Source organism: Homo sapiens, chromosome 6, assembly GCF_000001405.40.
Source record: "Homo sapiens chromosome 6, GRCh38.p14 Primary Assembly".
Classification (NCBI taxonomy): domain Eukaryota; kingdom Metazoa; phylum Chordata; class Mammalia; order Primates; family Hominidae; genus Homo; species Homo sapiens.
The window spans coordinates 49,795,216-49,939,394 of NC_000006.12; the positions used below are offsets into that span (position 1 = coordinate 49,795,216).

At 35.9% G+C, this 144,179-nt stretch overlaps 1 protein-coding gene and 2 long non-coding RNA genes across 8 annotated transcripts, besides 4 other annotated features; 1 reads left to right on the forward strand and 2 right to left on the reverse strand.

The window, feature by feature from the left end:
- The first annotated feature begins 16,324 nt into the window (after positions 1-16,324).
- LOC101927020 (uncharacterized) lies at positions 16,325-25,288 on the forward strand. The gene is made up of 4 exons (NR_125839.1): positions 16,325-16,378; positions 22,176-22,276; positions 23,937-24,107; positions 25,113-25,288. It is a non-coding gene; the product is annotated as an uncharacterized LOC101927020 (long non-coding RNA).
- On the reverse strand, positions 20,278-29,551 carry LOC101927048 (uncharacterized). The gene is made up of 5 exons (NR_110843.1): positions 29,395-29,551; positions 28,721-28,828; positions 28,497-28,615; positions 23,191-23,230; positions 20,278-21,591 (listed from the first exon to the last, which is right to left on the reverse strand). It is a non-coding gene; the product is annotated as an uncharacterized LOC101927048 (long non-coding RNA).
- A 9,490-nt stretch (positions 29,552-39,041) lies between these two features.
- Positions 39,042-81,881, reverse strand: CRISP1 (cysteine rich secretory protein 1). Of its 6 annotated transcripts, none has more exons than NM_001205220.2 (8): positions 81,794-81,881; positions 62,120-62,187; positions 56,786-56,914; positions 52,994-53,084; positions 51,305-51,453; positions 45,683-45,780; positions 43,222-43,310; positions 39,042-40,228 (listed from the first exon to the last, which is right to left on the reverse strand). In NM_001205220.2, exons 2-8 carry the CDS (start codon positions 62,183-62,185, stop codon positions 40,101-40,103), a joined length of 750 nt encoding a protein of 249 aa, NP_001192149.1. In that variant the 5' UTR covers positions 62,186-62,187; positions 81,794-81,881; the 3' UTR covers positions 39,042-40,100. The 6 variants fall into 6 exon arrangements, with proteins under 6 accessions (NP_001192149.1, NP_001122.2, NP_733758.1 ...); NM_001131.3 differs by lacking the exon at positions 81,794-81,881 and adding an exon at positions 71,214-71,320; NM_170609.2 differs by lacking the exons at positions 43,222-43,310; positions 81,794-81,881 and adding an exon at positions 71,214-71,320.
- Positions 95,617-96,382: an enhancer, noted in NCBI's record as "OCT4-NANOG hESC enhancer chr6:49858545-49859310 (GRCh37/hg19 assembly coordinates)". NCBI's record gives its function as "activates a minimal SCP1, AML or CMV promoter by ChIP-STARR-seq in naive H9 embryonic stem cells {active_cell/tissue: H9 hESC(naive)}" and the evidence as "EXISTENCE:reporter gene assay evidence [ECO:0000049][PMID:30033119]".
- Positions 95,617-97,480: a biological region, named in NCBI's record as "CDK7 strongly-dependent group 2 enhancer GRCh37_chr6:49859209-49860408".
- Positions 96,281-97,480: an enhancer, noted in NCBI's record as "CDK7 strongly-dependent group 2 enhancer chr6:49859209-49860408 (GRCh37/hg19 assembly coordinates)". NCBI's record gives its function as "activates an origin of replication core promoter dependent on BRD2, BRD4, P300/CBP, MED14 and CDK7 cofactors, with strong dependence on CDK7, by STARR-seq in HCT116 cells {active_cell/tissue: HCT116}" and the evidence as "EXISTENCE:reporter gene assay evidence [ECO:0000049][PMID:35650434]".
- Positions 119,587-119,787: a silencer, noted in NCBI's record as "peak5842 fragment used in MPRA reporter construct". NCBI's record gives its function as "represses an SCP1 promoter by STARR-seq MPRAs in K562 erythroleukemia cells {active_cell/tissue: K562}" and the evidence as "EXISTENCE:reporter gene assay evidence [ECO:0000049][PMID:32103011]".

The following is a 144,179-nucleotide window of genomic DNA, read 5'->3' on the forward strand; positions in this document are numbered from 1 at the left end:
GATCCCTTCACCATTAAGTAATGGCTTTCTTTGTCTCTTTTGATCTTTGTTGGTTTAAAGTCTGTTTTATCAGAGACTAGGATTGCAACCCCTGCCTTTTTTTGTTCTCCATTTGCTTGGTAGATCTTCCTCCATCCTTTTATTTTGAGCCTATATGTGTCTCTGCCCATGAGATGGGTTTCCTGAATACAGCACACTGATGGGTCTTGACTCTTTATCCAATTTGCCAGTCTGTGTCTTTTAATTGGAGCATTTAGTCCATTTACATTTAAAGTTAATATTGTTATGTGTGAATTTGATCCTGTCATTATGATGTTAGCTGGTTATTTTGCTCGTTAGTTGATGTAGTTTCTTCCTAGTCTCGATGGTCTTTACATTTTGGCATGATTTTGTAGTGGCTGGTACCAGTTGTTCCTTTCCATGTTTAGCGCTTCCTTCAGGAGCTCTTTTAGGGCAGGCCTGGTGGTGACAAAATCTCTCAGCATTTGCTTGTCTGTAAAGTATTTTATTTCTCCTTCACTTATGAAGCTTAGTTTGGCTGGATATGAAATTCTGGGTTGAAAATTCTTTTCTTTAAGAATGTTGAATATTGGCCCCCACTCTCTTCTGGCTTGGAGAGTTTCTGCTGAGAGATCTGCTGTTAGTCTGATGGGCTTCCCTTTGAGGGTAACCTGACCTTTCTCTCTGGCTGCCCTTAACTTTTTTTCCTTCATTTCAACTTTGGTGAATCTGACAATTATGTGTCTTGATGTCGCTCTTCTCGAGGAGTATCTTTGTGGCGTTCTCTGTATTTCCTGAATCTGAATGTTGGCCTGCCTTGCTAGATTGGGGAAGTTCTCCTGGATAATATCCTGCAGAGTGTTTTCCAGCTTGGTTCCATTCTCCACGTCACTTTCAGGTACACCAATCAGATGTAGATTTGGTCTTTTCACATAGTCCCATATTTCTTGGAGGCTTTGCTTGTTTCTTTTTATTCTTTTTTCTCTAAACTTCCTTTCTCGCTTCATTTCATTCATTTCATCTTCCATCGCTGATACCCTTTCTTCCAGTTGATCGCATCGGCTCCTGAGGCTTCTGCATTCTTCACGTAGTTCTCGAGCCTTAGTTTTCAGCTCCATCAGCTCCTTTAAGCACTTCTCTGTATTGGTTATTCTAGTTATACATTCTTCTAAATTTTTTTCAAAGTTTTCAGCTTCTTTGCCTTTGGTTTGAATGTCCTCCCGTAGCTCGGAGTAATTTGATCGTCTGAAGCCTTCTTCTCTCAGCTCGTCAAAGTCATTCTCCGTCCAGCTTTGTTCCGTTGCTGGTGAGGAACTGCATTCCTTTGGAGGAGGAGAGGCGCTCTGCTTTTTAGAGTTTCCAGTTTTTCTGCTCTGCTTTTTCCCCATCTTTGTGGTTTTATCTACTTTTGGTCTTTGATGATGGTGATGTACAGATGGGTTTTTGGTGTGGATGTCCTTTCTGTTTGTTAGTTTTCTTTCTAACAGACAGGACCCTCAGCTGCAGGTCTGTTGGAGTACTGGGCCATGTGAGGTGTCAGTCTGCCCCTGCTGGGGGGTGCCTCCCAGTTAGGCTGCTTGAGGGTCAGGGGTCAGGGACCCACTTGAGGAGGCAGTCTGCCCATTCTCAGATCTCCAGCTGCGTGCTGGGAGAACCACTGCTCTCTTCAAAGCTGTCAGACAGGGACATTTAAGTCTGCAGAGGTTACTGCTGTCTTTTTGTTTGTCTGTGCCCTGCCTCCAGAGGTGGAGCCTACAGAGGCAGGCAGGCCTCCTTGAGCTGTGGTGGGCTCCACCCAGTTGGAGCTTCCCCGGCTGCTTTGTTTACCTGAGCAAGCCTGGGCAATGGCAGGCGCCCCTCCCCCAGCCTCGCTGCCACCTTGCAGTTTGATCTCAGACTGCTGTGCTAGCAATCAGCGAGACTCTGTGGGCGTAGGACCCTCCGAGCCAGGTGCAGGATATAACCTCCTGGTGGGCCGTTTTTTAAGCCTGTCAGAAAAGCGCAGTATTCGGGTGGGAGTGACCCGATTTTCCAGGTGCCGTCTGTCACCACTTCCTTTGACTAAGAAAGGGAACTCCCTGACCCCTTACGCTTCCCGAGTGAGGCAGTGCCTCACTCTGCTTCAGCTCGCGCACGGGTGCACACACCCACTGACCTGCGCCCACTGTCTGGCACTCCCTAGTGAGATGAACCTGGTACCTCAGATGGAAATGCAGAAATCACCCGTCTTCTGCGTCGCTCATGCTGGGAGCTGTAGACCGGAGCTGGTCCTATTTGGCCATCTTGGCTCCTCCCCTTATCTATTCTTCTAACATAGTTCTGTTGCATAAATTTTAAGCAAATTTTACTCTCTTTATATTTTGTTTTTATAATCTAATTTTTTAGAAGATAAAAGGAATCATGGAAATATGGCTAAAATTAAATAGCTAAGTTACCCAATCACAAATAGGTGATTTTTAGGACTTTTGTGTATTGAATTCCTACAGATCTCTGTTACTGATTATTAATTGATGTAGGCACTGAATAGGACAAACTCAATGTGACGTCTAAGATAAGAATTTTAATGTTATTACAATAAAGTTAATGAGACATAAGTTCTAAAAATATATGTAATAATGTATATAATAATACAAATCATTACCAGTTCAAACTAATCCTAGGGGAGGATTGATGTATTGCTAAGATTAGGTTTTATTTTCCTTAGGGAGTCCAAATTAGATCAGTAGATGCAGTCATCCTGAACAAGAAAATTGTGTTATAAAAGTTATAATTTAAAAGGGTGTTTCAAGAGGGAACATTTTAATTAAAATTTTAATAAAAGAGATTGGAAGCTAGAGAGTTTAATTCACACTGATACGTTATTTTAGAGTTATTTTTAACTAATGAATAACCTGTGATTATTTTTCTAAAGACATTCCAAAAACTTTTCAATTTAGTTTTAAATATATTTTATTATTCTAAAATAATGAATTACTTCGTTAAAACCAAAACAATTTTAAGTATCAGCTTGTCTTCTAATACTGAAACTCAGGACATTCACATTACTATATGTTTTTTTCTATTACCCCCTAGCTCAAAAATTTCTGTAGAAAATAGAAGTATGGGATGCCTCTTGAGAAATGAATGGTCCATTGAATTTTAATAAAAGATATCTTTTTATTTATTAAGGCTACTACTTAATCATAGTTATGACCTATCTAATTGTGGCTTGCATTATGCAAAGCATATTTATAATTTAAATAATTATATTAGTTGGTTAACTTTTGATACAGTCAAAATATTTGCCTGATACTATTTATTGGAGTTTCATCTATTATAACATATTGATGATAACACTGTGATCGAGAAAGGGTATAGGTGGGAAAGGAGACAGCTGTAGTTTGCATAAGCTCTAAGCTAAAAGAAAGACAAATGATAAAAATGTGTCTTTGTATCTCCAACATTAACTAGGGGAATTGGGACAGTTACCGGATAAATTCAGTATAGGCGACAAGAATAATTGACAAACTAGCTTAATGGAAATATTTGGAAGAATATATACATTCCAAAAATATGGCCAGACATCACTGACTTCTGTATAAGATGAAGACCTGTAAAATAGATTCTAGTTCTCAGTCTCTTACCTAGTTTTGGAGATTCCGATGTGAGACAGGGAATTATATGGAGCTCCTTTTAGCAACCACCAAAACCTATGGGAGGCCCATGGGAGCCTAAGGTTTTTGAATTCTTGCATTCCTGGGAGGCAGAAAGTGGCCTTCAGTGGAAGTCCACAAACCAAGAAGAGAGATTGAGTTGCTGTAGAGGATATTTGTTGCACTGTTTCTCCCTCCACTGTATGCACTTGAAATCAAGCCTATCCATGAGTGTGATCAGGATGGAGTTAATTGGAGCAGCAGTTGGAAAGGGTATGTCTTGTGAACTTTGATGGGCTAAGTCCTGGGCAGTCTTAAAATTTTGATGTTATAATTCAGTAAAATAAAGTGTCAAGAAAAAAGGAAAAAAGAAAAAAAGTGAAAAGACAAATAAAAGAGAAAAAAGAGAAAGAAACTAAAAAAGTGAAAAGACAAAATTGAAGAAAGAGAAACTAAAAAAGGGAAAAGACAAATAAAAGAGATGAAAGAGAAAGAATCTTGGATAAAAAGCTTGAAACCAGTGCTTTGGGGACCAGTTTGAAATCTCTCTTTCTTTTATTGTTCCAATTGTAGAGTTCTACAGAGGCGATACTGGAGCCAGGCTGGGGTGAAGCCCCAAGAACAATAATTATGCTTAGGTCTGGCAGGCTCTAGCTCTCAGCTGATAATCTAGGAAAGAAGCTATTGAAGTAGACATACTGTAATATTTCCTGGAGGACAGACAATATCTGCTGGAAGTGGGAACAGGGAGCAGGAAATCATGCACTATATCATAAGAGGCTCTTTCAATGTATATTTTCCTCCAATTTCAATACACACACATAAATTTAGTTAGCACTTGAGGCTTGGCTTACCCTGCAGATTGGTAATAAAGACAATAAAGGTATTTATAAGGAGAAAAATTCAACATGTCTGAGGAGCTTCAGCATTATGAGTGAAAGCTAACCGATAACAAAATATATCTAAGGAAGCAAAATTCATAGCTTAACACAAGATTTAAATAAATGAAAAAAGTCTTAAATAATTACAATGGAAATATGAAGGACAATGAAGCCGTTATAAAGCATAACCACTTCAACATATTGGATACAAAAAATGTTGAAATATGTAACTTAAATGGATAGATTGCATGGTAAAATAAAAGCTTTTAAAATAATGAATGAGTGATCAGATAATTTGTGGATTAATTCTTGCATAACACACCAGAAAAGGGCCAAGAGAAAGTGAATGAGGACAAAGTTAAGGTGTGAGGAAATTAAAATTTGTAACAATATTAATATCAATCACAGAGAAGGCATAAAAAGAGAAAATATATAAAATGAAGATGATTAAGGTTTTAACAAATAACATCATATAATGGAATAAAAAATCAGATCTCAGGTTCAAAGTGTTCATAACATGATATGCAGAATAGCCAATATTTGAAACAAATTCACACTCTAGAAACACTACAATACATTTTAGGAACATTAACACCGAGAACATATAGTTTTCTTAAGTTTCCAAGATAGAAAAGCAGATCACTGCAAGGGAAAAGATTCAGATTGAGATCCCACAACAGGGTAACTATAGTCAATAACTTAATTTTACATTTTAGAATAACCATTATAAAAGAGTGTAATTGTATTGTTTGTAACACAAATGATACATGCTTGAGGGGATGGACACTCCATTCTCCATGATGTGATTATTTCATAAATGCTTGAGGGGATGGACACTCCATTCTCCATGATGTGATTATTTCACATTGCATGCCTGTATCAAAACATCTCATGTATCCCACAAATATACACACTTACTATGTACTGACAAAAATTAAAAATTAAAAAACTGAATTAAATACAAACATTTCCACAGTTAGCAAAAACAATTTTTAACCTAAATTTTATATCTAGCTAATGTATAATTTAAATAGGAGAGTTAATTAAAAGTAGTTCAAATCATAAAGAATATCAGAATTTTTGTCTCACTGGGAGACAAAAGAAGCTTTTTAAAAAATAAATAAAAACAAAAGACCAACTATGGGTAATTTTATTCAAATAGGAGGAAATTTAAGTGCAGAACAAATCAATAAGTTTGGAAAACTAAGCATGACTAAAAATTCTAGTAAAGTTAATTGTCCAGATAAGTAATCATCACAGTTTTTAGAGTATTTATTGTTGTTTTAAATCATAATTTGATTTTTATAATATTGCCTTGTCTCAGATGAGACTTTGGACTGTGGACTTTTGGGTTAATGCTAAAATGAGTTAAGGCTGTGGGCTGGATGCAGTGGCTCACACCTGTAATCCCAGCACTTTGGGAGGCCTAGGCTGGTGGATTTCCTGAGCTCAGGAGTTCAAGACCAGCCTGGGCAACAGGGTGAAACCCCATCTCTACTAAAATATAAAAAATCAGCCAGGTGTGGCAGTATGCTCCTGTAGTCCCAGCTACTAGAGAGGCTGAAGCAGGAGAATTGCTTAAACACAGGAGGCAGAGGTTGCAGTGAGCCAAGATCACGGCACTGCACTCCAGCCTGGGTGACAGAGCGAGACTGTCTCCAAAAAAACAAAACAAAACAAAACAAAAACTGGGGAGGCATGGTTGGTTTGGTTTGGAAATGTGAGCACATGAAATTTGGAGGGGCCGGGGTGGAGTGATATGTTTTGGCTGTGTCTTCAGCAAATCTCAACTTGAATTGTATCTCCCAGAATTCCTACGTGTTGTTGGGGGGACCCATGGGGAGGTAATTGAATCATGGGGGCCGTTCTTTCCCATTCTATTCTCACAATAGTAAATAAGTCTTACGCGATCTGTTGGGTTTATCAAGGGTTTCCACTTTTGCTTCTTCCTCATTTTCTCTTGCTGCTGACACATAAGAAGTGCCTTTCGCCTCCCGCCATGATTCTGAGGCCTCCCCAGCCATGTGGAACTGTAAGTCCAATTAAACCTCTTTTTCTTCCCAGTCTTGGGTAGGTGTTTATCAGTAGCATGAAAATAGACTAATACAGGCATATTTCAGACACACTTTGTTTTTTTCAAATTTTAACTTCTCTGAAATCAGGACGCGCCTGGCAATGAAGTGAGTTACAGATATGAATAGAATCTACTATTCATTCTAGTAAGAAGACATGGAAAATTTTGTTCAATTTGTCTTGGTTTCACTTTTCTGTTGGCAATATATGTAAAATATACCTTTCATTATCCTATGTACAGAATTCTGGGTGCTGAGATGACCAATAATCTATATTAATATAAGCAAATTTAATCAATTATTTTAGGAACAAAATAGACTAATCCTTTAGTAAGTATGAATACTTACTTTTAATGAAACAATTAATATCCCATTTAAAGCTATTAATGTAAAGTTTTAAAAAAAATTTGCATTCTAAAAAATTTTTATTTTTTTTTAAATTAACGCCTTAGGATTTATTTTAGATTGCCATTGATAGCTCATTAGTCTTTTTAAAGCATCATTTATTCCTTTGCTCTGTCTTTTTTTAAGCTTTTATTTTAGGTTCAGGAGTGCATGTGCAGGTTTGTTATATAGGTAAATTGCATGTCATGGAGTTTTGCAGTACAGATTATTTTATCACCCAGGTAATAAGCATGATGCCCAATAGGTGGCTTTTCATTCTTCACCTTCTTCCAACCCTCCACCCTTAAGTAGGCCTCAGTGTTTCTTGTTCCCTTCTTTGTTCCATGAGTACTCAATGTTTAGATCCCACTTCAAAGTGAGAGCCTGCAGTATTTGTTTTTCTGTTCCTGCATTAGTTTGCTTAGGATAATGGCCTCTAGCTCCATCCACATTGCTATAAAGGCAGCTAGAAAGAAGGGGCAGGTCACCTACACAGGGACCTTATGCTAACAGCAGAACCTTCAGCAGAAACCCTACATGCCAGAAGAGATTGGGAGCCTAGTCAACATTCTTAAAAAAAGAAGTTCCAACCAAGAATTTCACATCCAGACAAACTAAACTTCGTAAGCAAAGGAGAAATAAGATCCTTTTCAGACAAGAAAATGTTAAGAAAATTTGTTACCACTATATTTGCCTTACAAGAGGTCCTTAAAAATTGAAAAATAACTTCTATATGCCTGCATAATTGTCTTGCAATAGACAGGAGTCTTATTTTCCTTTTTGACTTTGTGTTTTTACAGAGCTCAAAACTTTCAGTAGGACAGCCAGGCGCGGTGGCTGATGCCTGTAATCCCAGCACTTTGGGAGGCCGAGGTGGGCGGATCACGAGGTCAGGAGATCAAGACCATCCTGGCTAACACGGTGAAACCCTGTCTCTACTAAAAATATAAAAAATTAGCTGGGCGTGCTGGCGGGCACCTGTAATTCCAGCTACTCGGGAGGCAGAGGCAGGAGAATGGCATGAACCCGGGAGGCGGAGCTTGCAGTGAGCTGAGATCATGTCACTGCACTCCAGCCTGGGTGATGGAGCAAGACTCCATCTCAAAAAAAAAAAAAGAAAAGCTTTCAGTAGGACATAAAAGATTATGACTAGGGCAACCAATTACTGAGTTTTCATAAAACAAATCTTTTCATTAGTCTAGGGTTAATGTTTAATTACAGTTGTAATATATCCAATAGCAGTCTCCATAATAAAAACCATGTTTTATACTTTTTAATAATTTTATAATGTTTACATGCATAAACATTTTATGTTTTATAATTAATCATATTTAATTGATTTTCAATATCTTTAAAGTTTTGCAGTGTAATCTACTATGTGGTTTAATCTATAATAATATGCTGAAAATAACACTGCCACAGAGAAGGGGTAGAGGCTGGAGTTGAGAGGGTTGTAGTCTGTTTCCTCCCCCTGACAGTAATCCTGGCATATGCCATGAGATTTCTGTGCTGCTGAAATACTCCATGATTGAAAGGCTGTGGTCATAAAGAGGGGAGTGGGAAATATTAGTTTGTCTCACATTTTTGAGATATGTGAGCTATGTACCATATTAATCACATTTGGATTCTGATATGGGTTGGCTGTGTCCCCACCCAAATCTCATCTTGCATTATAGCTCCCAAAATTCCCACATGTCATGGCAGGGATCCATTGGGAGGTAATTGAATCATGGGGTTGGTTCTTTCCCATGTTGTTCTCGTGACAGTGAATAAGTCTCACAAGATTTGATGGTTTCATAAAGGGAAGTTCCCCTGCACAGGCTCTTTTTGCCTGCCACCATGCAAGAGGTGACTTTGCTCCTCCTTTGCCTTCCACCATGATTGTGAGGTGTCCCTGGCCATGTGGAACTTTGAGCCATTTAAACCTCTTTCCTTTATAAATTACCCAGTCTCGGGTATGTCTTTATTAGCAGTGTGAGAACACACTAATACACGTTCTCACAAATTATTTTAATTTTTGAAGCAACTTGAATCTTTCTCTTATGGGGGAGGTAATTTGTACCCAGATCAATCAAAGAAATCACTGTCTATGGCAGCTATAGCTTTACAAAATGTATTTCTTAAATAATAAGACTTGAAAATTAAAATTACTCCTTGATCCATGGGTTGCAGAATTGGTGTTGTGTTAGTAGGCATGAAAACAGTATTAATCTCCTTGTACAACTCCATCAGAGCTCTTGGGTAACCAGGTGCATTGTCAATGACCAGTAACATTTTGAAAGCAATATTATTTTGTCAGTATTCCGTCTCAACAGTGGGCTTAAAATATTCAGAAAAATATGCAGTAAAAAAATGTTCTGGGCTGGGTGCGGTGGCTCATGCCTGTAATCCCAGCACTTTGGGAGGCCGAGGCAGTTGAATCATGAGGTCAGGAGTTCCAGACCAGCCTGGCCAACATGGTGAAACCCTGTCTCTACTAAAAATACAAAAATTAGCTGGGCGTGGTGGCGTGTGCCTGTAATCCCAGGTACTCGGAAGGCTGAGGCAGGAGAATCGTTGGAACCCAGGAGGCGGAAGTTGCAGTGAGCTGAGATCGCGCCACTTCACTCCAGCCTGGGCGACAGAGCAATACTCCGTCTTGAAAAAAAAAAATATTCTGGAAGACAGCTGCTTAGAAGCAGCTGTAGTCTGCAGCTCTCATGGAGAAGAATGAAAATTTCGAGTGAATTCTACACCTTCAACTGAGGTAACTGGGTTAACCAGGTTCTGGCTTTGGGACTGACTAGGTGGTCACATGATCCACAGAGAGTGAGGAAAAGTAGGGTGGGGTGATGGTCCACCCAGGAGTGTCATGGAATCAGGGGAACCCCTACCCCTAGCTAAGGGAGGTGGTGAGTGATTGTTTGACCCGGGCCAGGAAACCACATGTTTCTCATGGATCTTTTCAGCCCGTGGATGAAGAGATCCCCTTGTGAGCCCATACCACCAGGGCATTAGGTCCAAAGCACAGAGCTGGGCAGACTCTTGGCAGTTGCTCAGGCACACACAGAGACCCAGGAATTTTTGCAAACTCAGGCCCCTGGAATTCTGGTGAGGCAGATCTGTCCATTTCCCTAGGAAAGGGGCTGAAGTCTGGGAGCCAAGTGGCGTTGTTCAGCAGGCCCTGCTCCCAAGTTAAGACCCACTGGCTTGGAATTCCAGCTGGCCAGAGGCAGCAGGCTGGATACTGCATGAGATGTTCGAGTTCCCTGGAGGAGGGGCAGCTGCTATCTTTGCAGCCTGAGTTTGCTGTTTTGGCCTGCCAGCTCCAGGGAGTCTGGGTGGTCCAAACCAGGAGCAATTCCCCAGAGCAGAGCGCAGCTGCTGTGGCAGATCATGGCCAGACTGCTTCTTTTTTTTGTTGTTGTTGGAGTCTCACTCTGTTGCCCAGGCTGGAGTGCAGTGGCACTATCTTGGCTCACTGCAACTTCCACTTCCAGGATTCAAGCCATTCTTCTGCTTCAGCCTCCCGAGTAGCTGGGACTACAGGTGCCCGCCACCACACCCAGCTAATTTTTGTATTTTTAATAGAGACAGGGTTTCACCATATTGGCCAGGCTGGTCTTGAACTCCTGACCTTGTGATCCACCCACCTTGGCCTCCCAAAGTGGTGGAATTACAGGCGTGAGCCACCACGCCAGGCCCAGACTGCTTCTTTAAGTGAGACCCCAATCCATCCCTCCTCAATGGGCAGGGCCTCCCTTCAATAATTTTAGTAACTCCAGCCAATGTTTCATGGAAAGAACTCTGATCTTTCTCGGTGGAGTCCCTCAGGGGAGGGGTGGCCGTGGTCTTCACAGTTCAGTGACTTACCCTTTCCTGACTGCTGGATCTGGAGAGTTCAGGTGGTCTGGAGGAGGGGGCTTTCCCCCAGCGCAGCATACCTACTCCACCAATGGGCTGCCAGACTGCTTCTTTAAGTGGGTCCCTGATCTCATGCTTTCTGACTGAGTGAGACCTCCCAACAGGGATCTCCAGGCACTTCTTGTAATAGCATTCGGGGCGGCATCGGATGGTGCCCCTCTGAGATGGAGCTCTGGGAGGAAGGAACAGGCTGCCATCTGTACTCTTTTGCAGCTTCACTGGTAATACCTCCAGGTGCAGGGGATACCCGGGTGATTAAAGCCTGGAGTGGGCCCCCAGCCAACCACAGCAACCCTACAGAAGAGGCAGAAGAGAAGTCTGACTGCTAAAAGAAAAACAAACAAATAGAAATCAACAATAGCAGCATCAACAAAAAAGACACCACAAAAACCCCATTCAAAGGTCAGCAACCTTAAAGATCAAAGACAGATAAGCCCACAAAGATGAGAAAGAATCAATATAAAAATGCTGAAAATTCAAAAAGCCAGAGTGCCTCTTCTCCTCCAGATGATCACAGCACCTCTTCAGCAAGGGCACAGAACTAGGCTGAGGCTGAGATGGCTGAATTGACAGAAATAGGCTTCAGACTGTGGGTAATAATGAACTTCACTGGGCTAAAGGAGCATGTTCTAACCCAATGGAAAGAAGCTAATAATAATGATATAAAATTACAGGAGATGATAACCAGAATAGCCAGTTTAGGGAGGAATATAAATGACCTGATGGAGCAGAAAAACACAACAAAACTTCCCAGTGCAATCATAAGTATCAACAGCCAAATAGGCCAGGTGGAGGAAAGAATCTCAGAGCTTGAAGACTGTCTTTCTGAAATAAGACAAGCAGAAAAGAATAGAGAAAAAAGAATGAAAAGACATGAACAAAACCTCTGAGAAATATGAGATTATGTAAAAAAAAAAAAAAAAAAAAAAACCTATGACTGATTGGAGTACCTGAAAGAGACGGGGAGAACAAAACCAAGTTGGAAAACATACTTCAGGATATCATCCAGGAGGACTTCAACCTAGCAAGACAGGCCAACATTCAAATTCAGGAAATCCAGAGAAGTCCGGTAAGATACTCCATGAGATCAACCCCAAGACACCTAATTCTCAGATTCTCCACGGTTGAAATGAAAGAAAAAATGTTAAGGGCAGCCAAAGAGAAAGGCTAGGTCACCTACAAACGGAAACCCATCAGACTAACAGCAGACCTCTCAGCAGAAACTCTGTAAGCCAGAAGAGATTGGGGGCCAATATTCAACATTCTGAAGTAAAAGAATGTCCAACCCAGAATTTTGTGTCTGGCCAAACTAAGCTTCCTAAGTGAAGGAGAAATAAGATTGTTTTCAGACAAGCAAATGCTGAGGAAGTCCATCACCACCAGGCCTGCCTTGTAAGAGCTCCTGAAGGAAGCACTAAATATGGAATAGAAAAACTGTTACCATCCACTACAAAAACACACTGAAGTACACAGACAATGACACTATGAAGCAACTGCATAAATAAGTCTGCAAAATAACCAGCTAGCATCATGGTGACAGGAACAAATTAACACATAACAATACTAACCTTGTATGTAAATGGGCTAAATGCCACAATTAAAAGACACAGAATGGCAAACTGGATAAACAGTCAAGACCCATCAGTGCGATGTATTCAAGAGACCCATCTCACCTCATGTGCAAACACACACAAAGGCTCAAAATAAAGGGATGGAGGAGAATTTAGGAAGCAAATGGAAAACAGAAAAAAGCAGGGGTTGCAATCCTAATTTCTGACAAAACAGACTTTAAACCAACAAAATTCAAAAAAGACAAAGAAGAGCACTACATAATGGTAATGGGTTCAATTCATCAAGAAGAGCTAACTATCCTAAATATATATGCACCCAACACATAAGCACCCAGACTCACAGAGCAAGTCCCTAGAGACTTTCAAAGAGACTTAGACTTCTACACAATAATAGTGGGAGCCTTTGATACCCCACTGACAATATTAGACAGATCATTGGGACAGAAAATTAACAAAGATATTCAGGACCTGAATTCAGTTCTGGATTAAGTGCACCTGATAGATATCTACAGAACTCTCCACCCAAATTCAACAGAATATACGTTTTCTCATTGCCACATGGCACTTACTCTAAAATTGATCACATAATTGGAAGCAAAACACTTCTCAGCAAATGCAAAAGAACTAAAATCATAACAGCCTCTCAGACCACAGCACAATCAAATTAGAAACTCACTGAAAACCACACAACTACGTAGAAATTGAACAACCTTCTCTTGAAATACAAATGGGCAGTCATTAACCCTTAAAGTTTCAAAATGATTTCCTTTGACTCCATGTCTCACATCCAGGTCATGCTGATTCAAGAGGTGGGCTTCCATGGCCTTGGGCAGCTCTGCCCCTGTGACTTTGCAGGGTACATCCCCTCTCCCAGCCGCTTTCACGAGCTCACATTGAGTGTCTGCACATGCTCTCTTGCCTGCCACCATATAAGATATGCCCTTGCTCCTCCTTGGCCTTCTGCAATAATTGTGAGGCCTTCTCAGTCATGTGGAACTGAGTCCATTAAACCTCTTTTTCTTTATAAATTACCCAGTTTGAATATTTCTTCGTAGCAGTATGAAAATGGACTAGTACACATACCTCAAAATAATAACAGCCATATATGACAAAACCACAGCCAATATCATACTGAGTGGGCAAAAGCTGGAGGCATTCCTCTTGAAAACTGGCACAAGGCATGGATGCCCTCTCTCACCACTCCTATTCAACATAGTTTTGAAAGTTCAGGCCAGGGCAATCTGGCAAGGGAAGGAAATAAAGCATATTCAAATGGAAAGAAAGACAGTCAAATTATCTTTGCAGATGACATGATCCTATATCTAGGAAACCCTATTGTCTCAGCCCAAAAGCTTCTTAAGCTGATAAGGAAATTCAGCAGTCCCAGGATACAAAATCAATGTGCAAAAATTGCTGCCATTCCTATACACATCAAGAACAGGCAAGCGGAGAGCCAAATCATAAATGAGCTCCCATTTACAATTGCTACAAAGAGAATAAAATACCTAGGAATACAGCTAACATGGGAAGTGAAGGACCTCTTCAAGGAGAACTACAAACCACTGCTCTGGGAAATCAGAGAGGACACAAACAAATGGAAAATCATTTTATGCTCATGGATAAAAAGAAACAGTATCATGAAAATGGCCATACTGCCCAAAGTAATTTATAGATTAAATGTTATTCCCATTTAACTACCATTTTACATTCTTCACAGAATTAGAAATAAACTATGGAACCGAAAAAGAGCTCATATAGCCAAGATAATCCTAAGCAAAAAGAACAAAGCTGGAGGCATCATGCTACCCAACTTCAAACTATACTACAAGGCTACAGTAACCAAAACAGCATGGTATCAGTACAAAAACAGACACATAGACCAATGGAACAGAATAGAGAACTCAGAAATAAGACTGCACATCTACTACCATCTGATTTTTAACAAACCTGACAAAATTAAGCAATAGGGAAATAATTCCCTATTTAATAAATGGTGCTGGGAGAACAGGATAGCCATATGCAGGAAATTGAAACTAGATCCCTTCCTTACACCTTATGCAAAAATTAACTCAAGATGATTTAAAGACTTAAATGTAAAACCCAAAACTATAAAAATCCTAGAAAAAAATCTATTTCATTTACATCATTCAGAACATAGGCATGGGCAAAGATTTTATGATGAAAATGCTAAAAACAATTGCGACAAAAGCAAAAATTGACACGTGGGATCTAATTAAACTAAAGAGCTTCTGCACAGGAAAATAAACTATAATTAGAGTGAGCAGACAACTTATAGAATGGGGGAAACTTTTTGCAATTTATCCATCTAACAAACGTCTAATATTCAGAGTCTACAAGGAAGTTAGACAAATGCAAAAGAAAAAGACAAACAACCCCATTAAATAGTGAGCAAAGGACATGAACAGATACTTCTCAAAAGAAGATATTCATGTGGCCAACAAACATATATAAGAAAAGCCCAACATCAATCATCCTTAGAGAAATGCAAATTCAAACCACAATGAAATACCATGTCACACCAGTCAGAATGGTGATTATTAAAAAGTGAAGAAACAACAGATGCTGGTGAGATTGCAGAGAAAAAGGAATGCTTTTACACTGTTGGTGGGAGTGTAAATTAGTGAAACCATTGTGTAAGACAGTGTGGCAATTCCTCAGTGATTTAGAAGCAGAATTACCATTTGTCCCAGCAATCCCACTACTTGGTATATACCCAAAGGAATATATGTCATTCTGTCATAAAGATACTTGCACACATATGTTTCTTACAGCACTATTCACAATAGCAAAGACATGGAATCAACCCAAATGCCCATCGATGATAGCTTGGAGAAAGAAAATGTGGTACATATATAGCATGGAATACTATGCAGCCACAAAAGGAATGAGATCATGTCTTTTGCAGAGACATGGATGGAGCTGGAAGCTGTTATCCTCAGCAAACTAATGCATGAACAGAAAACCAAACACCACATATTCTCACTTATAAGTGGGACCTGAATGATGAGAACACATGGACACATGAAGGGGAGCAACACACACTGAGGTCTTGTTGGGGGCGGTGAGAGGAGTGAGAGCATCAAGAAGAATAGCTAATAGATACTGGCCTTAATACCTAGGTGATGGGTTCATCTATGCAGCAAACTACCATGGCACATGTTTACCTATGTTACAAACCTGCACATCCTGCACATGTACCCTGGAACTTAAAATAAAAGTTGAAGAAAAAAAATGTTCTGCCATCCAGGCTTTGTTATTTCATTTATATGATACAGGCAGATTAGATTTATTATAATTTTTAAGGGCCTTAGGATTTTTGGAATGGTCAATGAGCAATGACTGAAGTTGAAACTTAAAGTCACTATGTGTATGAGCCCCTAACAAAGGAGTCAGCTTGTTCTCCGAGGCTTTGAAGCCAGACATTGACTTCTCCTCTGTAGCTATGAAATTCCTAGATGGCATATTCTTCCAATACAAAGTTGTGTTGTGTATATTGAAAATCTGTTGTTCAATTGGATACACACAAACTCAAAGGTGGGAACAATAAACACTGGGGATCCCAGAAAAGGGAAGGTGGGAGAGGGCATGGTTGAACAACTGCCTATCAGATGTTATTCTCACTACTTGGGCGATGGGATCATTAGAAGCTCAAAACTCAATATCATGCAATATAACCATGTAAGAAACCTGCACATGTACCCTCCGAATCTAAAATAAAATAAAATGAAAGAAAAATCTGTTGATTAGTGTAGCCCCCTGTATTAATTATCTTTTTTTTTTTCTTTTTTTGAGACAGATTCTTGTGCTGTCACTCAGGCTGGAGTGCAACGTTGAAATCTCGGCTCACTGCAACTTCTGCCTCCCGGATTCAGGCAATTCTTGTGTCTCAGCCTCCTAAGAAGCTGAGATTACAGGTGTGTACCACCACACCTGGATAATTTTTGTATTTTCAGTAGAGATGGGGCTTTGCCATGTTGTCCAGGCTGATCTTGAACTCCTTGCCTCAAGCAGTCTGCCCACCCCAGCTTCCAAAAGTGCTGGGATTATAGGTGTGAGCCACCACGGCCTGCCAGCATTAATTATCTTAGATCTGGATAACTTGCTGCAGCTTCTCCATCAACATTTGCTCTTTCACTTTGTACTTTTGTTTTATGAAGATGGCTTCTTTCCTTAAACCTCCTGGAGCAACTTCTGCTACCTTCAAACTTTTCTTCTGCAACTTCCTCCTCTCTCTCAGCCTTCATAAAATCGAAGAGGGTTAGGGCCGTGCTCTGGATTAGGCTTTGCTTAAGGAAATGTGGCTGGTTTGATCTATGCAGACTACTAAAACTTTTTCCATATTAGCTATAAGGCTGTTTTGCTTTTTTATTATTCATGTGTTCATTAGAGTAGCACTTTTAATTTCCTTCAAGAACTTTTCGTTTGCATTCACAACTTGCTAACTGGCACAAGAGGCCTAACTTTTGACCTATCTCAGCTGTCAACCTGCCTTCCTCACTAAGCTTACTCATTTTAGCCTTTTGATATAAAGTGAGAGACTTGTAACTCTTCCTTGTGTTTGAATACTTAGAGAATATTGTAGTGTTGTGACTTGGCCTAATTTCAATATTGTTCTGTGGAAATAGGGAGGTCCAAGGAGAAGAAGATATATGGGAACTGCCTATTGTTGGAGCAGTCACAACACACATAACATATATTAATTAAGTTTGCATCTTATATGGGTGTGGTCCATGGCACCTCAAAACTATTACAATAGTGACATCAGGGATCACTGGTCACTGTAACAAGTACAATAATAATGAAACAGTTGAAAATATTTTGAGAATTACAGTGTTGTGAGAATGTGGCACAGAGATGTGAAGGGAGCACATACTGTTTGGAAATGGTCCTAAGAGACTTATTTGATGCAGGACTACCAAAATCTTTAATTTGTTAAAAAAAAAAAAGCAGTATCTGTATAACACAATAAAGTGAAGTGCAGTAAAACAAGGTATGCTTGTATTTATACCCTTATGTTCATAGCAGCATAATTTGCGATAGCCAAAGGTGAAAACAACCCAAACGTTCATTGACAGCTGAATGTATAAACCAAACGTGCTATATACACACAATGGAATATTATTCAGCCTTCAGAATAAATGACTTTCCAACACATTAAAACATGGATGAACACGGATTGAAGATATTATGCTGAGGGAAATAAGTCAGTTACAAAAGGACAAGCACTATATGAGTACACTTATATGAGGTACCTAGAGTAGTCAAATTGTTAAAAACAAAAAGTGAAATAGAAAAAAAAAACAAATTGATAGAAACAAAAAGGTCTCCAGGAGCTTAGGAAAGGGAAAATGAGCAGTTATTGTTTAATGTGCATAGTTCCAGTTTAGGAAGATGAAAAAGCTCTGTAGATAGTGAGATGGTTGCAAAATAGTATCAATGTACTTTATGTTCCTGATCACTAATGCTACATAACTAAAAAATGATAAAATGGTAAATTTTATGGGAATTCCTCTATTGGAAAAGAGGCAGAAGCTGTTGTTTTTATTATTTACATACATTACAAATGTAACTTAAAAATGAGATTGATTTTGTGGCTTCTTGAGAAACCAAATGAATAAAAATGGAACTAAGGGGTGTCAATGATAAACACAGCCAAACATTAGGTAAATTGTTGAGAAAAATACTTTAGTTGGTAATAACTATTGCAGTAGGGAAAAAAATCCAATGTGAACTTAAGTCAACTTAGATTCATACAGAATGACTGGGCATTTTAAAGGGAGGATGAGGAAATAGGGAGAGGGTGAGTGGAAGCTCAATAGTGCCAAGGAAAGAAAAAAAAATTTAAAAGTGAGGAGTTTGTCCACGGGAAACACACCTGGGTTTGCTAACTGGCACTAACTGGCACTTGTGGGAATTAGGCTGCTCTTTTCCCACAGACACTGAGACAGGGGCCCTAATCGTCAGGTGTTGGCTGAAACAAACTTTTGATGATCTTGAGTTTTTTCAGGAAGGCACTTTAAGAAAGGCTAATATCATCCTATGTATGCAGCCTTGAACTGTTTGAAATGATCGAAGTGTTTGTTCAAGTGTTTATAGGCCAAAATTGGCAGGTATATTCAAGAAATAGGCTCCTCTGAGACAGGCTAGAGTTTGGTAAAAGAGAATCTTTTTTAGAGGTTAAGCATCTTCTATAAGTCATATATTAAGGAAATTACACTTCCTTGGGATCTGAATTATAAGGGGAACTCAGTAGGTCAAGTGTAAGTTTGTAATAAGCCAGTAGAATGATTACAGTTTTTCTCATTTTTCTGGTCACACATGCTTACAGTCACTTAAAAATACAGGTATTTGCCATCACACAGGCTTACCTTTTTATAAGGGTTAGCTGCTATATCTTTATCCAAGAATGTCCATTCCCTCCTCTGAAAATTTTTAGACTCATTGTACCAGCCTTCAATTACATTTGATCATGAGACAGGATAAGATGACAATTGTATATTTCCTTGACATTTACTATCTGAAAAAAGGAAATAGGGCTGGGCCGTACCCTACAAGAATATTTTTCTCATTTTTATTTTACAAATGCTTCACTGATCATCTAGGCAACATCTAGAGGGGGTAAACTCAGTTATATCCCTGTTGGCAATCTTCTTTCTTTCTCATTGATAAATAAGTATGTGGTGCCCAGGTTCAGTGATAAGTTGATAGCAGGAGATGATAAACAAGCGTTGAAATCAGATCAACCAACCTTTCAGTCTCTGTCTCTTTCAAGCTAATGGAGATGAGTGAAACCAAATCAGAGAAGCTTAAGTATTGTAACAGGGTCCATGGCTACTCTGAAGCCATTCTATTCATTATGTAAGGACCATGAAATAAGCATCTGTTCTATTTAACCATCCACCTATGGTGTGGGCTTTTCATCCAGCATGGTATTTAGGAATGATCTTCCTTTCTGTGGGCCAGGGAAGATGCAAATTGTCAACTTATTGAACCCAGTCCCACATTGTTTCCCAGGGCCACAGTTTTTCAGTCAAATACTCATCCACCACTCCACCTCCACCTCCTCCCACATCTCAGGCACTTTTTGGTAGAGTGGCCATGTCTTCCAGTTCAGAGTGTCCCAAGGTATGTGAAAACTAAATCCAGGAGGTCTACCTAATGATAGACTTGCCTTTCTCTACACAATATCTGAGTTCCTTCTCTGAAAAACACCCTGCTACCTACACCAAGGAAATTAATACGGCTAAGGAAAACACATGACAGTGTATTCATTTCTTGTCTTTACAACAACCACCAACAGTAGCCAACTCAGCTTATAGTGTTGCTTCTCTGTGATAGGCAACATAAGTCTTCAAAAGGCCATTCAGATTTCTGCCCCATTTTAAGAGAATATGAATTTAAGTAATTCAAAAGCCTGACATTCTGTCACAAGGGATTGTGAGGAGAAGACAAGAAAGAGAAAGAAAGTTAAAAAAAAAGAACTATTATTTCCTGCCCTACCTGTTCATCCCTATCTCTGGTAGTTTCCATCCTCAATGGGGTAGTGAGCTTTAGAAATATCTAGATAGATATGGAAGCAGCTAGAAAATTGGCGGTATTTGTATACTTTCCTCAGAGAATAAGAAAGAGTAAGAAAACTTTGAGGGAAGACTTGAGTTAATGTTTTACAATGTGTCCTTGGTAAAGAAATAAATCAAACTGCTAGAGCCCATGTCCTTTAATATGGCTTGGGTTAATAACTTTTCAGATACCGTAGAAATGGCACACAAAATTGCTAAGGGTGCTCAAGAGTAAACAAGAGGTAGAGAAAATCCAAGATAACAGTATTTTATTTTAATTTGCAAAGACAGATTTTAAAAAGTATTGTACTGCATTAGACCAAATTTGCTCCATTGAATTCAAATTTATTTTATTTTTTTTTCAAATTTTTTTTCTCCACTATTTAACAACAAGACTAGTGAGGAAAGTTAGCTCAATTCATAGAAAATAAACAAATCAATATTTTCCCTACACTTTTCAGTGTAATGTTAGCCATTTGGTGATCTGCAGAGTCAGTTTGATAGGGCTGTGTTGGGCTGTGCCCACAGTGGAAACCTTAGCCACCACCACCTACTACTGATGAAAAGCACCAGCCAGTCCTCTTAGTTCCTGCACCCAATGTTGCTTTCTAAAGAGCTACTTTTAAGAGCTACTTTCTTTAAGAGCTACTTTTACTTGCTATGTATTTTTAAGGTGGATGTGTGATAAAATAAGGTCATATATGTGTCTATATACAAGTAGTACACTTGAGAAATAAAAACAATTCTTGACGAGTTACAAATGCTAAAGCGTACAATATGGTGGAATCCTTTTGTCATAAGAGTTTTGGAGAATAGCTAAAAGAGCTTAGTTTTATTCAGTTTTGCTACTGAAAATTAATTTGTCAATGATATTGCTCAAAGATTACCAATAATCTATAGATATAGAAGTCCCATTAGTACTTTTTATTATTTTATAATAAAATATTCTTGTAGATATTTTTAATATCCACTTGTGTAGAAAGTACTAATGGCTTTTCTGAAAACTAGCAGTGAACCTAATTTACATGGTTATCGTATTGCCATGAGATGGGCTCACCTTTGACCCCTTAAAAATGTTCTTATGGGCAGATCAGAAGAATTGCCTATCGACAATTCCTAAAGCTAAAGAAATCCTAGCGGTAATATATTGTGGGTAGCTGAGACAACTGCATTGAGTGGAAACCATCTAAGCATCTAGCTGCCTGTCCAGTCATTATTGCATTGCTCAAATATTCTATAATTTTTAGAGCTTTGATTCCCTTATCCTTGGTGACCTGAATTTGGAACCTATAAATGTGAATATTCAAATTAAATAATAATAATAATAAAACCTGTGTATTAGACCATATTTCACTGTCAAGTATGGGTACATATGCAAATACAGACTGTATGATGTAACCTCATCTTGCCAGGAAATTAACAACCTCTGGAGAGTTTTGAGCACATTGGGCCATACAGAGCCGCTACATATCCCTGCTTGCAATTTTCCACTCCTGTTCTTTGATCTGTATCAGTTTACACTGCTTTGACATCATTTTGGCCTTTTGCGCAGCATCTTTACTCCAGTTCTATAGAGGAAGAGTAAATATCAAACTCATGATCTTATTAAAATTTCCATGATAAGTCTAGGTTATTTTTTAAAACCACATCTAGCAATATCCTCAACTTATAAGCTAAAAATTTAAATAATGAAATTACTCTTTTATTTATGGTAGAAAAAATAAAACATAGTTCGTTAAATTCACAAATTCAAAATTTGATAATAACAATCAGATTAGCCTCTCTTTCTGATGTAGTAAAGACTTAAGGAAATGCTTTCAGTAGATCTACCAAGATAGAAATCCATCACATTATTTATTTGTAGTTTTACCTCTGACACATTATTTTATCTCGATATCTCAGTTTCTTTGACTCATAGTTCATATTAAAACATTTGTTCCAAAGGCTTAATGTGATAATCAATGCCATATAATTATTATATGGCAAATCCTGAACTATGTCCTGAATTAATAAATGATAACTATGATTGGAAAGCAGTATAGTATTGGGCATCTATATTTAAAATTGTGAATAATAAAAATTAATAGGTAACACAACACACTAGAATCTGTTTTTAAGTCTGCAAATATTTTTTCTTACTTTTTCCTCACAGCAACTCCAAAATGGAAGTACTATTGTTATCTCCGTTTACAAATTAGGAAACTGAGGCACAGATATGCTCTTGGGTACTTGTCAGCAGCAGTTGTTCTACAAGTAAGGTGAAAAGTAGAACCTCTTTATCACTAGGTATTGGATAAATAATTTCCCTAAGATTGTTTCATCCTCTCATTCTCTACATCGATTTAAAGGACTGCCACTATATTCACATGCAAAACATTGCCAAAAAAAAGTGTGAACATTGTTTTTTCAATAGGCTTTTATGTAAGTTATTTAGCTACACATTAGAATAATTTTAGAATGACAACCTAACTTAGAATTTCAGTATTTTCTCTTTTAGTGGAAGAAGTCTTAATTATGATATGTGTGTGCTGCCATCTGATGATAACTTTCTAGGACATTTCATGTTAATGAATTAACTAAACTACAGGATGAATGAAATAATTCATTAGCCTGACACTGTGTAAAGACATGCTTGTCAGGTTTTAATTTCTTCATGCAAGAAAAGACACATTTGTTACAGCCTATGTCTAAGGAACAGAGATACAACACCATATTCACTTCTCCCAGGGTAGGGAATATTGTCGCACTTGTTAATAAAGATAACTTTCCTATTACGACCAGGTTACCATATACTTAGAACAGGAACTTACCTAGTTAAATCCCAACTGACTGCTTGTTATGGATGCAGTGCATCATCATTCTGAAGGGCATATTCGCCCAGCAGCTGGGAGTCCTGCCCAGAAGCAGCTCTACAGTCTGCCCTTTCTGAAAGTTGCCATAATCCCTTTGCTGGGCAAGCCCACTTGGAGAGTTGGTAGACGTACATTTCAGGCTTATAATACTTTCTAATGTCTCCTTTGTACTCATCTTAACTCCCCAGGAATAAGGTTTCTAAAACCTTATTTTTAAATAAAAAAAATGAGAAAACTTATTTTTAAATGAGCTCATGTAAGGCTACATTTTTTATTGATTCTTCAATCTTGTTAGTACTAACTAGGCACACTTACTTGCTCATCTGGCAGCCAAGGAGTTTGGACCCCATTTGTCCTAAGGAAGAAAAGTGGTTAAGAGCAGAATACCTGTAGCTGGCCCACTTCCATTGGAATATGGGCTCCAATGCTTATAACTGGATAAGGTGCTTAATTTTTCTGAATGTTAGTGTCATTATCTGTAAAATGGAGATGGTAGTATTATCTACCTTACAGGATTATTGGAAGAATTAAATGAGTCATTGTAAGAAGGTACTAGAAAATTGCCTGTCAATAATAAGCACCATATGCGTGTTAGTTAAAACCCTTCCAACAGGGGAGTGCTTATGATAGCTATTGATTTGTATTGTTTTGTTCAAATGACATTTTGAATTCTAAGATGACCAAGATTAAAATTTTGAAATTCTTTTTTATTCTTTTGTTTCCTTCTTTATGTGATTTGTGTGAAGAAGTTGTTCATTAGAATCACCCTCCAGGGCCTGCACTATTTCTAACTCTTGTTCTTTAGGCCAGTCCAGGGTTCAAGAAGCAGGCTGAAGGTGCTCATAAACCTGAGTGATACTGCTGGCCAATGAATGTGAGGCTAATTACCTCATGCGCCTGATACTTTCCTAAATTGGTCTTGTGGAAGAACATAGGTTTAGAGTGGAAAGACATTTTCTCTAAGCTCTTATGAAATGCAATGAAACTAGAGAGTAAATTTACCTACATTTGTTTATCTGACAACATCAACAGGCTAAATATCTGGATATCTTAAATCTCAGATGAGCGTCTTAGCCTCTGGATTACTGCTCAATGAGGAAAGCTATGAAATGCATGGATAACTTGCTAATCAGTATTTGCCATATGTGCTAGCAGCATCAGCATCAGTTGGGAGATTATGGTGGCCTCCATGTCAGACCTCCTAAATCGGAATATCAGAGAAGGTGGCCCAGGTAAGTGTGCTTTACTAAGTTCTTCAGAAGATTCTTAAAGACAATGAAGTTTGAGAAGCACTATCTTAGGGTACATAAGCATGAAGCTAGACTGGCGGAGCTCTGTCATTGACTAACTGTATGATGGTGAGAAAGTTGCTTATCTCCTCTGAGCTTCTATTTCTTTTTCTGTATCATACGTTTGTTGTGAAGATCCAACTTTTAGTATATTGCAAGTGCGTGGAACTTTACAAAAACTCAGTAGACATTATTACTATTATTGCCAATATTGATGTTGCTGTTTTTTAGGTCTTACCATCTGCAGCATGTTGCTGGCTGGTGAAATGACGCCTCTCCTGAGGGTGTTATATGCGTTAACAATTTATTCTTGTACAGCTGGTGATTCAATGTTTGTTATTTAAGTGGTAAAATTGTTCACTACATTTATTAAATATTTAAATGGTAAATAATGTAACTGCAAATAAACAATAGATAAAACCTAAAAATGCTGCATAACAAGGCACCAGTTGAGATTGCTTTTAACAATTTTAGAATCCATAGTAGTAAATATACTGTAAATGTATGTGCAGGTATATAGTTTTCCATAGCTATACCTTATTTAAGTTATAAACATGTATATTTTGCATAAATTCCTTATATATGGTTTTTAAAAACAAATTGATGAGAGGGCACAGAGTTGGTGCTCATTACGTCTAACCTCAGAAGCAGGAGACAGATTAGTTTACTTAGTCTGTTCCATTTTTAGAAGCAATGATTTTTTTTGAAAAGGTTTAAATCATCAAGTTTCAGCTAAATTTTTAGAGTGATCCAGATAAAGGGAGACAAAGGAGGATGAAGGCTCATGCAATCAGCTGACATTTTTCTTAGGCTGATTTATTTAACATGTAGTTCAGCCTCCACAGTATTCTATTTCTTTCAAGGTGATTTACAGAATAATTGTGTGTTTTACAATTAATGGCATCTTCTATTAATGAAATACTTTAATATATTGATTGTCATTCCTAGGTTACCATGCTTCATCTGCCAATGCATTGAAAACTTGGAATGTAAATTAATTCAACCATTGTGGAAGATGGTGTAGTGATTCCTCAAAGACCTAGAAGCAGAAATATCATTTGATCCAGAAATCCCATTACTGTGTATACACCCAAAGGAATATAAACCATTCTATTACAAAGATACATGCGTGCGTATGTTCATTGCAGCATTATTCACAATAGTAAAGACATAGAGTCAACCCAAATGCCCATCAAAGACAAACAATATGTGGTACATATACACCATGGAATACCATGCACCCATAAAAAGGAACAAGATCACATTTTTTGTAGGGACATGGATGGAGCTGGAAGGCATTGTCCTCAGCAAAATAACATAGGAACAGAAAACCAAACACCCCATGTCCTCACTTATAAGTGGGAGGTAAACAATGAGAACACATGGACACAGGGAGAGGAACAACACACATTGGGGCCTGTTGGAGGGTGGGGTGGGGGAGAGAGAGCATTAGGAAAAGTAGCTAACTCATGCTGGGCTCAATGCGTAGGTGATGGGTTGATAGGTGCAGCAAACCACCATGGCACATGGTTACCTATGTAACAAGCCTGCACATCCTGCACATGTACCCCAGAACTTAAAATAAAAATAAAAATTTAAAAAAACTCAAGAAAAAGAAAATTTGATTTCTCATTGTAATATTGAAAATATAAGTTAATAGATGGTAAATTGCAGGATATTTACATCATTAGAAGCAAGTTTTGTGACCGATAAATGTTTGTATGGGACAAAATTCTAACCAGCCTATGGAGGTTGAGGAGACTTCCCTGCTATTTTCACTAATTTTACCCAGCTTGTCTTTCACAAGTATGAATCTTGATGACACCATATGACCCCACATCTAGGTCAACCTGAAATGTGTGTTTTATTGAAGCAAGTTTTTGCCTATGTTTACTGTAGAGATAATTTTATATCCTCCTATATCCTGCTGTTGCTCTTGGGCAGTTTTCGCAGGTTTTGTGGGTGAAGATGTCCTCTGACTGATTTTCTGGCAATCCTTTGATGGCTGCTAGCTTAGGCCAACTTCCCTAGAGTGATGATTAAACTAAAGGTAAGAAGATATCAATACAGACTGTTAAAGTCAAGAGAGTGCATTTTGAAATCAACTTTGAAATATGAGACAACCAATAATCTATTATTTATTCTATTAATAAGATGTTGAGAATTTAATCAAATTCAATTCACCTTTCTCTTGAAAATATACGTAAAATATACATTTTACTAGGCTTGTGCAGAGACAAGATGCAAAGATACGCAATCATTTATATTTCTATAAGCGAATTTAATCACCTGTTTCATGAACAAAATGATGAATTATTCACTCATTTGATATTAACATACACATTTTATGAAGTAATGGTCTTCATTTTGAAACAACCCATGAACTACAAAGTTTGTATTGTAAAAAATTTCCATGAACTTTTAGGATTGTTCTTAAAGGTAAAAAAGTGTCAGTGCAATTCTATTTACTCTGCAGAGTAAATAGAACTCTACAGTGCATTGCACTCTACAGTGCAATGCAGAACAACTTTTTTTTTAAATTAAGAGATTCTTATTCTATCACTTTGTGGAAAGATAAGTAATGCATACATTTTAACATACCTCTTTATCTATTATTATATTGGTTTCTACATCTATCTAGCTATTCTCTTCTCTAACATATTACTATTACATAAATATTAAGATAATTTAGTTTTATTGAATTTTCATTTCTCCAATATGGACATTTGTTGTTTCCTAAGTGAATGCAAAGTGCATTAGATATCATAGGGACAAAGTAAAATGGCTAAACCACTCAAATCACAAGGACATATTTTCTGTAGGTATTATGCATACTGAATACCTCCTTATCTCTGTTATTAGTTATTATTTCAGGTAAGCACAGAATAGGACAAACCCATGATGTGAGGTCCTACATGGAAATTTTAATTTTATTAAATTGAAGTAAATAAGAATCGTTACAAAATAAACAAGGCAAATCATCTCTATCTCAAACTAATCCTAGAAGAGGACTGATATGTTGCTGAGATTCACTTGTGTTTCATATTCTCTTAGAATCCAAATTGTAGCTGCAATTACCTTGCATAACAAAAAATTATGTTCTAAATTTTTTTGTTTTTCATAAAGTGCTTCAAAAATGATCCTTCAATAGAATTTTAAAATAACGATGAGGAGCTAGAGATTTCAAATCCACAATAACAAAGTTAATTTTCTAATGATACTTCATTACTAAGATTTTCTTAATTTTAGTCTTAGGGAGATTTTTTTAAATCATTAAATAATGTAATGAATTTGTTAATAAAAACTGGAATACAACTTCTACATGCCTGCATAATTATCTTCTAATACACACACGCAGGAGCCTCATTTTCCTTTATGAATTTTGATCACTGCAGAATTTATACCTTCCAAAAGGAAATAGAAGAATGTGACTAAAACAAATTCGATTTTCATAAAACACACCTTTCTTTATTCATCACAGTTATGCTATATCCTCTAGAGATCTGCGTAATGTAAAATAGATTTTCTCATTAAATAACTGCACATGATTGAATAATGTTTAATGTCTTTAAAATGTACCCTCTGTAATACATCATGCGATATCTTTTACTGCCATACAGGATACAGGCGGGGGAGGAGAGATTTGTAGTCTGTATGGGGTCTAGCTCTAGCAAAGAAAAGGAAATATAATATGTGTTTTTAGTTCCAGCATTAAGTAGGGGAACTGAGGAAAGTTAGATAGAACTAAGGAAGATAGAACTGAGGAGAGTTAGATAGAGATTAGATAGAACTGTGTAAAGGGACACGGATCATTGATTCTCATAACCTTAATAGAAATATCCCTTAAGAATATACGCATTCCAGAAAATGGCCAGACATCACTAATTTCCTTATAAGGTGGAAATTTAAGTAAGACATACTAATTTTCTCAACTTCCTCTACCCCTAGAGATGACAGAAATTAGACCTGAATTTTAATACAGCCTTTTTTTCAATTATAAAAATTGATGTGCCCAAGTATGTTTAATTATTTTGTTTTCTTGAGGGGCACAAGTAAATAGCCTCATTAGGAGATGTCCAAAGTTCATGGGGAAAAGATAGGCTGCTGTACAGGATTTTTGTTGAACTATCTATCTTGCACTCATTCCTGTTGAGATCAAGCCAGTGATTGAGATTAGGATGGATGTAACTGGGGTAGCAGTGGGGAGGGGAATGAACTTTGATGAAACAAGTGCTGGCCAGGTCTGGAATTTAGGTCTAAGAAGTCCAAAAAATAAAATGTCAAACAAAAGGAAACATCAAAAAAATAAAAGATGGCAAAAGAAACTTGTACCTTGATCATGAGACGGGTGTCCTGGAAATAGATTTAGAGCATCTGCTGCTCTTACTTTGGCAATTGTAGAGTAATTTTAGAACACTGCTGGAGGCATGCTGAAGTGGGAAGCCAAAAACCTAGAACAACAAATATATTTAAGTCTGGCAGCCTCTATGCCTTGACAATTAAAATAGTTGTAGCAGAGAAGGAAGAAATTATGAATACAGCAGCAGAGAGGTTACCTTGTGAGAAGGAATAATTGTCCATTTGCAGGAACAGAGAAAAGGGAGGAAGAGACCATTAACTGCAACATAAAGCGTCTCACGTCTTGTGACTTTCTTCAACTCAACCTAAAGCAGAAAAAAAAATAAATAAATAAAGTGAGAAGTCTTGTCTGATGCCTTCAGATATGCCAACAAAGCCAAGAAATATATTGATTCAAAAATATTTAATCTTATGAGAGGAAGATAACAGTGGAAAATCATATACTAAAAGAAACTGAACTATTTAAAAAATCAATACAAATTGTAAAAAGCACAAAGGTTGTCAAAGAAATAAACATAATGGAAATCTAAATAGTGATCAAGCTACTATAAAACATAACTGCTTAGCGATATTGGAAATGAAATAAAAAAGAGTTAAAATAAAAACTCAAAAGGATAGGTTGCATAGTTCATCAGTTATATAAATAGGTAAAGAAAGAGTGAGTGAGTTGAAGCAAGGAGGTGCAATGCTTTCAGAATGCATCGAAAAGGGACAAAGAGAGAGAATGATAACAAAGTCAAGATATGTGAAAACTAAAAGAAATTATCAAGATCCACCAGTGATAGTCATAAAAAGAGAGAAAGTATAAATAAATGTGACAAAGTATTTGAGAAAATGATTATGTATCATGAAAAGTAACATAAGATCTCACATAAAAAGAGGATTATGCCAGGAATGGTGGTGCACTCCTATAGTCCCAGATACTCAGGAGGCTGAGGCAGGAGTAATACTGGAGCCCGGGAGTTCAAGGCTCTAGTGCACTATGATCGTGCCTGTAAGTAGTCACTGCACTCCGGCCTGGGTAACACAGCAGGACCCTCACCTCTGAAAAACAGAGGGAGAGAGAGAGAGAGAAAGAGACAGAGAGAGAGAGAGAGGATCATGCATTATGCAAAACAGCTAAGATTTAAGACACATACCTAGAAACATCACAATGAATTTAAATAACACAGCAAGAAGGAAAATTGTTTAAAGTTTTCAGAAAGGAAAAATAAGTCACATATAAGAGAAAAGACCTAGATGGATGTCTAGTTTTCAAAATACTCCTGGGTATTTTAAACAACTTTGTTAAGTAATTGCAGCTATATTTTATACTTTGAATGATTGCAGTCATGACAGGCATGTTACAATGGCTTCTTTGTACATAATATACATTACTTTTTATATTTGTTTAGCAGCTCCTTTTATCAGGTTTAATAATTTCACTTCCATTCTTAATATATTAGGAAATATCAAGAGATTAGTCCAATTAAAATTTATTAGCCAGTATGAATGAAGAACACGTTAAAACTCTATTAAACAGATTTTTTAAAAAATCTGGAAAAATAACTGACATACATGTTCATGGGTGAGATGGTCTGGCAATGAAAGAAGCAAATTTTTCTCAAACAATCTATAAATAAATACAAAGACAATCATAATCCATAGGATTTTTAGAGGGTGGATAGATGAACATATTGTAAGTTTTAAATGGGAAAATAAGAACTTTTTAATAGGGAAATTTAAGAAAGATAATAAAAGAAGCCCCTCACCCTATCAGATATTAAGACAAATATGAAGCTTGAATATTGAAATCACAGAGAAAAAGGCATAGAATGATTATTCTATGAACTAGAGATTATTATGTTAAGTGAAATAATCCAGGCACAGAAAGATAAACATCACATGTTCTCACATTTGTGGGATCTAAAAATCATAGCAATTGAACCAATGGACATAGATAATAGAAGGATGGTTACCAGAGGCTGCGTAGGGTAGTTGGGGGTTGGGGAGCAGGTAGGGGTGGTTAATGGGTACAAAAATAGCTAGAAAGAATGAATAAGTCCTACTGTTTGATAGCACAATAGAGTGACTATAGTCAATAATAATTGTACATTTTAAGATAATTTAAAAGAGTGTAATTGGATTGTTTGTAACTCAAAGGATAAATGCTTGAGGAGATGAATACCCCATTCTCCATGATGTGCTTATTTGACATTGCATGTCTGTATCAAAACATCTTATGTACCCCATAAATATAGACACCTACTATATATACACAAAACATAAAAATCAAATAAATAAATAAATGAAAAGAGAAAATAGTTTATAGGGTAAATAATATTTGATAAATTATCTTACTGTAAGGGGAAAAGTAGAAAAATAGATCCTCAGCTAACCTAAATTATTTTTAAAAATATTATAATATATGAAATATGTTGTAGGAAAGAATTCAGGAGCAAAGAAAACTGCAGGTCCAGGAGTTTCTACGAGTACATGCTCATGTAAAGGGGTTTATGGAAGAAAAGTTAAGACATTTTTAACAAACAGATGAAGACTACTAAAGGAGGTGAAAACCTGAAAGATGAATATTAATATACAATTAATAGCAAATGGGTAACTTATGACCATATTTAAAAAAAGCTCAAATTACTTGTATTTGTTCAAAACAAAATGGTTTGTGCATTAAACAGATATTATTAGATATTGCTTGTTGAAAATATTACCATGGTTCAGATTATACTGGAGAAATCCTTTGTTGTTTCTTTGTGGCATTGTTTTATCTTTTAAGTTATCTTTTCCAATAGACTGTGTCCATATTTATATTAGTGGTACCATCAATAAATACGCTACCTTCAGCATTTTAGAATTTTCTGAAGGCAACTGAAAAGCAGGAGCTTGACTCGCGAATGATCACATACTGTAGGTGCTTCTTCTTCGTATATTTGCAATTTTTATACAGTATAGATGCTGAACTATAACATTCCATATAAGTAGTTTGCAAATGCGCTTGACAGAGTAATAATTGTTTTAAAGAAAATAACAAAGATTCATAACAAATAGAAATAGACAATACTAATAAAAGGATGCCTCAAACGTTTAGTTCTTTATTGTTCAGTTGAGAGCAACTTCTTGACAGAATTTTTTCTATCGAGAGGGTTTACACATACCATATGCCATAGTGATTTGTCAGCTTACAAATATGTTTCATAGCCCTGAACCACAGTGAAGAACTTTTTACCCAGATTTTAAAGCCCCACCAATTAGAAGAATTGCTTGTGATATATATAGCAGGTCAGGAAACCTCTGTTTTCTTGCATCTGTAGATAATTGACCTGCTACACGGCGAACTTAAGCAAAATCTTAATTCATTCAAGCAAAAAAATGCAGGTTCACTTAGTGGTAGGGTAATGGCCAAGATAGAGGAGCCACATTCTCTCAGGTCCTCCTTCTTAAAACTGAAAAACTTGAGCATACATAACAAACAAGCATAGGAAGACTCTAGAAGTGAAACTAAGAAAGCAGACTGTGTAAGGACCTTGGACTTGAGTATCAGCATGAAAATGACTTCTCTGAGTTTCCTTTTTGCTTCCCATATATACTAGACAGAGCACTGCAGAAGTCTCAACCCCAGAACCACTAACAGGATCAGACAAAAATTAAAACAAACAAACCGAAACAGAACAAGGGAAGCCTGCTCAACTCAGCCAAAGGGTTAAGAAGGGTGAAATAATAAAAAAGAAAAAAATTTTTAGCCATAACTGTCTGACTCCAGACAGACAATGAAAAGACTGTCCACAAAATGCTTGGAATGGCTTCAGTAGAACTCAGCACAGGGGCCATAACACCTTACAAACTTCTGAAAAATTAAAGCCAATGAAAAAATTTAATAGAGAGAAACAATATATAACTATGGAGGAATAACAATTTTAGTGACAGTAGATTTCTCTTCTGAAACCACAGAGTTCAGAAGAGAGTGGCGTGCTTTACAAATGCTTAAAAAAATGATTAATCCTGAATCCTATATCCGGTGAAAGTATACTTCAGGAATAAAGGGAAAATAAAGGCATTCTCACATAAAGAACAGTCAGATAATTTATTTGTAAGCCTACTCTTAAAGGAAGGCTAAAGGATGTTCTCTAGATAAAAATTAAAAGAGATGATAAGAGAAGTTTTAAAAATTCAGAAAAGAAAATATCAGAATGGATAAAAATGAGAGTTAAATACAAGAGACTTTTCTCTTCATGATTTTCTTAAAATATTTGTTGGTTGAAGCGAAAATTGTTACACCACACATGGTGATGTTTAGTATATGTAAAGTTAGTACTTAGTATAAATATATTGTTAAAGTGGGAGGGAAAGGTACCTAAATAAAAGTGAGGTTTCTACCCTTCACTCTAAGTGACAAAATATCAATACAAGTAGACTGATAATTTAAGTATATATATAGTACACACACACACACATATATATGTAGAGTAACCACTAGGAGAAACTATACAAAGTGATACACACATTAAAATTAAAACACATTAAAAATGTGCAAATAACTCACAGGAAGGCAAGAAAAGAGAAACAGAGGAACAACAAACAGAGAAACAAATGAAAATAAATAATATAAGGCCAACTTGAGCCTAAATATACTAATAATTTTAAAAAGCACAAAGAGAGAAAATGGTGGAGAGAGTATCAAGATGGATCATGATATAGTTCAGTAAAAAATTGAATTTGAAGCTTGGCCAAAGTGAGAATTCTGCTATGATAACATCATTTAATACATTATATTTAGATATGCACGTGGATACATTTTCAGTGATAGTCATCACGAGAACATCGGGCAAGGGAAATTTCAATGATACTTGAGTCTTCCTGAATACCTCTGCGAGGCATTATGGAGCAGTGGGAATGGTATTAGACTCAGTCCAAAGGAATGGTTAAAATGCGATAAGAACCCCATCGAAGCTCTCACATAGTTTCAGACACAAAGAGGTATCAGGGCTAAGACTCCAAACCAGGTCTGTTCTCTAAATTGAAACATGTTGCACTTAGAAGCTCATTCTCTATCATGGTTCTAACATTCTATTTATTATTTGACAGCTCTATGCAATGCTTAGTTTAACAAGTATTTAAAAATCCTGTTCATAAAATGGTTGGAATGGATGAGAAAGAAAAGAACATTTTGAAAAACCTACATTTCATGTGTGTACTTTCCACATTAATCTTCTAATAACTTCCTGTTATAGCTCTATATAGTGATATACTATTTTATGGCATCTAAATTTTGGAAGGAGCTATTCTTTGTGTAGGATCTCTCTGTTACTTTCGAGCTATTTAACCATGAAGAAGTCATGTAAAATTTCGGAGTCTTAGTGTCTAAATATGTAAAATTGTAATAATAAATCCCACCACAAAAGGCTATATGTAGTTGAAGTGATACCATATAAATAACATAATGTATTATTAACATTCAGCATAATTCTAAATACCTGAATATAGTTACTATTTGAAAAAATGATTTGACATTTACAACCTCAAGCTAGATACCTAAATGCAGTTGAGATTTGCAGAAATGAAATAATTATCATGCCTCTTCAGAGATAATTTAGCTTTATTTAAAGAACATGTATTTTTGATAAGTCTTTTACTAAATAATATTCTCAAGTTTTTTGTAATATAATTCACTTATATGCTTAAAGAAGCTCCAATATTCACAAAATTTTATCAACAAATGACACTCCTCCCCTGAACTTTTTCATGCACTAGAGGTATTTACATAAATAATTCATCAAGAGTGTTATAGGGTGTTGTACAAATTAAGTAAAAGACCAGACATGGTATTTATGGTCCTTTTGTGCCCAAATGCTTCATTCTAAAAGGGTTACTAAATGCAGTGTATATTGCTGTGAATGCCATAAATACCACCTCATGGTCTTGTTTCGGAAGTACTTTTCTGGAAGGTTTTTGCATTTAAGTGGTAATGAATTCTGAACTTCAAGTTCCGTGAAGCCGGATAAAAACATTTCTATTCCATTTTTACATGAGGCCATTGGTTTCACAGTATGAAAATTTCTATATTGCTTCTTGATTTTTCTTCCCATAAAAACATGCAGTAACTACAGGCTAATATAAGTATAAGGAACGTACCACATTCCTACTATGATACAATGGTTTCCTGTATATGATCCCAGAACTGTTCTGGTATCACCATTCCTTTAGCAGTGTCCTTCTTTGTTAAGGAAAACACAGTATTTACCATGATGTCCCAACTATTTAGGCTTTGAGCACATTTCAAAAGTCCACTATTACCTTGCATGGCAATTATCAGTCTGGACACTTTGAAAGATTTTATTTTCTTTGAAAGATTTTATTTTTATTTTAGTCTCCACATAAATCTATATAGAATATAGTATATATTGTAGTGTTCTTATAATGGAGAGTCAAGAATGTGCTACCTTTGTTTGGGACCTCATTTAGGCTTTCTTTTCAAGTTACCCAGTAATCTAGATCTATTTTGTGCCACCCTGCCCTCCACTGCCACCTGACAACCTAAACAGATTTTTGTTCTGAATGGTGACCTTTTCTACCTTTGCTTCACAGATCATCCTGACTTTCATTCCTACATGTAAACACACACGCACACACACACACACACACACACACACACACACACACAGAGAGAGAGAGAGAGAGAAACACATATCTGTTTTGGGCTCCTGAGTCTGTGACACTCCTCCCCAGACAGTGACCTTGAAATATACCATGAGTTTTCATACTATGAGTAAATGTGCTACTCTGTCCATAAACACTGTTGATAAGCTATGGACATGAGGGTGATGTTGAAGACCATTCCGAAAAATTACACCGTTGTTTGCCACACATTTTCTTGGAGATAGCCTATGAAGCTATTTAAGTCACTTAACCAATATTCATCTTTGAAGTAAACATGGTTTCTACTCCCTCCTGCAAGTCATGTGACACATGGTGGAAACCTAGGGAACTTTCTTTTATATCAACTTTCAGGAGAAAAGAGTGGATTCTGGGGAAAATAAAACACACTGAAACTAAAAACAAATACCAGGTATCGGGCTTTGTTTGTAGCTACACTGTTGGCCATATTTCTTTTTTTTTTTCTTTTTTCTTTTTTTTTTTCTTTTTGAGACGGAGTCTCGCTCTGTCGCCCAGGCTGAAGTGCAGTGGCACGATCTCGGCTCACTGCAAGCTCCGCCTCCCGGGTTCACGCCATTCTCCTGCCTCAGCCTCCTGAGTAGCTGGGACTTAAGGCGCCCGCCACCACGCCCGGTTAATTTTTTGTATTTTTAGTAGAGACGGGGTTTCACCGTGTTAGCCAGGATGGTCTCCATCTCCTGAACCTCATGATCCACCCGCCTCGGCCTCCCAAAGTGCTGGGACTACAGGCGTGAGCCACCGCGCCTGGCCCCATATTTCTTTAATGTTCAAATTTACTAATGTTTATGTCCTCATTTGAAACAGGCAAAGATTTGTGCTTCTTGATCACTGAATATATTAATATTTTGCAACACTAAGGATTCACTGTTTAATATTTTGTTTTCACTTTCATTCCTCTACTTACTTAAAACGTGTGTCTGAAAAGGTTTATCTGCATTTTTTTCAAATTATGTAATTTAATAAAATGAAATCAAAGGATTAGATATTTCAAATAACTCACAGCGGCATAAAGTGTTTCCAGTTATGATGTTAGAAATGTAAAAAATCAGAAAATGCTTGAGTGAAAGGAGGAATGAGAGCAACAGAGGACGTAGATGGAGGAGGGAAAGACTGGATCATGTCATTTGTATTAGATTCTATAATTTTGACTTTTGGAAAACTGCATCTCTCATCAAAAGAATATAAAAACTTTAATCGTTTTTCTAACCACCTGCATAGTATTTCATATCATGGATCATTCCTAATTTACTTAACCATTTATTGCACTTACGTGTATTTTTATAGCATTTGGTTTTCCTTTATTATAAATAATGCTTAAGTAAAAATCTTTTTATAGAGATACATTTTTGCATGTGAGTATTTCAGTATAATACATTCCTTCATGAGAAACTAACAAACCAAAAACCATGTTATTTTTAATATCACTTGGTATCTTTAAATAGGGGTCTTTCTACAAACTTTTAGTTCCCACTAATGATGTATTGAAATGGTTGCCTCTTCCCACTTCTCTGATGGGTAGATTTTAACATATAATTAATTTATTCTTGGCTGGACAGAAAGATAATCCTAACTATATTTGGAATACACTTTTTTGCATTATGAAAGAGGTAACTTTTCTGTTTAATGGCATGTGCATTTCTGTACCTATTTGGTGGTTTTTCTCTCCTTTTTTTTCTAATGTAACACTTTTCATTATTATCAATCTATAGATTCATTTTCTATATTTATGTAAACATACATAAGTCACATAGATCAACTATGTATCGACCTTTTAAAAGATTTAAAAATTAATCTTAACCTTTCACTTGCTGTACTTCTGCCTTTATACATTTTTTTTTGTTTTCCAGTGAAATTACTATCTTCAAATAAATACTTTCAAGATTTCATGTCATGATTTTGTTCAAATTTCCTGCCCTAGTATTTTAATACTGTTTTCCAAAAATTATCTTTCTCATATGTAAATATCTTTATCAAAACACACATCTTTAATTTAATTTTAATTTTGGTGGTCTCTATTGAATAATTATTTTCCAAATGAATTTAGGATAAACATGTAAATTCTATAAAAGCTCTTCTTGATATTTCCATTCTGATTGCATTGAATTACTAAATAATGTGGTGAAATCAGGTATTTCTACTAAATTGAATGTCTTCTTTAATCAAAGGTAGTTTTATACTATAGATTTCTGTGAAAGCTCCTTTATTGTATTAATAAATTATTCCATACTTGTTATGTTATTTGGGTTGGGGCAGAGACTGTTCATTTATCACCATAACACATGTTCACTGCTGAGTTCACAAAAGGGAAGAGTCCAGAGCGTGCCGCTCAACTATGTCTGAAAGGCAGAGCTCAGGGACTGGAGTTTGAAGAGAATGAATAATAATGCCAGCTAATAGTTATCGAGCACACTTTAAGCACAAGATACCTTTCTAAGGATTTTACATACTAACTCATTCAATCCTTAAAACAAACTTATGAAGTAGGTTCTATCTCTTACTATAACTTATAGATGAGGACAAAGAAAAATAATCTTTTTCAAAGTCACAGAGCAAGCACATGTTGTGTCCTGAATTCAAACCAGCTGGGTGACACCTCTGCTCATGCTCTTAATCTTTGTATTACACACTTAGAACTATTTTTTTTCTTTTACTACTGTGAAAGTACAGACTGCCACTGGATATTGTTTCTGCTTCAGAATTATTTGTTATTATTTATTCTATATTCAATAACATTTGGAAAGAGGTGTAAGACTGTTTCCATTTTTTAGAAAGATGTTGCATGGTAAATAAGAGTTTTTTCTCTGTCATCTAAAATAGCTTTTTTAATGATTTTCCAAACAATATGTGTGATTCTGAAAGCTTTTGAGATAATAGAAGAATGGTGTACATGAGGTCATCCACCGCCCCCAACCTTCTTCATTACAGGGTACTTTTCACACAGTCAGTTTGCTCTGAGATATTTTTTGGGGGGAATACTTTTTATATTTAACAAATACAATTTATTGTGAGATAAGCCAACATATTATTTAAATTTGGGTAATGTAGACAAATGAGGTCAAAGTTTTGTTACTTGCTTATTTGATTTTCCTTAGACGTAGGCATACCCTTCCTCCTCCTTCCCCAACCCTTAAGAAATATTTGAATATGCTTACTCTTATGCAAAGTGGGAAGAGATGTGATTGGAATGCAAATTTTGAGAAGTATCATGTTAATTTCTAGAAAGAGCATATTGTAGTGTAAGAATACAGTAACACTGCCTGCCAATATGTTACAGTAGACTGCAGGATTAGTTGGTTATCTAGCATGCAAAATTCAGAACTCAGGGCTCTAATTTAATTATTCTAAAATCTAATGCTACCTTGGTGAGGTAAGAGAAATCACAATACCTGGTAATGCAAAAATGAGTAAAGATTTTCTACAGCACACACATTTAATTTTCTTAGAGTAAATTATTACTTTGATTTTTGTAATGAGTTCCATTTATTAAATATTTCGGCTATAAAGTACCAGCCTACTTACTGTGTCCCAGGATGAGTCACTGTTCTCCTGATGTTAATATGTCCATGATTGTGCTAATGACAATTACTCAAAAGATAGATACAATCAAGTGGATAGATCTAACATATGTAGTTTAAGTAAAAAGTGAGAATGGGTCTGAAGGATTTACATGGGAGAAATGCCCATAGATCTAAATGGAAAGACATGGGTCATGTCAAGAGGGCGTCATTCTCAAATTGTCCTCTTTTCTTGGAGCCACACAGAATTTTTGTACCTGTGACGAGAACCTCTGTATGATGCAGAATGGGTTTGAGGTATGGCTTACCTGTTTACTTTTGGAAAGTGGGTGATGTCTTTTTTTTTTTTTTCAAACACTTTATTGAAATGAGTAAAGAAATATACAAGTAGGTAGAACTGGGTATAACTTTGGTATAATGTTAAAATTTGACCAAGTATTTTTAGCCTTCCCTTTCCCCATGTCAGGCCCTTCAATATTCCCTAAGGCTTCAGTGCATTTTACGTTAGTTGGCCTTAACTGTGCTCTTCCATTGTGTTGAAATAATCATAACCTTTGCAACCCTGTTTACTCAGAAGATGTTCCTCATTCCACCCTAAGGCTTTCCTGAATCTCCAAACAGAAGCTATTTATGCTCATCTGGCAATAATAATATGTGACCTATATGTCTTTAGGGACTTAATTTCTCATATTATGCTATTTTATATATCTTTTATACTGCCTTTGCAATGAAATGAAACTATATTCCTTCCATATATATAAACATGCATCTTGTATGCAATCAGTACTGAATACATATTTTGTTAAATTAATGGCATACGAAGCTTTTTTATTGTTTCTTGCTTCACAAATGTATATATAGATGTGTCAATAAAACAATGAGACATTTAAACTACTTCCAATTAAATGATATTTACCTTGCAAGATGAGACTGAACTCTGTTTGCTTTGTGGATTCCTTTAATGATTGATTTAAAGTAGAAGTAAAATTTTAAAAGTGAAGAATTATTACTGGATGTTAGTTGTGCAGGGAAGATAATCAGAGTGGTTGAAAATATGGGGAAGGCGGGGGTGGGAGTTGAACCACATAAGACCTATTTTAGCCCAGGTTACTGTTGAGGGACCCAGTTATACCATAAGTTGAATTATGCCAACTTAAAAACTATAAATCACATGATTTAAATTTAAGGCAGGTGTTGGACTTGACCTTTTACTCCAGCACTAAGAAAGTTTAAAACAGTGTTACTTCAGGATGTATCAGGATGGGAGTTAAGGTCTCCAGCATGATTAAAATCAGTGAAATTTAGCAGAAGCTACTGAACTATAGCAAAAGACATGAATCCAACAGACATCTCCTCCTCATCGTCACAGCATAGAACAGTTGAAAATAACAAAGACCTATTTTATCTCAGTGTCACACAGACAAGTGGCTTTACAGAATAGGATAGTTGTTGAGTGGTTGCATCCCAGATAATGGACTTGTATGTCACAGTCGAAGTATTCATCATAGTAGATGCAGGGGTTAGCTGAAAGAAAATAGTATGGTTTTACAACACAGTCTTTTAAAAATCGCATTTGCTGAGGAAAGAGACCATCTTATTAAAGACAAAAAGAGAAATTTTTATTAACAATTGCTAACTAAATTTAATTAGCATAAGCTAACTAAATCTGAATGCAAAACAGGTGATAAGATCATGTATGAAAAGAAAAAGGTAAAATTTTTGTCTTTGTGTAAAACAAGTTTTTATCACAATTTTTTAAGTCCAATATAAACAGATTGGAGAGGAATCATATTTTTAATTACACTGTCATTTTGAAAGTATTAACTATGCCATTGCAATATAAAATATTCATAATTTTTTGTCTAATTATCTAATGCTGCATTATTTAATGGTTAAAGATTTGCTTTGGATTATTAAAAGTAATGTATAGCCAATGGAAAATGGAATTAAAAAGCACATATAGGATGGCATATATAATCTCTCCATCCACCCAGAGGTTATCTCAACTAACATTCTAGTGATTTTTCTCACCTTGCTCTATCCCATGGATGTGCACGCACCTACATCCTGGTACATACAGAGGCAGAAATGCACACGAAATTCTCCAATCAGTATGAAGATACCCAAAATTTTAAATTTGTGGCAATAGCACCAAAAAGCTTACCAAAATATTTTTTGACCTGAATTCTCTATCACAACTAACCAATGTATCTATTTGTCTCTATATAAAGGCAAAAATAACAATAATTTAATTCCCTCTCTCTTTTAAGATTTTCTGACCTTTATGCAGTCCTGAATTTGAATCTTGACAATGGAAAAATTTAAATTTTCCCATTATATCTCTTATCCTTCAATTATAAAGTTTGATCATTGCATGAAATTTATAACAATCTTATAAATTTTATTTTTATTTTTATTTTATTTTTTTTTTTTTGAGACGGAGTCTCGCTCTGTGGCCCAGGCAGGAGTGCAGTGGTGCAATCTCGGCTCACTGCAAGCTCTGCCTCCCGGGTTCACGCCATTCTCCTGCCTCAGCCTCCCGAGTAGCTGGGACTACAGGCGCCCGCCATCACGCCCTGCTAATTTTTTTTTTATTTTTTAGTAGAGACGGGGTTTCACCATGTTAGCCAGGGTGGTCTACGATCTCCTGACCTCGTGATCCGCCCGCCTCGGCCTCCCAAAGTGCTGGGATTACAAGCGTGAGCCACCGCGCCCGGCCTACAAATTTTAAATTTACATTTATGTCTTACTGTTTATTATTTTAGTGAATATCCTTCTATGCTATACACATTTTCCTCTTCCTAAATTATTAAACTGATTCACCTTCCAGGAACTTGGAGAATAACTACAGTAGATTTATCAAGGTGCAACAAGGAGATGAAATATGGATGTCATATTACTGCCAGAGCAATTGTATATTTGATAGTGTATCTCTGCTTCTTTTTCCTACAATCAGTAATTTGCCAAAGTCATTACTCATTTTTTTTAAAAAATCAATTACCTATCTTTATCCTACTTTATTCTCTTATGTAGTATTCTGGTGAAATATGACTATCAGTGGATTTTTTTTTCTTTAGCAGTAACATATATTTTCTTTGAATCTGTAAAGTGTTGTAATCCGTTGTTTTCTTTTATCTGTTGTTCTTAATTTATATACTTTCCTAATATTATAAGTAAGAATTATTTTTATAAATTTTATTTGAATTACATTAAATGAATTATATCTGCATGTCTAGGTCTTACATTTTTAGCATTGTTTGTGCCCAATATGTTCAATTCTTAAGTTCATATATTCCTTTAATAGCTCTCACTTTCTCAAACACTTACAGGTGAAGAAAGGGCTTATGATATACATCATCTATGTGATATAATCAATCTTCTTGAATAACATTTCTCTTCCCTACTCTTCTTTCACTTCTATTAAATTGTTATACCACCACAGACATTGCTTTTCTCACCTAGATTCTAAAAATCTACTCAATTGCCATCCCTTCTCCTGCTAAGGCATAGGTAACTGGTTGATTTTTTTTTTTTTTTCCCGGTGGGGAGGAATCTCTCTCCATCTACATTTTTTTCCAGAAACGGGGTATAAAAAGTGAAGTGGATACAGAGAAAGAGAGAGGGAGACAGATAGAGAAGTAAATAAAAGAGTACAAGAGAAGAGAAACGAGAGAAAGGTAAAAGGAGGAAGAAGAATCCATTTTCTTTCTTACTTTAAAAGACAATAAAGTAACCTGGTTAGGTGAAGAAAAATAAGTGGCCTTTCAAGTCGGAGGTCACAGGATATTTTTCTAAGGTTTATTTTTTTCTCCACAGACTTATTACTAGTATAATTTATCTTAATCAAGATTATTCCTAGAAATTAAGAAATTATGTTTGCAGGTAGGCTTCAAAAAGTGAAATTTGGCTATCTAAGGGAATAAACAGAAATGGCACCCATTTGGCTAAAGCTTTACCTTAGGTAAGATTTATTCAAGAAATTAAAAAAAAAAAAGAGGCTTTAAGGAATAATGTGAGCATCAGCTAACTTTTTAGATGGTTCACAGGAACCAAAGAAGAATAAGGATCACTCAGTAAAAATTGCATGCCACAATAAGTGGTCAGGCAACCTGGGTAGGTAGTCATGGAGGGGCAAGCAATTGGAGAACACCGGTAAACTGAAAGCAATGGGCCTAAATTATGGGTTGCAGTAAGGGGGTCCAAGAACTTTTTAGAGAGCAGAGAAAAATCTACACTTACCTCAATATTTTATCTAGGTTGACCCTAATTAAATATTTTAATCTGTTGGGTGGGAACTCGAGTTCTCAGACCTAGACTTTGTAATTTCCTTTGCCATAGGTTAAATCAATGGTTTTCAGTCACTCTGGCAATTGGGGAGGGGTAAGCAGAAATAATTTGTACATGAATGAGATGAAAGTTGTAGAAAAGTGCGATGTTTTTTAATGCTTAATTTAAAGGATGTATGGTTCCCAGATCAATGGGTTAACTGTAAACAAACAGAATGCAAACAAACTTACTGCAAAGTTTGTCTTCACAGTTACTTGGGCAGGCTTCACATGGGACGCCTGTCTTATAAGGTTCATTCTTTGTTTCAGGATCATTTCCCCTTGAATAAAAAAAAGTGATTTCATAAAACCCATCTTTGAAAAACTCACATAAAACTTTACTCACAGTGTACAACCAATTTTAAAAACAAATTGTGTAAACATTCTTGTAAAGAACAGTGATAATTTTTAAGATGGGTGTGAGATTTCCAATCTTACAGCTATAATATTTTTTAGCACGTAGAACCAATAAATGTGAGTGACATGAAAATATTTTTCAGTCAATGTGCACATCTCGTTGGACAGTCAAGTCCTAACAGTACTTGGGAACTTTGGGTACTCCCAAGTACAAGCAAGGGGACTCACAAGCAAGAGGGCTTTAGAGCCAATTACAATAGAACATTCTTCATTAATACCTATAAGGACTTGGTAAACCATCATTTAAAAGGGCATGATTCTTACCAATGTTAAGAAGAAAATCTCAAGTGAGGCAAGTTAGAGAGGTTCTAACTCCATCTTGCACTATGTTATAAGAAACTTTTTACATGTTAATGTCTTTTATTGAAAGAGATGGTGTATATAAAAGATGAAAGTACATCAGCATGGATAAAACTAAAGTGCTGGGGTGTGGGAAAGAAAGTAGATGAGAAGTTCTAGTTCTGGACTAATTTGAAACTTTAGAAAAGACGGGCAGGGCTCAATGACTTATCCCTGTAATCCCAGCACTTTGAGAGGGCAAAGTGGAAGGATTGCTTGAGCCCGAAAGTTTGAGAAAAGCCTGGGCAAAAAAAAAGCATCTTCATATCTACAAAAAAAAAAAAAAAAAAAAAAAAAAAAATTAGTTAGGCCTGGTGGCGTATGCCTGTAGTTCCAGATACTTGGAAGGCTGAGGTGGGAGGATAGCTGGAGCCCAGAAGGTCAATACTACAGGGAGCTATGTTGACACCTCTGCACTCCAGCCTGGGTGACAGAACAAGGCCCTATCTCAAAAGGAAAAACAAAAAAGAAAAGACAATTCTTACCCATGTATGTCTAAAAACATAATGTAGATAATATCTGCTTCTAAATACAACTTTAAAAAGTAAATGTTCTGGTTTTAAAAAGCCTTTTTAAATATGATATTTGTTTATCTGAGCTGCTAAAATTTCACTTTGAAAAGAAGATTATTACTAAATTCAGTAAGAGATTTAATGAGAGACTTGGACTAATCTTCAACCAAGAAAATTCCCCATCATAGATCTCCATATTTTGTACTTTTCTTTTTTGGATCAGTTGAAGTTCACTGCAGACTACCAACCCTTGAAAACATGTATCACAAATGATGTGTTGTAGCAGCAAAGAGATTTTATTGTCTTCAGCACAATTTATATATAACTCATATAGAGTTATTATATGGTGATATTACACTCTGAATCAATAGTGATAGTGGTGGCGCCACTGAAAATGTGAAGTATGGCAGTGTGTTTTCAAATAAATCATGTTCATTGATTTATACTGAACATTTTGTATTGTGCTACATACATGGGAGGCAGTGGTTAAGCACCATGCATTGAGTTCACATTATGTAGGAAAGACTTATGTGTTAATCTAAGAAATACATGTAGCTGAAGGAGATATATGATGGCGTCACTGACTTTTATCAGCAGAAGTGCAGAAGTGATATTGAACTGGCATTTGTAGTCAAATATCAGGCAGTTCTATCCAGCTCTGAATAATCTTCACTTTTCTGATAACCGTCACTGGAGCCACACAGTTGGGCCCTGCAGTCATCCTTGTCTTACTTGATCTTGCTTCATAATCACAGTTGATAGGAGAAGAAGGTGCAGCAGAACCTTACTGAAACAATCAGATTAAATTTTCTAGGAATTGTGACTAGTATCTGTGGTAGAATCTGTAACATGTATATTTAATTTTTAAAGAGAAGACATGCAACAACTTTTTGACTAGATAGCTAAATACAGGGAAAGACACTTGGCTCTTTCTATTTGTTTCCTTGTTAAGACTCCACTGCATGTCTGTCCTTTTGGTCTAACAATACTCTTGTTTTGTTGAAGTAAATGTCCTTGTTTCTTTGCTTAATCAAATTTGTTTCTCTTATATAATAATTACCTGAAGAATCAATGACACATAGGAAGACTGCTGGTAAATTGCTCTGAAAATATATTGGAGTTTTTTTTAAATAAGAGAAAATACAGTCAAAGGAATAAAATAATATATAACTAAATATGTGTTTTCACATAACTAGGAAGTAGTCAAGACTCAAACTACAGATTGTGTAACCATTCATCTTTGAAGGACATCTGGGTTATTTCCAGCTCTTGTCTATTATGAATAAAGTTGCTACAAACATTTATGCACACAAAAAAACAATGTTTGAAAAACTAGATTAGGTTACTTTAGGGGGATATATATTTTAAAAACTAATAATACATACTCATGACAATAGTGACAAACGTAGAGATATCGAGGTGATCCTTGTTGGCGGCAAGATGCAATGGCACAGCCAATCAGGTAAGATGTGGCCCAAACAATCTGCAATGATAAAGAGTTGTTTTATTACAGATTAAATATTTTACTAAATGACTATAATATCCATATTGTCATCCATGATTAAAAGTAAACATGTTGCTTTTAGGTTTACTTTGGGCATGGCTTAATAAGAAGTCATAGAAACAAAAGGACTCCCACGTGTCTGGATACCACACATGCATGTACACGCACATAGCTGCACACAATGGAAACCAGGTGGAGAAAATCAGCTGACGGGGAGGATGACTTGATGATTGACATTGTCTCTATTTTTTGTCAGTTTTTCTTTTTGAAAGTAAGTTGGGCTTCTAGATGTAATTTCTAATTTTAACAAAACCCAATGTTCATTTTCTCTGGGATAGGAGAGATGGGTAGAGAGAGGGTAAAGGTCCAAAAGGTAGCGTTGATCATTTTGCTATGAACAGGCTGATGTTCAAAGAGGACTTGAGTGTTGCCTTTCTGTACATGGGCCGTACATGACTGTGCATGGGATTCATTTCTCTGATCTTATCCAGTATACTCAGGGATGATCAAAACTCTGTGTCAATTCTCCATGACTCATTGGAACGAAACATGAGTGGCTGTCATCAACGCTGGCTCATTCTCCCCTTCTCATCAAATTTATGTGGACAAGATAACTTATCAGTTTACATAATGAAGGCTGCTTGGTGGTTATATAAAAATCAAAGCTTGGAAGAAACTTTTCTTATCGGTCAGTGAACAGGCATACTGTAGAGTACTGAGTTGGTTTTTGAGGAAAAGTGAGCCAGGTTTAAATTCCATCATTTACTTCTTGGGTAGGGTATACTTAGAAGTTTGCTTTATGCCTCTGAGTTTCATTTTCTCAGCTGTAAAATGGGATACAACAACGCTGTCCTCTACATCATAAGTGAATGGTAGGATTAAACATTCAAATATTTAAGTGGTTCAAAAGGAGATGTTTTCAGTAAGTGTGATTGTTCTCACTCGCCCTCCCTGCCTTATGTGAGCCTGGGTAGCTTTCTCACAGTCCTAGAGACTTTCCTCACATTTCTGTTCATGTTCTTGATTAGAGAACATGTTTGTATGACTCTTTTAGATAAAATATTGTTTTCTCTTTACAAAGAGAGTCATGCATGGGTGCCAATCTCTCCACACCATATGGCTTTTAATTATCTGCGGCTAACCTAGGCTTTTACTAAAACTATTGCTCTATCTGGGCATAAAAATTTTATAATGTAGATTCTTTGTTTGCAGGTTCTTACTAACATTTTCTACCAATGAGTATTTTCCGTAAGAGACCCTGTTGAACTCAGAATCTAATGGAGCACATAACCTGAAACATGATTTTAATAAAAATGCAGCTGAACATCTATTTTGCTATGTTCTCTCTCTATATTAATTGGTAATAAGATTATTGAACTTAATTTATTCATTTATTCTTTTAACTCATAGCAAAGAAAAATTGAAAATGAAACTTTTTTCATTAGGTCTTCAGACACAAATGATTGTAGAAAAAGAGCTTTTATTTTACAAAATTTTTCTATGAACATACTAATGTATTTATACAAGGCTACAGAAAATGTCGGAAAATGTCTGGAAAAGCCTTGTGGTATATTCCCCCACTGGGCCTGCTGTCATGGGCTTACTCACCTTCGCATTAATGTTCTTGCTGTTCAGTTCATTCTGCTTGGAACCCTGTATTCTGCTACTTGCCCTTCCCTGCGCTCAGCTGCTTCTGATTTTTAGAACATTAGGTGAAATGAAGTTCCCATCTCTCAAGTGCATATGAAAGATTAAGAGCTGTGTAAAGACCACTTGACTAGGATTCAGATCTGGGTTCTAGTCCTAGCTCCTCCATTTGCTAGTCATGAGAGGAATCCATAACTGGTGGAATGTAAAATGTTTCTATATTCTACTGTGTTAAATTTTAAGCAAATGAAAGCGAATTTCTCTGATTTCATTGTCTTCATTCCTGGAAACAGGAAATGAGAGAAATCATTTTGATAAAACGTGTTCTATTTTGAAAGTGACACCGATTCACTTTGAAGGAGACAAATCAAGATTATCTGAAGGTGATGGAATTCAGTTAATATACCACAGCGATGAGATAATGCTTTTGTGATAAAATTAGTGTGTTAGTTGACTTATATAGGAAATAGAAGGTTTGAATCCAGGCCACAAATTTCTTAGATTTTTAGCTTTCTAGATATTTATTGTATTTTTATCCTTTAATCCTTTGATAAGGTAAATTATATGATTAGTTTAATGTTAAGATACTCCTGGATTCCTGCCACATACCCTTTGTGTCTAAGTGTATCAATCTTAAAAGAAAATGCTATTTACTAGTGTTTTATTTAGGATTTCTGCATTAATTTCTGTGATTATGCCTCTTTTTTATATGCTTTATCTTCATTGGCTTTTAACATCAAATTTAAGTAGGCTTTATTTCAAGTGGATTTTATTTTAGATTTTGTGTAACTTACCAATGGGCACATGTGAGAACATAGTGAAAGGAAGCAGTCTTTAAGCCAGAAGGAGAATCCTCTCAAGAAACTAACTATGCTGGCACTCTAATCTTGGACTTCCAGCCTTTGTGAATTCAATAAAATAAACTTCTGTGGTTTAAGTCATTCAGGAATGTGATATTTTGTTATGGTAGACTGAGCACACTAAAACAGATTTTGGTATCAAGAACTGAGATGCTGCTTCAACAAATACCTAAAAATGTGGAAGCAGCCTTGGAATTGGATAATGGGTAGAGACTGGAAGTTCTTAAGTGCATGCTATAAAAAGTGTAGATTGCCTTGAGGGGAGTGTTGATAGAAATAAGGGCATTAAAGTCTATTTTGTTGTGGTCTCAGATATAAATGAGGGACATGTACTTGGAAATTGGAAGAAAGGTAATCTTTGTTACAAAGTAGCAAACAAAATGGCTGCTGCCTTGTCTTCTAGTGTTTTGTGGAAGGCAGAAGTTGTGAATAACAAACATAGAAATTTAGCTGAGGAGATTTCAGAGCAAAGGATTGAAGGAGTGGTTTGGTTTCTCCTCATCACTTATAGTAACCTACAAGAGGAGAGCAAGCAATTGAAGAAATCTTTATGCAAGGAAGAACCAGAACTTGAAGATTTACACAATCATTAGCCCATCTATATTGCAGAAAATGAGAAAGTATTTTCAAAAGAGAATCCTAAGGATGTCGCTGAACAACCATTAGATAAAGACACCATGGATATGATTTATGGATTTAATCATACATCTCAGCAGAAATAGAGGTGTGATTATGCAGTGGAGGTACTGCCAGTTTGAACTAAAGTGGACAGAGAAAACAGACCCAAGTGAAGGAAGGCTGTCCGACTTCTTAGACTCTTCAGAATGACATGATAGAGATATTTCACTTCAAACATGCTTTATCTTTCAAGAAAAGGGAAGAATGACTCCCCAAATGTTTCAGAGATCATGAGGGCTCCCATGCCCACTACAGGTCCAGGGAGCAAGGCTGCTTCCTGCTTAGCTTCAAACAGTGTTGTCCCTGCAGATGATCTCTGAAAACAGCCATGTTAGCAGGGCCTCTTCTGAGAGTCATTTGATGAGGCTGCCTCACTGAGCTAAAGGGAAGAGGCTGCCTCACTGAGCTAAAGGGAAAAGGCTGCCCACAGAGCCATGGGTGATGCTGCCTCCAAGTTGGCCAAGAGTGCAGAGCATCAAACCAAAGAGAATTATTCTCAAGCCTTACTATCACATGAAATTTCTTTTGCCTGGTTTTGGATTTGCCTGGGACCCATTGCTGCTTCCTTTTCTATTTCTCTCTTTCGAAATGAGAATGTCTATCCTATGCCTGTCTTTCTGTTGTACTATGGAAGCATATAACATTTTTTGTTTCATAGGTTCACTCCTGGCGAGAAATTTTACCTCTGGATGAATCACATCTTGAATCTCATGCATTTAGATAATATTTAGGTAAGACTTTGGGCCTTAGACTTTAGAGTTGATACTGGAATAAATTAAGAATTTGAGGGCTCTTGGGATGGAACGAATCTATTTTGCATGTGAGGAAAAAATAAATTTGTTGGGGAGGGGCAATGGTACAATGTTATGAGCTGAATTCTTCCCCCAAAATTCGTATTCTGTACCTCTAACTTCCATCCAGTGTAGCTGTATCTGAAAATAGAGTTTCTAAGGAAATAATTAAGATTAAATAAAGTCATACGACTTGGGCCCTGTTCCAGTAGGATTTGTGTCCTTACATGAACAGATGCTAGACAGCTTGCTCTTATGGTCTCTCTTGTCTCTGTCTCTATCCTTGACTCTCTCTGGCTCCTCTTTTGCACTGGGGAGAAGCCATGTTAGGACATTGTGAGAAGGTGTCAGGCAGAAAGCTTTCACTAGAAACTATGCTCTATTAAGATCATAGACTTCTAGGATACAAAATGTGGGAAAATAAAGTTCTGTTGTTTAATCCACCCAGCTGTGGTATTTTGTTATGGCATCCTAAGCAGATTAATAGAGCAAAGATGTGAAGAAATTGCAAATTTTGTAAATTGCTGGTGGGAACGTAAAATGGTGCAGCTGCAACAGAAAATATAATAGTACTCCAGTTTTTCAAATAATAAACACAGTATTCACATATGATCCAGTAATTCCTCTCCTTGGCATATGCCCAAAACAATTGAAAGCAAGCACTCAAACAGATATTTTCACACCAATATTTAAAGCAGTATTATTCACAATAGCCAAAAAAAAAAATGGAAACAACTCAAATGCCCATCAGAACAGACAAGCAAAAGGTGATATACACATGCAATGAAATAGCATTTAGCCTTAAAAAAAAGAATACAATTCTGACACATGCTACAACATGGATGAACATGGATTTAATATATCATGCTGAGTGAAATAAAGCAGACACAAAAGGACAAATATTGTATGTTTCCAAATTTATGAGGTACTTTGAGTAGTGAAATTCACAGAGACAGAAAGTAGAGTGGTAGTTGCCAGAGGTCTGGGGAAGTAGGGAGAGGAATGGAAGGTATTGTTTAATGAGTACAGAGTTTCGGTTTGGGAAAATGAAAATATTCTGGCGATGGCGTTGCACAACGATTTGAGTGGACTTATTGCCACTGAACATTCATGCCACATTAATGCTGAACATGAAACCATTTAAAATAGTTAAAATGGTAATTTTTTAAATGTATATCTTACCACAATAAAACTAAAGTTAGAAATCAGGGGTTTCTCTGTATTGTAAGGTACCATTATTTTCACTTTTACAAATACTACCAATATCAAATGAGATTGATGTCTTATGATTTTGTGAGTTCCTGAAAAATCTAGTGAGTAAAGAAGGATACTAAGAGGTTAAGCATCTTCTCTAAGTCGTATTTTGAACAGAACACTTCCTTCTATTTCAAATTATAAGAGGAACTCAGTAAATTGAGTAAAGATTGCCATAAGAAGGTAGAATGATTTTCAGTTGTTTCTTAGTTACGTTTCCACACACATGCTTATCTCTTAAACAATGTGTGTGTTTGCCAGCACACAGGTTACCTGAGTGTAGTGGTCAGTAGTTATGTCATCATCCGTTGTTGTCCATTCTCCATGTTTGAAACTTGTAGACTCACTGTACCAGACTCCAATTACACTTGACCATGATACAGGATAAGATGTCATATGCATATTTTCTCCACAAAAGGTATCTGAAATGAGAAAACGGGCTGGGTCATACTCTGAACAAATGGGAAATAGTATACAAGGAGACTTTCCTCATTTTTATTTTATGAATGGTTCACTGATCATCTTGACAACATCTTCTGAGAGGGAGTAAAATAAGTTGTATCCCCACTGAAAATCTTTCTCATTGATGAATGAGCATGTGGTACTCAAGTTTGGTGAAACGTTGATAGTAGGTGATGAACAAGTTTTGAAATCAAATCATCAACATTTCAGTCTCTGCTGCTTCCAAGCTGCTTTAGATAGGTGAAACCAAATCAGAGAAGCATAAGAGTGCTAACAGGGTCTATGGCTTAAAGGAAGCTACACACAGGTGTTCATAATACAAAGATGTTGAATAAACATTTGTTTATTTAGCCATTCATGTATGGTGTGGGCTTTTGGTTGAACATGGTATTCAGGAGTATCTGTCTTTTCTTAAGGCAGGCAGGAACCACTTTGCTAATTCACTGCTAAAAAGCATTGGACTAAGATTCCAAATAATCTGTAGATATAAATGTGAATCAGCATTTTTAAAACATGTTAATTAAAAAAAGATTCTCATGTTAAAATATAATGTTTATTCCTGAGTGAAGGTGATATAGTTTGGATGTCCCCTCCAAATCTCATGTTGAGATGTAATCCCCGTGTTGAAGGTGGGGCCTGACCGGAGACGTTTACCTCACGGTAGTGGATTCCTCAAAGAACTTGGTGCTGTCTTCATAATGGTGAGTGAGTTCTCATGAGATCTGGTTGTTTAAAAGTATGTGGCACCCCCCAACTCTCTCTCTCTTGCTCCCTCTCTCACCATGTGAGACACTTGCTCCCCCTTCACCTTCTGCCATGATTGTAAGCTTCCTAAGGTCTCACCAAAAGCCAAGTAGATGTGGGTGCCATGCTTCCTGTACAGCCCGCAGAGTCATAAGCTAATGAAATCTCTTCTTAATAAATTACCAAGGCTCAGGTATTTCTTTACAGCAACACAAAAACAGCGTAACACAGAAGCAATAATGTTTTTTTTTATTATTTCCTGGAAACTAGCAGTAAGTTACCTAATTTATATGCTTTAAGATGGGCTCATTTTTGAGCACCTAAAATTGTCTTATGGGCAGCTGAGCAGGGCTGCATATAACTTATTTCTCAACTGCATTATCGTTCCAAAGCTAAGCAGATCCCCATGGTGCTATTGTTCAGTAGCTATAGTAACTCCACAGAATGGAGACCTAGGTTTCTAGCTGCTCACTCCACTCTTCTGCAATACTGAGATTTTTTATTCATTTCTCCTGATGGTCAGAACTTGGAATCTGAAAACTCCAGAACTTGGAATCTGAAAACTTAAAGATATAAACCTTAAAAATTAATGAGTTAAAACAGTGTAATAGTCCACAATTCACTGCCTTGTATGACCCAGTGCAAATGAGGAAATCTAGATGACTTAATTTACTTTCATCAGGGTACATAACAATCCCTGTTTTACTATTTTTTTTTTTTTTAGTCCAAAGGCGGGTCATATAGATACACACTTACTTGGAAGTCTCCTCTCAAGGGGGTTGCTCTCTGTCATATCACAATACTTTGAAAAAATTCTGGCATTTTGTGCAGCCTCTTCACTCCAACTCTGTAGTGGAAAGAAAAAAAAAGCACATGTTCCAATTAATATTTTCATAAGATTCTAATTTATTGTTTTTAATAATCCACGAGATATAATATCTTCAATTGTATCAACTAGAAATTTAAATAATGAGATTACTATTAAACGTTCTAGTAGAAAGAGAAAGACAACAATTTCAATTTATTATGTTGGCCCTTGAATTCACAAATTCAAAACTTGGTAATTACATTCAGAGATAGATTCTCTCTCAGATGTAGTAGAGAATTTAAGTAAATGCTTCCAGGGAAACAGACCAGAGTTACTTAGTAATTTATTTGTAGTTTAAACTCAGACATGTTATTTTATCTCTTTGAATCTCAGTTTATCCATCTGGAAACTGTTACCTGTAATTTATGCCCAAAGGTTTGTTCAAATGTGATATTCCAAGGAATACAACTGAGATGTGACAAATCTTCTGTATTGAATAAATGCTGGCTGTGATTAGAAGCAAGTATAGAGTCATATTTCCATCTAAAATTATGAATAACAAAAATAAAAGCTAACACCACATGCCAGAATCTGTCACCAATTCTGTGTGTATCTTCTCTCACTTTAACCTCATGGCAACTCTACAAAAAAAAAATATTATATCCATTTGTAAATAAGGGAAATAAGGCACAGAGATGTTAAGTAACTTTTCGGGGTCACACTATAAATAACTGACAAAATAAGAATTTGAATCCACTTAGGATGGCTTCAGAGTATGTGTTCTTGACTCTCAGTGTGCATCAACTGTGCTGAGTTGAAGCATTTGGTCAGGTATGACTAAGTAACAGCTGTTCTCCCAATGCAGAAAGGGAGAAATTCTGCATCTGTAAGTATGACACTCTGTGATAAATGATCTCCCTAACAGTCTCCTATCATTGTGGTGTATATGAAACTGCCCAATTTTTACAAAGAACTGAGCCTATGAACATTTGTCTTATCTGAGTTCCTTTGTCAGGAAACCCACCATCGGGCCCCGCAGGTGGTAGCAGGGAACTGAGGCTTTCCTGATCACCACACCTGGTCAAGGAGACACAGCTGCTGCCTGTTGACCAAATCCTCTTCCTTGTCCCTCTTGTTTTCTGTCCCTCCTATATAAACTTTTAACTTTGGTTGGTTAGGGAGAGGGAGGGATTTGACAGTCAGGCTGACATCACCCTCATGAAAGCCTTTCTTCCCAGGCAATGGGCAATACTCATTTTTGTGCTGCAAGCAACTAGACCTTGGCTGAACCCCTGGTGTTCAGCAGCATATACATCCATTTAAAAGAATACCCTTATATGTGCATATAACAGATTGCCAACAGAAGTCATAGAGTTTGTTTTTACTATAAGTTTTTATGTAAATCATTCAGCTACTGTTTAGACTGTTTGGAGGACACTCATTTTCAGTGTCGTCCTGAGCATGTAGTTTAATTATAATATGTATTTGCTGCCATCTTGTGGTCAATGTTTAGAATTACCCTTGGGGTTGATGAATTTACTAAACCGTGAGATGAATTAAATAACTTATTAGCCTAGCACTGGGTAAAACCATGGTTTTGTAGGTTTTGATAGTTTCAAACAAAAAAAAATATTTTAGTCATGGCTATGTCTAACTGATAAGCAGAGAGGACACAACACATCTACCAGTGTATAGCCTCTCTGGGCTGGGGGAATACCATGGCATTCACTACTAAGAACAAAAAACCAAACACCGCATATTCTCACTCATAGGTGGGAATTGAACAATGAGAACACATGGACACAGGAAGGGGAACATCACACTCTGGGGACAGTTGTGGGGTGGGGGGAGGGGGAGGGATAGCATTAGAAGATATACCTAATGCTAAATGACGAGTTAATGGGTGCAGCACACCAGCATGGCACATGTATACATATGTAACTAACCTGCACATTGTGCACATGTACCCTAAAACTTAAAGTATAATAATAATAAAATAAAATAAAAAAAGAAAACTTACCGGAACTGGAACTTATCTGGTTAAAATATAGCAGGATGTTTGCACTTTGAAGATGATGTATAGGACATTACCTCTGATTAATGTTGGTGAGATACTCCTTTTTTGAGACATATTCAAAATTAAAATTAAAGTTTGTATTTATGATCGTACCAAAGCTCTGAATTCCAGCTTTAACAAGTGACTCTACTTAGGTTCTAATATTGTGTTCAGAAACTTTTTTTTTTAAAGAAAATCTCTGCCTGGTAATTGTGGTTAACTCTTCAGTCCTATTGTTCCTTAAATTTGCTGTTGCTACTTCTAATCCTATACATGTCCTATGCATTGTTTGTGGAGCAGCTGAACTCTCGTATTTCCTTTGAAATATTTCTCAGTTTTACTGGTACACTTACTTTTATCGTCTTCTTGATATTTCATATCTTTTTGTGTTAGTACTTGAATATATGTATTCTTGTATTTTTCCAGTGTTTTTTCTGTATTTGCCTTTCATCTCCAATCTGAAATCGGAGGCTATATTTTTTACTTTTCTTTAACTCTGTTTGTACCTCCTAGGTAAACTTATTTGCTCATCTGGCAACCAAGGAATTTGGACTCTACTTCTCCAGCTCCTCAGATCTGGCCCACTTGCATTTTAATCTGGGCCCCAGTCCTTAAGATTTTGAATAAGCTACTCAATTTTTCTTAGGTTCAGTGTCATAATATGTAAAATGAAGACAATTTTATTGGGAGAAGGAAGTGAGTTAATGTAACAAGGTATTAGAAAAATGCCTGTAAATAATAAACACATGTATGTTGGCTACAACACCATGCAGGAATGCCTATGAAAGCTATTGATTTTTATTTTTAGTTCAAATACCCCTTTGGATTTTAAAGTGATTAAGAGATAAATCTCAAAATCATTTATGTATTTCCTTGTTTCATCCTCTTCATCATTTGCAAGAGAAAGGTGCTCCTTAGAATCACCCTCCAGAGCCTGCACTATTTCTAACCCTTGTTGCTACAGGCCGGTCCAGGGTTCAAGGAAGCAGGCTGAGGGTGCTCATGAAACTGAGTGATACTGCTGGATAACAAATGTGAGGGTAATCACCTAAACACCTGAGACTTCCCTAAATTTGTCTTGTAGCAGAGCATAGCAGGTTTATAATGAAATAATTTCTCTTCCTATTTATGGGATGCAATGAAACTGGGGGATAAATTTGCCAATATTTATTTACCTGGCCACATCAACTAACTAGATATCTGGATATTTTAATTCTAGGAAGAGTGTCTTAGCCTCTGGACTACTGCCCAATGAAGACAGCTATGAAATGCATGGATAACTTGTTAATCAATATTTGTCGTGTGTACTGGCAGCATCAGCATCAGCTGGGAGCTTGTGGTGGTCTCCAGGTCAGACCTCATGAATCAGGATATCAGAGAGTGAGACCCAGGAAAGTGTGCTTTACTAAGTTCTTCAGGTGATTCTTGAGTACATTAAAGGTTGAGAAGCACTGTCTTAGGGTGTGGAGGAATGAAGCTAGACTGGCTGAGCTCTGTCATTGACTAACCATATAATCATCAGAAAGTTACTTACCTTCTCTGGACCTCTGTTTCTTCTGCTATGTAAAAGATTTGTTGTGAAGATAAAACTTTTAGCACTTTGAAAGTGCATAGAACTTAATAAAACTCAGTAAACACCATTACTATTATTGCAATCATGGTTGTTGCTATTTTTTGATCTTACCATCTTCAGCATGTTGCTGGCTGGTGGAACTACTCTTCTCCTGAGGGCGTTGTGTATATTAACGATCTCTTCTTGTACATTTGGCAAGTCGGTGACGAGCTTATTAAATTGGTCTCTAGCTGATTTCTTCTGTTACCAGAAAAATATTAATTAGTGTTACTTCTTTTAAGTGGAATTTGTCACATATATTTTGCAGACCTATAGGTAATGCAAATTTATAGTTTATATTAAACAGTGATTTATAGCATTTTTGAATTTATAATGTCTCATTATATTGGATTCCATTTCTCCAGTACTAATTTTGAGGATTTCTCAACGTCAGGCTGACATCACATTAGTCTTCAGAATAATGCACTTGTTATCCTGTTATTAGGGTTTTTCCAGGTTCATACTTTGGACCATGTTGAAGCACTTTTTATTGGGCAATAAGATCCACAAAGGGAGATATCTTAAAATCACACCTGTTACTTACTTCTCTGGCTTATTCTCCACATCTCCCACCCTGCAACAACTGTACTCTCTGCTTCCCAAATAAACTACTTCCACTTGAACCCTTGTGTAGAGGTGTGTGTCTGGGGTAACCCAAACTAAGAGATTCATTATTGAGGACAAAGTTGCAAGTGTTATTAACACAAATTCTATGTCTTCTTACTGTTCATATGAGAAAACATCAATGCTCTCAAGTGTATGTGTGAGAGAGTAAAACATAGAATTCAAATTCAGCCTATAATCTTGAATTTGTGACCGTTCTTTTCATTTATTTATTTTTTATTCTGAAACTCACTAAGAAGAAAAATACATGACCAAAGTATTTAGGTTAGCATTAATCGCTATAAAGAGAATCTTTGTGTGTGTGTGTGTGTGTGTGTGTGTGTGTGTGTGTGTGATATCACATGTACTTCATACCTTTTTTAAAAAATGTGGCAGAACTAATGTACTATAATGTGAGGGGTGTCTGTTGCTTCCTTAACTACCACATGACCATCAGCACAATTTATGAATGAATACGATCTAGCATCATAACTTACACAATATATAGAAGTATTCACTGTCATTTATATCAACAGTTTAGGGTAAGGGGAGAAAACTTAAATATGGAATTCAGAAGACTCCTCTAGAGACTGTCTCTGTGGACATACTCACATGATGTCACTTTTTTCTCACATTGCAAGTCATGCTGATTTGGACTAGAGGACAGGCTGCGGACCCACATGATTCCACATACTATTTCCAGATTACAACTCTCCTTGCTCCTCTCAAAATCTCTGCTGCAGGGAAACTCATGACATTTTCCTCTCACACCTCATTCCTGAACATTTATTTAACATCCTATCATGGATTTTTTTCTTACTTCCTCTCATTCCTGGAAATTGGGTTTCCTGAAACGAATTCATCTTTTCCACCCAGATTTCTGAAGTCAACTCAAAGGACTTCAACATCCACATGGATGAATCCAACCCTTTGATGTCTCAGGCCCTTAAAATCTTCCTCCTTTAGACTTCTCCTTCAGTCCTCTTTATCCTCACTTTAATGGTCACCTACTATATCTCATGATCATCCCAAAACACCATACCTCCCAAATCACCTGGTCAAGCATTTCCCTGCCTGATTGGAATTTCCTGTTCTTCCAAGTTGCCACGATCAGCCATTCTGACTGTTCTTTAATATAATCGAGCCTTCTAACTCATTCTTCATTTTCTCTACTAGCCCTCTCTTGTCTTTCCTTTCATCTCTATCTGTGTTCTCTACTTTCACAACTCTCCTTTTGCAATATTGAATCTTTTGTCTGCACACCATCATCTAGAAATGCCTACCTAAAACATCCCAACTTCGGATGAGACTGACAATTCTCCTGCCTGTTCTATCAGCTGAGCATTGCCAGAAAAATGTCTCACAAAACAAAACAACACATATCTGCATGACCCCAAATCAGTAAGATTGACCTCAAATAGTTCCTTAACTCTGCTAATCAATTCTAATGAATTGTTTGATTAACTCACTCTGTCACTCTCCACATTATTGTAGAACTTTTGCAATCTCCCCCATTCACAACCACCTTCTCTCAACAGAATGTGAAATATCCTTCTTCCCTCAGTAAAGAGAAGCCATCAGAGGGCAGCTGCTTCAACTGTCTCACCCAGTCTGTCAATCTACCTGTATCTGTCCCCTTTCTTTCCTCCTCTTCTGTGGTACAAGTGAATGGGTCATTCTTTCTAATCTTTCTAAGGCTCAATTCTCCAACAGTGTTATTTAGTCCATTCTCTTCTACCATTCCCCCAAATCTTACATTATTTACTTTTCATTTTGTTTGCTGTCAGCCACTCTTTCTTTTTGGCCCTTCCCAGCAGTGTTTATTTATGATTATGCAGCTTATATCTCTTTTTTTGAGAAGAAGTCTCACTCTGCTGCCAGGCTGGAGTGCAGTAGCACGATCTTGGCTCACTGCAGCCTCTACTTCCCAGGCTCAAGCGATTCTCCTGCCTCAGCCCCCCAGTAGCTAGGATTACAGGTGTGCACCACCATTACTGGCTACATGCTGCTTATTTCTTAAAACAGATAAACAAGCAACCATCATTTCATTTACATCACTTCCCCATTCAACTATTGTTCTCTGTCTCTACTCTCTTTCCCTATCAATATTCTGGAAAATATCGCCAACTCTGGCTGTCTACAGTTGCCCAAGTAATAGAGCCTCGCATTTACCTCCCTCCATTTTTTTCAATAATATGTTCTCTATTCTAGGTGATCCACCTGCCCTGCTGCTTAGGCATTAGGCAATGTCTGGGGAAATTTGAGGTTGTCGTGATGGGCATGATAGGGGGAGAGTGCTCCTGCCATTTTGTGAATAGAGGGCAAGGATGCTGCTGCTAAATTCCTGCAAGGCCCAGAACAGCCCTCACCACAACAAATAATTATCCCATACAAAATGGCAATAAGGTTGAAGTTGGGAAACCCTACATTAGAAATACTCCTATTAAAATCCCTGACAAGCTCAATTTGCATATGCAATATTGTTTTAATGACTTTATTCTGCTTGGTTTATTGGCAGCTGACTCTTTTGACTAAACTTTCAGTGTAGAAATACTCTTTCTTTTGGTGTAAGGAACAAACACACTCTTTATTTTTCTCTTTCCTTTCTTTGCTTCTTTCACCTGGACTGATTGTGGCTACTGTCTAGCTTTCAACTGGCCTCCCAGAATCCACTAATGCTTTACTATGTCTATAGCCTCTCTCCCACTCCGTGATCCATTCTTTCATAATGCATTCTCCAATCATCATTCGGAGTAAAAATTTTAAAACACAGACACAATGGATTCACTTTACTGTTAGAAGTCTTCAACAGTTTACCATTCATAAAAAGAGGAACTAAAATCTTTAACAAGGCCTTTGAATACTCTGTTTATTCTCAGCCTCTATTTAGGATATGTGTCCTTATCTCTGATTTTTTTTTTTTTGGTTATCTGAATGTGCCAGTTTCCTTCCTGCCATAGAATATTTGCCCATGCCTGTACCTTTGATAGTACACCTTGTTAACTTGCAAAGCCAACTTATTCTTCAGATTGCAGGTATACCGTGTGCTCAGATAAGTCTCTAATTAACTCAGAGACGATTCAGCCTGCCTGTTACCTGATCACAACTCTCTATAGTTTTCCTCAAAAAAACTTTTTGTGTAACATCTACCAGATTGTCATGGAAAATTACCTATATAAAAAGTAAAAACAATTTTTGTTAAATTAGACACCTAATATCCCAAAAAACACTGCCACTGGTGGAAGTTTAAAATATGATTCAGGTCTGGTGGTTAGTCTATTTGCTTTCTACCTGGAGTCTGAAAAAAGAAAGCATAATACTACTTTTGTTGGCAAATTGGAACACATTATTTACTTTAACTCAGACTCATGTTTAAAGTTTATGTAATAAATTTGTGTTGGGGGTTAAATTTATCTTCTTGTTTAAATTTAAAATTCTTAAGCCTTTATTTTATGACCAAACTATCTATAAAATGTATGAAAATATTCTAATAATTCTCTGTTATAGAGCATCAACCTATTGTTTTATCAATGCCTTCTACTTTTTCTTTTGTATTCTTGGTCAAAAGCGGATTGGGTATGGTTTCCCTTGGACGGGTAGGGTTCTACTTATCTGCTCTTTGCTCTGGACTTTTAACTAGTGATACTAATTTCTTCTTTCACATGACAATCTGGGCCAGGCTGTTTCCCAGAACTTGGCCTAAGTGGTCTAAACAGCCTAGTACTAGGTCTTGATGGCAAATATAGGTTTCTGACTGTTTGCCCTTTTCCCATTCCTCTGGAATGGTGGCTATACTTCAGGTTAGCTTTTTCCTTATTATGAAGCATGAAGGTCACCCTTCCTCACTGGGGAAGTAAAATGGTCAGAGAATCAGAGGGAAGGAAGAAGTCTTATTCAGGACTCTAATTCAGGACGCTAATTCCAGCTTACTGGAGGATTACTGGGCATTAAACAGGAGCTCCACCTAGTCTCTCTCTGGGGAAGAAGAGTGAGTAATAGGAACCAAATACCAAACCAACACCCTAATAGCCTAATGCATATGGATTTTCTTTCCACAATAAAACTAAGTGCCTTTTATTTCTTACTTCTCTACCTGGCCTACGAAAATATAAAAACCACTCATTTTCTATACCAAAGTTATTTACTTCAGTTTGTCACAAAATTTGGGGTAAATTAAAATATATATTATTTTCTTTATATCATTGAAGTTATTTAAAGGTGAATATTATTGGCTGATCATAAAATATTATATCATTGAGTGTTCTACTTCTGTTTTGTGACTGTTAAAGTTATTGTTTTTAATTATTAGTGAGATTATTGTTTTTAATTATTAGTGAGATTAAGGTAGCCAATGGAATTCAAACTGCTAATCAGCTCCTCACGTTGCTCTTTGTGCTGTTGGCACCTTTCCATTTTATATTTAATTTTGATGCTTTAAATTCTTGTTATAGTAAAAAATTATATAGCTAATCTGCATTCTCAGTTTTTTTCCTGTGTTATTCAGAGAGGCCACAATGAAATAGATATGGACCCACAGAGCTAACTGATTAAGTATAATTTCAGGCCCTGCCATGTCCTAGTCCTCAGATATTGGCCATATTACTCAACTTTACTATTCTTTGGTTCTCTCCTTTATAAAATGGTATTAAGATGAGTACTTGCCTAACAGGGCTATTGTGAAAACAAAGTGAGTAATGGGTGTAGTGGCCTCACAACAGTGCCTCTAACATGGTGAATTGTATTAAAGTGTTAGCTCTTATCTTTATTTAGAAAGTAATTATGAAACATCCAACCCTCACATACTTTCATGGACAACATAGGCAGTAAGCAAGCAGCAGCAACCAAAAACAAGAGGTGTTTAATTTCCATCCCTGAAAGAAAAATAACACAATTTTAGATTATTCTCAATTCATGGGATAACATCTGGTAATAAACTATTTAAACCACTTTTACATGTGTTTGCATTTTTTTTCCTAAAAGAAACCTTTAGGATCCGAACAAGGTTTAATGTGTTAGTCATTGGGATCCAGATAGAAAGGCAGGACTGTTGTTTGAAGAATAGTAGAATCTCAAAAATATAAATTGTTTTAATCCCTGGACCTTTGAATATGTCATATTGTATGACACAAGGGAATTAAGGTAGCAGATGGAATTCAAACTTCTAATCAGCTAACATTAAAGTAGGGAGATTATCCTGGAATACCTAGGTGGACCCAATGTAATCACAAGAGTATTTAATGTTGAAGAGGAAGTCAAAAGAGTCAATGTCAGTGATGAGCATGAGACAGACTTGACCAGTCATGCTGAATTTGAAAACAGAGGAAGATACTCCAAGCTAAGGAATATGGATAGCCTCTGGAAGCAGGAAAAGGTAAGGAAACAGATTCTCCCCATAGAGTTTCCCTGTTGACATTCTGATTTTAGCCTAGGAAGACCTATTTGAATTTCTGACCTCCAGAACAGTAGGATAATAAACCTGTATTTATTTTAGAACATTCAATTTATGATAACTTGTTATAGTAGCAAGAGGAAACTAATATAAGAACACAGAAAGATTCTATTTAAACTCTCCGTCAGCTACAAAGAAGAGGAGTAACTTGCTACTACTAATTTATGTAAGTGACTTAGCGATATTCCATAATATCTGATCACTTTGCTAAGCATGGTTGTCATTATGAGTCAGACAAATCAGAGCTAATGTACCTTCTCTTTTATTTTTAGTTAATATAGCTAGCTAACTCTAGGATATTAATAAGTATAGATTATTGAATTTGGTTGGCACCTTCTTTTCACCATCTGCCAAGTTTATTTCTGAATTAATCCTGCTGTGTGAGAAGCAAAAAAGGCTAACAGTTTGGTTCTCATTTTACAAAAGAAAGCACTTTTAAAGAGCAAGTTAACAAATTTGTGCAGAATAATACAGGGCAGACAATTAATCATGCTTTTTCACCCAATGATGTAGTTTACCATTGCTCTCACGTTTCCCCTGCTGACTGCCAGACATGCTCAATATGAGAAGAACTCTCTAAATCAATTCTTTCAGAGAACATACACATGTAAACAATCTCACCTTTATCACTCTTTTTCATCTATTTCCTTTCCTTTCTTTCTCCCTCCAAATGTTCACATAGCCTCACATTTCAAGATTTATCGTAATATGGTGACACAGATGATGAAATGTCCCTTTCTCTTTCTAATGCTCAAAAAATCTAGTAAAGCAGATAATATTAACCCTGAGGTAACTGAAACAAAAAAGGTAAATAAAAGGGAGATTCTGAGGGGAGGGGCTTCAAGAAAGATAGCTGACTAGGCATCTGGCACTTGCCTTCTCCACAAAGAAGAACCAAAATAAGGAGTAGATAATTAAACTTCAAATAGACCATCTAGTATTCAACAGATAAGTGACATGAAACACCTAAAGCAAAAAAGGAGAGAAAAACAAGGCAGTCTGCTCAGTTGGGACTGACTGGGAGCCTGGAAAGGCTCCTTAACACATGGAAAGGGTAAGTGAGTGACCCCCACTGATGCACATTTTCATCGTGGACTTCTGCTTCCTAGCCATTGGGATGCTTCTAGACTCTCACAGACCCCTCGAGGCTACCAAAGAGTTGCCTGGAGCCTGCCCAAAGGCACAGTTCCAGAGGAGAGTTCACGGTGGGTCCCACGGGTTTCACACACCCTTGAGTGCTAGGCAGCTACAGAAGCGTCCTTTATTGAGAGCCTATTCCCAACCAGGCTGCATCCTGCACAGGGCCCCAGCAGTCCTTGCATATCCACATCTCTGGAGCCACATTGACATTTCCCACCTGAAGTGTCTGCTGCACCTAGCTGCTGCTGCCAGAGATGATATATTTAACAAGTGCTGAAAGAAAAAAAAAAAAAAGAAACATCCACCTATGGATACTATAACGAAGAAAGTTATTCTTCATAAATGAAAGATTAAAAAAAAAGTTTTTTCCAGACAAGCAAAAGCTAAGGGAATTTACTACCATTAGACTGGCCTTACCAGTAATGCTTAAAGGAGCCCTACACATGGAAGTGAAAAGATATCTACCATCATGAAAACACACAAAAGTATTAAACCCACTGGTAGAGCAAACACAAATAAGGAAGAGCAAAAACTCAAATGTTATCACTACATAAAACTACCTAACCACCATGATAAACAATAAGAGAAAAAGGAAACAAAAAATATGCAAAACAGCCAGAAATCAACTAACAAAATGACATATCAATAATAACATTGAATGTAAATGGATTAAATTTTCAATTTAAAAAATACAGAGTGGCTGAATGGATTAAAATATGACCCAACTGTATTCTGTCTATAAGAAAGTCATCTCACCTGTAAAGATAGATATAGACTGAAAGCAAAGGGATATCAAAAGATACTTCATGCAAATGGAAACCAAAACCAAGCAGGAATAGCTATAGTTTATCTTATAGCTATAAGATAAAACAGACTTTAAGTTCAAAACAGCAAAAGCAGACAAAGAAGGTCATTATGTAATGAAAAAGGGATCAATTCAGCAAGAGAATGTAACAATTCTAAATGTATGCACCCAACAATGGAGCACCTAGATATATAAAGCAAATATTATTATATCTAAAGGGAGAGACAAACTCCAATGCTATAATAGTGGGGACTTCAACACCCCACTCTCAGCATTAGACAGATCATCTATATAGAAATTAACAAAGAAACATTGGATTTAAGTTGGATATTAAACCAAACGAACCTAACAGACATTTATAGAACATTTTATCCAACAGCTACAAAGTGCACATTCCTCTCATCAGCACATGAAACATTCTCTAGGATGGACCATATGTTACAAAACAAAACAAGTCTCAACAAGTTTTTAAAAATTGAAATGATGTCAAGTATCTTCTCTAACTATAGTGAAATAAAACTAGAAATCAATAACAAGAGGAAATTTGGAAACTGTAAAAAATGTAGAACTTAAACAACAGACTCCTGAATGACCACTGGGTCAAGGAAGAAATTAAGGAGTAAATCAAACAATTTTTTAAACAAATAAAAATTGAAACACAGCATACCAAAACCTATGGGGATACAGCAAAAGCTGTGCTAAAAGGCAAGTTTATACTGACAAACAACTACCTCAAACAAAAGAAAGATTTTAAATAAACAATCTAATAATGCATCTCAAGAACTAAATGAAAATAAGGACAAATCAAACCCAAAACTGGCAGAAGAAATCACAAAGTTTAGAGCAGAACTAGACAAAATAGAGACTTTAAAAAATATACAAAGGATAAAAAAATGTTGATTTTTTGAAAATATAAACAAGACCAATAGGCCGAGTAACCAAGATAAAAAAGAGAAGACCCAAATAAACAAAATCAGAAAAACAAAAGATATTACAATTGTCACTAGAGAAATACAGAAGACCACAAGACAATCATGGATAACTATATACTAACAACTGAAAATTTTAGAGAAAATGAATAAATTCCTGGAGACATACAACCTACCAAGATTGAATCAGAAAGAAATAGAAACCAGAGCTGACCAATAATGAATAATGACACTGAATTATAATAAAAACTCTACCAATAAGAAAAGTCCAGGATCAGATGATTTCACTGCTGAATTCTACCGAATCTTCAAAGATGAACTAACACCTATTCTTCTCAAACAATTCCAAAAAAATTCAAGGAAAGTAAAGTTGCCCTAATTCATTCTAAAAGGCTGCCATTACTCTGATACCAAAACCAGACAAGGATGCAACAAAGAAGAAATCTATAGGCCAATATCCCTGATGAACATAGATGCAAAGTTCCTTAAAAAAATACTAACAAACCAAATCCAACAGCACATGTAAGATATAATGCACCATGATCATTATAGCAGTGGGATTTATAGCAGGGATGCAAGGATGGTTCAACATATGCAAATCAATAAATGTGACATATCACATTAACAAAATAAAGGAAAAGAACCATATGGTAATCTCAACAGACTCCTTAAAAGCATTTGATAAAATTTAACATCTCTTCCTGACAAAAAACTCTCAACAAACTAAGAATTGAAAGAACCTAGCTCGGCCAGGCACGGTAACTCACGCCTGTAGTTCCAGCACTTTGGGAGGCCGAGGTGGGCAAATCACTTGAGGTCATGAATTCAAGACCAGCCTGTGCAACATGGTGAAACCTCGTCTCTACTAAAAATACAAAATATTATCAAGGCATGGTGGCACGCACCTATAGTCCTAGCTACTCAGGAGGTTGAGGTGGGAGAATCACTTGAACCCAGGAGGCAGAGGTCACAGTTAGCCAAGATCATGCCATTGCGCTCAAGCCTGGACAACAGAGCAAGACTCCATAAAAAAAAAAATAACATAACTCAACATAATAAAGGCCATATATGACAAATCCACATCTAACATCACACTAAATGGAGAAAAGCTGAATGTCTTTTCTCTAAGGCCTATAACAAGACAACATTGCCCATGTTCAGCACTCTTATTTAACATAGTGCTGGGAAGTTCTAGCCAGAGAAATCACTTGAGAGAAAGAAATAAAAGGCATTCAAATTGGGAAAGAGAAAGGCAAATTGTCACTCTTTGCAGATGATATGATCTTATGTCTAGAAAACCTAAAGACTCCACCAAATTCTTAGATCTGATAAGTAAGTTAAATAACTTTGCAAGATATAAAATCAACATGCAAAAATCAGTAGTGTTTCAAAGAAAATACGTAAAGATAAATTTTACCAAAGAGGTGAAAAACTTCTACAAGGAAAACTGAAAAACTCTTATGAAAGAAATTGAAAAGGACACAAAAATTATGGGCTCTAATTAATTCTAATAGAAGACTTCTGAAAATACATAATATTACTGATATTAGAAAAATATATATATACACACACACAATCTGCATATTTTACATATAGTTTTTTTTGTCAAAAGTGTGTGAAAAAATTCATTGTTTTATGATATAAGATATTTGATATAATGCTAAATCTAGGTAAATTAATCCCAGAACTTATTTTCTGTGCAAGTATTAAAAGCATCCAGAAGAAAACTTATTATGATCTCTTGAGAATGATTATGGGATAATCGGTATCACCTGGGATTATGGTTACTTTGCATGTTGGCATATCCAATGAATTCTGGTTGATCAAAGTTTAGGGCAACTATGCTAAGGGAAACTGCTAAGAAAGGACCTTAGATTTTTCAGTCCATGCTTTGGCTTGAGGTCAATGAATAGGTAAAATGCGTACACTCAAAGTTACACCTTCTCAGAGAAAAGAAGCTACAAAAAAAAAAACAAAACAAAACTGGAGGGTCATTTTTTTTTGCTTGAGGTCTAAAATAGTCACTTGGGGTGACTGAGTCAAAATATGAGGGTAAAAGTTAATAATTCAACATCAGAAGTAAATTAAGCATTTCAGAATGAGGATTGAATACAGGAAATTATGAAGGTATCTCTGTTGCCCCAGAATTATAATAGTACAGATTTTGGGCCTTGGGATAATTCCCGGACATATGGGTCAAAATCAGGTAAAGCCGAAGGGATGGAAAACTGCAGGAAATAGAGCATTTGGCAAATAGCAAATCCTGCTGATGTAAGAAAGATGCAGACCTAAAGATTAGAATTGTAGAGCATGGCTCAGAGCTGGAACAGAGTTTGTGAGGGTGAAAATATAAATGGGCCCAGGGTAAAAGACCCTGTAGATCCAGACTGAGATACTAAGCCCTAGTCCAACCTCTGGGACTTATCTTATCCCAATGTTCCAATAGGATAAATTATTCTCTACCACCTGGAAGATTGCAAATCTAGGAACTAAGTAGGCCATTTCAACCAAGGAATTACATAGCTGCTTGAACTTAGGTAAAGGTAGCTCTTCTGAACAGAAGTATTACAGAAGAAGAAGAAGCATTACTTCATTGGCTTTAGCATCAATTCCTTCTTAACACAATTATTTTATACACAGATGGCAATCTTAAGCCAATACTCTTAAAATATTTCCAGATAATAATACCAGCAACTTGATACATTATTTAAATGTATTTCTTTACCCTTTAGTTTCAGATTGTGTTTCTTGTTGACAAATTTGTAAATCATAAACAACTAAAAGTTAATATTTTGTGAGAGGAAAGATCAAAGATGAGGGAAAAGACTGAGGACAACTGGGTACTGCCCTATGGCATGCCCTGGGGAATGCACTCTCATAGAATCAATTGTTAGACCATGACCTTCTCAGAAAGCACTTACATGAAGAACAGTCCCTTCCTTGCCTTAACCAAAGAATTAACTCTACAAAGAATTAACATGAACTCTACAAGAAATACATCTTCTTTTTAATCTTCCTCACCTCAGTGAATCTGTTATTTGTTTAAAAAAGTTACTGAGGTATAACTTACATATAACACAGCATGCAAGTCTTAAGTGTATAGTTTGATTGATTTACAACTATGTATATGCTAGTGTAACCACTACCAAAAGCAATATATAGATGATTTCCAACACCCAGGAAGGTCACTTGCACCCCTTTCAGTCTGAAGCCCTCAAGAGTAAAACCTATCTTGATATAACTAGGATTAGTTTTATCAGTTTTTAAACTTTGAATAAGTGAAATATCTATTTTTAATGTCTAACCTTTTTCACTACTCATTATTATACTTATGAGATTCAACCACGTTGCATGTGAAGAAGTTTGATTTGTTAATAACTGCAGAGTATTCCATGGTATACACACAGTATAATTAATTTAATCATTCTATTATTTATAAGAATTTTGATTATTTTCAGTTTGGAACTATTATAAATAAAACTATGAACATTTTCTCTGTACCTCTTTTAGTAAACACTGTTGCTATTCACTGTGTGTGTGTGTGTGTGTGTGTGTGTGTGTGTGTGTGTGTATGTGTTTGGATATATACCCCAGAGTGGGATTATTGGGCTGTATGGTATACACATGTCTTCCTTTGGTAGGTATTGTCAAATATTTTTCCAAATGAGTTTTATCAAATCATACTTCCATCAGCTTCATACCCTCACCTATTATTTGTATTCTCAGCTTTTTTCAATTTTAATCTATTATGTTTGTGTAATACTATTTCATTGCAGTTTTTAATTTATATTTGTTTAATAACAAGATATTGAGCTTATTTACATGTGCTTATCAGCCACTTTGATCCCATCTTTTCTGTAATCTCTGTTGAATGTTTTTTCCATGGTTGTAATTAGGTTGGCTCTTTTTCTTATTCGCTTGTATGAATTCTTTACATGTTCTTGATAGGGCAATTGTCAAATGTTTTACGAATACCTTCCCTTAGTCTGTGGCTTATTATTTGAACTATCTTAGTTGTAGCTTTTGTTAAACAAAAGTTTCTAATTCAAATAAATCTAGCTAATTTTTATTTTCTTATGTTAGTGCTTATGCATGTGTTGGCATGTGTGTGTTCTATTTAAGAAATTTTGGTTATCCAAAAGTAATGAGTCATAAAGGCATTTTCTTCTATAAGATAGATTTAACATTGAAAAAATATTGGAGAACAAAGCTGTAGGATTTACAATACCAAGTATTAAAACTCACTATAATGCTGAAGTCATTAAGACAGAGTACTAGTAACACAAATACAGATAAATGGACCAATGGCATATTATGTAATACAGAAACAAATTCACATACATAGTCATCTGATTTATGACAAAGTCTCAAATGCAATTGAGTGGGGAAAGGATGATCATTTTTATAAAAGAGATGAGGTCAATGGAATATCTAATAGAGAAAAGATAAGGATTCTGATAACTACCTTCCACTAAAAACAAAAATTGTTTTCCCTTGAGTTATAGATTTAAATGTGAGTACCATCTTATTTTTACAAATCTAAATGTGCAAACTATCATATTTGTAAGACATAAATACCAGCTATTTGATGATTATCTGATATTATTTGAAGTGTGCAGTCATATTTCTTCCAAATTCTCTTGTCTAATGATTTTCTCTCATTATAGTCAATTTGATCCATTGCATTATATGTAAAAGGTCTTTGTGAAAACAAAAGGAAGGTGGTTGGTGGTTGCTTTGGTATATATTACTAAAGGTAAGATTTCCATAAGCAGTTTTGGAGAGAATAATTCAGAGAGTACAAAGCATTAATGGGATTGAGATAGAAACTGGAAAGGGAGTGAGGGAGCAGGAAGGGCCCAAAGGGAAGTTGAGGAGGGCTGAGGTGGGGCACAAAAGTTGTGTAATTTACAAGTCCAAGACCTAGCATGAAGACCCTGGAGACTTGAAACAAGGGTGGAGACTGGCAGATGGAAAGACTGCAGAAAGAAGTTTGGACAGCTTAAAATCCTGCCCGCTGGGGCCCATCACTAGTTCTCAATTTCTCCTTCATGCTGTCTTGGTTCTGATAGAGGCTGCCTTACAGTCTGTAAAATAAATCTTTAATCGCCATTATCCATTAAATGTCTAGCAACTCCCGAAAACAAAATGTCAAGTTATAAAAGTGACAGAGGACCACTACCTGTTTGACTATGGCCCCTTATTACTGGCTAATTCTTTTGGCAGCATTTTCAATATTTTGTGAAATAAAAGATGCCTACGTTGTCATTTTCAGATCTATATAACCCTATGGTAATTGTCCCTACGTGAAAAAATGTTTCTTCTAAGCCCTCCCCAAGAAGTTCATGAGAATGAACTCAACATGTAATATTACTTTATATTTGGATAGTATATCAGCTTATAAACACCTTTATTAAAAGCATGGAGATAACTAACATTTACTTTTAGATAACAATAGCATTAGAATAAAACTTTGCATGTAATCTCATTTAACATTATAACAATGCTTTTGGGTAGTCACTTATGAATCTTATTTTCAAATAAAGAAACTGACAAAGATATTATATAACTTACCCAAGTCCACACAGCCTTTAAATTTGTGTCCTGATAAGAACCAAGCCTTTCTCTATGTAGTGTATTTGTGCTTTTAAATGACAGTCCACAGGGGAGATTTGTTCAATGAGGTAGTCAGTACAAGGTAAATGCCTATAACAGATCAAGGGATTTACGGTGGACACCAGGCATGAATACATGATAATCAGAACAAATCTAGAGTCTGTGAAGATTACAAATCATGATTATGGGGACATTTCTAGTTTGTAACCAAGGCAACATCATCAATGGAACTCACCAATTTTAAACTTTTACCCTGGGAACTAACTGCAAAGATTAGTTGCATGATTCAGCAGAGCCACAATCAGATAACAAAGGTCACTGTAAGGGAAAATGACTTGCTGGTCCAGAAACTTCTCAACTTTATTAAATTCATTCAGTAATTATTTATTGAGGTCTTAAGATGATTTATGCTCTCTTCTAGATGCTGAGGATACATAGAATCACCAAACATATAAACTACACAATCTTATGGAGTTTGGTAACTGTTCTATAATGTGTCACATACTTGGAGAGGCTCTGGGAATGAAAAGATAAGTAGTCCATTTTCCTAAGACCTTCCTGGTTAAAAGGAAAACTTCTGCAATTTGGGAGAATTCTAATAGAGATTTGTCCAGAAACAATGTGGAAGCAACTAACTACCTTGAGAGGTCTAGAAATACTGAACACTAAATTGTAAAACACTAAAAATTCCAGAAATCATTTGAGTCACATGATGAGAAATATCACAGGACACTTAGAACAAAGAAAGAAATATCACACAGACAGAAATCACATATGAGAATAGAAAATTTACTCTGAAACTAGGTGTAATCAGATGTTTTTGAATTGTCTTATTATTCTGAAAAGTTGGGAAATGTTTGTATATGTGAGTGCATGGTCGCTTATATTGAAGTCATAGCTTGCTGGCCTCTTTTTAAAATTATGAATTAAGTCTTTGTTCTTTGTAAGAAAGAATACATTATTATTTAATAAAAAATATTTTTCTTGTATCTTGCTTAAGAAAGGGCAATTGAATATCTAAAAGGAAAGAGTAAAAATAAGGTAAGAATTGTGTAGTCATAAGTTATTTTGTGTTAGTTCTGGGGTGAGGGTTAGGAAATAAAAATTAAAAGAAAGATCAGAGTCTCTTAAGATAGAACTTTCTGGTCTTGTTAAAGTATATAATGAATGTCCAGAAAACCATCTGCAGGAAAGGAGAACTAAACATCACTAAAAATTGCTCACCTATACCTAGAAGAATTTCTCTTTTGGTTGAGGGAGATGGTGTTAATCTAAAAACATAGAAAAGCTTATCTGTAAACTCTTTCATAGATAAGATGAATTATCTTTAGCTTAACTTTAATTGGCTTTAAAGAATTTTACATGATCTTGAAATTAACACTTCCAAATTATTGAGCAACTTTCTCCAACAAACTACATTGTAAAAAGAAAGCTGCAAAAGAATGCTATTACTTCACCAAACCAGCATGGTTTATATATTAGAAATGTATAATTGTCATTTATTTCTTGCTAAACTGCTGTTTATAAAGGAGAGTGTTGATTCAACATCAAGTCAAGTGTTTATGGAAACTTAATTGCTCTGGTTTTATCTGTTGGTCCTGGCAATTCCTGGCATTGCTCTACCCAACACAATGCTGTCTGTATTTATAGCACTGATGTCTTCATATAGAGTTGCTATCCAGCTTCATATATGGTTTTAAAAGAATTTGGGAAGTGTTGGAAAGCAAGGAATAACTTGATTTGCATGTGAGTCCCAAACATGGGTGCCAGTTGGCTGTTTCTGTTCATAAATTTCCTATTTTCATAGATTGTTCTCTTTCTGTTTAAGCTTTTTAGCATAGTAGGAAACTATCTACAATAACTTTTTTCCCTAAAATAATAATCTGACACATTTATCTAGCATATCATAACATGATAGAATATTTCTAACTGGATTATCCCAGAAAAATCTTGAGAGATAGATAAAGGCTAATGTGTTTACAATCACATCATGTTTGTCTGAATATATCCATTTTTAAAAGAAACTTTAAATCAATCATTTACTCAGAGATTGGCTAACAAAAATTTTAGAAAGCCCAGATATATAATACATGTTGAAGGAAGCATTCATGTGTTAAATGTGATTTTAAAATCATATTTGTAAAATAATTTTGCATATATTCTGGCTGTGGCTTTATTCTAATTATCCACTGGACACAGACATCCTCTCCTTTCCCTTCACTTTCTCCATGACTGAACTCTTACCTACAACAATCCCATTTGTGTCTCATTGCTTCTTCATACCACTCAGTAAAATTGTGCTTATGCTTCAAAGTCCTGTATGTTGCAAGGGCTCAATGACTCCAGACTTGCTCAGAAACTCAGGCCAAAAAGTACTCTAGACTTTAACAAATTCAAACTTATGTTGCACATAAAATAAAGCCAAAGTCAGTTTCTGAATTTGAATTTTAAGAACCCTGGGAGATTAATGGCCCTTTGAAATTTCCCCCCTCTTCTTCTACAATTTATAGCTTTCATAATCAGAATGAAAGTCAATATACATTTATCCTTCTATTCAACTTTGTTTTAGTTGTCTACTTCTCATAATAAATAATCCCAAGGCTCAATGATTTAAAGCAATAAATGTGGTCTCTTGGTTTCTGGGAATCAGTAATTCAAGGATGGCTTGACTGAGCACATTTGGTTTATGGTGCCTCATTGATTGCAATCAGTTGTCAGTTGAGGCTGCAGACATTTATATCTCTGATGGCTTTCCTGCTTCCAAATTGATTTACTTATATGACTTGCAAGTTGGTGCTGTTTGTTGGTGCGAAGCCCTAGTTGCTCTCCAGATTGGCCTTTCCACAGGGCTTCTGATTATCCTTATAACTTGACAGTCACCTACCCCTGAGCAAATGATGCAAGAACACAGGAGAGGCTGCAATGCCTTTTATGACATAGAGTGAGAAGTCACACACTTTAATATTCTATTGTTCACAGAGTCTAGCTCTAATTCGATTAACAAGAAGACCACACAAGAGCATAACTACCAGGAGGCAAGGATTATTGAAGCTATCCTGGAAGTTGCCATCATACACTCCTACCCCTAACCTCTTTTTAACTTTAAATTCAGTTTTTTCTACAGCTCACTTGAGGAAAGTCTTGTGATTCCTCTCAAGTTAACAGAAAGATGTCAGTATAAAGCTGGAAGTATGAAAACAGTATCCTTTCTTTCCCAGGAGTAAAAGTGTTAAAAAATCATGCCAAAAATTTAAATGGAAAAGGAAGGTACTATGGTCTAAATGTTGGTGTCCCCTCAAAGTTTATGTGTTGGAACCTAATACCTAATGTGATTGTGTTAAGAGTTAGGGCCTTTTGGGAAAGACTAAGTCAAAAGGGCTCCATTCCCTTCAATCTCGTTTATAAGGGGACTAATCCCAGGGGTACTAAACCCAAACAAGGTTGAAGGGAGTGCCTGTGCCGTTTTTGCCATGTGAGGATGCAGCTAGAAGGTGCCATCTATAAGGAACAGGTCCCTTCTCAGACTTTAAATCTAACAGCTCTTTGATCTTGGACTTCCCAGCCTACAGAACTGTGAGAAATAAATTTTTGTTTTTTGTACATTACCCAGTCTAAGGTATTTTATTATCACAGGCCAAACAGACTAAGAAAGAAAGATAGACAAATAAATTGCACTGTCACAAAAACAAACTTCCTAACCAATACCAAGTCTGGCAATCACATGGATCTTTCTCAAAAATGACTGTAGAGATTTAGATACAGTTAATTTGGAATTTGTGTCAGCTAGGATGCCAACACAAAAAGATGACATACTCAAACTGGGTAATTGAGGGAGAGTTTAATGATGGAAATTTCCAAAGTTGAGGGTAGGGTGTAATAATACCAGTATGGACAATAGAGTAACCAGTAGTAGTAAATTTGTCACTCCTAACCTGAATGGGTGAGAGAAAGCAGGAGTTATTGTAGGTTGGAAAGTGAGGGAGCTGTGTGGAAAGGGCTGCCTTGCAAGAAGCTGTGGCCTCAGGTATTGAAACACAGCTAGCCCATAGAACTTCTTCAGGTTGGGAAGTAAGTAAATACATACCTTGGACTTTGGCCAAAACTGACTCGAAGTCAAGGTCAAGAGAGCCTGTTAATACAGACAATTATGCAAATTTATATGATTTAATTTCTAACCTTCAGTTTCTTGTGAGACTCACCCAAATTTACTTGAGTTGTTTAACTCTGTATATATAACAACATCCTTGAGTTATGAAGGATATTGTTTTCTGCTCCAAATTAATCCCCAAATTTTGCTTAAGGTTGTTTGTGTAGACTTCAGTTAGGGTTTCTAATAACAAAATAGGCCAGGCGTGGTGGCTCATGCCTGTAATCCCAGCACTTTTGGAGGCCGAGGTGGGCGGATGACCTGAGGTCAGCTGTTTGAGACCAGCCTGGCCAATCAATGTGGTGAAACCCCATGCCTACTAAAAATACAAAAATTAGCTGGATGTGGTTGTGCGTGCCTGTAATCCCAGCTACTCAGGAGGCTGAGGCATGAGAATCGCTTGAACACAGGAGGCAGAGGTTGCAGTGAGCTGAGAGATCGCGCCATTGCACTCTAGCCTGGGGGATAAGAGGGAAACTCCATCTCAAAACAAAAACAAAAACAAAACAAACAAAAAAAAAACAAAGAAAGAAAGAAAAAAATAAAAAAGTGTGTCTGTCTTCCTTCTAACATGCACTCATTATTCAAAAACATTGATTTAAGTGCCATCTCCATGCCAGGTGAGATATAAGATGATGAACACATAGTTTTGAACAAAATAATTGCCCTACTGGAACAGAGGTTACATTGTAATGATCACATGGCTTCAGGAAATAGACATAGTAATGAGGACAAAGTGATGGATGCTTCTAAAATGGTCACTCTACAGGGAAGTAATCCATGAATCTACTGAACATAAACTCAGCGAAAGTCAAAGCCAATTTTTTCTAAGTCCAACCCACCATACATTTGAAAAATATGTAGAAATACATTAGAAATCTGTAAACAGGTACACATTAAAAAGGGATAAGCCAAATGCTATCCCTCCCCCCTCCCCCCGCCCCACAACAGGCCCCAGTGTGTGATGTTCCCCTTCCTGTGTCCATGTGTTCTCATTGTTCAATTCCCACCTATGAGTGAGAACACGTGGTGTTTGGTTTTTTGTCCTTGTGATAGTTTGCTGAGAATGATGGTTTCCAGCTTCATCCATGTCCCTACAAAGGACATGAACTTATCATTTTTTATAGCTGCATAGTATTCCATGGTGTATATGTGCCACATTTTCTTAATCTGGTCTATCGTTGTTGGACATTTGGGTTGCTTCCAAGTCTTTGCTATTGTGAATAGTGCCACAATAAACATATGTGTGCACGTGTCTTTATAGCAGCATGATTTATAATCCTTTGGGTATATACCTAGTAATGGGATGGCTGGGTCAAATGGTATTTCTAGTTCTAGATCCCTGAGGAATCGCCACACTGACTTCCACAATGGTTGAACTAGTTTACAGTCCCACCAACAGTGTAAAAGTGTTCTTATTTCTCCACATCCTCTCCAGCACCTGTTGTTTCCTGACTTTTTAATGATCACCATTCTAACTGGTGTGAGATGATATCTCATTGTGGTTTTGATTTGGATTTCTCTGATGGCCACTGATGATGAGCATTTTTTCATGTGTCTTTGGGCTGCATAAATGTCTTCTTTTGAGAAGTGTCTGTTCATATCCTTTGCCCACTTTTTGATGGGGTTGTTTGTTTTTTTCTTGTAAATTTGTTTGAGTTCATTGTAGATTCTGGATATTAGCCCTTTGTCAGATGAGTAGGTTGCGAAAATTTTCTCCCATTTTGTAGGTTGCCTGTTCATTCTGATGGTAGTTTCTTTTGCTGTGCAGAAGCTCTTTAGTTTAATTAGATCCCATTTGTCAATTTTGGCTTTTGTTGCCATTGCTTTTGGTGTTTTAGACATGAAGTCCTTGCCCATGCCTATGTCCTGAGTGGTGTTGCCTAGGTTTTCTTCTAGGGTTTTTATGGTTTTAGGTCTAACATTTGAGTCTTTAATCCATCCTGAATTAATTTTTGTATAAGGTGTAAGGAAGGGATCCAGTTTCAGCTTTCTACATATGGCTAGCCAGTTTTCCCAGCACCATTTATTAAATAGGGAATCGTTTCCCCATTTCTTGTTTTTGTCAGGTTTGTCAAAGATCAGATAGTTGTAGATATGCGGCATTATTTCTGAGGGCTGTGTTCTGTTCCATTGGTCTATATCTCTTTTTTGGTACAAGTATCATGCTGTTTTGGTTAAAGTAGCCTTGCAGTATAGTTTGAAGTCAGGTAGCATGATGCCTCCAGCTTTGTTCTTTTGGCTTAGGATTGGCTTGGCAATGCAGGCTCTTTTTTGGTTCCATATGAACTTTAATGTAGTTTTTTCCAATTCTGTGAAGAAAGTCATTGGTAGCTTGATGGGGATGGCATTGAATCTATAAATTACCTTGGGGAGTATGGCCATTTTCATGATATTGATTCTTCCTACCCATGAGCATGGAATGATAGCATTTGGAGATATACCTAATGTTAAATGACGAGTTACTTGGTGCAGCACACCAACATGGCACATGTGTACATATGTTAACTAACCTGCACACTGTGCACATGTACCCTAAAACTTAAGTATAAAAAATAAAAATAAAAAAATAAAATAAAATAAAAAGGGATAAGCCAGAAAAACCTAATTGTTCAAGGATATAACACAACTTTCCTTATTCCTATAAAGAAAATTTTTCCAAAATATGTGTCTGGAAGGAGTTAGGCAAAGAAACTCGTGAGTAAAATTGCAGATCTCAGGAAATGTTGCTTAATTTTTAAAACTAAATGCCATTTAATTTGATTAATGATTAAATATTATGAATCAATATTTAACTTAGTCTTCATAAATTTTTAGTTTACACTTTGGCAGCCAGGTCCTAGCATAAAGCAACCACCCTAAAATTTCCTTATGTGTCCTCATGTTAGGCTATTTTTCCTACCTAGAGAATATAATACTTGAAATGGTTTCTCACTATGCACACTTGAACTTAATTTTGATAATTAAAAATGAAGTTTTCATTATTCATCAACAAAATGGATCAAAAGGAACAGAGTTATTTATAGAACTGGTTATATCAAATGTGAAGGATTATTATTTCTTTCAAGATTATGTATTGCTTATATTATTGGTGGTAAAATTTCTACCTTTAGTGAAATTATTAGCAATAGTAGATAAAATATTTAAAGTTTTTTAAAGCTCAGTACCTATACTTAACAAAAATATAAACTTGACAACCCACTTGACCTCCAGATTTTATTTCTCCAGTTTCATTTCAGTGAATCAGAACCATAAAGCTGAGCTACTAATATATTTTAAGGAGTGTTAAACTGATAGACACAAGTAGATATCTGTGTATGACTGAAAATTCCTAATTAGTTGATTGGTTTAAATACATTCCTTAACCCACAGTTACTTTGATTTTCTTATTTTTAAATATAGAAAATAGGATATATGCTCTCCCAGTATTCTTCCTGAATTAATATACCATGTTGAATTTTTGTTTTCTCTGTCTTTCCAAAGTTAGAAAAAAAATAAACAAATGAGGAGGGAGACATTTTCAGTCAATAATAGAACCTTAGCAAGCCAGAAACCTAATGTAGTTATTACTATCAATGATAGATCTTCCTTCAGTAGCTATTGAATAGTAAATATGGCAATTCTGAATAATATTAGAACTAAAACAGTTATATAGTTTCTTAAGGCAAGTACTGATGCCTAATGCTATAAAACATTTAGAAAAATAGACCCAATTGATTTCAGATAACTAAAAACACTCAGAAAAATCATGATTTTCTTCCCTTCATGTTCTTCCAGAGAAGTTCAAATCATAACTGATAATGTGCAAAGAGTAATGACATTTGATTTTGAATGTAAATGTTAGAAGTAACTTTCCTCCTGGGGTAGGGAAAACCACCATTTTTAAGGGTTGGTTGACTCAGTCCTTCCAGCCTGCCTTCAGGATATTATTTTATGAGGCCAGCATCATCCTGATACCAAAAATTTGGTAGAGATACAGCAACGACAACAAAAACTTCAGGTCAATATCCTTGATGAACATTGATTCAGAAATCCTCAATAAAATACTGGCAAACCAAATCCAGCAGTGCATCAAAAAACTTATCCACCACGATCAAGCTGCCTTCGTCTCCAAGATGCAAGTTTGGTCCAACATATGCAAATCAATAAATGTGACTCATCACATAAGCAGAATTAAAGACAAAAATCACATGACTATGTCAATAGAATGCAGAAAAGGCCTTTGTTAAAGAAAACCACATCCCATTCATGTTAAAAACTCTCAATAAACTAGGTATTGAAGGAAAATACCTCAAAATAATAAGAGCCATATATGACGAACCCACAGCAAACATAATAACAAATGGGCAAAAGCTGGAAACATTTTCCTTGAAAACTGACACAAGACGAGGATGCCCTTTCACAATACTCCTATTCAACATATTATTGGAAATTATGGCCTGGGCAATCAGGCAAGAGAAGAAAATAAAGTGTATTTAAATAGGAATAGAGGAAGTCAAACTCTTTGTTTGCAGATGACACGATCCTATATATAGAAAACTCCATTGTCTCATCCCAGAAGATTCCTAAACTAATAAACAACTTCAACTTCAGCAAAGTCTCAGAATACAAAGTCAATGTGCAAAAGTCAATAATATTCCTATATACCAACAAGAGGCAAGCAGAGGGCCAAATCATGAATGAACTCCCATTCACAATTGCTTCCTAGGAATATAGCTAACAAAGGAAGTGAAGGACTTCATCAAGGAGAACTACAAACTACTGCTCAAACAAATCAAAAAGGACACAAACAAATAGAAAAATATTCCATGCTCATGGATAGGAAGAATCGATATTGTGAAAATGGATATACTCCCCAAAGTAATTTATAGAGTCAATGCTATTCCCATTAAACTATCATTGGCATTCTTCACAGAATTAGAACATTTTATTTTAAAATGTATGTAGAACCAAAGAAGACCCCAAATAGCCAAGAAAATTCTCAGCATAAAGAACAAAGCTGGAGGCATCACTCTACCCAACTTCAAACTATACTACAAGGCTACAGTAATCAAAACAGCATGGTACTGGTACAAGAACAGATACATAGACCAGTGGAACAGAATAGAGAACTCAGAAATAAGACCACATACCTACAACCATCTGATCTTTGACAAACCTGACAAAAACAAGCGATGGGTAAGTATTTCTATTGAATAAATGGTGCTGGGAGAACTGGCTAGCCATATGCAGGAAATTGAAACTGGATCCTTTCCTTACACCTTATACAAAAATTAACTCAAGATGGATTAAAGACTTAAACGTCAAACCCCAAACTACAAAAACCCTAAAAAAAAATCTAGGCAACACCATTCTAGCCATAGGCATGGGCAAAGATGTCATGACGAAAATGCCAAAAGCAATTTCAATAAAGCAAAAATAGACAAATGGGATCTAATTAAACTAAAGAGCTTCTGCACAGCAAAAGAAACTATCATCAGAGTGAATAGTCTACAGAATGGGAGAAAATTTTTTCGGTCTATTCATCTGACAAAGGTCTAATATCAAGAGAGTACAAGGAACTTAAACAAATTTGCAAGAAAAAAACACCACCAATAAAGGTGGGCAAAGAACATGAACAGATACTTCTCAAAAGAAGACATTCGTGCAGGCAACAACATATGAAAAGAAGCTGAACATCACTGATCATTAGAGAAATGCAAATCAAAACCACAATGAAATACCATCTCACTCCAGTCAGAATGGCTACTATTAAAAGTCAAAAAACAACAATTGCTGATAAGGTTGCAGAGAAAAAGGAATGCTTTTACACTGTTGGTGGGAGTGTAAATTAGTTCAACAATGTGGAAGACAGTGTGAAAATTCCTCAAAGATCTAGAGGCAGAAATACCCTTTGACCCAGCAATTTCATTACTGGGTATACACTCAAACAAATATAAATATTATATTATAAAGATACATGCACATGTGTGTTCACAGCAGCACTATTCTTAACAGCAAAGACGTAAAATCAACTTAAATGCCCATCAATTATAGGCTGGGTAAAGAAAATGCGATACATATACACCATGGAACACTATGTAGCCATAAAGAAGAACACGATTATGTCCTTTGCAGGGACATAGAAGGACTTGGAAACCATTATCCCTAACACACTAACACAGGAACAGAAAACCAAACACTACATATTCTCACTTGTAAGTGGTTGCTGAATGATGAGAATGCATGGACACATGAGGGGGAACAACACACACTAGGGTCTGTCAGAAGGGAAGATAGGGGGAGGGAGAGCATCAGGAAGAATAGCCAATGGATGCTGGGCTTAAAACCTAGGTTATGGAATGATCTGTGCAGCAAACCACCATGGCACACATTCACCTATGTAACTAACCTGCACATGTACCATTGAAGTTAAAATAAAAGTTGAAGAATAAAAGAATTATCTCACCAAGCTCTGTCCTGGTAGCTGCAAAGAAACTGGACTATGAATGCGTAAAGCTCACACACACACACAGACACACACGAAATAACTTTCCAATTTTTTTTTGAACTTTAAGAAAATTCGAGCCCTTTAAAGCTTAGATCTTGCCTTTAGGCTTTTGCAGATTTATTTAAGATAAAATCAATATAGGCCTACTCTCATAGTATGAACCTGATAGCCTACTACAAGCGATATGTTCAGTGATTCTTTCTGGTCCAGAAATTCCAAGCAGATCAGAAGGAGAGAGAGCAAATGGGTAGGAGTGAATCATGACATTGGATTTATATAGTCCCACAAATTACTCTCTCACAAAGTTCTCTTTCTATTAGAATGGAATGTTTATTGACAATATAGATGAAAAGTCGTGGCCTTATATAAATTTGGGAGCCAATTTTTTAATTCAGACCACGAGCAGAAAGACAATATGTTCCATGTGATATTACTTTAAAATCACTTCCATCAACATGACCTGGAGAAAAACCTCAACAGTCAAACTAATAGTCAAAAATCTCTGATCTAGTAATCACAGTGCACAAATAAATAAAATGATGTATACAACTATCTACCAGAGTATGCTGTATATTATCCGAATATTTTTCAAAAGCAAGCAAAAACAAGGATGCTACCTTAGTCTCTCACAAAGGCATATGTTTAATTGTACCTGTTCCAGGTTCTGTTTCTTTACCTCTCACCTTGTCTGCTAAGGGGACGTTTTTCTCCACTAATATAAGAAGAGGAAGAATTTTCTTAATCCATTTACAATTCTTCCTTAATGCAGTTAAGAAAATGACAATATTCCTGTGTAATAGAAGATATTATCATTTCTGTCTTATATGCGAATGGAGTATGGTTCTGAGAAGCAATTTAAAATCTCGGAACTATAGAAATCCAGGCCCCATAGCTTCTGAGTCTAGATTTTTAAATAATACTGTCTTCTGCTTTACATCATTTTAAAACAGATGAGGTAAATGAAACAAAATTAAAAATGCCCTTTCTCTCTTGCATAGTTTTAGTGAGGGTGATATTTCTACTAATTCATAAATTGGTCACCAAGAACAAACAATGGGGTCAATCTTCAGCAAACTAGGAAGACATTTTGCACAGAGAAATAATTTTGTGGTGAAAACTCAGATGAAATAATGTGAACACGATTCAGAGTTCAATGTGTTTGATGTGGCTATATTAATGAAACATAGGTTGAGTATCCCTTATCCAAAATGCTTGGGACCAGACACGTTTGGGATTACAAATTTTTTATTTTAAAATATTTGCATATACATAATGAGATATCCTGGGGATGGGACCCAAGTCTAAACATAAACTTATTCACATTTCATATATACTTTAGCCTGAAGATAATTTTATACAATATTTTAAAATAATTTTGTGCATGAACCAAGGTTTGTGTACATTGAACCATCAGAAAGCAAAGGTGTTACTATCTCAGCCACCTACTTGGACAATCTGTGGTTGCTTGGCAATGCCATTATTTCTGACTCTAAATATATATGCAATCTATAACCAACAATTTTCTTACAGTTATTCACACATAAATACTTAACAGAAAACAATTATGATATACCATTAATATAGTGAAAAATCATGTGTTTAGGCTAACTAAGCAATAGAGTAGCATCACCAGAATACCTGTATCTGCTGTTAAACAGCAACAACAAACAACAGCAAGTTTTTAGTCTCCACCTATAATGTGTTTTGATTAAAAGCTTACTACACACTGTATTTTTTTAACTTCCTCTGTGTTTTCTCCCTCCCATGTTTTTTATCCTTTTCTTTACTTTTATTTTTATTTTTTTGGTACAGAGTGAGTGTATATATTTATGGGGTACATGAGATATTTTGATACAGGCATACAGTGCATAATAATCACATCAGGGCAAATGAAGTATCCATTACCCCAATTATTTATCCTTTCTTTGTGTTAAAAATCTAATTCTATTATTTTAGTAATTTTTAAATGTGTGATAAAATATTGTTGACTATAGTCACCTGTTGTGCTATCAAATACTAGATCTTATTTATTCTATCTAAGTAAATTTTCTCTATCCCTTAACTACCCCCACTTCCCAACCTGCCCCACCCAACAACCTTTTCCAGCCTTTGGTAACCATCATTCTACTCTCTATCTCCATGAGTTCATTGATTCTAATTTTTAGATGCCACAAATGAATGAGAATATGCAAAGTTTGTCTTTCTGTGCCTGGCTTATTTCACTTAACATAATGTCCTCCAGTTCCATCCATGTTGTTGCAAATGACAGTATCTCATTCTTTTTTATGACTGCATAGGACTCCATTGTATATATATATGGAGTATATATCACAGTTTCTTTATTTATTTGTCTATTGATAGGCACTTAGGTTGCTTCCAAATCATGGCTACTGTGAATAGTGCTGCAATAAACATGAGAGTGGAGGTATTTCTTTGATATACTGATTTCCTTTCTTTTGGCTATATACCTAGCAATGGAATTGCTAGGATCATATAATAGTTCTATTTTTAGTTTTTTGAGAAACCTCCAAACTGTTCTTCATAGTGGTTGTACTAATTTGCATTCCCACTAACAGTGTACGAGGGTTCCCTTTTCTTCACATCCTTGCCAGCATTTATTATTGCCTGTCTTCTGCATAAAAGTCATTTTAACTGGGCTAAGATAATATGTCATTGTAGTTTTGATTTGCATTTCTCTGGTCAATGGTGTTGAGCACCTTTTGGTATACTTACTTGCCATTTGTTTGTCTTCTATTGAGGAATGTGTATTCAGATTTTTGCCTATTTTTAAATCAGATTATTAGAATTTTTTCTTTAGAGTTGTTTCACCTACTTACATATTCTGGTTATTAAACCTCTGTCAGATAGTTTGTAAATCTTTTCTCCCATTCCTTGGTTTATATTTTCACTTCATTGATTGTTTCCTTTATGGTGCAGAAGCTTTTAACTTGATGTGATCGTAGTCATCAATTTTTGCTTTGGTTTCCTGTGCTTGTGGGATACTATTCAAAAAATCTTTGCCCAGTCCAATGTCCTGGAGAATTTCCTCAATGTTTTCTGGCAGCAGTTTCATAGTTTGAGATCTTTGATTTAAGTCTTCAATCCATTTTGATTTGATTTTTGTATACAGCAAGAGATAGGGTCTAGTTTCATTCTTCTGAATATAGATATCTAGTTTTCCCAGCATCATTTATTGAAGAGAATGTCCTTTCCCCAATGTATGTTATTGACACCTTTGTTGAAAATGAGTTCACTGTAGATGTATCAATTTGTTTCTAGGTTCTCCATCCTGTTCCATTGGTCTATGGGTCTGTTTTTATGCCAGTACCAAGCATTTTCAGTTACTATAGCTCTGTAGTATAATTTGAAGTCAGGTAATGTGATTCCTCCAGTTTCATTCTTTTTACTCAGAATAGTTTTTGCTATTCTAGGTATTTTGTGGTTTCATATAAATTTTAGGATTTTTTTTTCTGGTTCTGTGAAGAAGGTCATTGGTATTTTGATGGGGATTGCATTAAATCTGTAGATTGCTTTGGGTAGTAAGGATGTTTTAATACTATTAATTCTTCCAATCCATGAATCATGGAATATTTTTCCATTTTTGTTTGTTTGTTTGTTTGTTTGTTTTTGTTTTTGTTTTTTGGTGTTCTCTTCAATTTCCTTCCTTAGTGTTTTATGGTTTTCATTATAAAAATCTTTCACTTTGTTTGGTTAAGTTAAATTCTAGATATTCAATTTTATGTGTGGCTATTGTAAATGGGATTACTTTTTAAATTTCTTTTTTCACATTGTTCACTGTTGGCATATAGAAATGCTACTAATTTTGTATATTGATTTTGTATCCTGTAACTTTACTGATTTTTTTTTATCAGTTCTAATAGTTTTGTGTGTGTGTGTGTGTGTGTGTGTGTGTGTGTGTGTGTAGTCTTTAGGTTTTTCCATATATAAGATCATATTATCTACAAACAAGGATAATTTGACTCTTCCTTTCCAATTTGGATATCTTGTATTTCTTTCTCTTGCCTGATTTCTCTATCTAGAACTGCCAGCATTATGTTAAATAGCAGTCATAAAAGTTGGCATCCTTGTCATTATCCAGATCTTAGAGGAAAGGCTTTCAGTTTTTTCCCATTCAGTATGATATTAGCTGTGTGTGTGTTATATATGGCTTTTATTGTACTGAGGTATGTTTCTTCTATTCCTAGTTTTTTGAGGGCTTTTATTATGGAGAGATGTTGAATTTTATTGAATTTTCTTCAGCATCGATTGAAATGATCATATAGTTTTGTCTTTCATTCTGTTACTACAATGTATCACATTGATTTGCTTAGGTTGAGCCATCCTTACATGCTGCAATAAATCCCACTTGGTCATGATGAATAGTATTTTTAATATTTTGTTGGATTCACTTTGCTAATACTTTGTTGAGGATTTTTGCATTAATGTTTATCAAGGGTATTGGCCTGTGGTTTTCTTTTTTTGATGTGTCATTTTCTGGTTTTGATACCAGGTTAATTCTGGCCTTGAGGAATGAGTTTGGAAGTATTCATTCTTCCTCTATTTTTTGTAATAGTTTGAATAGCATTAGTTCTTTAAATGTTTGGTAAAATTCAGCAGTGGCCATTGGGTCCTGGGCTTTTCTTTGCTATGAGACTATTTCAGTTTCAATCTCATTACTTGTTACTGGTCAGGTTTTAAATTTTTTTATGGTCCAATCCTGTAGGTTGTATGTCTCTAGGAATTTATTCATTTCTTCTAGGTTTTCCAATTTATTGGCATATAGTTGCTCAGAGTAACCACCAATGATCCTTTGAATTTCTGTGGTATTGGCTGTAATATCTTTTTCATCTCTGAGTTCATTTATTTGAGTATTCTCTTTTTTATAGTCAGGCTAAAGGTTTGCCAATTTTGTTTACCTTTTCTAAAAACAAACTTTTGATTTCATTCATCCTTTATATTGTTTTCTTGGTTTTAATTTCATTTATTTCTTCTCTGATCATATTTCTTTTCTTCTACTAATTTTGGGTTTGGTTTGCTTTTTCTTTTCTAATTCTTTAAGATGCATTATTAGGATGCTTGTTTGAAGTTTTTCTACTTTTGTGATGTAGGCACTTATGGCTATAAATTTTCCTTTTAGTACTGTTTTCATTGTATCCCATTCATTTGGGTATATTGTGTTTTCACTTTCTTTTGTTTCTAAAAATTTCTAAATTTTTTTCTTAATTTCTTCATTGACCCACTGGCCATTCAAGAGCATATTGCTTAATTTCTATGTGTTTGTGAAGTTTCCAAAATTCCTTTGGTTATTGATTTCTTTATTTTTTAACTTTTACTTTAAGTCCGGGGCACATGTGCAATTTTGTTATATTGGTAAGCTTGTGTTACAGGGGTTTGTTGAACTGATTATTTCATCACTCAGGTACTAAGTCCAGTACCCAATAGTCATTTTTACTGATCATCTTCCTTCTCGCAACTTCCACCATCCAGTTGGCCTCGGTATCTCTTGTTCCCCTCTATGTGTCCGTACATTCTCATCATTTAGCTCCTACTTATAAGTGAGAACATGCAATATTTGTTTTTTGTTCCTGTGTTAGTTCGCTAAGGACAGTGGCCCCATCCATGTCCTTGTAAAGAACATGATTTTTTTTTATGGCTGCATGGTATTCCATGGTGTATATGTACCACATTTTCTTTCTAGTTTCATTTCTTTGTGGTCAGATTAGATACTTGATATTATTTCAGGTTTTGTTAAATTTTTGGCTTGTTTTGTGAGTTAATGTATAGTTTATGCTTGAGAATGACCCATTTACTGAGCGGAAGAATGCATATTCTGTAGCCATATGATGAAATGTTCTCTTAACATCTATTAAGTCCATTTGGTCTATAGTGCAGATTAAGGTCAATGTTTCTTTGTTGATTTTCTGTTTGGATGATATGTTCTATGCTGAAAGTAGAGTGTTGAAGTCTCCAGCTATTATTATATTTGTGCCTATCCTCTCTTTATTTCTAATAATATTTGCTTTATATATCTGTGTCCTCCAGTGTTGAATGCATATATATTTACAATTGTATCCTCTTACTCTATTTACCCTTTGTCATTATATAGGAACTTCTTGTCTCTCTTTACAGTTTTTGTGTTGAAATCTATTTTATTTGATATAAGTATACCTACTCCAGCTCTTTTTGGGTTTCCATTTCCATTACATATACTTTTCCACCCCTTCATTTTTAGTCTGTGTGTCTTTATGGGTGAGGTATATTTCTTGTAGGCAACAAATCATTGGGTCTTTTTTCTTTTTATTTTTTGTCTATTCAGCCACTATACATCTTTTGATTGGAGAGTTTAATTTATTTATACTAATGTTACTACTGATAAGTAAGAACTTACTCCTGCCATATTGTTATTTGTTTTCTGATTGTTTTGTTGTCTTCTCTTTCCTCTTTCCCTCCCTCCGGTCTTCCTTTTGTTGAAGGTGACTTTTGTTGGTGGTACGTTTTACTTTTTTGCTTTTTCTTTGTACCTGTTATAGATTGTTTAATTTGAGGTTACTGTAAGGCTTGCAAATAATACCTAACAATCTATTATTGTAAACTGATTACAACTTAGCACTGATTGCAGAAATAAACACACAAAGAGAAAACTAATAAAAACTGTACACTTTAACTTCATTCCCCCATTTTTAGCTTCTTATTGTTTCTAAGTATATCTTATTATATAAGATATAATAAGATGTCTATGTCTTGAAAAGTTGTTATAGTTTTATTTTTGATAAGTTCATCTTTTAGTCTTTCTACCCAAGTTACGAGTAGTTTACATACCACAATTAGTGTTATAATATTCTGTATTTTTCTGTGTGCTAACTATTACAAATGAGGTTTGTACCTTCAGATAATTTATATTTACCATTAACCTCCTTTTATTCCAGACTGAAGAACTCCCCTTAGCATTTCTTTTTTTTCTTTTTTCTTTTTTTTTTTTTTGAGACAGAGTCTCGCTCTGTCGCCCAGACTTGAGTGCAGTGACATGATCTTGGCTCACTGCAAGCTCTGCCTCCCAGGTTCACACCATTCTCCTGCCTCAGCCTCCCGAGTAGCTGGGACTACAGGTGCCCACCACCATGCCCAGCTAATTTTTTTGTATTTTTAGTAGAGACAGGGTTTCACCATGTTAGCCAGGATGGTCTCAATCTCCTGACCTCGTGATCTGCCCACCTTGGCCTCTGAAAGTCCCCTTAGCATTTCTTTTATGACAAGTCTCGTGTTGATGAAATACTTCACCTTTTGTTTGTCTGAAAAGTCTTTATTTCTTCTTCATGTTTAAAGGATGTTTTCCCTTTATATGCTATTCTAGGATAAGAGTTGTTTTTCTTCAGTACTTTAAACATATCATGCAATTTTCTCCTGGCCTGTAAGGAGAGGAGAAGTCTCCTCTGAGGTTTCCACTGAGAAGGCTAATGCCACATGTATTGAAGTTCCTTTGTATATTATTTGTTTGTTTTCCCTTGCTGCTTTTAGGATTCTTTCTTTATCTTCGACCTTTGGGAATTTGATTGTTAAATGCCTTGATGTAGGTGTATTTGGATTAAATCTGCTTGGTGTTCTATAATCTTCTTGTTCTTGAATATTGATATCTTTCTCTAGGTTTGGGAAGTTCTCTGTTATTATCCCTTTGAATAGATTTTCTTACCCCAATCTCTCTTTGTACCTCTTCTTTAAGGCCCATAAATCTTAGATTTGCCCTTTTGAGGTTATTCTCTAGATCTCATAGGCATGCTTCATTTATTTATTTTTATTTTTATTTTTGGTCTCCTCTGCCTGTGTGTTTTCAAATAGCCTGACTTTAAGTTCACTAATTCTTTCTTCTACTTGATTAATTCTGCTATTAAGAGACTCTAATGCATTCTGCAGTATATCAATTGCATTTTTCAGCTCCAGAGTTTCTGCTTAATTCTTTTTTAATTATTTCAATCTCTTTGTTTAATTTATCTGGCAGAATTCTTAATTTCTCCTCTGTGTTATCTTATATTTTATTGAGCTTCCTCAAAATAGCTATTTTGAATTATCTGTCTGAAAAGTAACATGTCTCTGTCTCTCCAGGATGGGTCACTGGTGCCTTATTTCATTTATTTCATTTGTTTGGTGAGTTCATGTTTTTCTGGATGATCTTGATGCTCATGGATGTTCATCATTGTCTGGGCAATGAAAAATTAGATATTTATTGTAATCTTCACAGTCTGGGCTTATTTGTATCCATTCTTCTTCGGAAGGGTTTCCAGGTTTTCAAAGAGACATGGGTATCGAGATCTAAGTCTTTGGTGTCGTGGAGGCCTTGAGTTAGATCTGGGAGAATTCCCTGAATTACAAAGCAGAGACTCTTGTTCTCTTCCTTTACTTTTCCCCAAACAGAGTCTGTCTTTGGGCTGAGCTCCCAGGAGCTGGGGAGGGATGACACAATTATACTTGTGCCCACTACCACTGGGACTGTGCTGGGTAAGACCTGTTATTATTGGCACAGCACAACATTGGGTCACACCCAAGGCCCTCAGTGACCACTGCCTAGCTACCACCTATGTTCACTCAAGGCCCAAGCGGCTCTACAATCAGCAGATGACAATCCAGCTAGGCTTGCTTTCTTCTCTTAAGGGTGATGAGTTCTCTTAGCCCTGAAAGATACTGTCTGGAAGCCAGGGCCTAGAGTAGGGAACCTTAAGAATCTACCTGGTGCTCCATTCTATTGTGGCTAGGCTGGCACCCAAGCTGCAAGACAAAGTCTTCCCCATGCTTTCTTCCTCTTACCTCAAGCAGAGGAGTTTCTCCCTGTGTCCACTAGTGCCCCAGGCCCACAGCAAGTGCTGCCTGGCTACTGCCGATTTTCATTCAGAGCCCATAGGCTCTTCAGTCAGCTTGTGGTGAATGCTTCTAGGCTGGGGTCTCTTCCTTCAGGGCAAGTGGCTCCATTCTGGCCCAGGACCAGGAGCCAAGGCCTGGAATCAGGAATACCAGGAGCCTGCTTGTTGCTCTACCCAACTGTGGCCCAAGATGCAAGAGAAAGTCCCCTTTACTCTTTCCTCTCCTTTCTTCCCTTGGCTACCCTGGCTGGTGTCTTGCTAGGTCACATGTACGCCAAGTCCACTGGCTCCAAGTTCAGCACAGCACCACAGCTTGCCTAGGATTTGCAGTCCTTGTGGCCTAGACTTCTTTTCAAGTTTATTTAGAACCCCAGAGTCCTTTAGCCCATGATGGCAGGGCTTTCCAGAACTTTCCTCTGTAGGCACTGACTGAGTTCATCCTGTTTTTGCGTTCTGTTGTGCCAGGGCAGCACTGAGTTCTAATTCAAAGTCCCGTGATCAATGCACTCTCTCTCCTGCAAGCAGACAGATTATATCTGCACCAACAGTCAATGCTGGGGGATGGGAAGGGATGGTGTCAGCAATTCAGGATTTCATTTTCTGCCCTTTTCATTGCCTCTTTTAGTGATATGAAATTAAAACCAGGTACTATGATTGCTCACCTGATTTTTGGAGCTTATAAAAAAAGGTGCTTTTTTTGTATGGATAATTGTTGAATTTGCTGTTTCCACAGGATGGACAATTACTGAAGAGTTCTATTTGGCCATCTTGCTCTGCTTCTTCAATCTGTACTATGTGTGTGTGTTTGTGTGTCTGTGTGTATATGTAATATATATGATATATATAGTATATATACTATATATAGTACTATATATAGTATATATACTATATATAGTACTATATATAGTATATGTATGGTACAGATTGTATATTATGCATGTGTATATATGTGTGTGTGTGTGTAAGAGAATTAGCCGCCTTCAGCTTTTATTCTTTCCCGAAGCTTTGCAAAACCTCTCAGCCTTCCAAGAAGGTTTGCGTCTTTCCGTATAATTTTTCCCACCACCCTGACTGATCTCCTACATCTCCCCCTTTTCTGCTTTTTGCATCAGGTTTTGTTGACTGAAGAGTACAGATGTGTGCAGCAACAGGTTTGTCTGGGGTAGCAGTTACTGCTCATATTCCAGCTTTGCATCCTAGAATTAGTAAATGAGACAAACATGACTATAATTAGTAATATTCTTTTCCAATCAAGGAGCAACATCTAGTGTTACTTGGCACCACAGTCTAATGTGTGCCGTTAGTAAGGAACACCACTGGAGGTATGTCAAGCCCTCCCAGCCAAGCAGTTACATTATTAGAGGCTGGGAAGGGGGTGTCTGCCCAGGTAACAGGGCAGAAGAAAGGCAGATTTAGAAGATGGGTCTAATAAAATGCAGCAGGTATTGGTTGCAGCCACAGTGAGAGAATAAGAAAAACCAATATCCTATGAGAGTTGCAATGTACAACAGAAAGCATAGCAAGGAACAAATTATCTGGAGTGAACGGCATCTGTGTCCCGAGCAGGTTCACTCAACCTCCTGATTTGTCTTCTTCATTATCCCCCAGGTAATGTCTGGGGCTTGTGTCATCCGAGGAAGCAGCATCATCTGGGGTTACGGATCCTGCAGGGTCATTTCCTTCATTTCTGGTACTGGGCTGGGTCTTAGCCACACCATGGTATGGTTTGATGCATTATGCTGGAATCCAAAGAGTACCTGAGGGGGTGTGAACACAAGGATATTCTCTTCCCCACGTTAGCAATTCATTTGGACCACACCATACATTACTATTTACATCCTTCCATAAAACTGTGGGTTTTATGTCTTGAGAGGTTTTTAGCAAAGTGCTTTTCTATGGCTGATTGAAATTTATCATTTAAATTTAAGAAACTAAGGGTAAATAAGGCTTGCACTAGTAGTGTTGCAGGATCCTTACTCATATTCCCCCTTTTTTGTTTTCTGAGCATATTTTTAAGGGTGGAGTGGATACATTCTACTATGGCCTGTCCTTGGGGTTATACAGGATGCCTGTGGAATATTGGATGTTCCATGTGTGACAAAATTGTTGAAATTGTGAGCTGGCATAAGAAGGACCATTATCAGTTTTAATTTTTGTGAGCCACCCCATAAACACAAAAGTTAAGAGAAGATGTTTAATGACATATTGGGTGAACTCTCCAGGAAGAGTATGTGAGCTAATTAGGGGGGAATTGGTATCAATGGATACATGTACATATCTAAGTTTTCCAAATTCAGGGACGTGAATAACATCTGCCATAACTGATTAGGTTCTAGTCCTCTAGGGTTAACACCTGTTGAAGGAGGGGACATGCCTGTGAATTGGCAATCTGAGCATTATAAAATAATTTGTTTAGCTAGTCTTTGGGTAAGTTGAAATTGTTTAGATAAGTTGCTCCAATTTTGGTGAAAAAATTGATGTGATTGTGTGGCTTGGTCAAGCAGTGACATCATAACCTGCAGGTCTGCTGGATTATTGCCATAAGCCAGTGGGCCAGGAAGTGAGCTGTGGGCTCGAATATGTGTGATAAAAATAGGATGTGTACGTTGATCCAGCAATTGCTGAAGTCGAAGAAAAAGTGCACACAGGGTGGGCTCGAGAGTGGACTTAATAAGGACTATCTCAAGGTTCCATAATAAGTAAACAGAGTAAGCAGAGTCACTAACAATATTGATGGGCTGAGTGGAAAAAGTTTCCAGGGACAATATTAAGGCTCCAACCTCAGCTCTCTGAGCACTAATAAATCCCGATCGACTGAAGGAGTTATGCAGTTCCCACTAGACAGCTGTTTTCCCATTTTTACTAGAGTTATCAGTAAAAAGCAGTAAAGTGTTAAGTATGGGGAAGTGAACTACCTTTGTAGGCATAACTGCAGGAGTACGAGATAAGAACTGAAGTAGTTTGTCAGCAGGAAGGGCATGTTCTATATGGCCTGCATAATCAGAGAGTGCTAGTTGCAGGTCTAGAGATAAGGGCAAGACTGCTTTGAATTGGTTTTTACTCAAAGGAATTCTTATGACATCAGGGTCATAACCTAGCAATGGATTGCATCATCTGCAGCCTGTATAGGTGACTTTACTAACTAGCTGGATATAGGGAGATAGTGTTTTAGTCTTGGTATGTGAGCAAAAGACCCATTCTAGAAAGCACAGCCCTGGGGCTATGTTTCCTATTAATCCTGTTGGGGAAAGTTTAGTAGGAAAAACAAAAAATTGAACTGAATATTGTGGGTCTATGCAATCTAGCTGCCTCTGAGAAATAGCTTGCTCTATTTCCTCAATTTCTGTTTTTGCTGCAGGGGTTAAATACCTGGGAGAGTCTAGGGCTTATTGCTCTTTAGGATAGAAAACAGGTTTTGTAACTTATCGTAGTTATGCCCAAAGTGGGCGAAGCCAATTAATATCACCCAGTAATTTCTGATAATCATTTAAGGTGTGTAAGTTGTCAGTGTTCAATTTAACCTTTTGAAGTCTCACTGACCAGGAAGTTAGTATGTATCCAGAATATTTCAAAGGAAAGGACATCTGTACTTTTTCAGGTGCTATGATTAAACCTCTTAACCGTGTATTCCTTTGGACATAGGCATATAAACTTAAAAGTACTGGCTCTGTTGGATCTGCTAGTAAAATATCATCCATAAAATGAATAATCTTGCAATTAGGAAATTCTTTTCTACTTGGGAGAAAACCTTGATTTACATGATACTGTCACATGGTAGGACTCTTCAGCATCCCTTGAGGAAGTACATTCCAATGAAATCAATGAGCTGGCCTTTCATTATTGATAGCTGGTATAGTAAATGCAAAGTTTTATCTGTCCTGTTCTGCAAGGGGAATAGTATAAAAAACAGTCTTTTAAGTCAATAACGACTCTAGGCCAATCTTGAGGAATCAGCTTGGGGGAAGTGAGCACCTGTTGAAGGGGCCCCATAGGTTGCAAATTAGCATTAATAGCCTGTAAGTCATGCAATAGTCTCCATTTGCCAGATCTTTTGGGAATAATGAAAATGGGTGAATTCCAAGGGCTGTTTGATGGTTCTAGGTGGCTGGCTTTTAATTGCTCCTCAATTAATTAATGGGTTCTTTGTAATTTCTCTCCCTTTAAAGGTCACTGTTCTATGCAAATTGGATCTTGAGAGAGCCACATCAGGGGTAGGGGAGGAATAACAGTGGCCATTAATAGAAAGAGGTCTACAGAGTGACCTCAACCCTCTCATAAATGGGCTAGCAGCTCTGTTTTCTCTAATTCTTCTTATCTCTTTCTAAGCACCAAAATAAATGGGTACATACATCCGATTGCCTTGCCAATCTTGCATTACCGGGCAGGCTAAGAGCTCCCCTTCTAATGCCGCTTGCCTAAGACAGGGTCCCACAGCTGTAGTGTATCCCTTGTCTTTCTTCCAATTTATTGGAGGAGGGAGCTCAGGAAAAACCTTTGTTTTCTCTTTGGTATCTTTACCCTGTAATGGTGGGGCTAAGGGAGGAGGAGCAGGCAGTAAGGTAGGTGATGGTTCTTCCCCTCTTCGCTTTTTAGGCTCTTCTGGGTAGAGTGGGGCCAAAGCAGCCCTAACTAAGGCCCATAATGTTAAAGATGTTACTGTGACCCGTTGCCCTTGTGCATGATGTTGTTTAAGACTACTCCTCACTTGTTCCCAGAGCTCTAGGTCTAACGTGCCTTCTTCCAGGAACCATGGGTTATGGGAAACAAGAGTTTGCATTAGGTCTCTTAATTGAGCGTGTGAAACCAAGGCTCCACTAGCTTTAAGCAGCTATTTCAATACTTTTATATACTGTTTCTTTTGAGCTAATAACTGTTGTCCCATGATGAAACCCTAGCCTGAAAATTCCCCCAAACTTGGAAATCCCGAGCAGGCATCAGTGACTTACTGACTGTGCAGTCTCTTCACCTTTATTTTTGGGGGTTCCATTGCAATCTGTTGCAGCATTCCTCACAGGGGGCACTACCTGCCAGGTCTGTCCAGCAGACTGGCCAAGAGACAAATGAAAGAAGTATGCAAACGTCGGTATTTTGCCTGAGAGTATAGCTAGGGAACTGCACAGCTTAGCACCACCAACAAGAGTGCAGCCCGGATAAGTTAGAGCTGCTTGTATTTATTCAGTACAGATTTAATCACAAAGGCCTGGAGCAAACACAATTTATGGGTAATTAACATTGTTGCCCCCCTGAGTAGAAAGCAGGCCTACACACGCGAATGATCAAAGGTTGGTTTCCGGAGATGAAAGTAAATGAATTCATCTACATAAATTCTTTTACATTCCCTTGTTATCTCCCCTTCGCACTCTGCTTCAGGGTAAGAGAGTTAGCTGCCTTCAGCTTTTATTCTCTTGCAAAGCTTTGCAAAACCTCTTGGCCTTCCAAGAAGGTTTGCATCTTTCCCTATAATTTTTTCCACCTCCCTGACCTATCTCCTACAATGTATTATTATTATTATGTCCACAATTCTTATTTTGATTTGTATGGAAATTTTTGTTTTTGTTGTTGATTTCTGCAGTGTTAATTTTTGTGAGCCTGTTTTATTTAAAATATTTCCATCAGAAGGAGGATTTGCATCATGGTTGATGGGAGGCAGGACTAGCTTGCAGCTCCAGACAGAGAAGTGTGTAGAGGCTCACATTGTGAATTTTATCTCCAGATTGACTGCAAGAACAAACCAGAAATCCTGAAAGGACCCACATACCCTCTGAATAAAGCGGACTACTCCTGCAGGACCTGGGAGATACCCCAAAAACTGTGAGTGTCCCAACTGTGGAAGTGGGAAAGGGAAACCCTCCTCTCCTGAACAAACACCACCACTGGAGAAGCTGAAGGTCTTCTTATGGGAGAAATTTCTGATATTATCTGGAGCTCAGTCAATTTGGAGAGCAGAGCAAAATACAGAGGTAAAGGAGGCAGCAGAAAGGCCCTGGGAGCTCGCCGGGTCCCCTAGAAGGCCATTCTTGCCTGGCACCACAGAGATCCCTCGAGAGGGTGACCAGAGGAGCAGGAGGTAAAACTCCACAGGGAGAAGGAAATCTCTAGCTGAACTTTGTAACAATTCAAAGGGGGTTTGAAACCTGGCTAGATCTTGGGGGAGGGTGCAAATTCAGTGTGCAGACCCCACAGGCAGGGGTAGAACCATGCCCTTTTCATTTGCAACTGGGAGGTGGGTAGCCTGCGGCAGATTTTCAAGCCCGTCTCACACTGCACCTGGAAATGGACTCAGGGCTGTTGAGGGGGCATGGTGGGAGTGAGACCAGCCCTTTGGTTTGCATGGGAGCTGGGTGAAGTCTGTGACTACCAGCTTTCTCTCACTTCCTTGACAACCTGCATGACTCAGCAAAGGTGGCTATAATCCTCCTAGGCACATGACTCCAGTGACCTGGGATTCTCACCCCCATCCCTGACAGCAGTGGTAGCAACACCCGCCCAAGTAGATTCTGAGCTCAGACACGCCTAGCCCTGGCCCCACATGATAGTCTTTCCCTACCCACCCTGGTAGCTAAAGACAAAGGCACATACAAGATCCCTGCCCACCCCGGTTCCTCCTCATACTAACACAGCTGATGCTCTCTGGAAAGCACCAACTCCTGGCAGAAGGCCAACCAGCACAAAAATAGAGCATTAAACCACCAAGACTAAGAACCCTGAGAGAGTTCATTGCACCCCCCTGCCTGCCACCTCCACCTCCACTCAACAGGCACTGGCATCCATGGCTGAGAGACCGACAGACAGTTCACGTCACAGGACTCTGTGCAGACAACCCCCAGTACCAGCCCAGAGCCTGGTAGACTCACTGGGTGGCTAGACCCAGAAGACAGATAACAATCACCACAGTTTTGTGCACAGGAAGCCACATCAATAGGAAAAATGGGCAAGTACTACATCAAGGGAACACCCTGTGGGACAAAAGAATCTGAACAACAGTCTTCAGCCCTAGACCTTCCCTCTGACAGAGCCTACCCATGTGAGAAGGAACCAGAAAACCTATCCTGGTAATATGACAAAACAAGGCTCTTCAACACCCCCCCGCAAAATCACACTAGTTCACCAGCAGCAGACCCAAACCGAGAAGAAATCCCTGATTTACCTAAAAAATAGTTCAGAAGGTTAGTTATTAAGGTAATGAGGGAGGGACCAGAGAAAGGCAAAGTCCAATGCAAGGAAATCCAAAAAATGATACAAGACGTGAAGGGAGAAATATTCAAGGAAATAGATAGCTTAAAGAAAAAACAAAAATTAAGGAAACTTTAGACACACTTTTAAAAATATGAAATGCTCTGGAAAGTCTCAGCAATAGAAATGAACAAGTAGAAAAAAGAAATTCAGAGCTCTAAGGCAAGGTCTTCGAATTAACCTAATTCAACAAAGACAAAGAATAAGAAAATATGAACAAAGTCTCCAAGAAGTCTGGGATTATGTTAAATGCCCAAACCTAAGAATAATTGGTGTTCCTGAAGAAGAGAATTCTAAAAGCTTGGAAAACATTTTGAGGGAATAATTAAGGAAAACTTCCGTGGCCTTACTAGAGAAAGGAAATTCATCACAAAAAGATCTTCACCGAGGTACATTGTCATCAGGTTATCTAAAGTTAAGACAAAGGAAAGAATCTTAAGAGCTATGAGACAGAAGCATCAGGTAACCTATAAAGAAAAACCTATCAGATTAACAGCAGATTTTTAGCAGAAACACCACAAGCTGGAAGGGATTGGGACCCTATCTTCAGCCTCCTCAAACAAAATAATTATCAGCCAAGAATTTTGTATTTAGTAAAACTAAGCATCATATATGAAGCAAAGACGCAGTCTTTTTCAGACAAATGCTGAGAGAATTTGCCATTACCAAGCCACCACTACAGGACCTGCTAAAAGGAACTCTAAATCTTGAAACAAATCCCAACAAAACAGAACCTCTTTAAAGCATAAATCACACAGTACCTATAAAACAAAAATACAAGTTAAAAAGCAAAAACAAGAAACAAAAAGTCAAGGTATACAGGCAACAAAGAGCATGATGAATGTAACGATGCCTCACATTTCAATACCAACATTTAATGTAAATGGTCTACATGCTCCACTTCAAAGATACAGAACTCCAGAATGGAAAAGAACTCACCAACCAACTCTCTGCTGCCTTCAGGAGACTCACCTAGCATGTAAGGACTCACATAAACTTAAAGTAAAGGGGTGGAAAAAGGTATTTCATGCAAATAGACACCAAAAGCAAGCAGTGGACACTATTCTTACAGCAGACAAAACAAACTTTAAAGCAATAGGAGTTAAAAGAGACAAATAGGGACATTATATAATGGTGAAAGACCTCGTCCAACAGGAAAATATCACAATCCTAAATATATATGCACCTAACACTGGAGCTCCCAAATTTATAAAACAATTACTAATAGACCTATGAAATGAGATAGATAGGAACACAATAATAGTGGGGGACTTCAATACTCCACTGACAGCACTAGACAGGTCATTAAGTCACAAAGTCAACAAAGAAACAATGTATTTAAACTATACCTTGTTACAAATGGACTTAACAGATATATACAGAAGATTTCATCCAACATCCCTAGAATACACATTCTATTCAACAGCACATGGAACTGTCTCCAAGATAGACCATATGATAGGCCATAAAACGAGCCTCAATAAATTAAAAAAATTGAAATATATTAAGCACTCTCTCAGACCACAGTGGAGTAAAACTGGAAATCAACTCCAAAAGGAACTTTCAAAACCATGCAAATACATGGAAATTAAATAACCTGCTCCTGAATGAGCACTGGATCAAAAACGAAATCAAGATATAAATTAAAAAATTTTTCTAACTGAACAACAATAATGACTCAACCTAATGAAACCTCTGGGATACAGCAAAGGTGGTGCCAAGAGGAAAGCTGATAGTCGTAAACGCCTACATGAAAAAGACTAAGACAGTACAAGCTGACATTCTAAGGTCACACCTGAAGGAATTAGAGAAACAAGAAGAAACCAAATTCAAACCCATCAGAAGAAAGGAAATAACCAAGATCACAGCAGAACTAAATGAAATTGAAACAAACAAACAACATACAAAAGATAAATGAAACAAAAAGCTGGTTCTTTGAAAAGATAAATAAAATTGACAGACCATTAGCAAGATTAACCATTAGCAAGAGAGAAAATCCAAATAATCTCACTGAGAAATGACACAGGAGACATTACAACTGGCACCACTGAAATAAAAAAGTTAATTCAAGACTACTGACACCTTCACTCACATAAACTATAAAACCTAGAAGAGATGGATAAACTCCTGGAAAAATACAACCTTCCTAGCATAAATCAGGAAGAATTAGAAACCCCAAACAGACCAATAACAAGCAGAAAGAATGAAATGAATAAAATGAAAATAATGAATAAAAAGCTACCAACAAAAAAAATTCCAGGACCAGATGGATTCACAGCGGACTTCTGCCAGAAATTCAAAGAAGAACTGATATCAATCTTTTTGACACTATTCCACAAGATATGGAAAGAAGGAACCCTCTCTAATTCATTGTATGAAGCCAGCCTCACCCTAATAGCAAAATCAGGAAAAGACATAACCAAAAAAGAAAACTGCAGGCTGATATCCTTGCTAAAATCCTTAACAAAATACTAGCTAACCAAATCCAACAATATATCAAAAAGATAATCCACCATGATCAAATGGGTTTCATACCTGGAATGCAGGGATGGTTTAACATCAAGTCAAGAAATGTGATACACCACATAAACAGAATTAAAAACAACAATCAGGTGATTATCTCAATAGATGAAGAAAAAGCATTTGACAAAATCCACATCCCTTTATGATTAAAACTCTCAGCAAAATTGGCATACAAGGTACATACCTTAAAGTAATAAAAGCCATTTATGACAAACCCACAGCCAACATAATACTGAATGGGGAAAAGTTGAAAGCATTCTATCTGTTAACTGGAACAAGCCAAGGATGCCCACTCTCACCACTCCTCTTCAACATAGTACTGGAAGCCCTAGCCAGAGCAATCAGAAGAGAGAAAGAAATAAATGGCATCCAAATCAGTAAAGAGGAAGTCAAACTGTCACTGTTTGCTGATGATATGATTGTTTATCTTGAAAACCCTGAGGACTCCTCCAGAAAGCTCCTAGAACTGATAAAAAAGAAATTCAGTAAAGTTTGCAGATGCAAGATCAATGTACACGAAGAGCTACAAATCAGTAGCTCTTCTATACACCAGCAATGACCAACCAGAGAATCAAATCAAGAACTCAACCCCTTTTACAATGGCTGCAAAAGTAAATAAAATAAAATACTTAGGAATATACCTAACCAAAGAGTCAAAAGACCTCTACAAGGAAAACTACAAAACACTGCTGAAAGAAACTGTAGATGACATGAACAAATAGAAACACATCCTATGCTCATATGTGGGTAGAATCAATATTGTGAAAATGACCATACTGCCAAAAGCAATCTACAAATTCAATGCAATTCCCATCAAAATACCACCATCATTCTTCACAGAATCTGAAAAAAAAATTCTAAAATTCATATAGAACCAAAAAAGAGTCCACATATACAAAGCAAGACTAAGCAAAAAGAACAAATCTGGAGGCAACACACTACCTGATTTCAAAATATATTATAAGGCCATAGTCACCAAAACAGCATGGTGCTGGTATAAAAATAAACACATAGACCTGTGGAAACCACAGAATAGAGAACCCAGAAATAAACCCAAATACAGCCAACCGATCTTCGATAAAGCAAACAAAAACATAAAGTGGGGAAAGGACACCCAACAAATAGTGCTGGGATAATTGGGTAGTCACATGTAGGAGAATGAAACTGTATCCTCATCTCTCACCTTATACAAAAATCAACTCAAGATGGATTAAGGACTCAAACCTAAGATCTGAAGCTATAAAAATCATAGAAGATAACATTGGAAAAACCCTTCTAGACATTGGCTTAGGCAAGAATTTCATGACCAAGAACCCAAAAGCAAATGCAATAAAAACAAAGATAAACAGCTGGGACCTAATTAAACTAAAGAGCTTTTGCACGGCAAAAGGCATAGTCAGCAGAGTAAACAGACAACCCACAGAGTGGGAGAAAATTCTTCACAATCTATACATCTGACAAAGAACGAATATCCAGCATCTACAATGAGCTCAAACAAACCAGTAAGAATAAAACAAACAATTCCATCAAAAAGTGGGCTAAGGACATGAAGAGATAATTCTCAAAAGAAGATATACAAACGGCCAACAAACATAAGAAAAAATGCTCAACATCACTAATTATCAGGGAAATGCAAATCAAAATCACAATGCGATACCACCTTACTCCAGCAAGAATGACCATAATCAAAAATTCAAAAAACAGTAGATGTTGGCATGGATGTAGTGAACAGGAAACACTTCTACACCAATGGTGGGAATGTAAACTAGTACAGCCACTATGGAAAGCAGTGTGGAGATTCCTTGAAGAACTAAAAGTAGAACTACTATTTGATCCAGCAATCCCACTTCTGGGTATCCACCCAGAGGAAAAGAAGTCATTATACGAAAAACATACTTGTACATGCATGTTCATAGAGGCACAATTCACAATTGCAAAATCATGGAACCAATCCAAGTACTCATCAATCAACAAATGGATAAATAAATTTATATATATTTTTTATATTTATATTTATATATAAAATATATATATAAAATATATATATATTTAAATATATATATAAATATATATATAAATATATAATATATAAATATATTTATATATTATATGTTTATATATATATTTATATATATTTATATATAATATATTTATATATTATATATTTATATATTTATGTATAATATATTATATATATATTTATATATTATATATAATATATAAATATATAATATATTTATATATTATATATTTATATATTTATATATATTTATATATTATATATTTATATATATTTATATATTATATATATCATATATTTATATGTATTTATATGTTATATATTTATATATTATATATTTATATATTATATATTTATATATATTTATATATTATATATTTATATATTATATTTTTATATATATTTATATATATTTATATATTATATATTTCTATATATTTATATATAAATATATTTATATTTCTATATATTTATATATAAATATATTTATATTTCTATATAGTATATATTTATATATAAATATATTTATATTTCTATATAGTATATATTTATATACATATATTTATAAATAAATATATTTATATTTCTATATAGTATATATTTATATACATATATTTATATATATTGCATATATTTATATACATATATATTTTTGTACATTTATATATATGATGGAATACGCCACAGCCATGAAAGGGAATGAATTAACTGCATTTGCAGTGACCTGGATGAGATTGGAGACTATTATTCTAAGTGAAGTAATTCAGGAATGGAAAACCAAAGATCGTATGTTCTCACTCCATATGTGGGATCTAAGCTATGAGGATGCAAAGGCCTAAGAATGATTCAATGGACTTTGCGGACTTGGGGGTAAGAGCGGGAGGGGAGTGAGGGATAAAAGACTACAAATATGGTGATGTGTATACGGCTTAGGTGAAGGGTGCAGCAAAATCTCAGAAATCACTACTAAAGAACTTACCCATGTAACCAAATATCACCTGTACCCCAATAACTTATGGAAAAAAATAAATAAAAATTTTAAAAAGTTAATGTCAAAAAATAAAAAAATCTCTATTAAACACAATGTTTATATATATGTTTTATATTAAAAATCTGCTTGTGGATTTATTTTATAGTCTGTGGCTAAAAAATTTGGAGTCATGAGGACACCAATATTCTCTCCTCATTACAATGTCCAATACATGCCAAATCAAACAATATTTGCATAATTAACTGGAAAACTTATAAAATATAAGAGGCATTAATCATTTAAACATTTTTTAAGAAGTAGAATCCATAAGGAGGAAAGTACTCAATCACAAGTATACAGTTCAGAGACTATTTACAAAGTGAACAGGCTCACATGTAGTGGGTTGAGTGGTGGCTTCAAAAAGAAAAGCCCATATCCTAATACCCAGAAACTATGTATGTGACTTTATTTGGAAAAGGGTTTTTGCAAATGTAATTAAGCAACAGATTTTGAGATGTTATCATCCTGTATATCTGGGTGGTGGGCCTTAAATTCATAGCAATTTATAAAGGACAGAAAAGGGTAAGACAGAGACACAGAGACTATCTTGGAATTGTGCAACCACAAGCCAAGAAACAACAGAAACCAAGTGGAAGAGGAAAAAAGGATTCTTCCCCAGAGCCTTCAGAGGGAGCACAGCCCCATTGACACCTTGACTTAAGACTTCTGGCCTCCAGAGCTGTGAAGAAAAAAAACAAAATGGTTGTTGTAATCAATCTAGTTTGGGATGATTTGTTACAGCAGTCTTAAGATATCAATGTAACACATAGCCACCAAGGTCAAGAAGTAGACTGTTAATAACACTTAAGTATCCCCTCTTGTTCCAACCACATTCTTCTTCCTAACAGCACAGATAATTTGTGAATGCTTTTGAATTATATATGAATGAAGTCATGCAGTATTTTTTATGACTAGTTTCTTTTGCTCATATTACATTTGTGAAATTTAGTAGTGTCACTGATGCCATTTATATTTTCATTTTTGAATAATAATTTCATTTTACAAATGCATCACACTTTATTTGACTAACTGGCAATGGACTTATTAGCTTTTGGTAATTTTGTGTAATTCTATAATTTTTAGTAATTGCATTACAAATTCTTGGATACTTCTTCGGGATACATGTGCATATTTTTCTACTGAGTATAGAAATTATATTGCTGGGTCACATTCAAATTTAGTTTAGTTCCTGCTTCTGTAATTCCCCCTAGAGCCAATTGTCCTATATATACTAACGTGGTTCCCCCCTTCCCATTTTCTACCTACATATAATCAGAAAATCTGCTTGGACTAAAAGCAAAAATCTTCAGTATAGATTGTTACAGTAGGGTGTATTTCCTTTATTGTGAAGAGACATATTTATTTGGTATGACTGCCTGAAGTGATCTAATTATACTATTGATAAATAAACCTTTGCAGTGCCCACTGCTTGCTTAACCTGCTACAACACCATTCTCAGAGATATTACATAGGATCAAAATCTCATTTTTCACATTTGCCCCATGGTCTGCTTTCATCTCCAATCCTTCAAGATCCAGTCTCGAAGGTGAACTATTCCATGACTCCCTCCTGCCCTATCCAAGTTAGATTTTGTTTTAGCAGGTTTTTTGGATTGTTGTTTTTAAGTTTTTATTTAGCTTTTTATTATATAGTGAGACCGGCCCTCAATATGGAGTCAACATGGTTGGAGCTGGCCAGGCCTGGTGGCTCACGCCTGTAATCCCAGCACTTTGGGAGGCCGAGGCGGGCGGATCACGAGGTCAGGAGATCAAGACCATCGTGGCTAACACTGTGAAACCCCGTCTCTACTAAAAAATACAAAAAACTAGCCGGGCGCGGTGGTGGGCGCCTGTAGTCCCAGCTACTAGGGAGGCTGAGGCAGGAGAATGGCTTGAGCCCGGGAAGTGGAGCTTGCAGTGCGCCGAGATCGCGCCACTGCACTCCAGCCTGGGCCACAGGCGAGACTCCCTCTCAAAACAAACAAACAAACAAACAAACATGGTTGGAGTTAAAAATTATCATGCTTGTGAAAGCAACTAAATGGCAGAATAATACGAATAATATCTAATTATTATGTTTGTGTTTGTTATTCCTTTATTAAATGGAATTTTGATAATCTAGGAAGGACTCTACTGTTCCTGACAGATCAAATATCTAAAAATATCAAATAACCTGATTAGTTTATTGTGAATAACAGAAAACAAAACAAAAAACACTAATAGCTTGCCATTTTTTTTTGTTTTTCCAGTAATAAACCCTAAATATAAGGGCTCCCAATTAAAACAAAGTAATGGAGGTCCTAGCATTAATTTAAAAAATGAGTTACTAATGAAGGGTTATTACAGTTGACCCTTGAAGAACATAGATTTGAACTCTATGGGTTCACTTACATGTGAATTTTCTTCTGCCTCTGCCATTCTTGAGACAGAAAGACCAATATATCCTGTTATTCCTCCTTCTCAGCTCATTCAAAGGGAAGACAACCAGGATGAAGGCTTTTAGGATGATCCACTCCCACTTAATGAATAGCAAATACATTTTCTTTCCTATGATTTTTAAAAATAAAATTTTCTTTCCCCCAGCTTACTTTAGTGTAAGAATACAATAAAAAATACATATAATATAAAACATTTAATTGACTGTTTTGTTATTGGTATGACTTTCAGTCGATTATAGGTTATAAGAAGTTCAGTTTTGGGGAAGCTAAACTTATGCATGGATTTTTGATTGCACAAGGGGTTGGTGCCTCCAATTCCCATTGTTGTTCAAGGGCCCACTATATTTTGCTCATCCTAGAAAGCAGCTTTTATGCACCAGAATTGGTACCCCCTTTCTTTGACTTTCTTACAATATTTTAGTAAAAGGAATATGATTATGTGGGAGAAATTATTGCTAGTTTCTCCAATAACCCTATTTCTGCCCATGGATGTACCATTCTGGATCAATTTTTCATCTGAATATTATTTAGCAAAAATTTATCCTGGCATTTGATAGATCTGACCAAAAGTCTTAATTTCTACTGCTTAATTCCCATTGCTATTGAAAGTTTGCATTACTTTTTAATGTGCATGTACTTCGTGGTTCTCAAAGTATTTAACAAACAAAAGTTGTACAGTAAAGATTTGTTAAAGAAAGGAAAAAGGAAATGAAAAATGAGGATGAAGAAATGGAGACCTCTTCTTTTATTATTACAGCACATTTGGGCACAGGATTTTAAGTGTTCATTTCTTAGAATGCTATTGACTGCCTTAATATTTCTCTCAGTTTGCCTGAACTTCAGACGGGATTCTTTCTGACTATAGGCTTCTGACCTACCTTTTCTTACCGCATTTACTTGGGAAACTGGCAATTGTAAATTTTTTCTCTGGCTCTTTGAGATGTAAACCTTATATAACCCAGGAACATCTTTCTCAAGAACTTTGGAACTATTGCTTTGAATCGTAATCATATAGAACCTAGAGACTGTCTTTTAAACTCTGTGGGAGAGTAGAAGCTTAACTTCACACAACAATCAGTAAACACGAATAACCTAATCACATGGACCAAGCACCCTCAACATCCTCCAGTACTTTTCAATTAGCTGGCTCCAGTGTTTTAAAATCCTCCAGCCTTTTGTTTCAATGGAGTTGAGTTCAATCTGCCTTTCCCATTGCAATATAATCTTAACCCTTATTACGATAGTATTGAATAAAGTTTTCCTTGTCATTTTTAACAAGTATTGTGTTATTATGTATTATGTGCAAGTTTTCTTTTATACTACCTCCCTTACTGTCTCCTTACCTTTTCAGTTCCTCATTATCTTTCATACTTTAGGTCAGATGTTATGACACATCTATTTCCAAGAGACAAAAGAGTAATGAGACTAAAGTGAACTCAAGAATGTAACTCTCCCCACACAACACTGGGCTCATTTAAATTTTAAAATGTCACCATTTTCTATGGAAGCCAAGTTCAATCCTCCTCCCTTCAGAGACAGCAACATTTTGGGTAGAGAAAGTCATCCTTTATATTTCACAAACCGAGGAGGCTTGAATGAAATAAACAAAAAGGACAAGGGGTCCAGAATCTATTTTCAAGGAGCAATGGATAACAAATGGAGAAAACATTTAAAGGAAAGATGACAAGAGGAAGACACAGGTCACTTAGAGAATCAGAAAAAATAACAACAAAGAGATAAATTTGAAAGTGCTAATTTTAAAAATGTGAAAATAAACAAAATTCTTTAAGCCTCTGCCAAGTAATCCATGAACTTTGTACATTCCTATTGCACAAAACAGGTGGATGAACTGATAACTTCTGAACAGTCAGTGGGAAAATGATTCTTTTCCTGTAGACGTACAGTCAGATAGGGTAACCCACCAGACTGGAGGTATCATAGGCATATTCTTTTCCACTTCTCCAACTGCTTCTCTTTCATCATCCTTAATCAACCTTAGAAAAAAAAAAAGAAATATCTCGTATGGATTACATAGTACTAGAATCAGTAATTTAGACCTTGAAATTCTAGGATGTAGTATAATGAACTTTAACTTCTAAAAAAGAAGGAACTAGAAGTAAATCATGTGTAGCTTATTTTAAGAGTTTTGTTTTTTAAAAAGTAAGGATGAACATTAGAAAATCCTCAAGTAAATCTATGATGTGTTATGTTTCAGCAATGCCAATATTTGTGAAAGCACTTTATACATTATTTTCTCCTGCATAGAATCCTCCAGTGGTTCTTCATAGTTTTTATGATATATTTTATATTATTGGTTAGAAGATAATTTTCCTCAGAATATGGTTCTGCCTACCTTTTTTGTACTCATTTGCCTTCTTTACCTCTTAAACCTTATTTGGAACATCAATATTTGTGTTTGTTGAGTAAATCATGTAACAGCTATTTCTGACAGGAGTGATAATATAATGAGCATATTTATCTAACAACATGTAGTCATTTTTCTCTCTTAAAATGATGTAAACCGAACTACCTCTGCTTATTGTACAATACTTCTACCTGTTTGCTGACTTTGGTACCTTTCATTTTGATGCTAAAATATTTGCTGATCCTCAGCTATCTGCTCATTTTTAAGAGTGAGGCACTATAGACATTCATTGGAAGCACATGAGGGCAGGTCTTATAAACTGGTAAAGTTCACCGTAGATTAATCAAACATCAATGTGGTTTATATTTTGTATAAGCTGTATATCAGTACAGTTTACCTGGCTCTAACAGGTAAAGCGTATTGATAAAGAAGGGTATCTAACATGATGCTAAAGCTCAGGGATGTCTTTTTTTTTGGCTCCCAATGAGAGTTCCAAGTGACAATAGAACCTTAGCTTCACTGACTCTCTTTTATTCTAAAATTTTTCATCTTCTTTTTTGATTTTGTGTTTTTGTTTTTGTTCATTAACAACCACTAAATTATTCTCCATTAGTAGCAGTAACTAGGAAGAGTTTGGCTTTATCATCTGATCATTTCATGACTATGGCTGAAGGATGACAGAAATGTGTTCTATCACCCATGAGAGATGATGAAGAATTCATTTTGTTAATATTTTTCATATATTTTTCTATTTTTGAGCTCAAATATATGAATAATTTCATGCCCCATGGGAAGAAATGTGTGAGTTTTTTGTGTGTGTTTATTTGTAATCTGTAGTTGAAGTTGTAGAGCTAGAGCTGAAGCTATAATTCAAGCTCTTTATGTGCTTGTCTGTGAGTTTATAAACAAGAAACTTTTGACATTTACCTATGACTATAAAATGTTTTCTTACCTCAAGAATTTATTAATACATTATTATAAAAGAATGTGCATGCCTGTAGAAAGTTGTGCTATTTAAAAGACAAAGTGCACTGGACAATTCAGGAGATGATCTTATTTACTTTATTGTAATAAGGAGAATTTTAATTAATGAGAAACATCCCAGAAGAAAAAGAAGAATCTGGGGTTTAATAGAAGCTGGCAAACAAAGGAGTAATCCACAAGTGTATGAACGTCATGAACAAGGAGGCAGAAGTATTTTACTTCAAAATATGTGAGAATATGACAGATCTTTGCCATGAAACACATGATCACAAGGGTGGGGAACTTCTTTGTTGTTGCTGCTTTCTAGGAACATAGTGCTCAGATAAAATTCAACATTGACAGTTACATGCACTTGGTTAATATTTTAAAACGTTTGTATGAATCAATTCTCATTTATCTACCTGCCATTTCTTTATATACTATGTAAGATAGATCACTCTCGTTAAAAGTTAATAGTTAATATTGCTAGTGGAGTCGATATGATGAGCAATAGTGACAGAAATATGTGTATGTGTGTGCGCTTTCTTCCCAAAGAGATATAGAAAAATTTTATCTCAAAATATCAGCTTCTTCTAGAATATAAAAGCAAATACAGCAATGAACATATAAAGAAAGACAATTCTATCTTAGCTGAGTCTGAATAGAAGCCATAACACATATTAAAATTTTTACAAAGTTTGCTCATTTCTGATGGGCTTATGCCTTTGTTTTATTGGCTAATTTCTTCCCCTTCAATAGGAAATATTATTCTTTACTTTCTATGAAATTTGCCTACATTGAAAAAATTCCCTGTCTTATCAGAATTGTTTTTAATTATTTCAAAGGAGATGGTAACCCTATCTTCCAGTTTCTGTGAAAGCGTTGGGACCTAACTCTGGTAGGTATATTGCTCCAAGTTGTAAAACTGCCTCCTGTCATAAAGATATGAGAAATTTATTTTTCCTTTGGATAAAGCCAATTAGCAAACACAGATGCCCTGTGACTGCACTCTAACATTTTTAAATATTTTTCCACTAGCTCACCCCAGTCTTTAAAAACCTGCAGCCTCCTGCTCCTGCATAATTTAGTTCAGACTTAGTTCTGGTCTCTCTCTCTCTCTTATTGCAATAGCCCCTTTCCCTCCTATGCAATACGGCTTTCAAATAAACGTCTGTACTAAACCTGGATTTGTTTTTCATTTGACACGTTTGACAAATTCATGTTATATTTGCATAAAAATCAAGGTTTTCTGGGATTTTTTTGAAAAAATTATTTGAGCACTTCAAATGTCAAAATTTGGAGCCCCTCCCCACCGACCAGGAAAAAATTCTTTAATTTAAATTAGGAAAGAGTTAAAGACCTGGCTGCTGGTATTATAGGAGCAGAGTGGAAGGTTAGAACTGAAAATTCTGAATCAGCATGTAATAAGCTATCATTTTTTCCTCACAATTTTTCATTGCCCTCTGCTTCATTTTTGGTTTCTAATTTCAAAGCTCTTCTTGTTTAGTTTCTTCAATTTATAACTTTCCTAAGTTCTTCAGAGGAGTCATCTGCCTGTATAAATAAAGGAAGTCACTGAAGAAGGGTGGTGGGGAGAAAGTTTAACTCTTCTAAATACAGACTTTTAATCAGTCATTCTAGGTCTTATATTTCCATCACTCACATTCATTTCCATTTCCCAAGCTGAGTTACCAATTTATGTCTTTCAAATGTTATATTTTTCATTGATAGTATGAATATTTTCCTCATACTTCTTTGTTGATCAAATATTTGACAAACTTATAGTCACCAGATTGGTTTATACATGTAAATTGCTAAAATCTCTAAAAGTTTATTCTATTTTTAGATATGTATTAAAAATTTTTAAAGGAGATATGTTATCAAAACACCAAGTATCATTATAATTGCATTTATGAAGCTCTGTAGTTCTATTATGTCAATCAAGACAAAAGTTCCTGATAGATTAAAAAAAATCATTAATAGTGTGAAATTTTTAATTGTGAGAGAAAAGAGATTTTTTTAACTGAGTTCTATAGATTTTCCACAAAGGGCTTCCCTAAATCTAAAAGGAGAAATGACTCAGGAATTCCTCTGTTTAGGAATAGAGGGTGAAATGTGTTGTAATTTTAGCTGTGCCAATGAGTAGTACAGATGGGATGAAGAGATAGCCAGGCAGATGGTGCCAAAGCAAGAATAGCAGCTGCTGGTGAGTGAGAGCTGAGCAGATGGTGCAATGGCATAGGCCACGGCAGCCATCAGCAGTGAGAAGTATTATAAGTTCATGTTAGAAGATTCTGGAACAGCTGTCCTGAACCTAGTACAATATGAGGCCCTTAATTTCAATGATCATTTGTTAGTATGCACTGGTATTGAGTGTTGAGGAAAGACACCAGTGATTATTGAGCAGGCTGATGCTTCTGTAAGAATACAGTCATTGATTTTATCTTTTCAGTAATCTCACTAGGCAAAGAAAATGTTATTTATTGTGTGTATACTTGCAGGTACAAGAAGGAGCCCTAATATTTGCATAAGGCATTATTGTTGATGATTTTTAAGCACTACCAAAACATATCATTTCTTAATCCTTCAAGCTGGTTTTTCTTATGGCACGAAAGCCTTCAGATGCATAAGACACAAAAGGGTAGTGGCTGAAAAATAACAATTCCTGTTCTTTCTCAAAACTGTTAAATCAGAAATTCTATGAATAAAGCCATAAATTTATGGTTAACAACCCTCTCCAGGGAATTCTATGCACACTAAATTTAGTCCCCACCTTAAGGATATTTAGGGAAATGTTGACAAAAATGTAAAATCTGTTTGAATAAGTATAGCTGCAATGAAAATAAGTTAAAATAAGTTTTTTTTAACTTATGTGTATAGGAAGTCATATGAGATGATTTTGACTTCATATGTGACTAGATGCAGATGCTCAAATGTTATTGCTCTTTCTCATTCTCAGTCTTTCAGATCTGCTTGTCTCTGCTGGGCCTCTTTTGACGGAGTAGGAAGGTTTATCTTCCAAACAATTCCTCTCCTTGTCCCTGAAAATGACTGTTCTTAATTGTATTGTATTCCTGTCTTGGGAAACAATAATTCCCAGGTCTGCAATGGGAAATTTTTATCATAGGCCAGCAAGTGTAATGACCAGAGAAAAAGTGAATATGGATAGTTTGGGGGACTGAATATAGTTTAACAGAACTCAAACTAGAACAGGATAGGGGTGGGCCTAAAAATAGAGAGTAAATCAAAATATTCATATGCTAAAAAGTCTGAACCTTATTTTTGAGGAGATTTTTAAAATGACATTGAAAGATTTACTCAGGCAATTGGCAGTTTTAGATAATCATTTTTGAAAGATTATCTTTCTCATTCCTTTAATTCTTAGGGACAAATACTGTTCAAAGACACCTTGAAATTTAAGGAATCTTAACAATGGAACTCCTCTCACACCTCTATCTCCCTGCCTCAAAATGTGTTCAGCTTAAAACTGACAAGTGGATGGAAACTAAACATTTTCTGAATAATTTACTATGAAACCCAGAACTTCTAGTTCTTCAATGCTTTAATTTTAGTATAAGAGTGGTAATGTGTATTGGCCACATTTTAAAAAATGAACCATAGAGGAAAGAATGCTATTCATGTAAGAAATTAGTATCTTTACAGCATACTGACAAATTTGTTTGCACCTGCTTCTCTGTAATGTGAAAATGTCCCATCTTAAAACTGATGTTCCATATCTCCTGACCTAATCATTAAAAAATGTTAAAGATTAAGAGTTTATGATGATAGAATAAAACAGCTTTCCAGTATTGAGTATTTAAAATATGCAAAGAGCTCAACATGTGTTTTTATCACTTAATTCTCATTATAATTCTACTAGGAAGTACTATAACACTTCTCATTTTTCTGTTGAAGGGTTTGAGACTTTAGGAAATTAAATAACCAGGCCGAGATCACATAAGAATAAATGGTAGAGATAAGATTTGAATGGTTTTCTCTCTGATCTCAGGATATATATATATTCTTAACCACTATGTATATCATGCCTGTGACTTAACCAACTTTATCCTTAGTTTTTTACTTGATAAAATACATATTATAACATTACCTCACAGGATATCTGTGAGTGTTAAATGAAACATATACATATAAAGTGACTAAGGCAATAATTTAGGTTCATCATTTGGAATATTGGGCTCTTTAATCACTATGGCTTTGGGAGAAACTGCTATATTGTTGCTTACCAGTTTATTTTTATTTGTAGGTCCAGAAGTAACTCAAATCACATTTGCTCACAGTTTAATGGTTGGAGATGTTCAGTGGTTCCATTAATGGCAGGGAAGTGGGTTGCAAGGTATAGGAATGCAGATGGAATATTTGGTGAGCTCCACTGTCACTCAACAATACATAGCCACAAAATTATGATGTTTGATTTCCAAAAAGAATTGTCATAATGTAAATCCTAATTTTGCCTCAAATCAAAGTATAATTATTGAGGTTTTAAGTTGAGGAGGGACATTCCACCTAACTTTTCAGATACTTTAGCTATGTAATTCAAACCTTCAAAGTCTACTTAAGTTTTTACAAAAATTCTTGCTTCTAAATGGTCCACAAATCACAGATTTTTGTAAAAAAGGAATTCTTGAATTTAAATGTTTTAATTTTTATAGCTTACTGTAAATTACTCTGTTTTTCACATAATAGAATGAAATATTATATTTATGATTTAAAAATTTGAACAACTAAACTGGCCAAATTAAAATTAGAAGTTTCTGCCTCCTCTTCTCTTAAGATCTAAGTTTTGGGCACATGACAATTCATGATCAGCAAAATGCCAACAGATTTTACTTCTTTATACAAAGTCTAAATAAAGGATAACAAAGCCGTCACTTTTTATTAACATTAATTATAATCTTTCTATATAACACACAGTTATGCAAGAACTTTTTTTCTGTTGCCTCTTATTTAGGTTGTAATTCTTCTGATTGTTTCTTGTCTAATAGTACACTATGAAGTCATGATTAACATTTTACAAATATTCCATCAGTAAGAGCTTATTTTGCCTGTGAATTTTTCTGCTTCATTACCTTCTGTCAGTACATAACAACCATAAGTAAGGAAATAATTAATTTCCATTCTAAGAATTCCTATAGGAACAACTGATATTTTCCTGGCAGTGTTCATGAATACTTGAAGATATGCCAAAAATAAATCATGAGAAAGTGCTATTTGTCAGGATACTTAGCCCCAAAATGGGTTATTGTCAGCATCTAGCAGATGTGAGCTGATGACACGGTGGCAGGTCATATTCCCCACTAGATTTGGCAGTCCTTAGAGTAATAGAAGCCAAGGCATATTAACCTTGACTCTGGCTAGAATACGCTCCTGAAAATCCTTTCTTCTCACTAACACATATGCAGCCAAAGCTTCTGTTCTCTTCTTAGGCTAATGAGCATATCTAATGCTAAAGGTAAATACCCAAAGGACTAGACTATATTTAACACCAGTGTTATATGTAAACTGCCTCTTCAGAGGATTTATAGTCAAAGAGGAGCTAGCTATAGGACTTAGAGAAGGTGAAGTTTATTCTAGACAGAAGGATATTAAACTTGTGATTTGTCATGGTTCTTTTATGCCTGTGGGAATCTATGCTATTATCATGACCATTTAACCCAGAATTTGTTTCTAATTATTTTCTACTTATAGACATATAAGTAGGGTTTGTTATAGGAGGCCCACTTATTTTAGGGAACCTAATTCTAAAATACTTTTCCTTAAATATGATTGCTTATGTAAGCAAAATGAATTTAATTTACCATTTTCAAACATCAATTTTTTGCTCTTTATAGATAGTGGCTTCAAAATTGTAAAAGGGTTGAAACTTATCTACTCCTATTTAATAAGGAGACAGTCTTCTAATGACGTTGCATATCTATTTTTAATAAAGCTGTAACAAAAAATTATATGACTTCTCATTTTTCACTTAATCAACTAAGCTTTTGTCTGTATGTTCAGAGAGATTTTCCTAGTTACTAACTTTCTAACATGCATTTTACTCTTTATTATAGGTAATTCAAAAATATGTGTATCATTTCTGAACTTAGGTGGTAAAGTGGAGACTCACTAGTTTACGTTTAGTGGTAAAGACTGCCTTTATAAATATTCCTACAGTTTAAAGGCTTTGCTCTCTGGTCTTGAATATGTAACAGCTTTGCAAAATGTTTTGTGAGCAAAGTATATATTCAGAATATTTCAGTATCTGAGTTTTGATTAAAGGAATAGAGAAATAGCATACACTGTTGAAATAATTTTTATGGCAATAATAAGGAATATGATATAATCTATCATTGTGTATCTTTTGGTACAAAATACCCAACTAGTAACTTTGCCTTTACTCTCACAACAACTCTGCAGTGAGTTCATTTTACAAGGAAAAAAAGTTTAAATACTTACCCAAGACCACATGGTTATGACATTCTTGAGGATTTAAACCCAGTGGTGTTTTTTTTTTTTTAAATTCTCTGCTCACTATCTTTCTACTGCATAACACTAATCTTATCTTACGGACTTTTATTTCTCAATACTAAACATTTTTCAGTCTAGACACCAATATTTTGATAGACATCAAATTACTTATTTCAGTTAATAAGTAAGGGACTGACTAAAATACATAAATTAAAATACATAAAATTGGAGAAGCATGGTGTGTTATTCTGTTTTGCGTTGCTATAAAGAAATACCTGAGACTGGGTAATTTAATAAATTATTTGGTTCTGCAGGCTGTACAAGCATGGTGCCAATCTGCTCAGCTTCTGGTAAGGCCTCAGGAAACTTTTATTCATGGTGGAAGGCGAAGGGAGAGCAGGCAAGTCACATGGGGAGAGAGCGAGCAAGAGAGAGAAGGAGGTACCAGGCTTCTTTAAACAACCAGCTCAGGAGAACAAATAGAGCTGGAACTCACTCATTACCATGGGGAGGCCACCAAGCCATTCATGAGGGACCCACCTCCATGATTCAAACACCTCCCACTAGATCTCACTTTCAACACTGGGGCTCACATTTCAACATGAGATTTGGAAGGGACACACATCCAAACTATATCACAAGGTTAATTGTGTTTACTGCAAGCATGTTAAATTTGTTCCACCTAACAAAATTTACCCTTTTGTTATAAACTGTTTTGTTATGTAGTTTATAAAACCCTTTAATATTTAATCTCTCAATGGGTTTTCAAGAGTGTCCACACTGACTACATGAACACCGTAATTTTACATCATTTTGTGCATTTCATTTTACAGAAAGCTCTCATTGTTCTTTGATTCAGGTTTTTACTATTAGTGTATTCATCAAGTCACATTATTTCCCAACAGAGTATTTGAAATTTGGTTACTGTAGTGATACATTTGCATGCAATTTTAACTTATTTCTTTCAGCATGGCAACTAAAAGGGAGAGAAATGGCAGGATAATGAATTAGTAAGGATTTGGGGACAAAAAATATTTATTACAAGGGCTGCTTGAGAAAGATCAATAATTATAAGAACATATAATCTTGTAATGCAATTGGAAGTGAATTTAATTCAACTTTTGGTTCTCTTATTTCTCCTTTGAGACATCTACTCAAAGTAGAGTAGCCTTCAATAGCTAACAAAATGCTACTATTGTCAACTCAAAGATCTCTTTTATTCTTAGCACCCGAACTTTACCCTTCAACCTGGGACAGGAACCAGTGTTACTGATACATAAAAGTTTAGGTTAGTTAAAGCAAGGAGATTAAACTGAATGTGGATATGTTAATCTTGGTATTTTAAATAAGAATAAAGGGCTTTTAAGAAAGATATAGCTGGAAAACTTGACACAACTGCCCTTTATAAAAATGTGTTTTAATGTTAAATAAGCAGACAAAGAAAACTGAGAGTGAATAGGAAATTGGATAGAATTGGGAACAATAGTAGCATTTTCTTGGCAATTGAAGACTACTCTGCTTTGAGAAAATGTCTCAAAGGAGAAAAAGGAGGTCTTAAAAAAGGACTAGATGAAATATTGACACATAAAATCTCTTTGACATTTTCTGTCAGAGTCAATCTTGGCAGGACAGTACCTTATACACGTAGAATAAAGGTAGATGTCATATGAGCAAACAGCAAACCTAAGTCCATATCTTTAAGTTACTCACACATTTCCAAAGTGTTATTAAGAGTAGAACACAAAAATTTAAGGAGAGAGAGAAGAGGGAGAGGTGAAGGCCTGGTGACAGAGTACTAGAAGAGAATGCTGAGAGTCTGGCCACAAGGATGTTTAGGCTTATATAATATCACTAGCATTAATAAGATTAATATGTAAATAATTAAAAGAAATGGATTATTTCCAATGGAGGAAAAAAATATTCTACCTATTACTGAATATCATGTCTATTTCCTCATTTGGCTCTTAGAATTTTAAGCTGAATAAACCAGCAAGTAATACGGTTCATGCTATTGCTTATTCTGAATATTAATGTTACTAATTTAAGCTTTTTTATATTTGAGCAATAAAGTATTTTAATGAAATGTTATATTTTTTAAAATTTAACTTTTGTGTCAAATATTAATTGATATTGCATTAAAATATTTTTACAGAGCAAGTGATTTTATGGAGTAATAGATTTTGTAGAGTAAGATATTTTACAGGATGAGGTTAATTGTACTCAATTGATAGCAGTCTGAGCATGATTTTTGTTGATAAATTATACCCCCATGAATTACATATTCAAGTCTCAGAGTCCCTTAAATTGTGAGCATGCTCTTTTTCTTTTTCCCTCAACTCTAAAATATTGTTACCGATCTTAAAAAAAATTGCCTTCATATTCTTTTCACATTTGGAATTAGAAACCTAATGCTTAGATAAATATCTTGTGTGTGTGTGTGTGTGTGTGTGTGTGTGTGTGTGTTGTGAGCTAATATAGTTTGTATTTCTTCTTTTGTTTGGACTTTGTATAAGATGTAGCTTATTCTGAAGCTGTTCAAGATTACATAAACACAGATTTTAAAAAATGCTTTTAAGAGGTAAATATGTTAAAATTAGTTCACACTGTATCCCCATACTAAAACCACACAGCATGACAGACAAGACATTATTAGTACATACTTATACAAACATGCTCATGCCCAGAAACAGGTTAAATTTATCTGGGGAGAAGAAATGGAATGAAAACAAAGTAGCCGCGTGAAGAGGCAAGTCTATAGGGCTTCGCTCCTGGAAATGACTCTTGGAAATGTCATCTCTAAGTTCCACTCCCAGGGGAAGCAGTTCTAACAGTGCCCCACCCACTGTCAGGGAGCAGAGCACCTGTTTGCAAATGGAAAGTGGAAACCGCTTTGACTCTGACTAGGATCTGTTGCCTGTAGTGAGCAATATCCCAGGAGTGTCAGGAAAGGGCCGTGACAACCCCTCAACCAGAGCCTGGGGCAAGCTACACACTGACTCTGAAAATGTATTGGTTATATTTTCTTAGCACAATACAGAACCAGATATATAAGAACTGGTTCTCACCTGCGAAACCTGGGGGGTCCTAGAAAAGCAAGCACAGACCAAACAAAGATGGAGAAATGAGCATGAAGAGAAAACAATCAGCTGGCCAAGAAATTTCTTCCAAAAAAATATGGTTGCAGTAAGAAACACTAATTTCATGGAACCATCCCAACAAGAGATCACTCTTGAGATAACATAAATAAAAGAATATGCTAAAAGGGAATTAAAATAAGACTGAATAAAGTTCTCAAAAATATAGCTAGCATTCCAAAATAAACAGAAGGCTATGAAACAGAATCAGTTGGATATGTATCAATAACTGTTAGATACAGAGAACCAGCACATTATTGATCTTGGAACAAAATATATATAGTCACCCAAGAGCATTACCCCTCACTTGAAAAAGGAGTCATTAGCTCCTTCAAGGTTCAATGGATGATGGTGATTGCATTGTGTTAGGAGCCTGAGATTTTACAAGGTTATTTATCCACTAAACAACTCGGTATTTGAATGTCCCTCAATAAAGCCCTGAATCTTCCTGGCAGAAAAAGCAAAGCATTAAGATTATGTGTCCAAGCTTACTGAGTTAAATGACCTTTCTTCTGACCTAGACTAATAGCCCTTAACCTATCAATGCTTTTAAGGGCTTTCATTGTTATAAGCTGCCTTGTGAAGCCCAAAGCTGAGAGGAAAAACAGTAGCCTATTTCTCAAGCATTCATTTCAAAGTCAAGTAAATTTTCCATGTACCTATGTGTCTAATAACTAAGACCTCAATACCCATGTGCTTGAAATAGACATGAATTTTAATCTAAGACATGATCTGCCTAAGTGTGACCACTTAAAGTTACCAGCAGAATTTGCCATATTTACTGCACCAGTGCTCCTCCATCTAGGCAGCATTTCTAGGGAAAAAAGTTATCCGTCAGATGACTGTCGAAATGTTATTTTTATATCAGAGTATATTTATTGTAGTAGCTTAAATGGTTATAGAACATTTGTTAAATTATTTTATGCACACATTACTTAATGCTAAATCAGAAGAAAAACGTAGGTGCAGCCCATTTAGGCCCTCAGGGTCTGGACTGTGTGGTGAGAGTTGAAAATGTTCAGTGAGCCAAGAAGCTGTCAGCACCAGGATTGCTGGTGCCAAGAGAGGCCTGAGCAGACTGCTCCCTGCTGGCACCCTTCTTTCCCTGACAGGGATACTGACGGTGAGAAGGACACCACTGCTGCTGCTCTGGTTCTTGTCAGAACAAGAAATCACAAGTAGATCTACAAATAGCCATTTTGTTATCTTCTAGGAACCAAATACAAAGCATTCCCAGTTTGTGTAAGATAGAGGGAGATCAGAGGCAGGCCGAAGGCTACAGCTATGAATGGCAGATTAAATGCTTTCTTTCTACAGCTATATTTATGTCTAATAATAATTATGGTTAATGAGAAGTTGAGAACAGATTCACCCTTCTATCTAATTCCCCAAATTATATTTTCAATTCTACCACTAAGTTTTTTCCAGAGCTACCCGAAGAAAATATAAAGTCCGATAACTTTGGAATTTATATAAGTATTCAGTTTTTACAGTAAATTAAAAACAAATAAACAAACATGTAAGAATTAGTAAGGCGAGAACCAAATCGGCACAATCTGTTTTGTTAACATGCATAATATTCTGTCAAGGCAGGTAGTTCAGCAACAAGAACATCATAAATAATTAATCAGTAATCAATCAATTACAACATTATCACCAATTATAACTGACATTCTTAATCTTTATATATTTTTTATGGCACTGCATGGATATATTTTGCAATTTGGCTTTCTTATGAAGTTTGTAGTTTAGATAATATTTGCTACTGTTTGCTTGCATGTTCATAACAACATATTTTAGAAGGCAAACACATCATGACATTAAATAAGGTTCTGAAAATGTATTTTTTTTAAACATCAAAGCAATTTTAATGCTATTGCAATACCTGTGAGACCCCCTAACATGACCCAGGCAGATTTTTTTTTAAATCTGGGAAAAATGACAAGTCTACATGCTGTGAAAGTATAAATTCATGCACATACCAGTCCTCTGGGTTACTGAGGGTACTATTTGGCATATTGAAGGGAATAATTGGCAATGTGGCACACCCACAGTTCAGCACACCCTCCACCATTTGAAAATGTGTTTTTTTTTTTGCATTTTTTTTAAACTTTAAGAAATATTAAAGCTGTTGAATTTTATTAAAAAAGGATTTTCTGGATAAAATATTTTTAATCCTTACCCTTCTGATGGGTTTAATCATATATTAATAATAATTTCCTAAAAACTTACTGTGTTCTGGAGGCATTTTGAAGAACATAAAGCAAATATCCCCATTACCAGGAATTTTACAATCCAGCTTGATCAACAGATTTTTCATGGAAACACTTTGGGTGTCAATGATTTTATTATTTAACTCTTGGAATTCATGATTTTTGACACCCTCACCCTTACCTACCTACATATTTTCTTTTCTAGTGACTACCCATCCATGGGTCGACTCAATTTCTCTCTGACATAAGGAATCAAAATAAAATTGTTGATGCTTTCTTCTGAGAACTCTTTTAGGCCTTTCCAAATATCAACTCACTTGGCCCATAGACTACTTCCTCTTGCATTATTTATGTATATTCTTACTTCCTATTTCTGTGCCCCATTAAGTCTTAATGTCCCTATGTTTGTTTAGTTAGCTTGATTTTTAATAATATAGATTTTCACCTTTTCTGGAAATCTAAGTATGTATCTCATGGCATATATATAATTTTTCATTTGAGGCAGCCAAAGGATTCTGAATTAAATGTAAACACTCGGATTCAAGTCCTTGGTTTGCCATTTGCCCATCTGTGTAATTTTGTTTCACCTTTCTCTGAACCTCCTTTTTCCATTTACAAAATGAAGTTACTGTAATTGATGATCAAACTGCTGTCTTGTCCCAACGCCCATGATTCCATAATCCTGACTCTCCAAGTTCTATTGTACCAACTAGGTTTCTTTCTACATTCAACAGGTAATAGTGTCGTTTAAATATTTGAATGAGTTTTTGGCATAATCTTACTCTGAAGAAATTCACAGGGCATAGGGATATGTTTATTCTACAATTTTTAGTACCCACTATTTGTGAGGTGTTGTGGGAGTGTTGACAGAGTTTAAGCTTCTATGGTAAGAATCTTTAGAAAGAGGTGAAGAAACATAGAGAAACTGAAAATTTGGTTAAAATATAAAAGTAGCTAATTCTCTTGAAGTTCAGAGTAAATCTAGGTTACTTCATAAAGAGTGATCGGGGCTGGTGGAAAATCAGAATCTACTTCATAGTATAGGTTTCAAGGAGTAGGAGAATTTTAACAAGAGGAAAATGTGGGGAGATGATGCTTGTAGCACAGTGAAGTATTGACAACATGACACAGTTTGTAAAATGCAGGACATTTTAGAGAGAAAGTTCAGTTTTCCTGGAATGTATACTTTGTGTAGAGTATGTCTTGAATGTTGAGATACGAAGAGAAAACTTTTTTCTTTTTTTGAAAAGGTTTACCATTTAAAAGCTTTTAGTTATTATTATTATTATTTTCAAGGGTACAGGTTGTTAATAGAGAAAGACCAAACATAGAGTGGGTCATAATGTTTATTTGTGTGTTTATTTTTTATTTATTTTTATTTTTTTAGATGGAGTCTCACTCTGTCACCAGGCTGGAGTGCAGTGGCGCAATCTTGGCTCACTGCAACCTCTGCCTCCCGGGTTCAAGCGATTCTCCTGCCTCAGCCTCCTGAATATCTGGGACTACAGGCGCCCACCACCACGCCCAGCTAATTTTTGTATTTTTAGTAGAGATGGGGTTTCACCATGTTGGCCAGGATGGTATCGATTTCTTGACCTCATGATCTGCTCTCCTCGGCCTCCCAAAGTGCTGGGATTACAGGCATGAGCCACTGCCCCCAGCCTATTTGTGTGTTATTAAGTAGCTCAAATTGTTAATTTTTATACAAAATAATGGATGAGATGATTGTCTATGTGCAACATTTTTTGTTAGAGTTTCTGTATGATGTTCCTTCTCTGATGGAACCTTTCTTTCTCTCTCTATCCCTTACCTTACCTGTCTCTTTCCTTTCCCCTTCCCTTTATCTTCCTTTCCTTTTCCCTTCCCCCTCCCCTTCCCTCCCTCCCCTCCCCTCCCCTCCCCTGTCCTCTCCTCTCCTCTCCTCTTCTTTCCTTTCTTTTCCTTTCCTGTTGATATTGATATAAATTATTTCACTGAATTCATCTTGTGAGGAATCCCCATATTGCCTCTTTAGGGATTTAATAATGTATCACCTTCACATCATTACATAAATTAACCACACACTCACTCTCTCAGGGTTACCTTTGCAATTGTAAATGGTATAATTGCATTAGTGGCTTTCACAAGCCATTAGTCAGGGACATTTTAATTGAATGTAAAGTGATAATTTCCCTTCATAAGCAAATTTACTGTGTGGGTCTTAAGAGACTGACAGATAGGAGTGTAGGTTTTGCTTACTTTGTTGGATTTTGGTAGTACTGAAGTCTTAAGCGATTGCTCAGATCTTCAGAGGAGTTAGAAAGAGCAGAGAAAGATAGTACATGTTGTAGTACAGTTTTTGTTTTTTTGTTTTTAAACACACACCTAAACAACATTGTTAGAAAAGGACATGCTTCCCCTCTTAACACAAGCCTCATGCTGCTGAAAGGTGACAAATTGACAAGTTCAGGGAACACAGTGTCCCATCCAAAGACTGGGTACCAGAATGACAGTGACACGGCTAAATCCTCCCATCACACTTCCACCAGCTCATCCCAGGCAAGATCAGAAGGGAACTGGCAGCCTCTGAAATGCCTGCTCAGGATTCACACTCTGTGACCTGTTTGGCTCCTGGAGTCTTAGCAGAGACCACCAGCAGGGGAGCTAATTACTGCCAGTCTGTAATGTGGACCTCCGTCCCCCCAGGATTAACTGAATGGAGGTCACTTCTTTTATAGGTATCCCATGTCCAGCTGTGAAGAGCTATTACCCAGTGAGAACTTGTTCCCAGTAATGATCAGATGGGGCTTTGCATTGGAGACCTAGAAATAAAGGCCCCATAATGAATCCCTGGAGTCATCCATGTCCTCACTAGTCTTGCTACAGTTCTAAAATGAGATTAAAAAAAAAATCCCTGCACTTTTATGCACTTTTATTCCTCCCTCTACTAGCTGTATATTTTTGCTCTCTGTCTGGTCTTCATTTCTCTCTGCATAAGCAGTTTTAAGCTTTATTTAAGTGTTGCTTTTCCAAGTGTTCATGACTTTGTGCGGGGCTCACCACACATCACTCATGCCTTATTTTACAGGGTGAGTGGGTAATTAGCATCTTTCACAATTAGCCAGGATTTGCTCTGCTAATTTCATTCCCTGATGAAGGTGCTAACTTGGCGTGAAACTGTAATATGTTGGGTGATTTATTAAGTCGCCACCGATGGGTAGAAATCACATGCCTGCCTTTACTGTTGAGAAAGTTAACAGCATCCATTTGTAAGAGATGGTATTTGAAAAGTGATGTTGGTGTGATTGAATGTGTGAATGCATAATGAAGTCAACCCAGATAGCCCCTTTCTGATTAAATTGTATTAAAATTATGTGGCAGTTCCTTGAAACAAGACTCTCAAGAAAGAAATATGTGATCATCTTTAAAAGTAGCTGTCAGTCACAGTGTAATTCACTGGGGGACTCTAGAGGAAAATGTCATACCTGTTTTTTAAGCAACACATAGAAGATGCCATAGAGATATGAAGGTTCTTTGCCTAAACAAGTTGTATATATAACTTTCAACAACACAGGGGACAAACTTCTTTTAAAAATCTCCAAATTAATCAATTTGGCACATTCACTACTACATTTACTATCATGTTTTCCTCATCTTATTTCCACACTATTTTTTTTTAATATTCAGTATGAAATTCATAATTGAGAAAAATTGATTATACTGAAACCCAGGCTTCTGACAGCACTAATACCTGTTGCTTTTTTTCATTTATCCTGTGTTTACAAAGGAATATTTATTAGAAAAGAAAGGATGAAAGGAAGGAAGAAAGGAAGGAAGGAGAGAGAGAGAAAGAGAGGAAAAAAGAAAGAAAGAAAGAAGGAAAGAAAGAAAGGAGAAAAGAAAGAAAGAGAGAGAGAAAGAAAGCAAAGCAAAGCAAAGCTCCTGTACACAGGAGAAATCTGAAGGATCCAATAAGAGAGTAAACTGACACTACGTGCTTCTTGATGAGAAGCAATGTGTGATCTTGTGATACATCATTTTTGGTGGAAATTGTTATAAAGTATATTATTGAAACGATTGGTAAAATCTGAATATGAATTTCATATTGGATAACTATTGCATCACTTTTAAATTTCTTTAATTTTATACGTGTACTATGACTATGTAACATGTCTGTTCTACGGAGATATATGCTGAAATATTTACAGGTGAAGGGTCAGAAGGTCTGCAACGCACTCTCAAAAGGTTTAGTCAAAAACTAAATACATACCTACATAACATATGTGTATATTTTGTAGGTATATATTGTACCTTTATTAAGAGAAAGTGAAAGGAAGAGCATATATAGCAGAGTTAACAATTAGTGAACACAAGAGGGGTATTTAGAAATTCTTGTATTTTTTTTTGAAATAAAAGGAAAAAGGAAATATGTGATGTCACATCAGAAAACACTACAGATAATTATTCATTCTGAATGCCATATTTGTTATTTGTTTCCATTTTTTTAAACATTCAAAGCTCAAATACACTTTATTATTATTATTATTATTATTATTATTATTATTATTATTATTATTATAGATGTAGTCTCACTCTGTCACCCAGGCTGGGGTGCAATGGCACGATCTCAACTCATTGCAACCTCTGCCTCCTGGGCTCAAGAGATTCTTGTGTCTCAGCCTCCTGAGGAGCTGGAATCACAGGCGTGTGCCACCACACCTAGCTAATTTTTTTTTTTTTTTTTTTTTTTGGTAGAGACGGGGTTTCAACATGTTGGCAAGGCTGGTTTCGAACTCCTGATCTCAGGAGATCCCTCTGCCTCTGCCTCCCAAAATGCTGGGATTACAGGTGTGAGCCACCTTACCTGGCCTCAAATAGGCTTAATTTTTAATAACGAACAATCATATCCTAAACAATTATCTAACTCAGTATTTTTGTATACTAAAACTCTTAGGCCTTTTGGCTTATATACATATCACAGACCATTTAAAATTTGCAAAGATATTGGAAACAATAAAAAAAAAAACTGGAGGAAGATATTTTGTAAACTATGACATAACTTTTTTTTGAGAGAATAACAAGAGATAAAAGTTATGGATGGTGAAATTATGTTTAGAGTGTTATATCCTCCTCAAGTTAATAACATTAAAATTAAATTGTAAAGTAGCAGTTTAAATATATTATTGATAAATATAAAATTAAATAATGGAATAAATAGCAAAGACTAAATAATGGAATTGGGAAGTGAAGAATGGTGAAATAAGGTTGCTATTTTTCATTAAAAATCTAAAGTACTCTTTGATCTTTTAGAACCAGTATATATATCACTTGGACAATAATCAAGATAAAAACTAAGTCCAATAATCACAAAAATTTAAAGACAAAGAAATATTAAAAGCAACTGAGGATTTACTATGTACAGAGTCTAGTATAAGCAGATTTGCGTGCATAGTATTGTTAAAAACTCAAAACAATCTATGAGTATTTATTATCTTTTTGTATTCTTCACATAGTACTTATGAGAAAAGAGAATCATGAGGGTTCAAAAACTTACCAAGATCACACAATAGGACTGAAATAAGATACAAAATCGTGTTTGTTAAATTTCCAAACCAGTTCTTTTAACAAGTACAAAATGCTACTTAACCCACCTCATTTGTTTGACATATATTTACTTGATATACATTTATATATACATATATACATATGTCAAGTACATATATATGCATATATATGTATACATATATATACATATATATGTATACATATATACATATATACATACATCAAGTACATATATTTACTTGACATATATTTATTCATTTATTTGGCATATATTTACTTAACCATTTACTATGTTCTAGGCATGGAATTAAGCACAGGAGACACACACACACACACACATATGTCATATATACATAAAAGAGTACTTTGATACACATATATATCAAAGAGTACTTTAGAAATATACACATATATACATATGTGTGTGTGTGTAGATATGTGTGTGTGTGTGTGTGTGTGCATGCTCAATCTCAATTAATGGGAGAGCCAAATGAATTATTGCATTGTTCTTATAACTATGATATGTACTAAAAATGAAAGAATCACATCTCCAAACCTCGATATCTTTTCTGGTTGAACCCTTTGCCTCCTAGCACAGACAATTCCCTGAAAAGAGGTGTGACATACCATAGGACTCTCTCTTCTTGAAGCACATGAATGTTTTACCAGAGACGTGGGAACATGATTGCATTGTGACAGAACATGTGAGATGGGAGTTAATGAATCAATTCATTCCTCTTTTATTTGAAGCACAGTCTTGAGTCACAGTTCGTATGACTGCTTATGGTTGGTCCTATGAGATGGAGAACTATATCTCTCAAGTATCTACCATAAGGAGTTTAGAAATAATACATTTTTAGTAATGTGGAGAGGAAGAAAAGTCAGTAAAGAGGTCAACAAAGTCACATTCATTGTCAGGAAGAGACCCAGGAGACAGCATCAAGAAAGGAAGTAAATGAAAGTTAAAGAAGTGGATAATTCATCTGGCTAAAAATTTAAAAATGCTGTATTATTTTCAGAAAGACAGTTATGATGAGTATTAGATGAAGACACAGAATAAAGGGACAGTTTTTAGAAAACTGTAATAACTTAAATGGTTTCATAGGATGAGGGCAAAATTTCAAAGGAGAGAGAAGAGAAATAATTGTTGAAGAGTCAGAAGAGAATATGGGCTTTGCTAAAGGTGGTAGGTTAGGCTTAGGGAGAAGTCTCACTGTCTGAAACAGACAAGAAAGGCAGTATCAAGAGGGCAAAGATAGAATGCAGCAGCCCTGAAGTATAGTTAGAGTAGCTCATGGTTAGTAGACTTTTATATTTTCTTGCAAAGTCGTGGAAGAACAGTGGTGGGAGTAGGAGGGCTTTGAGATTCTGAGAAGTATAGTGAAGTTATGGGGGTCCCGTTTTGGGTAGTGAGAAGAGAAGTTGAACAGAGAACATTTGAATAATGGCTGTGAGGTGATCAGGGTCCAAGCATCTTCTGCAGCAGCATGCAGCAACAAGGTGTAGAAGACAGGAAGTTGAATCAACTCAAGGTTACAGATTTTCAGAGTTGGCTGGACAAGGGTATTGAAAATACTGGTAAGAAAGTAGTTGAAATTTATAACCAGTGGTTACAGGGCTGCGCTGAAAATGAATTGTGTATTTGTGCTATATCTTCTCCTTGACAGAAGAGGCAATCTATGTGTGTTATAAATGCAGATATAATCAACATCGTTTGACATGATGCCTAAAAGTTAGATGTAATCATGGAATACAGATGATACTATGAAAGTCAAAACTAAACCAAACAAGTATTGGCCATTGCCCCTTTCCTAAAATATGAACCACTTTCAAAACAAGATATAATACGAATCATACAAAATTTTCTTTACTATTTAAAAATATATTTTTAGATAATTTTACATATGTAAATGTGTGAAATTTTTTGCAGTTTTTTGATTATGGTGAGAGAAAATGTGTGCATGTGTGTGCATATGCTTGTGTGCGTACACATCCATGTTCAGACACCATAATTATGATCTGAAGATCTGTTATAACCTATGCATGGGTCATAGGTTCTAGCCTGCTGGATTGGGGAATGATGAGTGTTGCTGCTGTGAGCCTTTCCTGTGACACAAGACGGAGCTCTGGTTACATCTCTGCTAGACCTACTGTAACAGAAGCAAAAGCAGTTTCTCATTCACAATGGTTCACAGCTGGAATCTTGTTTCTAGTGTCAGCCTGCTCCTCTGGACTTGAATTTCTTGAGATTGGACTAGAAGGCCGTCTGTTCTGTTTTATAGTCTGTTTAATCAGTTGCTGTTTTGAACATAACAATCTTCTGTTATTGGAAAGAATGATTTGTCCTTTGGTAATTTGTTTTGATTTCGATTTTCTTTCAATTTAAAAATAAAAATAAAAAAGAAGTATTATAAATAATTTGTATTATGTGTATGACAGAAAAAATTGTTCATTTTAATCTTTTTAAATAACAAAAATAATTTCATTGGAATATCTTTATCTAAAATTCATGTTATTAAGAAACAGGAGAAAATTACAGGGTTGAAATGTATCAGTTTTTTAAAATATGAAGATTATAAAAACCTGTTGTTGCCTGTTTTTCTAACCAATAGCTTCCTTTTAGTAAAACAACTTAGGTGTTAAGAGATTATATTTTAAGAGCAATAGTAAAAATAACATTCACAACTTAGTCACAAAATAAATCCAAATATTACTTTTTATAATGTATTCCTATATATTTCATCTTCCAAATAATTTCTGCTTTGCATTTAATACATCAAGGGTATTAAAAAAGTGATTTGTTATACACACACACATACATGCACATATATACATATGAAATTTCTATCATAGTCTTAGATATCAGAAAAATTTTTTAATGCACTGTATGACTTGATTTTTTTTTCAGAAACATGAAATCATACCAAAGTGAGAATTTTTGACTTCGTTTCAGCTCTGATTTCTAGTTTCAAGTCTTCTACCAGCTATATGACTTGAAGATACTATTTGATATGTTCAGTTACTTCGTCTGAAGAATTGACATGCCATTTTAACCTGAAATACAGGAGCTCAATATTTTTCTACAAAAAGGACAATTGCTGTCTATAAATTCAACATTCTTTTCTTGGTTATCATATTAATGGTACTTTAGAAATGTGATACATGGCCGGGCACGGTGGCTCACACCTATAATCCCAGCACTTTGGGAAGCCGAGGTGCGAGGTGGGCGGATCACGAGGTCGAGATTGAGGCCATCCTGGCCAACATGCTGAAACCCCGTCTGTACTAAAAATACAAAAATCAGCTGGGTGTGGTGGCATGTGCCTGTAGTACTAGCTACTCGGGAAGCTGAGGCAGGAGAATCGCTTGAACCTAGGAGGTGGAGGTTGCAGTGAGCCGACATTGCGCATTGCGCCACTGTACTCCAGCCTGGCGACAGAGCGAGACTCAAAAAAAAAAAAAAAAAAAAAAAAGTCATACGTTTAATCTTTCCTGAAATTCCCTTCCATAGCTGCTGGCTGTACAAACAGTTCCTCTTTGCAAATGAACTTCATTAGAACCCATAACTGTGCTCCTCTGGTCCACTTTCCCTTTACTTTCCCTTTTACTAACTCCTCTTCTTTCCCTTGCGCTGCTTCTGAGTGTCTCCATGACATTACCCTTGGCACAACTGGATTCACCATGTCGTCTTCTTCTATATCTTCATTACCTCTTAATGGATAACTTTCAAATTTTATTTCCATCTATAGCCTCTTGCCTGATATACATTTCCTGTTACAATACTATTCAAAGACTTTGTAATGTGAAAGTATATAAAATTGAATAATTTATCCAAAGATGATATCATCTTATTCCCTCCAAAGGAGGCTCTTCTTTAGATCCTCAACAGCTCTGTACTTGGTCTCATCACTTATCCAAGCTCTTTCCAGAGCTGAAAAACCTGAAGTTAACTTTTCCTTTTCTTTCCACTTCTTTCTTTAGCTTTACTCTAAATCATGATGTTTTCGTTTCAGGAACAGGGTCTCACTGTGTCACCCAGACTGGAGTGCAGTGATTTGATCATAGCTCACTGTAACCTCAAACTCCTGTGGATTTAAGCAATCCTCCTGCCTCAGTCTGCCAAGTAGCTAGGACTGCAGGCACATGTCACCACACCCAGCTAATTTTTTTTTTCTTTAATTTGTAGAGACATGGCATCATTAAGTTGCCCAGGCTAGTCTTAAACTCTTGGCCTCAGAGGATTCTCCTGCCTTGGCCTCCCAAAGTGTTGGGATTACAGGCATGAGCCACCATGCCTGACAGTAGTTTTATTTACAATACCCCAGGAAGTTGGCAAAGTAGATTTGGAACTTGAGAAGAATGACTAATGATCCACGACTGGGGAAGAGAGCAAATAGAAAGAACTGAGTGCTGAACACATGGCACTCTAAAGCTCACAAACATCCTTGGAAGAGGTCAAGTGGCCATGGGACATAATAAAGAAAAATAAAAAGGAAACATAAATAACTGGGGTCATACAATGTCATGGTAGTTCAGAGAAAAGAAATAGAGCAATATTGGGGATTTTCAGATCAATCTACCAAGATTATATAGGAAGACTGCAGAAGGGTGTAGCTGTAGTAAGGAAGAGAATGAAGGGAATGATTATACTTTGTTTTGTTGATGTAAATTACAATAATACATTTTTTAATGTTATATCATCTTTACATTTCTAGTTTTACTGGATAGGTGTTGCTTTTTTAACTACCTAGTGTCTGAAACTCTTTATAATATTTGACTCTCTTACTCTTTTCTGCAAGTTTTTATAAAATGGTATTTGCTTGACATTTTAATAGAACTTAACTGTATTTTACATTGCCTGAGGTGGAGGTAGGCTGAATAATTTACTGAGATTTGTTGAGGCTTCTTGAAACAAAATAGACAAATATCTTTGCTCAAGGAGCTTACATACTAGGGGAAGGAGCCAGCAAATAAATAATAAATAGAATGAACAATAAATGATATAGTATGCTTGAAGACTGAGGGACATTGGTGGTACTGTGGGTAGCAGATTACCACATTAAATAAGCTCGTCAGTGTAGGCCTGATTGAGAAGCAGAGATTTGAGCAATGACCTGAGGCAATGAGGGTGTTAGCCAAACATCTGTCTGAGTGATGAGATGTCCAGCCAGAATGAACAGCTAGGAAAAAAAATACACCAATACAAACTGTGTTGGAGTGGTTCAAGGATTAGCAAGAAGCCTGCATGGTTGGAAAAGGTAGCAAAGAGGAGAGCAGTGGGAGATTGTGTGGTGGGAGGCTGTATTGTGAAAGGCCTTGTGGGCCATTAAAGAACTAGGCTTTTATTTGTAATGTGATATAGAGCTTCAAAGAAGGTTTTAGACAAAGAACTGGTAAATGAATCTTGTTTAGAAAAAAGTTTTTCCAAGTATAACATGTACACAGAAATATGCATAGTCAAGGGTTTACCTCAATGAACTATCATGAATTGAACATGCCCACATTGGGTCATGTCCCATAACACCAAGGTAAGGAGCTAGATGTTAACAACCAATGTAGGAGTTGACTTATACCCTTTTCCAATTATTACTTGCCTTATATTTTCTGTCAGACAACTGAGTCTTGCTATAACTGAAGCTGTTAGGTAGGATGCATGAGTTCCGTATTTCATGGAATTCCTTAATTACTATATAACCACATCTAGTTCAAGCCAGGAGGAGCAGCAAAACCATTTGTTTTTCTATCCAAAGATTTCCTACACAGTCTTACCCAGTAGTGTTGATTTATGGCAAACTCTAATCCCTACAACTTATATTATTCATATGATACTATTCTATTATTTGGGCAATATTAACTTATTTTCTACACACAGAATTGACTTTCTAAATTATATTTAGGGAAATTCACTCTGTTTCAATTATTCCCAAATGCTGGGCTACTTTTTTATTCTCATGGCATACTTGCATTTCCACCTGTCTAAACTTCATGCTATATCCCTAATAAGCTTGGAAAATTGAGTTACATCATCTGCTTAGTTTCTAGATATTAGACTTGAGACATATAACTCCACAATAATAATATTGTAGAAAACATGGGTGTTATAGCAGACATGACTTGCTGCCATTCTTCTAGGTCCTTTGGATACTTTTTTGAAAATGTGACTTTTTGCTATAATCAGTTTCTCAATTTTTAAAAATCAATAATTCTCCTTTGTGAACTTCTCAGGGGAAAACACTGTATGTGTTATTTTATCTTTATTTTACCTTATTACTTTGAAATTGGTAGACAGCTTATTATTAGTTCACTAGTCTTGAAGGAATTAATGTCTAAAGGAGAAAATTCAGATACATGTATAAATTTGATCTCGGTTGCAGTATCAGATGTAGAAAATTACTTTTTTCTACTTTGGCTTTTAGTAAAGAGGTCTTGGATTTTAGAATGATAAATCTTTATAAGATTAAATATAGAAGCCTTTTAGGAGTGCCTACTATAGGGAAGGTACTTGGCACATAATAAGGTGAATAATAATAAGGTGAATAATAGAGTCCACGGCCTCAAGTAAATTAGAGACTACCTCACTGGGGCAAAACAATTTTAACTTTAAAAATGTGTGAATAAAATCTCTTAGTGATTATTTTGAGAAGCCTTTGATTATTTGGAGGACTGAGTAGTTCAATTACCAAAAAATAAAACCTACTTATTTTTACATGCATACACAATACCCCTGCTTACAATAATACATGTAAATCCCCAGACATTCATAAAAACACACATCTGAAAATCTTTAGATTAAAACGCGTATGTCAGGGTTGTTCTGGAATTGTGTTTTGGAGCGGAATTCTTAGAATTATTCATTTTAGAATTGAAAGAACTATTGACGTCACTTGATTTAACTCTTTGTTTCCCACATAGTAAAACAGAGCCAAAGGGTTAAATGACTTGCCACTTGCATATGGTTACCCATATGGTTTGAGAGAGAATTCCTTAAAGCTCTGGTTCTGATTTAATCAAGATACTCCCTACTCTTTCTATTCTGCTTAATTTCCCTCTGTAGCAATGTGGAAAACACACAAAAATTACCTTGGAAGAAACTTAAAGCTTTTGCCATTCTTTCTTTTGCAAATACATGAGATTATACAATTAACATTTGAACTTTTCTACTTTCCTTGTTTTTCCTTCTGTGACTCCTTGCACTAGTTGAGTTTTATTTTTTCTGAGATTATACTTCAATATGATTCAGTTTCAGTGTGACCTTGAAGCTAAGACTAGTTTGCTTCTTCAGAAAGCTAAGCAAATATGACTCTGGGAGGCATGAGAATAATACACAAGGAAAAGGACAAAGATAACTTCTCTAGAGGTTGAGTCTTAAATTATCCTGATATAGAAATTCAAAAACATGTTAAGACTACTTTAAGGTTACTGAAAAATTTATGGTTTTATGTGTACTGGAGTACAATGTAGTGTATAAACACAGTTTAACTCTATTCAAACACAGTTAAGCCTTTGATATAGATTGGGGATGACTCCCCAGAACACACTCATTCCAGTTCTTTACCAGGTTCAGCCCATGGGAGTTAAGTTTCCCTGCAGCCTTCCCTGAAGTAAGTGAGTTGCATATACAAAGCCCATCTGATACACAGTAGCCATCACTTCCTTCTGTATTGAGCAATATTGACCACTATCAAAAATTCCAGCAAGCCAGAAAGGAAGAGATAGAGTAGAAAGTGATAAAGGAAGAAAGCTAAAATTGGATAGAAGAAAGATACCTGAGTAACATGACCTGGGTTAACAAATCATTAGCATTAAATAAATCACATCAGTGGAGAGGAAAAACACTTTGAACCTCTTAGAGTGGTTTAATTTCCAGGTAGTCGTAGGTGGCAAGAACCTGAGTTAAGCTTTACAGAACATCCAGAATAATAGGACAATATGAAACATGCAAAGTTCCCAAATATGCCAGACTGCGACACTGCAATACTTGCATATATATATATATATATATATATATATATATATATATATATGCATATATTTAATTTCAAGAATATCATTCACAGAATATGGATGAGCAGAATTTATGTCTGAAACAGATGTTTTAAGAAAAGATGCTATTAGTTTGCTTTAACTCTGTGCTTTGTAGTGTATAGAAGCAAAATGAGAAAATGTTAGTTTTGTTAATCTGGTGAAATTAAGATAGTTGTCCCTAGAAAGAGACATGCTTTTGATTGTGATAATTAGGTTAGACTGCATGAGTGAACAAAAATAATTCTAAACAAGAGGGATGTTTTGTTACTAGTCAAATACCACCTGGAATCTTGCATTTGGCTCTAGGAAAGAAAATGAAACACTCAAAATCCTGGAGAAATTTCTATATGGCAGTAATGAGAATGTAAAACCATATCATGTGGGAAAGAAAATGGGAATGTTTAGCAAAAGGAACATAAAATATAATGAGAGAATAGAGAGATGTCTTCAGAAATTTGAAGGTTGGATGTGGGAAATGGAATTAAACTAGTTAAATATAACCTCAAAGTGTAGAACCAGGATATGAAAGTAACAGGGAAAGTGATTGATGCTGAACATGAAGAAGATGATCTACAAATCAGCTATGTAAAACTGGAATTAGTTGCTCTGGGAAGTTGTAAATTTACTTTTACTGTGGTTATTCAAGAGCGAGTTGGATAACTACTTGGTGGGAATATGTTAGAAAGAATTCAAGCATCAAATGGGGATAAGGACTAAAAAAGAAGTACAATCTCTTTTCATCTTAAATGCTATTTCAAAAATTCATGAGCATGAGAGCTGGACCATTAACTCCCTACAAAGAATTGTCTGTTCCTGATTAGTCTATTTATATGCCACAGTCCAAAGAACATAAAAGATGCATTTTGTACAGCCATTGAACTATGCATAGAGGAACACCTGAATCTTTCAAATAAATTATGTGGTTGCTTTTAGAGTCATTAATTATGAACAAACTTAAATATTGTTTGGCTCTTCTTTCTAAACTTGTGTGTGTGTGTGTGTGTGTGTTTGAAACAGCTGATCTACAATGATTTCTTGAGTGCTTAATCAACATCGCATTTTACTGTGTATTATGTGTTTTCAAAGGTTTATAGACATAGTTTCTTAACCCAGTGGGTTTATGGTACCCTTTAGCCCTTTTTTTCTTGTCATTTCTCTTTCCTCTCTATATTGCTTTACTCCAAACATCTAGGCACAGATTTCAGTACAAGTTTTGCCACTTATTAGTTGGAGGATCTTGGTCAAATTACTAATCTCATCAAGATTTACTTTCCACATTTGAAAGTTAATAATAGAAACAACTGCATAGTGAGGACTAAGTGAGATTATGAACATAGTTATTGGCATATAGTAAGTGTTCATCCAATATTATTTATTTTATTAGTTCTTGAACTCACTCTCATTTCTACACTTATAGTCTCTGATTAAATCCTTCTTACTGAAGGTTCATTGAAACCCCTGACAAATCACTACTCTCTACCACATTGCCATTATCCTTCTTATTTTGCAGTTGTCCTACTTTTATTGAGAAAAGATGGGCTTTCCACTTCAGTTTGAACCTCTACATCCTTGCCCTCACTGTCACTTCTTACTCTTACAGAGGGAGATGGAAGAATCTGTTCCATAATGTTGTAGAGTTTTAGGTCTGGTAAACACTTGGGTCTGGTAAAGACTTTTTCCAGGCAACCTACACGTTTTGAGATAAGGAGCCTGGGATACAGAGACAGGGTTTGACCTCTTTACTATGATATAACAATTACTTCATAGGAGCAAGATAATAGCATAATAGAGTGCTCTTTCTGCTATATAGCATCACATACCTCTAGCTCAAACAGTCACCCGTGAGATAGAGAGTATATACAGAAAAATGAAAAGAGCCAGAATTTGGCCTGTAGTCCTCAGTGTATAGGACAATGGCTTGGGTTAAAAAAAATCAAGGAAGAAGCTAATATATTTTGGGTGCCTCTTACATTCCAAACACTGAGAGAATTTCTTTATATACATATACCAGGCTATTTAATCTTCAATAACAAAATAAAAATGTATAAAAACTATTATCCTTATTTTTCCAGTTGAGGAAATTGAGACTCAAAGAGATTTTATTATTTTGTAAAAGTTAAATATGCAGCTAATAAATAGTAGTGGTACAATTTTAATTCATGTTTCTATGACTGTGAATCTCCACTGTTTTATTGTTTTTATGTTGATACTCACCTTTTCCAATCTTGGCCACTGTATAATTCTAGTTTTCTCAAGCATCTAAGACCACTTCTCCTAGAAATGTTCAAAATGTTTAAAGTCTCATTGCTACTGGGAGAAGAGCTGGTTATAGAAATTGCCTATATAGACTACTGCTTGTAGTCATTCCTGAATGTTGGGATGTCTAATTTCAACAACTCATCACCAATATGCTTATTCCTGAGATTATTTCACAAGAAATTGGATCTTACTTGGAGAGATGGTGGTAAAATCTCAAAATCCCAAGAATATAGAGAAGCAATCAAAATCAGAGTGTGAGAGAGTGAAGGAACTCTTTCTATAGATATCAATAATTGTTCGGATATCAGACTTTTCATTAGAAAGTTCGAAAAATAAGAGACACTGGTGCAATACCTTCAAGTTATATGTTACTTATGCTTAGTGCAATATTGTTTTGTAATAGAAAAATTTATAAATCATTAACCTGCTCTCAGAGAAAAAAAAATCTGGTTTGTAGCAGTCTTTAATTTCTGTGGTGTAAATACTCCTAACACGGCTAATTTCAAGCTATCAACATGAATTTGCTGACCACAAAGTTGAAAGAGATGTGAACATATGGTTTTCTGTGAGTCAAGTACAAGTTATCTATGCATACGCATATAGGTATACGCATAAAAAGAACACCTGGAAGAATATGCATAAAACTATTTATAGTGGTTTGCTCTAGAGACAAGAGTGGGTTTAAGATATGCCTAATGAAAAAGAACTTGTCCATTTTATTCTGCATATTTTTATATCTTAAAAAACTTTTTTGAAGTATGATATATACATGAAAAAGTACATATATAATAAAAGAATAGTTCTGTTTTCACAAACTGTACACGCCTATATAACTACCCACATCTAGAAATACAGCATTATCATACCCACTCTTACCTCTATCGGTCATTATTCCTCAACCCCCCAGGAACAACTGTTATTCTGATTTCTAAAAGCACACATCAACTTTGCTTGATTTTTGTAATTTACAAAAATGGTACATCATATATGTTATGGTAACTACCTCAACCAAATATTCAATGATAATATTAATTTTAATTAATAATTATTAAATTATTCATTATTGATGATACAATGAACCTTTTTATGTATCATTCATTCCATTGTGTCAGACTTCTTTTATGCAATATTTTTGTGAGATTTGTTATTAAATATATCAATAAATACAACATATATTGTATAGACAATATAAACAGTAAACAATGTTGTTGGGTAGTTGAAGATTTTATTCTCATTGCTGTATAGAATTTCATTATATGCCTATAACTCAATTTATTATTATTCCACTGTTGGTGCTCAAAATATTCCATAAATGCAGACTAACTAGTAGTGAGAGGTGACAGCGTGCTGGCAGCCCTCGCAGACCTCGCTGGCTCTGGGTGCCTCCTCAGCCTCAGCACCCATTCTGGCCTCGCTTGAGGAGCCCTTCAGCCCGCTGCTGCACCATGGGACCCCTTCTCTGGGCTGGCCGAGGACGGAGCCGGCTCCCTGGGCTTGCGGGAAGGTGTGGAGGGAGAGGCACAGGTGGGAACCGGTGCTGCATGCAGCGCTTGCAGGCCAGCTAGAGTTCCAGGTGGGCATGGGCTTGGTGGCCCCGCACTAGCAGGGGCCGGCTGGCCCTGCTGGCCCCGGGCAGTGAGGGGCTTAGCACCCAGGCCAGCAGCTGCGGAGGGTGCGCCCCGTCCCCGCACTCACCGTGAAGGTCTGCAGCTTCACTCCTCAGCGGCGAGACCACGAACCCACCAGGAGGATCCCAACTCCAGACGTGCCGCCTTAAGAGCTGTGACACTCACCGCGATGGTCTGCAGTTTCACTCCTGAGCCAGCGAGACCACGAACTCACCAGAAGGAAGAAACTCCAAACACATCCGAACATCAGAAGGAACAAACTCCGGACACGCTGCCTTTAAGAACTGTAACACTCATCGCCAGGGTCCGCGGCTTCATTCTTGAAGTCAGTGAGACCAAGAACCCACCAATTCCGGACACAGTAGTACTTATTGCAATTAATCTTCTCCCTTTTTCCCCACCACTGCACTAACCTGCATACATCCACATAGATCGTGGGCTTCTCAGAGTCTCTGGAATAATTCTATTTATCTCACATCCTCTGGCAAGAACTGTGTGTTAGCTCTTCAGAGACATTATATAAGAGATTTTAAACCCTGGGTGCAGAGAATTGATAGAATTCAAGGAATGCCAGTACTTGAATGGAAGGAAAATGCAATCTTATCTTAGAAAATATAGATGCCACCTATTTTCTAAGAAATATTAAATATTACTATAGAATAACTAGATGAAGATGCAATTTTGACTTTGGGCAATTGAAGGACTAGTAAACTGTAATTCTTGTGGTTATACATTTTTAGATAAGTTATATACATAGGAGCTTTATATTTAGGCTTCAGTAAGAATTCAGCCATGACACTAGCGAGGAACAGCTTGGCGATTTCAATTGGCCAGTCAGCCTAATGGACTGACTGTTTTTAAGACTTTAATGAAAAGAGAGTTCAGGTAGCTGTGGAAATGTGTTGATTACAGACTAGTGTTCACCTGTGTTACCTAGAGCCTGAATTAGCACTGCTTAAAGCCAACACACAAGAAAGGGTTTAGGTGAGTGTGAGAGCAGGAGAACACAATATTTAAATTAATTCCCTCCAGGAAAGATGACAGCTTCAATTCCTTGAGGGCTCAAGAAAGCCTCTAGCAGGAGATGGCTATGCCTGGTGGCCAGCATTCTTAGCATAAGCAGCAAAGATGTAAATAGAAAGAGTGACAATCTGCCTTGTAAGAAAGATAAGAGAACACTGGTTCCACACATAAATCTGTCACTTCCAAAATCCCCACATATCTCTGTGGAGTCTTGGACGTGGCCATTGAGCTACTACTCTAAAGCACATGAGGTACCTGAGCCAGTGGCATTTAGCAATGGTAATACTAATGTTAATATGCTCACAAATATACCCATAATCTGGTAAAGTTCTAATTATTTTTATTGCATCTTCACCTCACATTTAATGAAAAGTAAGTGGATGAAAGAGGAAATTCCAGAGGAAGTGTTGCAATTCCTGGAATACTAATAAGAATGCATGGGATGGGACGGGATGGGCGTGGTGGCTCATGCCTGTAATCCCAGCACCTTGGGAGACTGAGGCGGGAGAATCATCTGAAGTCAGGTGTTCGAGACCAACCTGGTCAACATGATGAAACCCTGTCTCTACTAAAAATACAAAAATTAGCCAGGCATTGTGGCACATACCTGTAATCCTAGCTACTCAGGAGACTGAGGCAGGAGAATCTCTTGAATCTGGGAGGCAGAGATTGCAGTGAGCCAAGATCGTGTTACTGCACTGCAGCCTGCGCAATAGAGGAAGATTCTGTCTTTAAAAAAAAAAAAAATGCACATGGCATTTGTATCATCAGCATTTTTCTCAATTTTTGTCAGGAGAGGAAATTCCAGTGGCTCTCTGTGGACTTAGCCACAATCAAAGAGTGATAGTGGGTATAAGACGACTGGCAAATATAATTTATTTGTATTTGATCCATACTGGTAAGATTAAGAACCTAGAGCAGAGTCATATAATTTCCTTAAAAGATATTCTGAAGTGATAGTCTAAAAATGTTATATTTTCTGTCAAAAGAGATGAAATGTATCGGCTGAGAAAGAAGTATGTTCTAGAGATATCATTTTTTCCTCTATAACCCTCCTACTCAATCTAAATACGGGAAGGGTGGTATCTCTCAAATATATCCATAGTAGACTTTGCAGAGGTAATTTTTCAAAATTTGATCTAAATATATAGCTTGATATACTTATTAGGAGTATTCCAACCAAATAATCACTATAAAGTGAATATATATAGGTGAATATGTAATGCATCTTTTATTTGGATTACGGTCTTATGATGAATATTGTAGTGGTTCTATTAATTTATTCAATAACTACTTACTAGCCAAATATGGAAGGACAGTGAAATTACTCAAACACACTTTCTATCTTTCTATTTTAAATTTTAATCTTGTGCCAGAGAAAAACTCATAAGGAGACAGCTCAGAAAAAGTGCATGCATGTGTGTGTGTGAAAATGTCTGTCCATGTGGCTAGGGGAGCACATAGAAAGCAGTATATTTCAAAGTTAATATATAAGTATATACATTTACCAAGGTTTTGTATAATAAAATTCCAGTTAATCAGATTACCTTCAGGATCCCATAAATATCTGCTTTTTAACCACTAAGTGTTTTGTTTTAATATTTCTCTTATCAGTGTACTATTTTGGAAGTCTAAATTCAAAATTTTAATTTCAGTGTGTAAAACAGAATGAGGAGTAAGTTTTTATGTTATAACTACAAAGAGTGTAACACAACCATTGCTGCATCCTGAAAATATTTTTAAGTGGTTTGTAAGTATCATGATATATTATGGAAATTATTTAACCCAAAGATAAAAAAGTAGGAAAGGCTTTATAGAGGACAACAGTCATGCGTTTTGAAGAATGAGCAATTTTATAGACCAAAAATAAAGAAAATTATTAAAATATAACTCAGTAAGCAAAGTCTTGGAGTTATGAGTGTCACTAGATGTGGAAAGTTGATAAGAGGATTAGGAAGAATAGGTCATGGTGACACTGGAAGAGTCAGTATTCTATAAGCATGAGGAATCATCAGCATGTTTAAAAATTAGGGTGATTTTACAAATTTTCTTTTCTAAATGTTATTCTGGTGAAGGTGTGAAATTACAATACACAGTAATTTACTGGAGTAAGCAGTGAATAACAGGCTATGACAACAGACTATTACAACTAATCCCTGACAGCTAATCAGGGAGGACAAATGTCATGTATTCAGAAGTGCTAGCCATGTGGCACTGGAGGGAATGAGGAGTCCAGACAATTCACCTCCCCATTAAGAACATGTGGATCTCCGTGGTCCAAATATCATGACAAGGAAATATGATATATCCAGATTTCATCTGGATTTTAAAATCAGAGACCAAGGTTGGCATGAAGGAAAGAAATATTTGTTGGAAAATTCCAGGTCATGAAATTGCAACTCAGCAGTAATTTTAGGAAATAGGTGAGGACTGTTAGTTAATAGTCAAGATAATTTAAAAATAGCAAAAAGGAAGCTTAAGGCTGAAATACAGCCATGGCAGAAATTATGGGACGAAAATAGAATGAGGCTATAGTAAGGGAGCCTCCCATTTAGACTTCCTTTTTTCCCCCTTCAGGATAAATTCCCCATATACTCAGCATGATCCTTCATGACTTTGGCCCACCTAAACTTCCATCTTTAGCTTCTTTCTGTACCACCTTTGCTTTCCTTTCCAACCATACTAAACTTTCTCTGTTATATATAATATGCCTTTGCTCTTTAATGCCTTAGGACTTTTACATATTTACTTGCTCCATTTACTGGAAACATCTCAAAATTACCCCCCACCCCCAACCTTCCCTGCTCCCCTATTACATACACATATTCTACATATCTTTCCTCATTTCTTACATCCTAATTTAAATGCCATTTTCTCAATACAGTTTTCCATGAACACTTTACCTCAAGGAAAGGTTAGAACCTGGATTTATGTGATTTGGGCACTGATCATACTAATATATACATGTTTAATGGTTACAGACTTCTTGAAACCTATAGTCTCTTCTATTCAGCATTGGAGTGCCACTTAGTGCCTAGCACAGACACTGATATGTGGTGATGGATTTGGTTCTTATTGACATTTTCTAAACTTGGGTAGGGACTTGCCTGAAAGGCAGACATTATTCTAAGCATTTTTCATGAATATGGGGCAGGCAGAGGGAACAGTGGGAGCTTGATCAATGCAGTGTCAGCAAGAATGGAAAGAGCATTTTTCAAGAACTATTTAGGAACTGGAATAAATGTACTTACAGAAGAGGATGAGAGAGCATTCCTGTCCTTTAGGTGGAATGTGATGCCTGCAATGCTCATAGGCAATATAGGAGAAGTCAGTTTATAAGAGGTGAGAAGAGAGAAAAGAATTATTCTGGTAGTGTTCAGTTTAAAGAATCTACAGAATTTTCATAAGAGATATCCAATAACCATAGTTGCATCTTGTGTTGAAAAAGAAAATGAAGGTTAGAGCTACAGATTTTGGATTCATTGCATTTGATTTAATTAGTGGTAGTAGATATAATTACATAAGAAAATATCTGGAAAAAGTCAATCAACCATGTACTCCTGGGAACCTTAGATGTGTTTATGATTCTATTATGACACACCAGACCTACACAGTTAATTATGTTTGGAAATAAAATGGGTAGGAAATAAGCAGTAATTTGTTTTGGAAATTATTTATTTATATTTTTATTTGACAAATAATAATTGTACATATTCATAGGGTACATTGTAATGTTTCAATACATATAATGTAGTGATCAGATCAAAGTAATTATCATATTCATCCTCTCAAACGTTTATTATTTCTTTGTGTTGGGAATGTACTTCTAGCATTTGAAACTACATAATACGTTATTGTTAACTATAGTCATCCTACAGTGGTGTAGAACACTAAAGCTTTTTTCTCCTGCCTGTAATGATTTTTATCATTATCGCTGCATTTGCCAAAAGATTTAACCTTGTAGAAGCATTTTAAATTTAAATATTTGTTTATATAAACACAGTTAATGTAGTAATTTATTATTTTGGCTTGCTGTTTTTTCTTCCTTCTCCAAGAAGAAGCAGATAGATTATGACTTGTGAACCACCTTGTACCTTATAGTTAAAGTTGTGTGGCCTTGACCATTGTAACTAAGTTATCCTGGCCTTCTTATACAATCCATAAACTTTTTATTACTATGTCAAATTTTCTAATGCTTCTAGGTCATCTGAGCAAATTATACTAGTACTAGCTTACCTCCTTCCTCAGAGCATAGACAAGAAACAAAGTAGAAACTAAAAGGTTGAATTATCCCAGGATGATTATTTGCCTTAGGAAAACTTCCTTGAGATTTTTCAATCCTATCCATATTTGAAGATTTTACTCATTTTCATCTTTCTACAGATGATTTGATTTCTTACTACCAGGTGACCTCTGCACACATATACACTATGCAGATTTGAAACAGTAAACACTTATAGTATTATTGATATAATTATGATAATTATTATTTTAACATTATTAGCACACTAGACACTGCATATAAATTGTACTTGGATTATTTCATTTGACCTTCATATTAAACATATCAAACATG

Coding starts and splice junctions, on each gene's coding strand:
- CRISP1 (NM_001205220.2), bottom strand. CDS start 62,185: ATGGAAATTAAACACCTCTTGTTTTTGGTTGCTGCTGCTTGCTTACTG. Junction 51,454..52,993: donor CCTTGAGAGGAGACTTCCAA/GTAAGTGTGTAT, acceptor TTCTCATTTCAG/ATACCTTTTGTGGAGAAAAT. Junction 45,781..51,304: donor CTACTGACCACTACACTCAG/GTAACCTGTGTG, acceptor TTATCATTGCAG/ATTGTTTGGGCCACATCTTA.